This window comes from Curcuma longa, chromosome 1, assembly GCF_044706935.1.
Source record: "Curcuma longa cultivar G26 ecotype Majalengka, Jawa Barat chromosome 1, ITB_CL_G26_1.1, whole genome shotgun sequence".
Taxonomy (NCBI): domain Eukaryota; kingdom Viridiplantae; phylum Streptophyta; class Magnoliopsida; order Zingiberales; family Zingiberaceae; genus Curcuma; species Curcuma longa.
The window spans coordinates 23,342,338-23,486,516 of record NC_133861.1 but is presented as its reverse complement, the minus strand read 5'-3'; the positions used below and the strand labels follow the sequence as shown (position 1 = coordinate 23,486,516).

General features: G+C 36.7%; 6 protein-coding genes and 3 pseudogenes across 7 annotated transcripts; 3 read left to right on the top strand and 6 right to left on the bottom strand.

Moving 5' to 3' along the window:
• Positions 1–17,619: 17,619 nt before the first annotated feature.
• On the bottom strand, positions 17,620–19,197 carry LOC141840160 (uncharacterized; annotated as a pseudogene).
• Positions 19,198–29,500: 10,303 nt separating this feature from the next.
• Positions 29,501–34,337, top strand: LOC141832085 (leucine-rich repeat receptor protein kinase HPCA1-like). The gene is made up of 19 exons (XM_074719567.1): positions 29,501–29,609; positions 29,711–29,831; positions 29,908–29,979; positions 30,083–30,157; positions 30,244–30,315; positions 30,389–30,550; positions 30,641–30,715; positions 31,093–31,164; positions 31,240–31,311; positions 31,393–31,461; positions 31,539–31,613; positions 31,707–31,778; positions 31,872–32,009; positions 32,133–32,617; positions 32,701–32,850; positions 32,936–33,072; positions 33,150–33,369; positions 33,448–33,683; positions 33,760–34,337. The coding sequence occupies exons 1-19, from the start codon at positions 29,501–29,503 to the stop codon at positions 34,228–34,230; spliced, it is 2,883 nt and encodes a 960-aa protein (XP_074575668.1). The 3' UTR covers positions 34,231–34,337.
• Positions 34,338–34,790: 453 nt separating this feature from the next.
• Positions 34,791–37,746, bottom strand: LOC141847114 (uncharacterized). The gene is made up of 13 exons (XM_074735095.1): positions 37,567–37,746; positions 37,344–37,481; positions 36,874–36,955; positions 36,654–36,730; positions 36,440–36,555; positions 36,173–36,290; positions 35,971–36,087; positions 35,808–35,899; positions 35,652–35,718; positions 35,483–35,564; positions 35,239–35,330; positions 35,020–35,163; positions 34,791–34,937 (listed from the first exon to the last, which is right to left on the bottom strand). The coding sequence occupies exons 1-13, from the start codon at positions 37,744–37,746 to the stop codon at positions 34,791–34,793; spliced, it is 1,452 nt and encodes a 483-aa protein (XP_074591196.1).
• Positions 37,747–42,190: 4,444 nt separating this feature from the next.
• LOC141848432 (vacuolar sorting protein 3) lies at positions 42,191–73,927 on the bottom strand. Of its 2 annotated transcripts, XM_074700089.1 has the most exons (15): positions 72,667–73,927; positions 69,639–69,914; positions 65,468–65,664; positions 65,232–65,373; positions 64,777–65,055; positions 64,610–64,682; positions 62,015–62,063; positions 58,923–59,208; positions 58,110–58,165; positions 57,910–57,978; positions 57,704–57,815; positions 43,558–43,647; positions 43,149–43,319; positions 42,659–42,739; positions 42,191–42,564 (listed from the first exon to the last, which is right to left on the bottom strand). In XM_074700089.1, the coding sequence occupies exons 1-15, from the start codon at positions 73,804–73,806 to the stop codon at positions 42,331–42,333; spliced, it is 3,255 nt and encodes a 1,084-aa protein (XP_074556190.1). In that variant the 5' UTR covers positions 73,807–73,927; the 3' UTR covers positions 42,191–42,330. The 2 variants fall into 2 exon arrangements, with proteins under 2 accessions (XP_074556190.1, XP_074555531.1); XM_074699430.1 differs by having other exon boundaries at positions 42,414–42,739.
• A 10,840-nt stretch (positions 73,928–84,767) lies between these two features.
• Positions 84,768–103,124, top strand: LOC141829152 (cysteine synthase-like). The gene is made up of 10 exons (XM_074716570.1): positions 84,768–85,125; positions 85,617–85,726; positions 85,802–85,859; positions 87,071–87,334; positions 87,419–87,556; positions 87,653–87,704; positions 87,791–87,870; positions 97,321–97,380; positions 101,687–101,767; positions 102,820–103,124. The coding sequence occupies exons 1-10, from the start codon at positions 84,871–84,873 to the stop codon at positions 102,910–102,912; spliced, it is 1,191 nt and encodes a 396-aa protein (XP_074572671.1). The 5' UTR covers positions 84,768–84,870; the 3' UTR covers positions 102,913–103,124.
• Positions 91,853–92,731, bottom strand: LOC141848279 (uncharacterized; annotated as a pseudogene).
• Positions 103,125–103,647: 523 nt separating the features above from the next.
• Positions 103,648–104,620, bottom strand: LOC141837709 (endochitinase EP3-like; annotated as a pseudogene).
• A 24,065-nt stretch (positions 104,621–128,685) lies between these two features.
• On the top strand, positions 128,686–129,564 carry LOC141826469 (uncharacterized). The gene is made up of 2 exons (XM_074713722.1): positions 128,686–129,210; positions 129,403–129,564. The coding sequence occupies exons 1-2, from the start codon at positions 128,686–128,688 to the stop codon at positions 129,562–129,564; spliced, it is 687 nt and encodes a 228-aa protein (XP_074569823.1).
• Positions 129,565–139,381: 9,817 nt separating this feature from the next.
• On the bottom strand, positions 139,382–140,465 carry LOC141837701 (endochitinase EP3-like). The gene is made up of 2 exons (XM_074725076.1): positions 140,047–140,465; positions 139,382–139,935 (listed from the first exon to the last, which is right to left on the bottom strand). Exons 1-2 carry the CDS (start codon positions 140,450–140,452, stop codon positions 139,523–139,525), a joined length of 819 nt encoding a protein of 272 aa, XP_074581177.1. The 5' UTR covers positions 140,453–140,465; the 3' UTR covers positions 139,382–139,522.
• Positions 140,466–144,179: the final 3,714 nt, after the last annotated feature.

Here is a 144,179-nt window from a genome sequence, read left to right as displayed (position 1 = left end):
TTGCTTTATGGATATTGTGTCTTGTGCTTATTTGATGATATAATTGTGAATAGTGTGAATCTAAAAGGATGAGGATAAGTTGTGGTTTAAGAAAATTTTAGGATCATATGACTGGGGTGCCTTGTGACAGAAGGTGAATCTTTAATCAGATTTTTCAAGGAAATTCTTAGATTACAATGAATCTTTGTGAGAGATAGCTAATGGTTATTGATTGTTAGAGAGAGGTCCTTAATTGGATACCCGGTGACAGGGGGTAGGACACTAGTAGTATGCTGGAGTGTCCGATGACAGTGGGAGAACTATAACCAGGCTATCTGGGGTCATCTCAAACTAACAATCGTAACGTTAGAGAATTCTTGATTTATTTCGAGAAAACCTGACGAGGTCTAATTGGATATTTTGGTTAGAATCTCTGCAAATGTATGAATATTGAGGAATGGTAAGGAGTCCATAGTCAATCAAACATAATCTCGAGGAATCCGAAATCCTAAGATCGTTTTTCAAATCCTGTCACTAGTTGATTTACTTCGATTGAAGTTTAGGTGCTCAACTATTCTCTCATTTTCTCCAATCTCAACCAAATTTATGTGATCTCTCCACTCTTCTTGTGATTGTTTAGTGATAGATTCTTCGTTCCTTGTGGTTTGATATCTTTTATTACTTAATGACATTCTGTATACTTGTGGAGTTGCATCAGTTACCGTGCATCACTGAGGAAAATTGAGTTAGGATTGTCAATTTTGATAAATAGAGAAAAGTAAACAAAGGAGTCATCAGAATAAAGCAAATCAAACTTATAATTCTGGAGATTCATTTGCAACATATGTGGGAGGCTCAATCAATATTGATGGGCATACACGTAGATTAATAATTTTCTTATAAACACTAAATTATTAATTGATTTTAAACTATTATATTATTTCTGACAATGTATTTTTAGGTTAAGAAAATGAGAAAGGAGCCACTATTTATAGACACTTTTACCTACACATTTCAAAAAAAAGATAAGACTTGGAATGAGGATAGAGCTAGAGCTATTAAGGTTTGGATTAAACTTGGATCTCAATTTCTAACTTAATTAGATACTAATAGTTATGTACCTACTCTATGTAACTTATTAAATATATTTTTATTACAATACAAGAGAAATATAATAAGCAAGAGCTAGCGTAGAGAAGTCTGCTAGTGATAATAATAATGGATCAGAGCCCTTTATTGGGAATGATCTGAATATCTGCTTGGAGGCGAGTGGGAGATCCAAAGGGAGGAAGGATATTGGGAATGGACTCTTTGAGCAGAACCCATCGAGTTGCTAGTACATCTTCTTCCACCCTGTAAGATACCATAACTTTTTGAGATTATTTGTAAATAATTTAATTTTAGGATTTATTGGTAATTTTAATGGAGTTTATAAAGAGTTTAGTGGGAAGATTACTTGATCTTATTAGTTTAAATTGATGGGATAAGGGATTTAATAAATAGATGTTACCCTAATGATTATTAAGGCCTAAGTTGGTTATGGGATATGATTTAAACCCGTTAACCTGTACGCCCGTTAAGGAATAAACAGGGCCGCCTTTTTCTCCGTGCGACCGCGCGACCGTCGCCACCTCTCCGCGCGACCCCGTCACCGCTGCCCGCGCGACTGCGTCGCCCGCCTGCGGAGAACTCGGAACTGAGGAGGGCTTTAAAAGGGGGATGTTAAACCTCCGCTAACTCAGCCCTGTTGCCCTAGCCGCCGCGTCTCCTCTGCTCAGCGCCCCTGCCCTCGAGCACCGCAGCACGGATAAGGGACCCTACCGCCGCCGCTTTGTGGAGTCGTCGCCTCCCTCTGCCCTTCGCCGCCCCACAACCAGCGCCGACTGTGAAGACACCGACGCCGCCCTCTGCCGCCATTGCTGCCTCCACCTCCGGCGGCCAAGCCCTGAACCAGCGCTTCACTTCCAGCGCCCCCTCCCAGATCGTAAGCCCTTCCCTTTTTCCTTTCCTGATCTAATCGCTTCCTAAGCTAGGTCATTGGTTTTGTAGTTGTCTTTTGTTGGGATCGATTGAGGAAAATCGGGTCTTAAATATCCCACACCGTGGTTGTCAGGCTTCAAGAGGAAAACTTTGAAGCATTCTTCTTGAGGATAGCATGCCGCCGGTTGTTCGATATTGTAAAAGGTACAAAGTGGAGGAAAATTTTATTAGTATTGGTGTTAGATGAAATCAATAAAGCTAGCCATTTAGTTTACCTAAACTCGTGGATTTGTGTAGAAGAGAAACAAGGTGGTTAGATTAGTTTAATTCCAATTAGGATTGTACTGGAAAGTTGTAGAATTTTTGAAGGATTGAGCCGATCAAAGATTAATTCCTGTTAGGTTGTGGACCTGTTGAGTCCTAATTGATTCTTGGATCTATTCATGATTGTCTGATCAGTTAAGGTTTGTCGATAGTTAACTAACATTAATAAGATTAATTTGTGTTTAATTGTGTAAATTAGATTAATGTTTGTCTATAGTTAAACAATTAAATTAATTAGATAATTAATGAGTCAGTTAAAGTATTAATAATTTGTTAATAATTGATTTGATCAGTTTAATTAGATTAGTTAGAAATAAAGAGTTGATTTGGATTGGGGTTAATTGTTGAAGCCGGTTAAGGTTAGCTCGAGTGAATTGGACTTGGTTAGGTTAAATTCGGTTGAGATAAGAGATTGAGTTGGGACTTACTTTGATGTAAAATCTAATATAATATTATACTAAGAGGGTGTTGCATTTTGTATAAATTACAGGACCTTGATCCATAGATCCTGTTATACGGAGAGGTTTTAATTCCGACGTGCGTCAACCAGGTGGGTAATCTCTGTATCTGGTCAATACAGATCTATTCTCTCTTATGATTTCCTTGTTGATATCTCTACTATAATCGTTGTTTGATTCATGACTTGATACTTACCTTTATTCTTAATATGATCCTACTACCATCAAAACAGTTTTTCTTAAGTGTTGTTTATCTATGTTGAATTTATTATGATTGATATTGCACTTACCTTGATGTTGTGGTAGTTAGCGGTTGAACTATGCAAATAACATGTTGTTGTTGTTAACTCTCACTGCACAGGTTGAGTGAGAGCATTATAGCACTGCACAGGTTGGGTGCTACCTCACTGTACAGGTTGAGTGAGAGCATTATAGCACTGCACAGGTTGGGTGCTAACTCACTGCACAGGTTGAGTGAGAGCATTACAGCACTGCACAGGTTGAGTGCTACCAGGACTAGCTAGATAGCTCTGACTATGCATGCATTTAGTGTTGGTTACTGCATTGATAACTGGTACATTTGTTATTATATGATTATGCACTTGTTATATAACTGCTGCATTTGTATGACATACATGATGGTTATATTAGCCTTGCTCCTGTAGTATCATGTTGGACTATATACCTTTGGATATCTATGTTTATATTCCTTTGATATCTTATTTCGTTCTGCACTTTTATCTAGTACCCACTGAGTATATCTGATGCTCACTACCTAGACCCTGGGATTTTTCTGTCTCCCCAGGTAGCAGATAGGTACTTAGAGCTTGGAGATTGGCCGGCTGCTTCCATCTCACACCCGAAGGTTACTAGGTTTTGGGTTATTCGTTTGTCTTGGCTTTACGATGTTTTCATTACATGGATTTTCGATTCTATTTTGATATTGTGCATGTGATAGTAGTGTTGTGGCCATGTAGGCCTTGTATCTTAACTGTTGGGCATTGGTGTGATGTGTAGTCTTTATTACAGCCGTATGTGGCTAAGCCTTTCTATTTGTATTCAGGAAATTGTCATGGTTACTGGGGAGATGCTACCGAAATTTTTCGGACAACCTCCCGGGACGTGACACACCCTACCAGCGGTAAGGGAACAAATAGAAAGCCTAATTGAACAGGTTAACAATTTGAAGGGCATAATACAAAAGTATAAAGAAATGAGAGAAATACCCCGACAACAAGATTTCATAATACGACATCTTCAGTTAGGATTTGCTTTGAGTCAAATTCCTCCTGGTTCTAGTGATGATAATGATTCTTCATAAGCCTAGTTGTGTATAATTTTAATTTTTCTCAGAATTAGTGTTGCTCCATATTTTTAGTTTTATTTGTAAATCTTTTATTTTTTATTATTAATTAGTACTATTATTTTGGATTTGAATAGGGTTGGTGAGATCAAGGATGACAGTGAAGTAAGTATTTATATATTATAATTAATTTATACAAAATGATACTTTTTATATTTTATTTTCTGATGTTGGAAAAGAAGAAGAGGTATGAACGGATCAAAAAGCAGAGTAGAAAGTATCTTCTGAGGACGATATCGGTGATGATGATATTTTTTATATTTGGTCGTCATTTTGAGACTTTGATATGAGATGTTTTGATTTGGATATGTTGATGTATTCTTGAATATGTTTAATTTGTTTGTTTTAACTTGTACTATGATGACTTGTTTGTTTAGAATGATGTTGGAATGACTTGTTTGTTTAAATTGATGTTGGAATCACTTGTTTGTTTAGAATGATATTGGATATGTTGAATGATATTGGATTGTTTGTTCTTTTTGAATGATGTTAGATTGTTAAATGTGGATTGATTGAGGATTATTTTAAAATGTTGTTATTAAGTATTGCTTATATGTAAAGTTGGAGAATGAAATAGGATTGGGTTAGTTTATGTAAACATGGTTGGAGAATGAAATAGGCAGTTGCTGGGAAAAACTTTTGCTTTTTACGATGAATTTTACGATGAACATGGTTCCATTGCAAAATTATCACAATAATACTGTATATCGAAACTTTAGTGATGAAAACTTATTTCATCGCCAAATCGATGACCAAATTATTTTATCACCGATTTCTAACAAATATTATTCGTCGGCAATTTGCAACGAATAATTTTTTGTCCCTAATAGGCGACGAAAATCTATTTTCATCGAAGAGCTTGCAATGGAAAAAATTTTTCGTCGTAGATTAACAATTACTGAATTTTGAAACGAAAATAATTTTCGTTGCAAAGTTGTAATGAATTTTGCAACGAAACTGAATTCATCGCAAAATTGACGACAAATAAATATTTTTTGGTTGCAGAATTTGACAACGAGCTATTACCCACAAAAATTTTTTTATCGTCAATTTCGTTGCAAAATAGTTTTACAATGATTTTTTTTTAATTCGTCATAAATTTCGTTGCAAACCACTTAAATTTTTGTAGTGACTCCGAATGACAGCTCAACTCTAACTTAGAATGACTCGGCTCAATTCTGACTTGGAATGACTTAGCTTTGCTTTTGACTCAAAATGACTCAGCTCTACTTTTATTCAGAATGACTCAGCTCAACTCTAACTCGAAATGACTAAGCTCAGCTCTGACTCGGAATGACTCAGCTCCAACTCGACTTAAATTGGTACGAGCTTAAGCCTTTGGGTCTAGAACATGTGGTACTAACATAGAAAACCTACATAGATAGATATAGATAGATGTAGCTTGATGACCTCTAAAACCCAGGGTGTTAGGATTATAAATGGGTGTCTAAATGCTGATTCTTCTTCTTATTATTATTATTTACAGGGATTGGGAGCATTTTTTTTATCTATGGATGACTTCATGCAGATCAAATTATTCAAAACCCGCTAATGTTGACTATTTGATGCATCATCAACCCACCCTGCATTGATATATTTAAGACTAAACCATCAATATCATTGAATAATGAATTGCTTCCTTTGAGATGGTCTAAGAGCCTCATTGTTTATCCTTCATATTTTTACAACTTAAAATATAAAACCATATGCAATATTTTACTCACCTTAATCTTTCATTTTCCTTTTTCAATTAGCATCAAAGTTCCCACGACAAAGTCCAATACAGAGGGTAGACTTGGTCTGCATGGATATGGATATGAAAAAGTCTCTCTCTATATAGATATACAAATCCTCAAAGTCAAGTCCTATAAGCAACTTGATCATCCAACCAATCAGGCTCCCTGCCATATGTGTATATGAACCTAGCTTCTAAAGTACATGGTATTGATTCTCCAAAGCTTTATGCCATAACATGGGATTCCTGCATCAAGAACTGAACCTGAAATGCCTGCTGCTTCAGCTCATCTTAAACTTTGGCACTCTAAATGTCTAAGCAGAGACACAGACACCCACCAGTGAAGGTAAAATTCACGTTATTTCTCTGGGGCTCTGCATGATTTTGTTGCATATATTTCACTTGAACCGGCCTGTGATGTCATTTGTTTCTTCTCTGCTTGAGTAGCTCTTGCTCTGTATAGCATATCAAGTTATTGGCAGAATAAACCAACAAGCTGGGTAGGTTTAGATCCTTGTGGTAATAACTGGGTTGGACTCAACTGTTCTAATCTTCACATCTAAAAAATGTAAGTCCTGAAAAGTATAATGGAGAAGACAAACTCTAGGAAATTTGTTTTGGTATGAATGATTCTTCTTTTTCAGAATTCTTCCTGGCTTAAACATCAACGGGACTCTCTCTGAAGACGTCCAGAATTTGACTGAGTTGGTAATCTTGTATGTTACCTGATAAATCCAATGTTACACTTCTTTTCCCTCCCTTTTTCATCCCTTTACAAGTCCTTGAGAAACTATGAACTTTATGAATTATGGCACTGGGGATCGATCTGTCTTCCAATAAAGGTTTGGGTGGGAAAAATTCCAAGGACCATTGGGAACCTGGTGAAGCTTCAAAGATTGTGAGTTGTGATTAAGTTAAGTTGGATTTATTAAAAGTTGTAGAGTAGGTGATAGATTTAGCAACTAACCCGCGTAAAGTTAAACACTCAAACTGAAACTTTGTTCTGTTGTTTGTCCAGGATCCTTCCTGGTTGCAGCTTCAGTGGTTCCATTCCACCAGAGTTAGGCATGTTGGAAAGCCTCGCTTCCTGTAAGATCAAAATCTCCTTGCTCAAAGTAGAATATTTTAGCTTGATATTCTAAATCTATCTATGACCAGTGGACTCTAACCGGGTTGAACTGTTAGAACACATATTTATTAAAACAGAATTTTATTTTTTATTATACCTCTCCTTTATCATTAGTCAATTGTTGTTACATCATCAGTCCATTCTTGAACTTATTGAACTCGATACACCAGTTGATTGCGCCACTCAACTGCCCCACTCAACTGTTAAATTTCTTGTCCAGTTATCACATACCTAGAACAAGTCCATAAATTTTAATACTTCAATTTTAATATCCTAATCCATATTTGATGATATGGTTACACTTAAGATGAGGTAAGAAGTGTAATGAGTTTGATTTGAAGTATCTTTGAGGTGCTTAAGATTATCTGTGAATTTTGATCAAAATTTACTGATAACCCTAAAGTGTCCAGAATTTTAAAATCTTGATATGGTTTGAACAAAAAGAGTCTTAAAACTTTTTTGATAGTATTTGTGAGTGAATATAACAAGCGCAGGTCCTCTAATGTGCTCGTAATAAAATATTTTAAAGTTGTATTAATTTTAGACACTCACAATTCTCTATATAAGTTGTGAAATCCATATTGGGGATATTGTTACACTCAGGAGAATGTAATGAGTGCAACGAACTTGGCTTGAAATCCATATTGAGAGCATTGTTACACTTGGGAGAATGAAAGGAGTGCAATAAACTTAGTTTGAAATAATTGTTGATGGCTTTACGAACCTTAGAATCATTTCAAACCATGACCATTACGTTCTTGGGAGCCTCATGAGTGTAACCTTCCTAAAAATCTAGATTCCACAACCTAAATTGAGAGATGTAGGTTTTAAATTTTTACAACTTAGACAATTTGACAAAAGTTCATTAGAGGATTTAGATTTGTCATACTCACTCACCAACACCATCAAAGAGTTAGTAAGACTCATCTAGTTCAAACCATATCAAACTTTTGAAATTTTAAACACTATAGGTCCATCAACAAGTTTTTAATCAAAATTTATTAACAGCCTTAGACACCTCATGAACACTTCAAACCAAGTTTGTTATATTCCTTGCATCCTCCTGAATGTAACCATACTCTCAAACATGGATTTCACAACTTAAATAAAGAGTTGTGAGTTTAATATTGACACGATTTTGAGATGTGTTGTTACGAGTTCAATAGAGGATTTAAGTTTATCATACTTACTCACTAACATTATCAAAGGGTTTTTAGGACTCCTCTAATTTAGACTATATCAAAATTTTAAATTCTAAATACTATAGAGCTATCAGCAAATTTTGACTAAAACTCCAACTAAATTCATTACACTTCTTGTCCCATCCTGAGTGTCACCATATTAGAGTATTAAATTGGAGTATTAAATTTATAACAATCGACTAATACATTATGATCAGTCGATTGTTGATCTAAATTTCTAACAGCTCAAAACAATGTATAGTTGAGTGACACAATTGGCTAACGTCTACAAATTAAGAATAGTAAATTAAAAAAGTTAACTCGTGCAGTCAACTATCCACATAACAATCTATTAATGATGCAATAATAATTGAACGCCAATAAAGAAGTGGTATAATGGAAAATAAATATGTATTTTTGATTAATATAAAAGTTGAATTTGGTATTTTGAATATTCGGAAAACTTGACTTTTGGAATTTTATCTGTCGGCAAATAACATAATTTATCAAGTCCTTTTCACATAATACAAGACGTCAGTTCATTGACGTACAAGTTCTGCTAGAAATTAAGCTCGTACGTGCTTTGATAGGATACAACTTTTGTCAAGTACTGCAATTGACTTGGTATGTTAGAATATAGGATACAAGTCAAGCCTTGACTTAGTCTCCTTTTTGGTTGTAAGAATATTATTACATGAGGAATTATTCAGCACAAACAATTGAATGATTGCATTTGGCAATTTAAAAGGAGAGTAATTATATATGCAGGTGACAGTAAAAGATCAAAAATATAGACATCTTTTCTAAGTTACTGAAGTTGACTTTACTAGAAGCTAGGATATATCCAAGTTATCCTTTGACCTTATCTACTCCTTTAGCTAAAAGTTAATGTTTTTACATCAGAAATCATTCAGCACAAACAATCTGTTGCAATGCTAAGATGGACAACGATGAGATAAAGATTAGATATTATGGTGGCAATCGGGGTAGAGAATTAGATTTATGGTTTAAACTTAACTTGAAACCTTAAGTTGCCATAATCAAAAAGGGGGAGATTGTTGGTGCAGGAAGCACTAGCAGATCGAACCAGGATTTTGATTATGGAACTAGGATCAAGTTAAGTATATGATTGTGCTAATCATGTTGAACTGAGTATACAGGAGACACAGGTTAAGTCCTAGTGGAAGCTAGGCATGAAGTCTTGGCAGAGTCAAGTGCACCAGGTGAAGTCTGGGCTGGTCAGGAGGACCACGCCGCAGCAGAAGTCTGGGCTTGGTCAGGAGGACCAAGTTGCAGCAGAAGACTGGGCTGATCAGGAGGATCAGTTGCAGCAGAAGATCTGATCAGGAGGATCAGTCGCAGCACAAATCCTGGGGGCGAGGACAGAGCCGAGCACAAGTCCAACGAGTCAGGAGGACTCGGTTGGCAATCAGGTAAATTCTCCCGAGAGGAGTGGGTGAGGACGCGTTCCCAAGGGGAACATTAGGCGTCGGTCTAACCCAGGGTCTCACTGGAGATCCGAAGTTAAGACCCTTAGTTGGTTCTGAGAACTGACTTAAAATGGTTATACTTTGCATGTTATTTCACTAACATTCTTTGCAGGAAGGAAAAATCGAACGAAAGCTAACTCCGGGTCGAAAAGCTAATTTTTTAGGTCTGGAGTCGACTCAGATGATGGCTGGAGTCGACTCCAGCTGAGTCAGCCAAAATCCGGAAGTCAGCGCGTCGATTTTCTGCCAACTCGGCCTGGAGTCGACTCAGGTGAGGTTTTGAGTCGACTCAGGCTGATTCAGAGTCAAAACTTATCGCAGTTGACGCCACAGCGACTGGAGTCGACTCAGGAGGCAACTGGAGTCGACTCAGAGAGGATAACGGGTGGAAGCGATAAAACTTCATCTGCCACGTCAGCTGGAGTCGACTCAGATAGGCATTTGAGTCGACTCAGGTGCAGTATAAAAGAAACCCACGAGCAGCAGCCGGACATCACTTCTTTCCACCCCGAAACTCCGTTCTCGCGACTCCCAAGCTCTTATTCTTCGACGTCGGTGTTGTACGCAATCCAAGTCACTTCGAATCACACCGCAACGCCGAGATCAACTTCCGGGGAGCTACTGCACGATCAAAAGTCGATAAAAGTTTATTTTCATTATTTCTATTGTACCGAGCTTTTGTAAACGATTCATATTTGTATTTTCGATACACTTGCTGCCGAAAGGGGGCAAGTGCCTTAGTGGAATTGCCCAAAGAAAACGGTCAAGGACCGTGGGCCTTGGAGTAGCAGTCTAGGGCTATGAACCAAGTAAACAAAATTGTCCATTATTTTACTTAGTTTTGTTTTCACTTCCGTACGCACTCGAGATTTATGAAAATCGAAAAGCGTGCAATACGCTATTCACCCCCCTCTAGCATGTTTTCGATCCTACACTTATTTCTCTCCCACACGCAAACACATGACCGACAAATGCGAGTACGATTCTCCTTCCAGTTCTCTCCAACACGTGAAAGCATGCACCCGTATAAGGTACATCTCCTCACCTCACCTCTCCTTTCCCCTCCCCTCTCTGGCCAGATCTTGATGTGGCTAGGTACGATTGTCATCACCGCCGCAGGCTGACCACAAGGTCGGCTACTACAGGATGGTCACGAGGCTGGCCGCTACAGGATTGTCGTGAGGCTGGCCACCATAGGATGGTCGTGAGGTTGGCTGTGAGTCTGTCCACTGTAGGTCGCCTACGAGGTTGGCAATGAGTCCGATCGCCACAAGCTGACTACGAGCTCGCTTGGTCACGAGCTCGTCCAACCATCCCAACCACGAGATCAAGCCGGGCGTCGCCATCGCTTGGCAGTGAGATTAGGTGGTCTGAAAATCATGAAGTGAAATCGATTATCTTTTGTTGCAACTTGTGTTACAAAACTAGTGAAATAGTAATACTTGATTGTGGATCTATTGAATTTGAAATATGTTGGTGTGAAATTAGCTGAACTTTGACACCAACTAATTATTTTTTACTAGAAAGGTTCGCTTAGTTGATAAATTTGATACCATATTATAAAGGCTCTCTATAGATTCTTACTAGAATCAAGCAGTCAAGTTGGAGTTCAAGTCGTTAGAAATTCTTAATGAATTTAGAAGAAATTATTTGAAACTATGTTGGTGTAAAGGCGTGTGACTTCAAAAAAAGTTGTTTAGCATGATGATTTGATTTGTCGACTTGATGATTGAGATATATAAGTTATAAACCAAGATTTAAATTATTACTTTATAGCATGATGATTTGATTGAGAAAAATCTAAATAATGTAGTATTTTGTTTGGAATTTAAAGATTAGAATAGTTGTTTATGCATGTCTCTATTTGACGGGAACTTAAAGTAGTTGGAGATACTCATCTTTGTTCACTTGCTTTAGATATATTTACAACAATGGTTACTTTAATATTAGTTATTATTATATTAATTTAGTAGTAATTAATTATGTTACTGTTGTTGATAAGGTCTATATTAGCTTTTAATTATAGTAGATCAGAGTTAAAATTTTAATAATTATAAATTTAGAAACAAAAAAAATACAGAATGAAAGGAGTTGGATGTATAAAAAAAGTTACTTGAACGTCGAAGTTTAACTAATGAGTTTATTATTAGGTTGGAATAATTTTTAAATTTTACTTGTATAATGTTGAGTTTATGGATGAGAATAAGTTAAGGTATCTATGTAGGAAGTGTCATAATAGAAAAAAATTTTAATATTATGATAAAGTTTGAGAACATCTTTGTCGATTTAGTTTTATTTTGAATTACTATAATTAGACATGTCATGGTGAATTATTCATATCTGATGAGGAGTATGGAGGAAACATACAAGTCTCAATTAGTGGAGATCAGAGTTATTATGATTAATTAAATCCATATCAAAGGATGGTAATTGATACAGTGGGTAAGAATTTTATTCTCAAATTGAGCGCTGTAAGTTTTAATTTTCCTCCAATATTTGAATAAATGTTTACTAGTTATGCATCACCGTTGGAGGTAGAAGTTAGTAGGTGTTGATTAAAATGTGAATAATAAATCATATCTCTAATTTCAGGAAATGTTAAGTGTTGCAGATGAACCTGTGTGGGTTAGTTGTCACAGTCATACTAAATTATCTTTAACTGCAAGACTGTTGAATGTCAAGACAAACATAATATGTTTGAAGATTATTTTAATAATTTTATTCAAGTTTTTGGAGAGGTATTGTCGTGTGATCACATAATGCCCAATGATTTATACAGTATGAAAAAAATTATGAAAAAATTAGATCTTCTGATGGAAAGAATTGATATTTGTAGAGATGATTGTTGGGGAGATGATGCAGATGCAGATGCTTATAAATTTTGTAATCAACTATTACAGAGCTGAAACAACTATGGGATAAAGGTTTTTCTACCTATGATGTTCATACTAATCATATATTTGTAATGAATGCTCTTCTTTAGACCGTAAATGACTTTTCGACTTATAGTATGTTATCGAGATGGAGTACTATTGGAATCTTAGGCTATCTAATATGTATGGAGAGATTAAAGTCAATCAGATTGAAACATTGGAAAAAGCTAAGTTATTTTAATTATTATAGATAATTTTTACCATCAAATCATAAATTTAGAAGGAATAAAGAAGAATTCACTAAGAATAGAATTAAAAGAACACCTCCGCCATTGAGATTAATAAGTGAACACATTTGGTATAGAGTGCTTAACTTTTCATTTGTTATTGAAGAGCCACATGATATAACATATGAATATGGAAGTATACATAAATGGACTAAACAGAGTATAATTTAAAATTTACCGTATTGGAAGAGTCATTTGATCCATCATAATCTTGATGTAATGCATATTGAGATGAATATTTTTGATAATTTGATAAATACAATTATGGATATCACTGAAAAAATGTAAGACGATCTAAATGGAAGAAAAGATATGTGACTCCTTTATAAACGATCCACTCTTGATGTCGATGAAAGTAATAGGGGACCAAAGTCAAAGACACTTTATACATTGAATAAGGATAAAAAATGGATTATTTGTGAATGGTTGAAATCATTAAGATTTCATGATGGTTATGTCTCAAATTTTGGGAGATGTGTCAATATGAAGGAATGCAAATTGATTAGTTTAAAAAGTCATGACTGTTATATATTCATGGAAAGATTAATTTCTATTGTTTTTAAGAAATTCTTATCAAATTTAGTATATGGTGTTATTACGGAGTTAAACATTTTTCTTTATGGTATTTGCTTGACAGTGTTAAAACATTTACACATAGAGATGTTAGAGAAAGACATTCTAATAATTTTGTGTAATTTAGAAAGGATATTTCTATCATTATTTTTTAATTTCATAAAATATTTTTTAGTTCACTTGTCATATAAGGTCAAAGTTGAAGGTTCTGTCCAATTTTGATGGATGTATCCATTTAAAAAGTAAAATTTTCATCTTCTATACTTCGTTATCAATGCAAATAAAATGACTAATTTGATTATATATTATTTTCTAATATATTTTATTTTATTACAATTAGATTCGTATATCATTTGAAGAAAAAAGTGAAAAATAAGACATGTGTTGAAGCCTCTATTGTTAATGTATACGTTATCGAGGAAGTAATAACTTTTACATCATATTATTTTGAGCCTCACGTTCAGTGCAAAAGGCAGAGAGTGGAAAGAAATGATGAGGGTCCTATTGATTTCAATTTGAAGTCATTCTTAATTTTTAACTACCTTGGTCGACCAAGTAGATAATGTAGATACAGTTAAAAATTTCCACATATATATTTTACTAAATTATTTAGAAGTAATACCACATTTGAGTTAGTATAAATTTGTTATTTTATATATTTCTTATATCATAAATTATTTATGTTGTAATTTTTTTATGGTAGGATTTTTCAAAACTTATATTCTGATCTTTTAACACATGAATTTGATTGCTTTTATGATAAAGAATTTACACCATGGTTAAAAAAAATATGTAAGTAGACTATAAATTATTTTTACACATATGTTGACATTTTACATATATTTATTTGATTTTAAGTTCATAATAATCAAGTTTATATTGAGCAAGAATTGTTAATCCATCTATCATGTGATCCAAAATCAATGGTATAAACTTGACTAGTATATGTCATAAATGGATATAATTTTCATACTCAAGAATATGGAATGGGAAAAACTACAATGAATAGTGGAGTTTGTGTTCAATCATTCAATGATGCAGGTGTAAGAAATGATTTTTATTATTTGTTGGATGAAATTATAAAAGTAGAGTACCCTGGACTAGAATTACGAGTTGTTTTATTTATGTGTCATTGGTTTGACCCTGCTAGAGGTATAAATATGCATCCATAATTTAATTTGGTTAAAATAAATCATAAGAAATTATATAAGAGATATGAACCATTTGTGTTGACACAATAAGCGATTCAAGTATTTTATATTTCATATCCTAGTATAAAATGTGACAAAATTGATTGATGGATTGTTTGTAAAACAAAAGTACAGAAAAAAATTGAGGAACATTTGAAAGACATAGCATATCAATAAGAGGAAGTTGAGAATATATTTCATACTGAGGAATATATATTCCAACATTATGAGATTTCAACGGCGTAGTGATAGACGTGGATGCAAGTGAAATTCATGAGGATGGCGATGAAAAATTAAATTTTAAAACAAATGACGACGACGATGATAAAGACGATGAGGATGAGGAGGATATTGAGGATTTTGATTTTTGATGATGAGTAAATTTTATTATCTCAATATAACAAAAATATGATATTTTATCTTCATATACAGTAATGGTTCCATCATTTCGTCGAGTCACTAGATCTTTCCTCTTTGCAAGGTGCTATCGTGTTCAAGATTATCTTTACCTTAATTGTGTTCGCTTCTATGGTGAGTCATACAACCTTGAAATTTCCTTAAGCTTACCTCGAATGCACACTTCCTCAGGTTCAAAATAAATCTAGTAGGTCTTTAGCATGCTCTTCATGGGTTCTGGTCTTTACAACCATACCATTAATATAAGCCGCTAAGTCTTTCCCAAGCAATTCTTTGAACAACTTAGCTTATTGATCATCCTCCCTCTGGTATCTCGCTATAGCTAGATTGCCGCCAAGCTTCAACTTTCGATCAAGCCCTTGGAAGAACTCCCTATCTTAAGACAAGTCCACTAGTTTTGGTTGTGGGTTGAACAACTCCAAGGATTCTTCTCATTTGGCTCACCTTTCTTCCTTGCTCACCCTCATATGCTAGACTCTCCGATATGGAAGCCAACTCCTTATTAATGCTTTGTCATTTTTATAATAAGTCTTTAACTTACCTAGTCAACCTTGATCACTTTGATTCTAATCGAGCTTGAGAACTTCATCATCGGGTAGTTGATAGAGATGCCTCCCTTTAACTTGCTAAGGGACGATCGATTCAAAATCTTATTGAAACCCGAGGGCAAATCAACTACAAGGACTTATAGTTGAGTGCTTTGAAATTGGTTTATTCCTCTGCGATCATTGGAAGAGTGAAGATCCTTAGGGTTTGTATGGTATTCCCAATTAAGTTTTAGAGGTGACACTTTCCCTTTCTAATCCATTTTTGTATGCTCCATCTTTATGAATGCATTATAATATATAATATGCCAACAGCCCTTGGTGTCAACTAGCACCCGCGTCACCAAACACTTGTCAATCTAGAGTCTTAATCAATCACTATATATGTCATTTTGATGGTCACCCACCTACCTACTTCCGTGGTGTCTTCTTTTGACAATGTAAGGTCCCAAACAACTAGATTGCTTCTTCACATAAACCTTGGTCTCGAAGCCACTCAATCCTCTTTTGGAAGGGTTCTCACATAGCTTCACGCTTCTTCAATTCATCCTTCCCTTCCTTGAGGAAGCAAAGCAAATATCATTGCTTACTAGTGGACTAAAGCAACCTAGTGAACTAAATGGCATACCCGTGCTTATCCTTCACGTTAATGTTTCATCCTTTTGGCTATTTACTCATACTTATCCTTCACGTTAGTTTTTCATCCTTTTGACTAAAGAAGAAATTGGTGCCACATATCCATAAAACACCTCATGGACCATGACTCAACCAGAAACTTAACCTTGCATAGATTTATCTTGGTCTACATACCAAAAGGTATAGACATCCATATCAAAATATTGGCACAGTCATCTCCACATTATGATCTCTGCATATAGATTTACATATCATTTGGTGGACTTAAAAACAAATGCATCAAGATACTTATCACCGGCATAGCCGCAGATGGATGCCAAACAGTACTTTATCTTCAATATAACAGAGCAAAGGAACTAGTAAACCTATAGACAAGTTCACTTTCTTTCTACCTAATGCAGAAGTCCAGAAGGAAGCACACCCTCTTAGCACAGAACAACACTTGCTTTTGCCAAAAACTGATGCAAATTGAATATCTTTTCAACGATCAATTAAATGAACAAAACTCGAAACAACAACCTCGCTAAGCTAAGACGAATAAATTCAAGCAATATAACAACTGCAACTAGACTTGAGAAAGCACAAAAGAGAAATCTGAAATGGTTTATCCTACAACTATTATATTTCTCTGTCTGAGGAACTATATGTCAACTTAGCATTAACAACAGTATAATTGTTAAATGTTTTCTCACCATCTTACAATGCCTTTAGCTCCATCAGTCCCTGTATGTTCTTTTACTAGCAATTGGTCATTGATGTTGTATTTACTTGGAGAGGATGCTGGATGGAAATGAAATAATAATTTCAAGGAAATAAATAATATCTACTGTTGGTGTTAATATATGCTTAAACTTCATCTCCCTCTATTTCTGCGAGGTTTGGGCTGAAATAAATTCCTTCCTCCTTATTTCCTTGCAAGTAAACAAGAGAAATTAATGATTTTAGTTTTCCCCCCTTTCTTTCCTACTTTGTCTAGAGTAACATAACAGAAAATTCTAAAATGCGCCATGCCATCCATGCATGATTGAGGATTACAATGAACTTTGCAGTGTAATAAAGGCAAAAAGTAAATTTATAAACATGGAATATGAACCATTAATGGTGAATAAAGCTCAGAGAGGTGAAATACCCTGAAAGCAGCAATTCTTGGTTTCAGAAGCACGAATCAGATAATACAATGACTAATCCAGCTAACAGACTTGAGAGGTTCCTAATCAATGGGCTGAGACAAAAAGAACAGTGATTGATTGAGCATTGAAAAAATGTTTGGTCTGTCTCCCTATGAAAATATTCTGGACTTTTCAACAAAACCATCCCTCATATTGAATAAATAAGTCACAGATCATCTACAATTTGACCCTTTAAGGGGTTTTGCAATCAAATATTTCCAATATCTAAGTGAAATGTGGGAGATTCAATCAGGAAAATTAACTAACTATCAATTGTCTACAAAAACTAATTCCCTTGAACAATTCTCCTGTGCGACCTGATCATTATAAATAAGATTCTGTTTCAACCAGCACAAAAAGAGCATTTGACATAAAAAAACACTGAAGCTACACAACTAGGTGGATTGATGATATACAGACTTCAAAAGCAACACAGAAATAAGTAGTTCTGGTATTCAAGGCACACACAGGTTGAAATCTGTCAGATACTGTTCCGTCAAGATTGCAACTTTTAGTGCATTCATTTCAATTATTGATGGAATTCTCAAGAACCAACCTCAAGCGACGGGCCAAAACGTTCATCTCTGCAGCTCGCAGTTCTCTCCATTTCTTCTCCAGGTTGCTCTCCTTTGTGGTGCTGGACGAAATTGAGCTGGCCATCGACAACTTGAGCTCTTCAAGACATGCATCAAACACGTCCAAGACAGTTTTTGCGATCGAAGGACTAGGCATGTCTTTGACGGCGGAAGCCTCATTGCTGCCTGAGACAGGTGGTGGCTCCACGTTGTTCTCCTCCTTTATCGGCTCGTTTTCCTTTGGCTCTTTTTCTTCCTTAACAAAAGGAAATGCTGTGCTTGCGGAGATGCCATCAGTGGGAAAGGCTACCTTTTCATTGGTCGGAGGAGGATGCTGGACTACCGGCGGCGGCAAAGCAGAAATTGGCACCGGAGAAGGAGTAGTAGTGGTAGGCAAGGCGAAAACTGGCCCCAGAAGAGGAGGAGGAGGAGCGGTAACCGGCGAGAGCTCGGCGCGCGCCTGGCCAGAGGGGGCGCGGGGGTTTGGGCGGCGGCGCTTGTTGCCACGGCTTCCAGGGGCGAGGGTATCGGGAGACGAGAAAGGGGAGGAGGCGGCGTAGGAGGGGTGCCAGAGGCGTGTGCAGAGATGGAGCACATCGCGGTCGTGAGGAGAGAGGCGGGAAGGATCCTGGCCGCGGGCGATGCGGGCGGACATGACGCGGAACTTCTTGCGCAGGCGGCGCAGCTTCTCGGAGAGCTGCGACCGGGTGTAGGGCTGCGGCATAGACTCGGAGAAGCGGTCGAAGAAGAGATTGAGGTCGCGGGGGAACACGAGTCCCTGCGACCAGCAGCCGAGGAGACCCTGCAGGAACCGGATCTCGTCCGACTCTGACCAGACGCGCTGGAACCGAAAGGGCGGGAGGACGGCAGAGCCGGCGGCGGGGGGCTGGGCGGCGTTGACCTCCTCGGCTTCGTCGTCGTCGTCGTCATCGTCGTCGAATGAAGGGTCAGGGAGGTCGTCGTCGTCGGAGGGCTTGGCGAGGGGGTGGTCGGAGGGCGGGTTTAGGGGATCCTTGCGCTTGATTGGGAGTTTGCGAGGCGTAGCAGCAGCCGCAACCGCAGCAGCGGCGGATGGATCGATGTGGGTCGCGGGTGGGGTTGGAGCGGCCATGGTCGAGGGATCCGAGGCTCGATCGATGGATCGATCGATCTCTGTCGCGGTCGGTGCAGTGGATTGGGGGCGATGGTGTTGGGTGGGTTTGAGGTTGGATTCCCCCAATTCCTTGCCAGGCGACGGGCGAGCAACCAGATCGGATCGGCACGGCACGAGATTAGGGGAGACAACTCCACCATCTCCTGCCAACTGCCAGACGCCGTTCTCCATTGCTGTCCAATGACCATGCAGGGGCCCACACATACGCGTCGTCAGGAAACAGCGAGCTGACGTGGACAAGAGATTAAAGTGAGGAAAATATCAAGATAATTTCAGAAATTAATTAAGAGGAAGTTTTTCCCCCTTTTGGACAATGACTAATGTTGCATCAATTTAATTGTAGGTACTTATTTTCTAAATTCATATTCGAGTTTTAATATATATATATATATATATATATATTGATAATTTAAATATTGGATTCAATTAATCTTTGAGGTGATTAATTTGACCTTATAAAAATTTTTCATCAATCACCAAGATAAAATCAAAAATGAGCGTGATTTTGTGCCCAACAATCAACGTCTTAAATTTTTCATTTCACTAGAGAAAAATATTCTATAGTGCATCGTAGTTGAGATTTGAATCATGAATACCTTATTAAATCATTAAACACCTTACTTCTGTTTCATTGCTTAAGGGGTCAAAAGGTGAAATCTATCATTGTAGCGGCCCAATAGATCTCACACAATCGATTCCATGATAAAAAAAAAAAAAAAAATTAACTAACAGGATCAATTGGGAAGGAAATAAATAATTAAACTATCACATCCTCTTCTTCTTCTTCTGACCTTAGTCAATATATTCAACCTTAAATTATTGGCATTCATGGATGGCTTTCATGTACCCCCACCCTTTCCTTACTCTCACTCTTGTCGCGATCTTAGTGCGTCTTTACTTGAGTGAAGGAATAGGAGGAAAGCTAACATGAACAATAAGCGTCCAATCTACGCACACTAGCAAAAGCGTCGGAGGACGCCAAAATATATATATAGAGAGAGAGTGTGTGGGATCCCTTTTCAACTGGCATTATTAGATTTTATCTCGTTTGATGGACTTACATATTATTTGTGATATATAGATATGTGTCATTAAAAATATCAAACTCATTAAGTGATCTAATTAATATGGATGATTTGAATTATTGGTTGTAGAGATTTGCATGTGTAGAACTCATTAATCCAAACTGTTATCATTAATGGGCTGATAATGATTTAATTCATATATATATGATATGGTTTCCATTGGATTAGCTATTCTGAAAGATCTCTCTGTTCCTCATCGACGAAGAGACTACAACGCCATCAACCGAATTCCTCCGGAAGATCAGCCCCTTGCTCTCTCTCTTTTCTGTAGGATCTTTGAGGTTTTAGATGACGCTTATAGACAATGACTTTTCCGCTACAATTAGGTTCATTGTCTTATCCTATTATTATTTTCTACTATAACTATCGACGTAACTTGATTCTTATTATTTTATTTTCCTTTATACGAGTTCATGCATGTTCTAGAATTCATGCAGTTTAGGAAAACTCAATCCCAACAAGTGGTATGAGAGTCATGATTGTTTCATCATTTTCTATAGCAATAAAATTACGTCAATTTCATTATTTCTATGCTAAATTCGGGTTTTCTAGCGTAAAATAATTTTTGTTCATCAAAAATATTAAAAATAAAATCTAGGGTTTAGCGTAGTTTTCAAATTTTTTGCGATTTTCGCAAAGAACACGAAGAAAGGCGATAACCGTTGCCATTTTTTCAAAGAAAATTGACATTGTGATCGAATTAGGGTTTAGGGTTTTGGGCGCGCCATAATTATGTTGAAAAACACAGCCAAGTCGTATGGTGTTCTGTTGCATGACACGGCTATATGGCCAGACACAACACGCCAATTAAGTCGTGTGGATCTCCACGGCCGTGTCATGTGACATGGTCAAGCTGTGTTGTGACTTGGAAACCTTATTATCAATCCATTGCTTGGTCTGAAAATCATTGGCGCGCAGCAGTGGATTATCTCTGTTTTCCCAGGTCTCCTAGGGTTTTTCTAAGTATATTTATACATGTGATACTAAATTGAACTATTACGTCGGCCTAAAGGAATGCATCTTAAGTATGTTTAGTTCATTTTACATCGATAGACATATATTTATGCTAAAAGTAATTGACCTAAAGGAAAATTACTTTTAGACTAGATATATATTTAAAGGTAGCCTGCAACTAAGGAACAAAATTACTTGTTCGGATCATGCTCTTAATATGTCAGCCCAAAAGAATATATTACATGGCTTATTAAAGTTGTCGTGAACTATGGGCTTATAAATATCTTATATACAATGTCAATTATACACTTAGTGTTGGCCCAGTGAAAGGCACATTGTGTGGTCAATTAAGATTTGAGTTATACTAGAGAGTACCATTAATAAATTATATTTTAATCTAAAGAGTAAAATATAATGTTGTATTTGATATCTCATTAAGAGATCATCCATATGCATTTTTTATTGCATAATTTCTTACGAATATATCTCAATGTTCTTGCCTTTAATCGTGAGCTTACAGTAGATTTCTCTTTTTATTTCTAGTGCAATATATAACTGCTAACATGAGTAACATCCCCACTCATACTAGATCAAACTTTTTCCATTGGAAAAAATATATTATTATATTCTTAGACTACATGGACTTGGATTATGCATTGAAATATGATTGCTCCCTACCTTTGACTACTGCTACCACTGTAGAGCAGAGGGATGACTTTGATAAGTTGGAGCGATCGAATCACATGAGTCTAAGCATCATGAAGTTCTCAATTTTGGAACCATTAAAGGGTTCAATAACTGAAGAGAAAGAAACGAGATCTTTCCTAAAATAATTAGCAGATTGATTTGTGTCAAACAAAATGTCGAGACAACCACACTTCTATCAAAGTTAGTATAATGAAAGGGTAACATATGTGAGTATACTATAGAGATGTCTAATCTTGCTACAAGACTAAAGATACTGCAACTCGAAATGAAAGAAAATATATTAGTACACTTTGTCTTGATGTCTCTCCTGCACAGTTCACTCCTTTTAAGATATTTTATAACACTCAAAAGGGCAATGGATATTAAATAAGCATATAGTTCAATGTGTGCAAGAGAAGAAAAGACTGAGGTGAGATACATCTGAAAGTGTTCATTTTACATCCACTTATCAAGGTTCAAGCAACAAAATTTAAAGGACCAATAACAAAATCAAAGGTAAAGAAACTGTAGATTTTGGGGTTTATGGGCATAAAGAGTAAAAGAAGCAAGATAAGGATTCATCTTGTTTCTTCTGCAAGGATCACATGATGAAGGATTGACCTAAATACGTCAACTAGCATGCTAAGAAAGGTAAAGTTCTTAACTTTTTCAGTTCAAAAGTCAACTTTGATTGTGTCTAATGACACTTGATGGATAAATACCGGTGCTACTACTCACATAAGTGTTACTATGAGAGTTGTCTCAGGAGCTGACTATCACTTGATGGTGAAAGATGCATCTATACAGAGAATGGAAAGAAGAATAAAGTAGAGCCCATAGGTGTTTTTAGATTTTAATTAGGAACTAATGTTTTCTAGATTTAGATAATATGTTCTTTACCATCTTTTAGACAGAACTTGATTTCTATTTCTTGTTTGGATAAATCTGATTATTCTTGTTCATTTAAAAATGAAGTTTTCAGTATTTTTATTAATTCAGTATTGATTGACAACAGTTCCTTGATTAATAAGCTATTTAAATTAAACACCTTAACTCCTACTAATAACAACATAATTATGCATAGCATATGTATGAAACTTAATTTGACCGACGAGAATTCCTCCATATTATGGCATAGGGATTTAGGATATGTTTTCAAATAACACCAAAAAAGTTAATGTCACATGGAATTCTCGATTCCCTCAAATGTCAAACTATGATGTCTGCATAGAGTGTGTTAAGGGGAAGACGACTGACAAGAGGAATAAGGGTGCAAGCCGATATAGTGACGTCTTGGAACTAATATATACAAATATTTATAAACCATTCCCTAAGGCATTTTGGAACGGACATACATATTTTATTAGTTGCAAAGACGACTACTCATGGTACGACTATTTATACCTTATTCATAAGAAGTTGCAATCCTTAGACATATTCAAGATTTTCAAAGCCGAAGTTGAAAATCAACTAGGCAAGAAAATCAAAGTCATTAGATCCAATTGTGGTGGTAAATATTATAGTCGATATGACGTATCAAGTGAACAACATCCTAGACTATTTACAATCTACCTTAAAGAGTGTGGGATCGCCCCGCAATATACCATCTCTGGTGCTCCTAGTTAGAATGGTGTAGCTAAGTGATGAAATCATACCCTAAAAGACATGGTGAGAAATATGATGACTTTCACTTCTCTGTCGGAATCTTTTATGGGGCGTGACACTCAAGATTATAATTTACCTACATAATTGAGTATCTAGTATGGCAGTAACTAAAACTCCATACAAGATGTGGACGGATAGGAAACTTAGCATTAGACATTTATACGTCTGGAGTTGTCTAGCTGATGCTAGACCTTATAAGCCTAATGAAAAGAAATTGGACTCAAGAACTGTGAATTGGCATTTTGTGAGATGCCTTGATAAGTCTATTATGGATATTGCACATCCTGTGGGAGTAGTAGACCAAGATATTCTCATATTATCTCTAATGCAATTGAAGGAACATTCCACACAGGTTGAGATATTGCCTCATATTATGAGCAAATATTCAACCACCTCAATCGCAAGTGTCTTTAAGATGATTCATAAGGGAATGGAGACACACGATTTCACATGATTATATTTATCTCCAAAAGTGATCCTACATCTTTCTAAGAAGTCAAATAATACTCTAATCCTGAGAGGTAGACCGAAGTCATGAACGATGAGTTGAAGTCTATGACAGACAATAACGTTTGAGAACTTGTCAAATTGTCTAAGGGTATGAAATTCATTGGTTGTAAATGAATATTTTAAACCAAATGGGTCCGAAGGGCAATGTCGAGAAATATACGACTCGCCTTGTTACTGAGGGATTCACTCAAAAGGAGGATATTGATTACAAGGAGACTTTTTCACCTGTATCGGCAAAAGACTCCCTTAGGTTAATCATGACACTTGTAGCTCATTTTGATTTACAGCTACACCAGATAACATAAAGATTGTATTACTCAATGGTGAAGTTGAGGGGTAGATATATATGGTGCAACCGGGTAACTTTGAGTTTGAGGATTCGAAAACACCTAGTATGTAGACTAAAGAAGTTCATTTATGATTTGAAACAGATGACCTGTCAATTGTATTGGAAATTTGATCAGGTCGTTACTTCATTCAATTTTAAGGATAACCCTATTGATCAATGCATATATGTCAAATTCAGTGGGAGCAAGTTCATAATACTTGTTTTATATGTGGATAATATATTGCTAGCAAACAATAATAAAGATTTGCTATAAGAAATCAAGTCATTTCTAACAGATAATTTTGAAATGAAAGATCTTGGTGAAGCATCTCTTGTCTTAGGTATGTAGATACATCGTGATCGTTCAAAAGGTATTATTGGACTTTCATAAAAGGCTTATATTAAAAAAGTGCTCATACAATATGACATGTAAAATTATGCACTTGGTGATACACCAATATCTAGATGTGACAAATTCAGGTTGCAGCAGTGTCCATGACTTAAACTTGAGATGCAATAATTTCCTTATGCGTCAGCTATGGAAGTCTTATATATGCACAAGTTTGTATGCGTCTAGACATTGTGTACATAATTAAGATGTTAGGTAGATACTTAAGTAGCTCAGGATCGACACATTAGAAAGAAATAAAAACAATGATGCAGTATTTGTAGAAAATAAAAGAACACATAATTTTGTATCGAAGGTCTGATCACTTAGAGGTGATTGTATATTCAAACTTCATTTTGTTGGATGCTTGGATAGTAGAGGGTCCACTTTTGGTTATATTTTTTATGCTTGTTGAAGGGGTTATATCATGGAAAAGCACCAAATAGATGCTACCAGTCATTTCCACTATAGAGGCAAAGTTGATAGTTTGCTATGAAATATACGATCATGGAATTTGACTGCAAAACTTCATCACAGCATTGGAGATCATTGATGGCATCGATAGCCTATTAAAGATCAACTGTGATAATAAAGTTGTATAACTTTATGCCAAGAACAATCGCAGTTTGCTGAAATCAAATACATCGACATCACATTTCTAGTGATTAAAGAAAAAGTTCAAAGTCATCAAATGATGATAGAGCACATCAGCACATATTTCATACTGGTATATCCACTCATCAAAGGCTTAATGTTTAAGGTATTTCATGCACATGTTGTGGATATAGGAATTCTTCCATGGGATGAAATACCAATTTAGCTGGAATTTATATTTATTTTGGTGCTCTATAATTGTTAATAAACACAAATAATTTATTTTGATATAGTGTACGTACTTAAATTTAAAACATTCATCAGTATTTTATTTTTTTTTTTACTCTCTGGATAAATTTATCACGATTTACTACTATTGTTAAGCATGTGATGCTTATAAATATGATATGTGATTCCTCTTGGAATCATGAAACTTAGATCATGATTTGCTATTATAGTTTAACATAAAGTGTTTGCAAATATAATCATGACTTTTTTGAATCATTACGAGGATCAATTGGAAATTGACATGTACATATCATATTTCATGTAATTTCCATACTATACATCCACATCTATATCTATATCATTAATGATAATGGTATTATGATTACTTAGGGCTTGTTACAGTCATATTCTAGTAACTATAACCTTTTAATTATATACCAATGTAATTATTGAACTAGATTATTTTACAAGGATTTTCTTTACCCATAATGTTTGGCATTATTGTTGACATCAACTAAGATTTAATCGTATGACATTTACAAATTATATATAGTCCAAGTGAGTGATTATTGGATTTTATCTCATTAAGTGAGCTTACATGTTATTTGTGACATAAGAATATATGTCGTTAAGAAAACTAAACTGGTTAAGTGATCTATCTAATATGGAGGACTTAAGTTATTGGATGTGGAGGTTTATATGTATAGAACTCATAATCTAAACGGTTATCATTAATGGGTTGATAACGGATTGATTCGTATATATAAGATATGGTCCCCGTTAGATTGAGTATTCTAATAGATATGTCAGCTTCCCATCGACAAAGTGACTACGACGCCGTCAACCTAATTCCTCCAAAAGATCTGCTCTTGCTCTCTCTTTTCTACTAGATCTTCGAGGTTTTGGACCACACTTATAGACGATAGTTTTTCCACTGTAATCACGTTCATCGTCTTATCCTGTTATTATTTTCTGCTATATATATCGACGTAACTAGATCCTTGTTATTTTCCCCCCTTTATACAAGTTCATACATGTTCTCGAATTCATGTGGTTTAGGAAAACTCCCAACAAACATATCTTTTTCTGCAAAAGGTGGAATCCGCCAAAAAATGATAATCCCAGTTAGTCGCATTGACTCAATCCCTGGGGGTGACCGGCCCGATCCCACGGAAGTTTCCCACCGACCACCAGGGTAAATCGAGAAGCGCACGCAGCGGCCAACTCAGATGCCCAGCATCCTTTGATTGTGATCCCCATTTGGAGAAAAAATTCTGCAAATACGTCGTAGCTGGGGATCGAACCGCGGGTGCCTGGGTGACAACCTGGATGACCTACCACGGTACCATGGCCTCGGGGACCCCAACAAACATATCTGACTATTTATAAGTGGAGGTAGGTAGGAAACCATACCTAATTAAGACTTGTACTAGTAAATGCTCAAGTATAGTTTGGGACAACATCGTAGGTGGAAGGTCATATTCTACTATGACTTGTAATTGCAAAGGACCATGCCCAAGTATGACTTGGGATGACATTAAAATCATATCCAAGTACAACCAAGAGCAAATGGATGGGAGATCACACCTAGGAAAGATCACGCGGGCAACTGTCAAGGTTTGGGAACTCAAGCAACTTAGCTAGAGAGCTTGGAGTGACTCAACTTAGAATGACTCAATTTGGAGTGATTTAGCTCGGATTGACTCAACTTATAATGATTGAGCTTAGAGTGACTCAGCTCAAACTTAGAATGACAACTCAGCTCTAACTCAAAATGACTCAGTTTAACTCTGATTTAAAATGATTTAGCTTTGCTCTTTGACTCAGCTTAGACTAGCTCAGAAGATTAGGCCTTTGGATCTAGAACATGTGGTACTAACATGGAAAAGCTTCGTAGGTATAGTTATATCACCTCAAAAAGTATTAGGATTATAAATGGGTGTCTAAATGCTGATTCTTCTTCTTCTTAGTATTATTATTTATAGGAATTGGGAGTTTGTTTTATTTATGGATGACTTCATGATAATGCTATGCATCATCAACCCACCCTGCATTTAATTTATATATTTAAGACTAGTCCCCGAGGCAATGGTGCAACGGTAGGACATCAATATCATTAAATTTGCAAATTTTCCTCCAAATGGGGAACGCAATAAAGGATGCTGGGCATCTGGATTGGCCGCCGTAGATTTACCCTGGTGGTCGGTGGGAAACTTCCGTGGGACCGGGCTGAACCCCTAGAGATTAATATATATTTAAGACTAAGCCATCAATATCATTGAAAAATGATACTAAAGACTTCATAAATAGATTTTTGAGATGAAATTAAAATCTATTTCAAATTTAGATAAATTAGAGATGGATTCGCTAAATAATTACTAATCCATTTCATTTTAATTAAAATATAATATTAAAAAAATTAATTTGAATTTGAAATGAATTTGAGATAACATTGTAAATAAATTTTTATAAATAAAAATAAATACATATTACAAATAAAATTTGAAATTATATAATTTTTGTCATAAAATTTATTTAAACATATTTGCTACAAAATTATTAATCTGTTTCATTTTAATATAATATAATATTTGAAAAAAATTAAGATAGAATTTAAAATAAATTTAAGATAAAATTATAAATAAATTTTTATAAATAAAAATAAATATATGTTATAAAAAGAATTGAACCTATATAATTTCTGTTACAAAATTTATTTAAAATTTAATGAAAAATTAAGACTGAAAATAATCCATTTCAAATTTATATAAATTAGTGATAAATTTTTTAAATGGAAATAAAATATGTTTTAGATTTATATAAATCAGAAATATATTTACTACAGAATTACTAATCCGTTTTACTTTAATAAAATATATTATTTAAAAAATAAATTGAGACAGAATTTGAAATGAATATGAGATAAAATTATAAATAAATTTTTATAAATAAAAATAAATATAAATTACAAAAAGAATTTGAAACTGTATAATTTCTATCATAAAATTTAATAAAAAATTGAGACAAAAAATAATCTTTTTAAATTTATATAAATTAATGATAAATTTTTTAAATAGAAATAAAATATATTTCAAATTTATATAAATTAGAGATTTTTTTATAAACAAAAATAAATACAAATTTTGAGATAGTATAATACTTCTTTAAAAAATCTATTTAAAATTTAATAAAAATTTGAGATAAAAAATATTTTAAATTTATATAAATAATAGATTTTTGAGATGAAAATAAAATTTATTTTAGATTTATATTTGATATGAAATTACTAATCTTTTTTATTTTAATAAAATATAATATTTCAAAAGAGATTTAAGACAAAATATGAAATGTAATTACGTATAAATTTTTATAAATAAAATCAATTTTAAGATGAAATTAAAATCCGTTCTAAATTTTAGTAATTGCTATGGAATTACTAATTCATTTTATTTAAATAAAATATAATATACAGAAAAAAAATTTTGAATCTGAATTTAAAATAAATTAGGAACAAATTTATAAATAAATTTTTATGAACAAAAATAAATACATATTAGAAATGAAATCTAAAACAAAATTATATTTATCAAAAAATCTATTTAAAAATTAAAAGAAAAAATTCCATTTTAAATTTATAAAAATTAAAAAGAAATTTATTAGGTAATTATTATTTTATTTTATTTTAATAAAATAAAACATCTAAAAAAATAAATTTTATAATCTAAGAAAGGAGAGATTTTATTAATCCATATGCAATATTTACTCGCCTTAATCTTTCATTTGTTTTTTCCAGCTAGCATTAGCGTTCCCACGACAAAGTCCAACATGAAGGGCGGACTAGTCTGCATGGTTAGGAACACGTCTTTATATAGATATATACAAATAATCAAAGTCAAATCCTAAGCAATTTGATCAACCAACCCATCAAGCTCCCTGCTATTTGTTTATATGAATCTAGCTTCTGAAGTGCATAGTATTGATTCTCCAAAGCTTTGTGCCATAACATGGGATTCCTGCATCAAGAACTGAACCTGAAATGCCTGCTGCTGCTGCTCATCCTAAACTTTTGCACTCTAAACGTCTCAGCAGAGACACAGACACTCACCAGTGAAGGTAAAATTCACGTTATTTCTCTGGCACTCTGCATGATTTTGCTGCATCTATTTCACTTAAACCGGCCTGTGATGTCGTTTGTTTCTTCTCTGTTCGAATAGCTCTTGCTCTGTATAGCATATCTAGTCATTGGCAGAACAAACCGACAAGCTGGGTAGGTTCAGATCCTTGTGGTAATAACTGGGTTGGACTCAACTGTTCGAATCTTCACATTAAAGAAATGTAAGTTCTGAAAAATATAATGGAAAAGACAAACTGTAGGAAATTTGTCTTGGTATGAGTGATTCTTCTTTTTCAGAATTCTTCCTGGCTTAAACATCAAAGGGACTCTCTCTGAAGACATCCAGAATTTGACTGAGTTGGTAATCTTGTATGTTACCTGATTAATCAAATGTTACAGTTCCTTTTTTCCCCGTTTTTTCATCCCTTTACAAATCCTTTGGAAACTATGAACTCATTAACTATGGCACTAGGGATCTGTCTTCCAATAAAGGTTTGGGTGGGCAAATTCCAAGAACCATTGGGAACCTGGTGAAGCTTCAAAGATTGTGAGTTGTGATTATATATATATATTTTCAGTCTGTAAAGTTAAGTTGAACACCCAAACTGAAACTTTGTTCTGTTGTTTATCCAGGATCCTTTTTGGTTGCAGCTTCAGTGGTTCCATTCCTCCAGAGTTAGGCATGTTGAAAAGCCTCATATTCCTGTAAGTTCAAAAAATTTTTGCTCAAAGAAGGAAATTTCAGCTTGATATTCTAAATCTATCTGTGTTTCTTCAGATCAGTGGGCTCTAACCTATTGAACGGATCGATTCCTAGCGAGATAGGCAATCTGACATCGCTGTTCTTTTTTGACATCACATGGAATAATATTTCTGGTTCAATTCCTATTTCTAATGGCACAAAGTTGGGCCTGAATTTGCTGACTAAGTGCGAACACTTGTGAGTGATTATTTGTTGTTCAATTAATGGTATACAGTTTACTTTGTGAGATTTCAGCAAGTTTGAGTGAGAATTTTCTATTGAACTCAGGCATTTTGGAAACAACAATTTATCCGGGTCCATTCCAGCCCAACTGTTCCACTCTGAGATGATTCTGAATCATGTGTAAGAAACTGAGAAACACTTCCTTTCTCCTCCTGTTTAGTTTATATTTATGTTCCTAGAGCATAAAGTGTCCACCCACTTCCTTCCAAGTCAAATAACTCCTTCCTAAAATGAATCAAACTATGAAAATGATTATTCATATTACATGTTTGTTTAATAATTTTGAAAGCTTCTATTGATGAAATATAGTTCATAAATTTTATTTGTGTACATTGTTAAGGATTCACAATCTTTGTTCATTAACATTAATGAATGACTTTAAGTATATTAAATGAATATAAATAAGTTATTATTAAGCCAAATATAAATTTACTTACAAACGTTGGATTCATTTAATTGTTTTACAAAAAACATTACCTTTTGTGCCTTTTGCTTAGGCTCTTCGACCACAATCAATTAACAGGCAGCATTCCTCCAACGCTAGGACTTGTCACTACCATAACTGCTCTGTAAGTAAATTGCAGAACTAAACATGGAAAAAAAATCTTCATACTTTTAACTTGTTGGATTCTTATTTTATACAGGCGATTTGACAGAAATCGACTTACTGAAGCAGTTCCTTCCAACCTCAATAACCTTACGATCCTTAGCGAGCTGTTAGTGTGTTTTTTTGAAAGAAAACTTGTTTGTGCTTTGGTGAAACTCTGGGAACTCTCATGATTGGGTTTGTTCTACAGGCAAATAAATGACAACCAGCTGCGTGGCCCCTTGCCAAACCTAACTGGAATGAATGCCCTCGCCTATGTGTGAGTAGTAGCACATTCTATGAGGAGCAAAAGGCACTTGATGCCCACTGACCAAAACCAAATTCGTTGATTTGCAGGGACATGAGCAACAACTTATTTGATCAATCTGATATTCCACATTGGTTCTCAACCTTGATGAACTTGACTACTTTGTATTACTCTACATTCTTTGAAGTCTGAACAATTATTGTCTTAGCTGAATATAGGAGTCTATCATTGATTCCATACCCTTTTTCTGGTTGCAGGAAATTGAATAACTTACTGATATCAGGAGTTCTACCAACATCTTTGTTCAGCATTCCCTCATTGCAGGCAGTGTAAACATCGATTTGCCCGAAAGCTTAACGCATTCCTTATGAGCTTTCCCTGAGAAAGTACTGGACATCCTCATGTTCTCTTTATCGAAACAGGCATCTGCGGTTCAACTTGATCAATGGCACGCTTGACTTGGGTAGTGAGCTGAGCACAAACCTTACTCTTGTCGATGTGCGGGAAAACAGAATTCAAACTATGGCTAATGTGCCAAACCGGGACAACCTACACATTCAGTAAGTATAGCCACCAGTGCATCGATAACTCCTTGAATTTATTGCAATCCAAATAGTGAAGTAGTGATTAGCACAGAGATTATCTGCCTTCTGAGTCCTCTCGTCCATATTTGATGTCCACAGGCTCGACGGAAACATTTACTGTAATCAGCCAGGAGCTTCAGCACAGTACTGCAATCTGCCACCGGAATCAAATCCCAGTAGTTACGTTACTCCGTCGCCAAATTGTGGAAACCTCGTCTGCCCTTCGGATCAGCAAGAGAGCCCACAATGCTCTTGCTCATATCCCTTGGAAGGAAAATTCGTTTTTAGATTTATAGCCTTCTCCAACATGTACACTAACTTCACATACTACACTGCATTAGAGGTAGCTCTTTACAAGACCTTTCAGCAGTTCCAGCTTCCTGCTATTCCAATCCTCCGAAACCCAAACATGAATATGTACAATTACTTCGAATTTGATTTGTCGATGTTTCCGTCGGATACGGATCGCTTTAGCCAAGCCGAGGTTGCTCAACTTACCAACCTATTCACCAACACGACTATCTCGCAACCTGATGCTTATGGACCTTATTATCTTGATGCAAGACCTTATCCAACTTTCCAAGGCAAGTATCTTCTTTTCCCTCTCTTGTTGTTCATTTAGTCATTCACTTCTGCCTTTCTCACATATTGGTTATGATATGAGCAGAATCAGTTTCGAAATCGAACAGAGTTCCTGCAATTGTAGGAGGGGTAATTGGAGGGTTTGCTGCTGCTGCTTTGATCGTCGGTCTGTTAACTTTCGCCCTTTGCCAGAGAAGAAAGGCTCGAAAGGCCAAAGAAATATCTCGACAATTTGGTAAGAAATGTGGAGAATCTCGATTGCTTTTCTAGCTTTATCATGTTATATTCACTATCTTGACGTCGTTCCTTTCTTTCGGCAGGTGTATGGACCACAAGTGAAAGTGGCAGTGATATTCCTCAGCTGAAAGGTGCAAGATTGTTCAGTTTTCAAGAACTAAAGAAGTGCACCAACAACTTCGCAGAAGCCAGCATTCTTGGGAGTGGCGGTTATGGAAAAGTAACTACCATATCCATGTTTCCTCATGTGTTCGACCTCTGCAGATTCATTCTTCCTGTATTTCTCGACTTTGGCAGGTTTACAGAGGATTGCTGGATAATGGTAAACTAGTTGCTGTGAAAAGAGCTCAGGAGGGATCTTTGCAGGGTGGTCAGGAATTCAAAACTGAGATCGAGATGCTGAGCAGGGTTCACCACAGGAACCTTGTCAGTCTCGTCGGCTTCTGCCTGGATCAAAATGAACAAATCTTAGTGTACGAGTACATTCCTAATGGCACATTAAGAGATAGTCTCTCAGGTGCGTTTGTCTTTGATTTTGTTAATCTGATTCTGAAACCATTTCAAGCTGAGAACTCTTTGCCATTTTCAAACGCAGGGAAATCTGGAGTCTACCTGGATTGGAAGAAAAGGCTGAGGGTAGCACTTGGTGCAGCCAGAGGACTGACATACCTGCATGAGCTTGCAAACCCTAGAATCATCCATAGAGATGTCAAGTCCAACAACATCCTCCTCGACCACCATCTCAATGCAAAGGTTTCAGACTTTGGCCTTTGCAAGCCACTGAGCGATGACAAGAAAGGCTGCATTACCACACAAGTCAAGGGCACAATGGTGAGTTAGCCTACAACTTTGCCATCCTAAAGCAGTCGAAAACAATCAATAACAAGTGTTGTTCCTAATATTGCAGGGATATCTTGATCCTGAATACTACACGACTCAGCACTTGACGGAGAAGAGCGACGTCTACAGCTTCGGCGTTGTGCTTTTGGAAATTGTCACTGGCCGGAAACCGCTTGAGCGAGCGCGATACGTCGTGGAGGAGGTAAGGAATGCCATCGACAGGTCTAGAGACCTTCAGGGCTTGAATGAGCTTCTTGATCATGGCATTTGCCACAACGGCTCATGGCCAGGGATCAAGAGGTTCATTGACTTGGCCTTAAAATGTGTGGAGGAATTAAGCTCAGAAAGGCCTCGGATGAGTGAGGTGGCCAAGGAGATTGAGAACATAATGGTCTTGGCTGGCATGGACACTAACATTGCATCAGAAACTACTTCTGCAAGCTTTGGAACAGCAAACAAGAGCTTCAACTGTGATGATGATGCTTCCTTTGAGTACAGTGGTGAACCATATTCTCTAAGAATCGTGATGGCCAAGTGAAATGTGCAACTCAAATCAGCTTGTTTAAGAAGTTGAGTTGTGTAATGTATTTTTATATGAACTTCACTATTTGTAAACTGAAGTTAGTTAATTAATCCATAGATTAATTGGGGGTGTTTGGTTTTAAGTTGTATTTTTTCAACGGAAAGTTGGGGTTGATATGTAAATGTATAGTTGGGGTTGAGAAAATGTTGAGAAAATGTAAATGTAAATGGAGTGTTTGGTGAATATGAGGTTGAGTTGTATTTTGGATACTCAAAAAAATCTTATATATTTTTTACAAGGGTAGATGTGTAATTTGAACTTTCGAGGCAAAAAGGACCTAGGTCCTTTTTGCCAACCTGATTACCCCAACCCCATATGTACATTTACCATCTAAATCCAAATACTCATTATTTGTCCATTGCACAAATTTCAAGAACTTGGAACATTTACATATGCCTAAAACCAAATACCTAAATCTCAAATGGTTTCCGAGCTAGGCATGTACATTTTCAGCTACAACAAATTCTGCAACTTTCAAAGATCAATTCATTACTGCACATCACATGAATCTTAATTCAGAGCTTCCAGTAAATGCCAAGCTTATGGAGGATGCCTGCAACGACTGCCCAGAACAAAATCTCAGCAAAAATCACATAAAGCAGCGTTCCCAATCTCTGTGAGTGCCAAACTCGCACAAAAACATGCTTTTGAATCCAGTGCACCTGCGTGTTCATCAGATATTCAGTTAATTCTAGCATTGCTTTTACTAAAAGCACAAAACGTTCATGAATGATTATTGTTTACCAGGGAATTGTTTGGAGTTTCATAGTACCATCCGTTCACAAAGGCAGCGAAGATTCCTTGTGCTGCCATCACAAAAACAAGCATTGCGTTCATGCCTATCCACTCCAGCCACAAGAATGGTGCTCTCAAACCCCACACATCAATCTGAACAATGAATTATGTGTTTTAGATGATCATTTTAAGGTTAGTGTTGAAGTAATTGAGGTAGTTTTTCCTTACCATTGCATAAAATGCTGAGAGAACAAGACCTGCTGCCCCAGTTGTGACACACACATAGCTGAAGCTGTAGAGTTGCTTGTTGAGGGGAATTGCTGCCATGGCAGAGCACCAAATTAGTTGTTAGCAAATAAATCGAGTCGCTTGTTACGGTCGGTAGGATCGTCGACTACTAGTTCTTTGAACTCCCAACCTTTACACTTAACCTCGGCTCAAAATATTTAGCACAAGGAAAAGAGAGCAGTACCATTTGAGAAGTGAAGAGTGAAGCCACAGGTTAGAAGAGCCATTCCCATCAGCAACCAGTGCTTCAGTCTCTCTGAATGATCCTGATTATTCAGAACAAGAGGATGGATAATTATTGGCATTGAAGTTATTTCCATGAAATTTTTGTTAAAAATTGAATGAAGGAGTACCTTGACATGGATTAAGACATGGCCATAATGGACGCCAATGGTTCCAGAAAGGATGGCAGATACTGAACTGTCGACGACAAGAAAATTAAGGTGGCATTAGATTCTTAATTAATTCTAAAACAAAAGTGTTAATTTAAGTCAATAATGTTTACGAACCTCAACAAGCCTTCTGGTTCGAAAGGAGCCAGACACCATGCAGCTGCATCTTCTCTGAGTGGGCCCATGTTGGGTGAACTATGAGTACATGCCTGCTCATTTTCGCGAATAAATGCTATTATTAATATTTTTTAAAAATTATTAAAAAAACAATTAATTTCACCTTGGATCTTATCCAAACTGGCTGTGAATAAAGATGGTTTATTCCCCACACTGATCTATCCACGTACCCCACTGCATTGCAAGCAGGACCCAAGTGTCCTCTCACTCCACATTTCACCTGAAAAATAATTATAAAATGGAGAAAATTATTTTTTAAAAAATAATAATAATAATATAAAATAAAAATAAAATTGATAGCCTACGAAGAATCTCTTCCCGTCATTGATGTGTCCTTCTGCATGGTAAACGAAGCTCCAATCTGGAACATACACTGTGAAGGTTGTGACCATGTAGATCACAAAGGAAACAAATCCAAAAATCCTGGAAAAAATTGAATATTAATTAAGATTAAATCAAAATTATTTTACATAGCTTTAAAGTGATGATATTTTAGAAATTAAATTATTAATGAAATATAAAAAATTGAATATTAAGAGAGAAAAAAAATGGAGTGAGATGGAGTTTTTTACCATTGCCAGCGATAAGCAACGAAGAGAGCCCAAGGAGCGTCCGTTATTTTTGATGGACGAATCTTGGTCGTCAAAACCTCCACGAGCGCCACAAGCAAGTAGACCAACGCAATTCTCTAATTTCCAAATTGCAAAAAAGAAAAAGAAAAGATGATCAGAAATAAATAGGAAAAACTATTTATTTATTTAATTGAATTAATTAATTATTATGCACCTGGAGAATTCCACACCATCTAATTGTCTTCATGTCGACGCCATAGGAGAGGTCATCAGGAGCATGCGAGTATCCACCTTCATTTTTTTTTATATATACAATTAATTAAAACCTTAATTATTTATATTTTTTCAATAAAAGACTCCAATTTTCGATTTGTGAACTGGACTTGATTTGTTAAATTTCAGGGTGATTATGGGAAAAAAGCATGATGATTCACCTTGTAGGATTATTCCCCAGAAGAGAAGTTTCAATGTCCTGATAATTATCTTCCTTATTGCGGCAGGGATTTGGGAGACCCTCTGCAATAATTAAAAGTTCAAGGTTAGTTTACTAAAAATTTATGAAACAAAGAAAAAAGGCCAGGATTTTCTTTTATTTTAAATTCTCACCTACCAAACTAGTATTTGAAAGGATTATACCTAATAAAATAATAGAATCATAAATTAAATGAGTTATAAATGTAATGTGCGTTTAATAAACTCATATTTTATTAATTATATATAAATTTTAAACAATATATATTTATCAAGTAGATATATATAATTTGTGTATTACAAATGGATCAATTTATTTATGATCATAAAAGCATCAAATGTAAATTCGAACTTGCAAAAATTTATGAGTGTAAAATAATTAATAATTTGAAATTACATAGTGAAAATTAATTATTTAATTATTTCATTATACCTTAAGCGCGAGAGCAATTGCGACGCCAACAATAAAGAGGAAGAAAGGCATGACGAAGTCTGCAAGCGTGCAGCCATTCCATGGCGAGTGATCAATCCGCTCGTAGGCTCCCCCCGCGTCATCCACCAATATCATTAACTACAACGTCGATCGATCACAATGATCGTCGATAACATCCCAAAAAAAAAAAAAAAAAAAAAGAAAGAAAATCATGCGTGCATACAACTATCGTCAAGCCTCGGAAGGCATCCAAAGATGCAACTCTTTTCCTTGTTCTACTGCTGCTGCTCTTATCCTTGTCTGCTGCCTCTTCCTCGCTGTTAATGTTCTTCTTTGGAGCACCTCCACCCTCTTCGTCACTCACTCTTAACGCAACCTCCCCGATCTCCTTCTTCTCCTCCATTAATAATATAATCCTCTTCTTCTTCTTCTTCTTCTTCTTTGTGCTCAAGCAAGAGCAATGGTGTTACTGCAGAATGCAGCAGAGTCAGATCAGCTGCAATAAATATACAGGAAGGCCGTCAGTTGGAGTCTGCAGCTGTAGATGCTGAGATCGGCGTTCAAACGTCTCGGCCGTCCGGGGGAATTATTTAATAGCTAGATTCATGGCGGCGTAGAAGGGACGAAGGGTCGGCCGGCGGAGGTCGTCCTGTTTGGAGAGTTGGAGTTAGAAGATTACGTACGTTCGTGGGAAGCTTTTGGCACTTTTGTCTTTGCTTGGAATCGTTTTGCCATTTGTCAAGTCGCTCTACGTCGAAGATGAAGGGTTACTGCTTAATTATATTAATTTGATTAATATATTGGGTTATAATTTGATTGATACTAGCTTTCATAATTTAATTAAATGTTAACCACTAAAATTGTCTTTGGCTTAAACTATTGAATTTTAGTCGATGCATGTTTAGATGATTAGTTGATAAAAAGTAGTTAATTTAAATCGTTCAAGTTTTGTATACAACTTAATCAGTAAGTTTTATAAGTATTAGTGTTTCTAAATTAAGATTGAAAGCATATTTTAAAATACTGATATTCGAATTGAAATACAGTATTGATTGATATTTAAGACATATATTTAAAAGTTTTGATGTTTTAAAATTGAAAGAGATTTTTTTATAACAATTTAATAAACCTAGCTCGATCACAACTTTCAAACATAAAGTTTTGATATTCTAATACAGTATTGATTTGCCTCTGCCAAATTACCTCACAATTAACTTTCAAACTCATAATCATGCGACAAAATTAAAACAAGTTTTGTTTCCTTTTTTCTGCAGCTAGCCTACTAAGAACATGCTCTGAGATACATCACTTCCATGAGAACTTACTTTCTAAACAATGTTGGGAGAAGTATCGATCGATGCAACACTTGAAAGAATAAATGAAGAAATGTATACTTGGAATCGACACAATCTATATATCGATCTATTTACAGGCAAGAGGCCTGTGTGATCTTTGCCGTGTCTGAATGCATCAAAGCCAGGACGAGAAGCAAGATGAGAAGGCCTATAGGAAGCAGCAGCAGCAAGGAAGGCGGCGGCGGCAAGGGAGGCAGCACGAGAGGCAGTATCAACATTGACACAGCGAGGAAGAGGAGAAGAGTCAAAGCTTCAATGCTGAAATAATAGCTCGATGGATAATTAGAAGATATCTGGAGGTATTGCTCTTGCTGTCGTCGATCTCCTGAATTCCCCATGCCGTGAGCTTCTTCCTCAAACCGATCGATCGGCACTTTTGACTGAGAGCTCAGAGACTCAAAGCGCATTTACAATTACGATCGCAGGTGGAGTTCAGTATCCTCGTACGTCCTAGCTGAATTGCACAGTGCGGCCTGTGAAGGATCAAATTCTTTCGATCTGAAACTCTGCCAAGAACACGGAAATTAAAGGAGAAGTGAGAGAGTTCGTGCGAGCTCCTTCTCCTTTCATATAGATGTGGGATGGGAAATAAATGAGGGGAATTTGAGGTTTGATAAAGAAGGTGGGAAGAAATGAATGAAATGAAGAAAAGAAGGAGATGCTTCAAGGAAAAGAGATGGAGGGCCGGGGTTGGCTTTGACCGAAGGTTGCTGTCTGTCTGTCTTTATTGTCTGGGTTGGGTGGGCAGAGGAAGATAATGGAAAATGTGATCTAAATCTTTGGGTGCAGATTCAGTGCATCGATCCATTCCATATATTGTTTTTCAGCATGCATTCCCCGTGCGACTATTCAACTACGGTGACTCAGTGTGGGTCATGGAACTTGTGGCCTTTTCGTGTTTATCCTCGCTTTGTCTTCTGGAATATGTGACGTCATTCCCGTTCCGACGCTGAATACCATCACCAATGTCAGTAGATTCGTTTTTTTTTTAATTTAGTTATTCAATTCCGATATAATTCCATAAAAATTTTTCATCATTTTTATTTTTATTTTTTGAAAGAAAGCAATACAGAAAATTTTCAAAAAAAATTTATTTTTCTATAAAAGAAATAAAAAAATACAGTTGAATTTGTTTAACAAAAGTCAAAAGTACTGAATCACCTAAGAGCTATATAGCGTTCTATATTAAAATGATATAAATATTCTTTAGTATTGTTCATCTCATGTCTAAAATTTTAAATTAATTGGGTACATCGTAATAACTACGAAATCATAATTACTACACCATAAAAAAATTTTAAAAAATTAAAATTATTCAAAGCCTCTCAAAAAGTTTTAAATGATATTTTTTTAAATATGAAATTTAGTTGTTATGGGTTCCACTTTATAATCAATTGTAAATTTTTGAACGAGCTTTGATTTGATATATTGTACGTTCTGTGATTCAATTCAAATCAAAAGTTATGATCTTTCAAAATTTAGAATTTAACATTTACGTTGTAGCAACTACAGTTTCATAATTATTACAGTCTGAATGTTAAATTCTAAACTTTGAGAGGTCATAATTTGACTCGGTTTGAATCACTAAACATAATATGTCAAATCAAAGTTCGTTTAGAGATTTACAAGTGGTTATGAGATAAACCCCGTAACAATCAAATTTCAAGCTCAAAAAATATTTTTTAAATTTTTTTCGGAAGGTTGGAATAATTTAATTAAAAGAGACTCTTTTTTGATTTTTATCAAAAAAAATTTTCATGTTATAACAGTTACGAAATCGTATTACAACTGTATGATAACTCAACATAGTTACAGAACTATAGCTACTACAATTGTGTGGTGATAATTGTAATAGTTATAAAATTATAATTATTATTATTATGTAATAATTATGATTTTGTAATTTTATAATATGCTCGATCAATTTAGAATGTAAGTGGATGATAGAAGTAAAAAAATTATATTATTTTATAAAGAGACGGGACGCCTGTTTTGATAAAAAAACTATGTAAGTATCGTCGAAGATTCGGTAAAAAAATCGTCAACTTTTGCCGAACTTTTTTTCTTATCTTATATTCTTTTTGTCTTTGAGAAAAATATTGACGTATTCATTCTTGTGAGTCCCAAAACCTTATGATATTGGCTTCTCCAGAAACGTGTTTCACGGTGAAAATGTCCGTCTCTTGTGTTTTTTAATTTAAGAATTTCTTACTGTTAAAACAAACTGTAATTAAATAGTGTTCTTAAAATTGCAGGATATAACTCTTCTTCTTTTATTATTTTTATTTTTCCTTAGTGATCTCAGCTTTATTCTGTATTTCATTTTTAAGATCTAATTAATTTTAAAGATGATTAATCTGATCTTAAATAATTTAAAGATGATCAATTTAATCTTATAGAAATTTTTTTATCAACTATCAAAATAATTTCGAAAGTATATACGACTCCACTGTACCGTCTTACGGTAGTTGGAATTTGAATCATAAATACTTAAATAAACCATTAAGCATTTTACCAGTGCATCTTGGTTGCTTGGGGCAGCTTTTTTCTCATCCATAAAAAGTGAATCCATTGTCCATTACAAATTGTTCATCCTTTCATTGTTCAGCTACTAGCCATACCAAATTGAAAAGTCTTAACTTGGCACAACTTGTCTTAGTGGCCAGCAAAGAAAAGAAAATGAAGAAGGATTCAATTGGCTAAACAAACTGTTTACAAGTCTTAGGTGGAATGCAAAGGCAAAAGAAAATTTGTGTTTCTTTTCCTCTCTGCAAATTTCACATAGCTATTTGATAAGATTTATTTGTAAATTCATTTCTCAATATAAAGTTAGCCGACCTCGATGCCCTACTACTTTCATGTGAATTTTGTCAGGCACTTGCACATTGACTATTCAACAGAATATTTGATGATATTTTTATCAATTACGTGTAAACATAATAGAAATAATCATATTAAATATTAGTCTAATAACAAAAATGCTAAAAGATCAAAACAGCAAAATTAACAAAATTTAAGATGGTTTATTTGTTTCATATAAATTATTGCCTCTGTAGAATATTTTCTTAGTCGTAACTTAAAAGCATGTGATTAATACTGCTAAAAAGGTTTCCAATTTCCAGATGCATTGCATTCTATTTCTACATTCAATGATCATTAAAGATGTTTCCAATTCCCAGTGCATTGCATCACAGTTTGCACATTCCAAGAACTTTTATTATTTTCCTTTCGACTTACGCATTCAAACCCACCGCCACAGCATTCTTTGACCACGCTGTTGATAGCAAACTCAATTGAGTCAAAAATTTCCAATAAATTAAATATCAATAATATGTTAAATCTGCCAAATTCCCTCTATCCAATCCAGTCCCAAAGGAAACACAACCTTCTTTGAATTGGAGAAACAAAAAACAAAAGAAAATTTGAACTTCGCAACAGTAGAAGAAGAAAAAATTGTAGAGAAGCCTCATGTAGAGGAGATGAAATCTGAGCTAATTCTGCTAAAAAATAGTTCAATAAATACATTTAAAATTAAATCCAGTTTACAGGTCTAGAACGGACAATTATTCTCTACATAGCTTTTGCCATAGTAAATCAGCTGCTACGTATAGACAAAACTCGATCAACTTCCCTTACCTGGTTTCGTATGCAACTCGTTCAACTATCAGATGCATCATTTTTCTGAGCAAGACCAAAACCCGTGTCTCTGTGGCAATCCAGGAAAAGAAACTCCACGTCGTGTAAATCACTCTGATTTCTCCAGCAAAAAATATGATTAGCTTTTCAGCGAGATATCCAGAGTTGCAGTGAGAACTAGGTGGAGACGATGCCAACGAAGACTCATTCGAGATTCCTTCCTCAAAAAGCTACTTCACATAAGATGTAATTCTATACATTGTAAATAACAAGATTCTCAAGCAAAATCCATCGCTTAGACATAAACATTAGTCATCTGCTTACAAGCCACCCTGGTTTGAAAACAGCATCTTGCTTGAAATTCCGACCACGAGTTGATGTAGACTCCCCCTGGCGGCGATAGCACTGGATCAAAAAATAAAAATATTGTCAATGCTAGTATCAAGCACCAGAATTTACTTTTATCAAAATTTAGGCAAAGATAAACAGTATCAAATGTAGCAATTCTGTAACTCCAACAAGAAGTGTGTGTTGACACATAGATTGTTGTATGGTTCTTAGATCAATAAGAAATATATCTCCATTTATAACCTACGACGGTCGATCAACTATGAATCGGTTACTAAGGTACCTATTACAACATCTCACAAACTTATTTATCATTGAAATTGCTAGAGTAAATGGCTTCCATAGAGAATCTCAGTAACTGTTCAATGCAGAAATGTTGATTGAGTAGCATATAAATTGACCCTATCAGCCACTGGCATTATCTAGCTTTGACTGTTCGTTTCCTTAGGATTGGTTGTGGACATACCTTGTAGCAGACAACTGAATCATCTGGGTACATTGCAAACAGCTTCGTGCCCAACCGCGAACGGCAAGAATCACAGATACTCTCGTCATTTATCTGAACATGCCTTGATCTCTCTTCAAATTTTGCAAGTTGTGCATCTAGATTTACCGCGCGGGAGATACTATGAATAATCTAATCAGACAACAAGATTAGAAGTATCAATCAGTTAACTAGCATGTACAAGGCAGTTAAGAAACACAATGCAACTAACTTGAGCAAAGTGATTAATATTTTCATGGGAAAGCAGTGGTTTATGATCCACAACACAGCATTGCATGAGGCAAATACTAGGATCCACAAGATTGTTTATGATACAAAGAGCACTAATTCTTTGTCCATACAAATTAATTGGTTTCATCTAGCCACCTACCTGACCTTGGCAACGATGGTGCACCCGAGCTCTTAACATTCGCAATATTGTATCTGATGCAAGATGTAAAGGCATCTGAGGTGACAATTTCTGCAACAAAATTTAAGGTATCATCATAGTTCATCACTGTTAATGGAAAACCCATTAGTAGCAAAAAAGAAAAGCCTTGGGAAGCTTGTAGGGGATGAAAAAAAAATGTTAAATTCCTGTTGGTACCAAAAACCGTACCCCCAAAAAGAAATTATGGAGAAAAGAACATCATTTCCTAATTTAAAACCATATAAGTTTCACCGTGACAAACACTTTACAAGTGCCACAAGGACTTTGCACTTTTAAGCAAAAGAACCAAATTCTGCCAACAAGCATTATCTGTGTCACCAGGTAGGAAATAAGAGAGAATTACACAATATTTTCATCCGAGTACAACCATCCACAACTGGTAGACAGCAGCTGATAACTAAACCATTAAATGCATGCCCTTCATTGCCTGATGAGTTGTGTTGAATGATTCAAAGTATCAATTGCTACCAACTGCTGTTTACCACTGTGTAAAGGACCTGAATTGAATCAGCATATGTTATTTGTTATTTTCCTAAATTAATACTCAAGTAAATGCCAAAGCACAGTGCTAGGTTTTAGGTTCCAAGGTTTAGAAATTTCAATATCTGTGTCAGTTTTACAAAACAACACTATTTTGGTACCAAAGGTCACAGACAAGCACAGTTTGAACCTTGGACTGGCTCCATCCTTTTGATCCTCTCCGATTTTGTTTGCACTTCCAAAAATAATAATATAACAGTTTCAAAGTCAACTGAATTAAAATTTCACAAAAACAACAGAAAAGAAGTATAACAAAAATTTCAACTTATAACATAACTTACTAGTAAATGTATCTTTACTAATGTCTTATTAGTTGGAGTCTGATAGTACTAGAATGAATGTCTTGGATTAGATGGGAACACTGGTTCTTGTAGCATCAAATTAAGATTAGCACCAAAATTTTCAGCATCCAAATTAAATATTGCTCTCACGGATTGACCATTAGAAATTAGACATAACTGAGTTTGAAATAGTCACAAGAACAAGACAGGGTTGACAACTAGAAATTGGACTAGCATAACTGAGTTTGGAATAGGCACACAAAAACAAACAGGAAACCGATACCATAGGCCTTGAAGCTCTGACTTTGATCACCATATGGTTTGCTAATATAGGACAGTTATGAGTGTGATGAAATTTAATCATGAATTCAAAATGAACTCACAAGGTTTATTGATTACTAAATTTATTACTTATATTTGTAGTTAAACATATTATGTCACGATCCGGAAACTTCCATCCATATATGGAAGTTAGTCTCCTTGCTCGGACAATATTCATTCCTGCATCAAAATCCATAAATAATACCCAACAAGGGCACACAGGTTGTACGAACATAAATATACAATATTTTATTCAATGATGCAGACAATGTTCGATCCCAAAACCTGACTCTACGATACCATGACATGATTGACAACTGACCTCGTGCAGAAAATGAAATGATCAATGCCGAAATAACAAAATAGATAAGTAGCTACTATGCAAATGAAATAAACTTAATGGACTCTGTAGAACCCGTCTTTATAACTATTGCTGAGTATCTCTGAAACACTCTCCAACTTTATTGATCAAACCTCAAAAATCATCTCAAATCTGTGAATCTGGAGGTCAAAGAAAAAAGAAAATGAGCACAAAGTGCTAAATGGAGATACAAAAGACGTGCATGAAAATATTATTAAAGAGACCAACAACATCATTTATCTTTTATTATTTCCATGTCATTCGTCTTCTCTTTCCTTCTTAATTAATATCATCAGTTTTCCTTAATTTCTCATTTGCTAATCTTTCACCCATTTTGTCTTATTGATGAACGACATACCATATACTCATTCAGAAGGTGTTGTTTAAGTAAAGGTGAACGACCTGCATTCCACCTAATACAAACACATCATGTTTAAATGAAAAATATCAAAGTGAGTGACCTGCAACCCACTTAAAAATGATGCATCGAATAGCCGAAGGTGAATGAACGCACGAAAAATTACCGGCAAGCACAGCGCCGGCACATGTCCTGAGGCGTTGCGTAACGAAATTGCATCGTAAGTATGTATCTATACATACATAGATAGGGATAATTTAAATAGAAAAACCTATAAAATTATCAAAAAAAATTTATTTTTTATTTTTAAATATTTAGATTAAATTTTTTATTTTAATTAATATATTTTATATTTTAAAAATATCGAAACTATACCGGCACGGTACGATACCGCAATCCATCCGAAAAATACCTAACGAAATTGCAAAAAAAATAATAGGATGAACGGCTGCACATAAAAAAAATAATAGGATGAACCGTGAGATGCCTCACATAAAAATAGGGTGAACGACCTGCAATCCACCTCGTGAGGAAAAATGTATCTCCATTTGGTCGAAGTTTATGCCCGCGCCGAAAGACTCAGAAGTTCTTTTCAAATTGCGGAGCCAAGAGCTCTATATTTATAGAAAGATATATCCTTAATACTATGATATAATTAATCTCATATCTTTTATAACTAATAGAACTGAAGTTTCATAACACGAGAGTTACATTCACTTCGTTATTAACTTGGTTGAGAAGTTATATAACTTCTTACTAGCACCGAGCCAAAACTTTCTCTCGTATTATTCGATTTTTGATAATAATATCCTTTATATTATTTATTCACTTCAAATTCTCATGAGGTTTGAATTCTCCTTTAGAAAATTATCTTAAATTCTCCGTATCTCTCAATTGCCTAATCTAACTAGCATTGATCAATTTTGATAGGGTGCACAAAAAAAATTTGACGAACAACACGTATAAAAGAACAAGCAAGTATAAAGATATGATCAAGCAAATAGAAGTATATACGAGTATGTAATTTATTTTTCTTCTACCAGATAGAATATAAACATTAAATAATTCATCATCAATATTTTCTATTCCATATCTAATTTAACATTGATGAGATCATTCTTGTTTTCTAACCGATCGATGTAGACCTATGGTAGTAATTACCAACTAAAATCAAATCTCAATAAAAACAATAACAAACCGTACACTACATATAATGAATTTATGGCATACAAAATAAATGAAGGAAATTCCAAACTATGGAATTCTTGCTTGCTGTGAAGTGTCGAACAAAAAAAAAAGATCAAGCAGAAAGAAAAGGGATTCAGATTATTATCTTTTAAAGCGTAGGTTTAATCATGCACGAAGGAACTCAAAAAGAGTCAAACAAGAAAACTCCACCTCAAATGGAAAGGTTTTTCGCCGTGGGGCGTCGACGACGTGACGACGATAGCGTGACAACGACGACGCTAGCTACAAGAGCGTTCAACGATTACGATGTGCAACGGCGGGTTTGAGGGTGGCAAAAGTTAGAGTTAGGGCAAAGCTTAAAAAGGGGAGGAAGGAGAAAAGGTCAATCACGGGAAAGAAGGATTCGACTACTTTTAATTGAAAATTTTGCAAAAAGGTCCAATTAGTTTTAAAATTTACAACTAGGTCCTTTTTCCCAATGATATAACATAGTGAGTGCACCTATCCTTGTCATTCCCGCAGGGGAAGATAGATTTATGCTCTACATAGACGCGTCAAATCAAGGATTGGGGGTAGTTCTAATGCAGCACAATCGAGTAGTGGCTTACACCTCCCGACACTTGAAAAACCATGAGCAAAACTATCCAGTATACGACTTAGAGTTAGCAGCCATCATATTTGCTTTCAAAATGTGGAAACATTATCTATATGGTATTACGTTTGAAATTTACACAGATCATAAGAGTCTAAAATACTTATTCACACAGAAGGAACTAAATCTGCGTCAGACGAGGTGGATGGAAATTTTAAAAGATTACGAATGCAAAATAAATTACCATCCAGGCAAGGCAAATGTTGTAGCCGATGCATTGAGTCGAAAGTCTAGAGGACTATTAGCCCATTGCAGAGCAGCAGTTACAAACTTGATCTATCAATTCTAGAAGAGGTGGGTCAAACACAGACAGGTATTTTAGTCACTCTTATAGCACAATCCCCACTTGTTAAGCAGATTAAGGAGTGTCAGCTAGAGGATAAATATTTACAATCAATTGTTACGGAATTGAGACATGGTCCAAAACTAGATTTTTCTCTCGATGATGGAGTCCTACGATTTCGTGATAGATTATGTGTTCCAGAAGTACACGAAGTTAAGGAAAAGCTCTTACATGAAGTCCATCGTTCTCGATTTGCAGTGCATCCGGGTACGACTAAAATGTATAGAGGCCTTAAGAAAAATTATTGGTAGCGAAATATGAAATGAATATAGTTGAGTTCGTGGCGCATTGTTTAGTTTGTCAATAGATTAAAGCAGAACATCAGAGACCTACAAGACTCCAACAAAGGATTCATATCCCCGAATGGAAATGGGAACATATTACCATGGATTTTGTGGTTGGACTACCGAGATCCAAAAAGGGTCATGATGCAATTTGAGTAGTGGTGGACCGATTGACTAAATCAACACACTTTTTACCCATTCACCACACCAATTCATTGAGTCACCTAACCGAGCTGTATTACCGAGAGATTGTGAGATTACATGGAATTCCTTTGAGCATCATATCCGATTGAGATCCTCGTTTCACGTCTAAATTTTGGCAAAGTTTTCAGAAAGCTTTGGGTACTGAGTTACGTTTTAGTTATACTTTCCACCCCCAGACGGATGGTCAATCAGAGCGCACTATATAGACCCTAGAGGATCTTTTGCGAGCGTGCATACTTGATTTTGGAGGTAGTTGGGAGGACCACTTGCATTTGATAGAATTTGCCTACAATAACAGTTTTCATTTAGTTATCCAGATGGCTCCTTTTGAAGCATTATACGGTCGAGCGTGTAGATCACCGGTGCTATGGGATGAAGTAGGTGAACGTCAATTACTAGGTCCACAGTGCATTCAGAGGGATGCAGAGATAGTGAATATGATTAGACAAAGGTTATTGACAGCTCAGAGTCGTCAGAAAAGTTATGCAAATAAGAGACGTAGAGAGCTAGAGTTCTCGGAGGGGGATCATGTATTCCTTCGTGTATCTCCTATTAAAGGCATAAAAAGATTTAGTATTAAAGGCAAACTAGCACCTAGATTTATTGGGTCATTCCAGATTCTTGAATGGGTGGGCCCAGTGGCTTATAGGCTTGCTTTACCACCTTCACTAGCAGGAGTTCATAATGTGTTTCATGTTTCAATGTTGCGGAAATATATTTCCGATCCATCTAGAGAGTTTGATAACACCTCTTTATCCAAATGCTACTTATGAGGAGCATCCAGTCCATATCTTGGAGTATAAAGAACACCAACTTCGAAAGAAGAGGGTGCGTCTAGTGAGAGTGGCATGGCAACATTACTCTGAGAAAGAGGTTACGTGGGAGCGTGAGGAAAACATGCAGGAACGATTTTCTCATCTTTTTCCTACAGGTAAACTACTAAATTTGCTAGTAAATTTGGAGGACCAAATTTATTTTTAGGGGGTTGGATGTTATATCATTGGGAAAAAGGGCCTAGTTGTAAATTTTGAAATTGGTTGAACCTTTTTGCAAATTTTCAATTAAAAGAAGTGGCTGAACCCTTCTTTCTCATGATTGACCCTTCCCCTTCTCACCTTTTCCCTTAGCTTTCCAATTAAAAGAAGTAGCCAAAATTTAGACGTGAAACAAGGATCTCGATCGGATATGATGCTCAAAGGAATTCCATGTAATCTCACAATCTCTCGGTAATACAGTTCGGCTAGGCGACTCAATGAATCGGTGCGATGAATGGGTAAAAAGCGTGTTGATTTAGGCAATCGGTCTACCACTACCCAAATTGTGTCATGACCCTTTTTGGATCTCGATAGTCCAACCACAAAATCCTTGGTGATATGTTCCCATTTCCATTCAGGGATACGAATCCTTTGTAGGAGTCCTGTAGGTCTCTGATGTTTTGCTTTAATTTATTGACAGACTAAACAATGCGCCACAAACTCAGCTATATTTTGTTTCATATTTCGCCACCAATAATTTTTCTTAAGGTCTCTATACATTTTAGTCGTACCCGGATGCACTACAAATCGAGAACGACGGACTTCATATAAGAGTTTTTCCTTAACTTCGTGTGCTTCTGAAACACATAATCTATCACGAAATCGTAGGACTCCATCATCAAGAGAAACATCTAGTTTCGGACCATATCCCAATTCCGTAACAATTAATTGTAAATATTTATCCTCTAGCTAACACTCCTTAATCTGCTCAACAAGTGGAGATTGTGCTATAAGAGTGACTAAAATACATGTCTGTGTTTGACTCACCTCTTCTAAGTCTAACTACGAGAATTGATAGATCAAGTTTGTAACTGCTGCTCTACAATGGGCTAATAGTCCTCTAGACTTTCGACTCAATGCATCAGCTACAACATTTGCCTTGCCTGGATGGTAATTTATTTTGCATTCGTAATCTTTTAAAATTTCCATCCACCTCGTCTGATGCAGATTTAGTTCCTTCTGTGTGAATAAGTATTTTAGACTCTTATGATCTGTGTAAATTTCAAACGTAATACCATATAGATAATGTTTCCACATTTTGAAAGCAAATATGATAGCTGCTAACTCTAAGTCGTATACTGGATAGTTTTGCTCATGGTTTTTCAAGTGTCGGGAGGTGTAAGCCACTACTCGATTGTGCTGCATTAGAACTACCCCCAATCCTTGATTTGACGCGTCTATGTAGAGCATAAATCTATCTTCCCCTGCAGGAATGACAAGGATAGGTGCACTCACTATGTTATATCATTGGGAAAAGGACCTAGTTGTAAATTTTAAAACTAATTGGACCTTTTTGCAAAATTTTCAATTAAAAGAAGTAGTCGAACCCTTCTTTCCCGTGATTGACCTTTTCTCCTTCCTCCCCTTTTTAAGCTTTGCCCTAACTCTAGCTTTCGCCCAACCCACTTTCGCCACCCTCAAACCCGCCGTTGCACATCGTAGTCGTTGAACGCTCTTGTAGCTAGCGTTGTCATTGTCACGCTATCGTCGTCAACGCCCCATGGCAAAAAACCTTTCCATTTGAGGTGGAGTTTTCTTGCAACTCTTTTTGAGTTCCTTTATGCATGATTAAACCTACACTTTAAAAGATAATAATCTGGATCCTTTTCTTTTTGCTTGATCTTTTTTTTTTGTTCGACACTTCACAGCAAGCAAGAATTCCATAGCTTAGAATTTCCTTCATTTTTTTTGTATGTCATAAATTCATTATATGTAGTGTACGGTTTGTTATTGTTTTTATTGAGATTTGATTTCAGTTGGTAATTACTACCATAGATCTACATCGATCGGTTAGAAAACAAGAATAACCTCATCAATATTAAATTAGATATGGAATAGAAAATATTGATGATGAATTATTTAATGTTTATATTCTATCTGGTAGAAGAAAAATAAATTACATGCTCGTATATACTTCTATTTGCTTGATCATATCTTTATACTTGTTTGTTCTTTTATACGTGTTGTTCGTCAAATTTTTTTTTGTGCACCCTATCAAAATTGATCAATGCCATTTAGATTAGGCAATTAAGAGATATGGGGACGGATTTTACAGAGTCCATTAAGTTATGGAGACAGATTTTATAGAGTCTATTAAGTTTATTTCATTTGCATAGTGGCTATTTATCTATTTTGTTATTTCGGCATTGATCATTTCATTTTCTGCATGAGGTCAGTTGTCAGTCATGTCATGGTATCGTAGAGTCAGGTTTTGGGATTGAACATTGTCTGCATCATTGAATAAAATATTACATATTTATGTTCATACAACCTGTGTACCTTTGTTGGGTATTATTTATGGATTTTGATGCAAGAATGAATATTGTCCAAGCAAGAAGGCTAACTTCCATATATGGATGGAAGTTTCTGGGTCGTGACAATACAACATGGTATCAAAGCTTAGGTTTAGGGGTGTGTCAGAACATGTAAAGTTGAGTCACTTTATGCATATGCATGTTTCGGTTAAATCCTCAAGTTAACCTTGTGGTCTCTTGGTGAGACATCTTGGATTTATTTTATAATTACTAATTGGGGTCTCTATAATGGTTGAACAAGTAGAGTTGATCCATCTCATTGCTATGAATGTGTTGCAATTGTGAATCGGTTCAATCAGACATGTTTGGTTTCTTATTTTGAGGGTCAAAATTTGATTTATGATTGATTTTATAGATGCGTCATGCATTCCTCTAATCTAGTAAAATGTATTATACTACTGTTACTATTCTAGATTGTCTTGTGTATTTTTAGATTGAACATTTTGGGTTTATAGGCCTCAATAATTTAAATTTTGATCACTCTGTTTGTTTTCACCTTGTTTTCATCCCCTTCTTAAAGTCTTAAGAGTTTTAATGATTAGAGGTTGAAACAAGCAATCTTCTTCCTTCCATTTACTTTGAGTTATGGAGTCGGTCTATAAACCAATGTGTAAATTTTAATAATTATCAATAACTATTTTGATAGTATTTATGTGACCATTAGCTCAATATTAAGATAAGTACTTAGTGCACATGGGAAAAAAAGTCATCCCAACAACTTGTGTCTCATTTTCATACATGAGTTACATTATACCCTCTTTGACAGTCCAATGTCTAGCAGGGTACGCATGTAGTCCTACTAACTTAGAAGTCATATATTAATTCTTTTATTTGAATTATTAATTTTGTGGCCTCTAGGACAACCACTGATTATGTTTCTACTCGTTGAGGAAGAAGAAAAAAACCCATAACTTCTTTTTGACATGCCTTGACTGGAGTAGGAAGACACCAACCTCTGAAATCTTGTCATTTACAAAGGTTGCTTTGCCAACCGTTTTCAAATCATATTCTTCAATCTTCATGAACATAACATTCAGAAATATAAAGGATACACAAAATGGAAGCATTGTCATTTGCCATTTGATTACTAGTAACTGAGGTGCAAGTAAATGCGAATATGTTTGCTTAGAAGTGCTATAAAAGAAAATTCAGATTTAAAATATTGTGCTAAATAACTAAAGATATATTTAAAAATTATTGACATATGAGTGGGCAAATAATAAATAATAAATATTATTTATGGGAATGCTCTTAATATAATCATATTTATTATTTAAGTAGTGAATTAAGTGGATTGAACTTTAAGCTATAATTAGTCTAGAAGAGGACTTAGAATTTGAATAAGATTGAGATATTAGACCGCTTAGCGAAACTTTACTTGTTGGTGTATTCAGCTACGAACTAATTGACCTAGTTAGATTTTAATGTTTGAACAAGATATTAGAGATAGGGTGTAATGGTAGAAACCTAATAGAAGTCATTAGAGATCCACTGGAGTTTGCAGTGGTCAAATGATCCAGATGCTCATAGTGATGGTAGTTGTGGGACTCTGAAAAAAAAAAAAGTTGTCTCGTAAAGAGCCTTATAAACAAAGTGAGGAGAAAAGAGTTTCTACAAGTTGCTAAGGTTGTGAGAAGAATCTGACCAAGGTTCTTGTGCTTATTTCAATGGTAATTCTTTCATGGCCTACATTACATTATTGATAATTGTGGTTATTACTATGACTTGATAGATTTGTAGAGATTTCTTAGATATTCGAAGAAGAGAAAGAGAGAATTTAGAAATGACTCACCTAAGGATCATAGGTCCTAGAGTAGAAACAATTATGCTTGCGTTTATATTCATGCTTGTGTTTGTGTTTGTGCTTGTGCTTGCATTTATGTCCATGTTTGTACTTCTGTTCATGCGTTCATGCTTGTGCTTGCGTTTATGTTCATGCTTGTGTTTGTGTTTGTGCTTGTGTTTGCGTTTGTGTCTATGTTTGTACTTGTGTTCATGCGTTCATGCTTGTGCTTGCGTTTATGCTCATGCTTGTGTTTGTACTTGTGCTTGTGCTTGCATTTATGTCCATGTTTGTACTTCTGTTCATGCGTTCATGCTTGTGCTTGCGTTTATGTTCATGCTTGTGTTTGTGTTTGTGCTTGCGTTTAGGTCCATGCTTATGCTTGTGTTTATGTTGTGTGTGTATGTTCTATTATTTAAATATTTTATTAGGTACCGATGTGGTTATAGTCAAACACAAATAAGATAGGCACATTGAGCTAGTTCTCTCTAGGTTTATTCAATGATCTTACACTATAGTTGAGAAATAGTGAGACAACATAGAATCCCATTGTTATATTTGACTGCGACTCTTGTCTCATGTCTAGATTCTTGGTAAAATTTTAAATGACTTTAGAAATTGAATTACAAGTCGGTTGGACTTTCCAACCTTAAACAGATGGCCAATTGACATCTAGAGGACCTCTTGTGAGCTTGTATTTTAGGTTTTAGAGATAGTTGAAAAGACCATCTATATTTAGTAGTGTTCGATTATAACAATAACAGTCAAGTAACTCTCTATAGTCAATATATAGTTGAAAATCTCTGATATTGTAAAATGAAGTAGGTGAATGTAAATTACTTGGTGCATAATGCTTTCAGAAAGGGATGCAGAGATGGGGAAGTTAATTAGACAAAGGTTGTTGACTATTTAGGGTCGTCAGAAAAATTATGCAGATAAGAGACATAGAGAGCTAGAGTTCTCAAAGGGGGATCCTTCATGTATCTCCTATTACAGGAGTAAAGAGATTTGATATTAAGGGTAAGTTAGCACCTAGATTTATTGGGCCCTTTCAGATTCTTGAACGGGTGGGCCCAGTGGCTTATAGGCTTGCTCTACCACCTTCACTAGCAGGAGTTTATAAAGTGTTCAATGTTTCAATGTTGCAGAAATATGTTTCCGATCCGTCTCATGTGTTAGAGAGGTTGGCGGCACCTCTTTATCTAGATGCTACTTATGAAGAGTATCCAGTCCATATCTTAGAGCACAAAGAGCATCAACTTCGAAAAAAGAGGGTGAGTCTAATGAGAGTAGCGTGGCAAAATTACTCCGATAAAGAGGCTACGTGGGAGCATGAGGAAGACATGTGAGAACAATTTCCTCATTTTTTTCAGGTAAACTACAAATTTGGAGGATCAAATTTATTTTAAGGGGGGTAGAATGTTATATCTTGAAATAATTTTAAAAAGGGTTTAGTTATAAATTTTAAAACTTATTGAACCTTTATGTAAAAATGTAAATAAAGGGTGAATGTTTCTTTCTTCGTGACTTTTTCTCCCTTTTTTTTTTCTTTCCTTTAAAACCTCTCTAACCCTAAACCCTAATCTCCCCAAAAACGATCTCACCCTCAAACTCCTCACGCCACCGCCGCCGCCGTCGTTGCTCGCTATCGTTGTCGCCACCGCCGCCGCCCTTGCTCCCTATCGTCGTCGCCACCACCGCTGCCATCCTTGCTCCCTGCCGTCGTCGTCGTCGTCACCACCGCACGTCGTCGTTGTCGCCATCGCACGTCGTCACAGCACTGTCAACATTTCACAGCATCAAGCGCGAGTGGATATTTAATTGAGGTGGAGGTATTTGCTTGATCTCTTTCGATTTCCTTTCATACATGATTAAACCGTTGGATCCCTTTTTGCTTGATCTTTTATTGATTCAAAACTCAACCACATCCAAGAATTTCTTAGCTCTGTTTGATTGCTAGTTTCGCTCAGATTATATGATATAAATCAAATATATGTAGTGTATAAAGTACTATCAATTTTATTTGAATTTATACATACTGGAAGTAAAATTCATTTATTTTTGTTTGTTCTTATAAAAAAGTTATTTCATATACAAGTTATTGTATAAGTCACCGTAAGGATCCTTATGATAATAATTAAACAAAAAAAATTCATTCTATTAGCAAATATTAACAGATGACATGTTTCTTTTGTTATCCGTATGGTTGATTTTTATCATGGATGTTGCTTGCCTTTCTTATAGTATCTATGATTGTTTTTTTTCTAAGAAATAATAATGGAAAAAAAGAGATAATTTGAGTTATGATGAAAAAATAAGAGGGGATGAATATAATTAATAAATTATGTTCCTACAGTTCGTATAACTAAAACAAAACAAGTAATATAACTATATGAGAGAATTTCGGCTCAACGCTCATAGGAAGTATATGACTTCTCAACCAAGTTAATTAAGAAGTGAATATATCTCTCGTGTCATGGAACTCAGTCCTAATTGTTATAAAAGATATGAGATTAATTATATCAGAGTATTGAGGGAAATAACTCTATAAATATAGAACTCTTTACTCTGCAATTCGAAAGAGCTTTCGAATCTTTCTGCGTGTGCCTAGACTTCGAACAAATTGAGATAAAATTTTCCTCACAAGGTGGATTGTAGGTCGTTCACCCTATTCTTATGTGAGGCATCTCACGGAATGGATTGCAAGTCGTCCATCCTATTTTCATGTGAGATACTTTTCGGGTGGATTACGGGTCATTCACATGAGCTATGTATATATAGATGCATACTTACGATGCAATTTCGTTACGGGTGGATTGTAGGTCGTTCACTTTATTATACGATGCATCTCTTTCAAGTGGATTGCAGGTCGCTCACTTTGATATTTTTTTCATTTATACATGATGTGTTTGTATTAAAGGGAAGACAGGTTGTTCACCTTTATTTAAACAACACATTCTGGACTAGTATATTGTATGTTGTTCACCCACTCAATAAATCATATTGAGTTATTGAATAACATAAGAAAATAATGAGAATTTTGGATATTAATTAAGAAGGGAATAAACGACAAATGACATGAAAAAATAAATGATAAATGATGTTATTGCCTCTTTAATATTATTTTTTCATGCACGTCTATCGTATTTTCACTTTGCACTTTGTGCTCATTCTCCCTTTTCTTTAACCACAGATTAATTGTTGAGATATATACATAACACTAATGGAGTTATTCCAGAGGTATGCATGTAGTCAGGTTATTTAGTTTTATTCTGTATTTTGCTCTGACATTGTTACAGTTCACGTGCGACGAGTAAAGCTAGCTTCACGGCAAGCCTAGTTCATGCGGGGCGTGACATATTATATAGTTATTATATGGTTTTTATAGTATATAGTTATTACTATATGTAAACCTTTAACTAATCTGAAATTTAGAATTGGAATTAATTACTTTACTTCGTAAATGGCAAAGTAGTTTCCATAAGGTTTAAGTTTGTCTCCCTGAACATGAGCTGAAAAAAAGGTTTGTATCTCCTGATATGAGTGATAAATAGGGGCAGCTAAGGTGGTAAGGAAGTAATTTTCACTTTGCTAACTAGTTTCAATTTTAGCACATGGGAGGAACCATGTGTCACCCTAAGCTCAAACCTGATAAGAGATTGGTTCAAGAGCATCACTTAAATCTTGATGCCTTACAGATTCAACCGTATATAAAGGACATTCAATTAAAAATTATTCACGGGGCGCAAAGTCTGATGGCATGCTTGGGAGAATCTCAGATTCCAAAAAAAATTGTTTAAAAAAAAATGATAAATCCTAGTTAGTCCCATTGACTATCTCTAGGGGTGACCGGCCCGGCCCCACAGAAGTTTCCCACCGGCCATCAGGGTAAATCGGGAAGTGCACGCAGCGGCCAGCCCAGACGCCCAGCATCCTTTGATTGCGCTCCCCATTTGGAGGAAAATTCCTGCAAATACATCGTAGCTGGGGATCGAACCGCAGGTGCCTGGGTGACAACCTGGATGTTCTACCGCGGCACCATTGCCCCGGGGACCATTGTTTAAAACAATCAATAATAGAAAGTGTTCAAATGAAGCATAATACAAAAAAATCAATGCCAACAAACATCATCAAAATTCCCCAAGGAAGACCAAGATCAAGTGGACATGGCCTCACAATAAATTCTGAATCTATAAATTTGACAGGAAAATTATGAAGTGCAGATAAATAGTGGAGGCAACCAGGCTCAATTTTATCCCCATCTAGAGTCACTAACAACAAAGCTTTGTTAGTTGCTACAATTGCTTCCCATGTTTTAAGTGAATTCATGAAGCCAGTACCATAGGAGCAGAACGCTTGTTTAACTGAGAATGAGAATGAATGCTATCGCTTTCAGACATAAAAAAGAAGTGCTAGTGGTACCTCTAACACTTGCAAGGGGTCAAGTGATACACCACGATTATGAAGGAGACGAACTGCAGCTTTGAACATAGGCTCTTTTCCATCTTCGGGATTCAAATACAAATCCAACAACCTGATATAAAAAAAAAACAAATAAATAATAATAATAGTTGTGGAACAATTTTTCTTGAATCGGATAAGAGCATTTAATAGGAAGAGAAACTTACTGCATATAGGCATCATTTCTACCAATCTCTAGACAATATTGCTCAGCAGCTTCACTGTCTTCCAGCTTTCTTAAGCAAGGCAGAATAGAACATGTCTCAGGTGATGACAGAGAAATTAAAATTCAAAAAATAAAGAGGTGGGGGTCGTGGGTCTAATCTTAATGAATATGTAGCAAATGAGGTAATCAGATGAGTCTTACAAGGCCAGAATCTGTAAAACCATAGTCTCTTCTCCCATCTTCCTGTACAGGATTGCCTGCCATGCAATAATTAAATCAAAGTACGTAGAAGACAGATAATCAACAACTATCTTAGACAATGCTCCCTAAAAACTGAGACTTGTGGAAGTCCACATGATACATTTTCGAAAACAATTTCTATACTGGTCCTTTATCACAGAAAGCAGAATGTAGTGCAGAGAAATTAATTCACACGACAAGAAGGATGAAGATGAGAATCAAGAAGCAAATGTTAACAGTTGTAAACAAAGAATCTTAGGTGCAGTTAGAAGGACAGAATTCGCAGTGGTACTTGGAAGATCTTTAGTGAAATTGATCAGAGAACAAGATGGCAGGAATGAGTAAAGTAGATATAGGAAGAGGATGCCAATATGAAGAACTTCAACAGTCTGAAGTAACAATATCAGTTGGTTCTTAATTAATTAAAAAAAATGTTCAAATTTTGAACCAGTAATTTATTCAAGTTTGCTACTACAACTATATATAGGATAGTAGATCAATATCATGAGGCCATGATTGTCCCAACTATTTGGGCTAGCTACCAGAACCTTATTCCTCCATAAGTTTTATACAAGATTATATAACTAGAATGATATATAGGATAGTGATATAGCCTTGCATAGAACCCAATATGATTCATATAATGAGCCACATATACTTGGGGACAAACATCGTTTGTTGATGACAATGACATATTTCAGAAAAAAACATTAAACACTAGATTCATTGATTTGAAAATAGAGATGAAAACTAGGAATGAAAAAGGAAAAAAACCTTTTCTAGCCATAATTCCGATCCTTCTATCACAGCAAGTATTTCTTCTGGGTCGTACAAGTCCGAAGCCTGTAAAAACAACTGCAACCTATCCCGCACAGAATATTTGTAGTACTCTACAAGTTGAGAGCTTGAGATATTCTCCTCTCGGTTTCTAGAATCATTTCCTTTTTTCTCGAGGCCAATTTCAATTGTTTCAATTGCAGTTCTGGCTAAAGAAAGAGCATACAAAGTATGATATCGAGTGTCGTCACAGTCTTGGTCTTCAATCAACCATTGCAGATATCTAACCAAATGATTGATAAACTAATGCATTAAGAAAACAATTAATCCAGTATACATAATTAAGAGCAATAGTAATCAATTAAAGATAATACTTGCATGATGTCGCGCCGGAAAAAATTGGATACAATCAATCAGACTAGATCAAAGATATAAAATAGAAGCTCTGTCATTCTTGGTAACAAAGAATAAAAAAATTCTGAGGTTTTGAGGAAAGTAAATTATTCAGTTCCAGATTGTCTTAAAGCTCTCCAGTGGTTCATGTTTCAAATAATTGTAGGCCCTAGATCAATCAAATGTTAGTAGTTAAATTTGCCTGAATGACTGCTTACCTCAAAAATTCTAGGAAAAGACCCAGTCCAAATATCTACATTTGTTAATACTCCACTCACATGTCCATAGGCAGACTAGCATGCCATAGCCTTCATGTCGACTGACTTAGGCTTGGAAAGACTCTTAAGTACTGACACTGACAAGATTTGAATGCAAGACCATTTAAAACTCCATTTAAATTTGATTGAATGGTCATTTTCCAAAAGATTAGAAGAGCCAAATTGAAATACTTATGACCCTTAACCCATGATCATATCAACTTTAAACCAAGCTCAGATCATTGCCCAATAGGAGAGATACAGCATTTAATTCCACTAGTTACGACAATGCAAATAAGTTCTATACTCCCAGATGAATCTTCTCAGTACATGTGCATCTTAGCAAGATGATGGGCAGACATATTAAGCTCAAACAACATGTAGATAATTTACTCAAGTGGGGCCACCATTCTTAAACCAACCTAGTCATCATCTTCAGTTTGTCTGTCTTTTTTTGCACTACATTAAGATATTTTCTGTTAGCGAGAAGGGTAGCAGAAACCAGGCAATATTCAAAAATAGATCAGAATACAATAGAAAGTAAAAAACTAAAAAGTATCCAAGAAAGGAAACAGCTATAGAAGAATGAAAGAATGATCAAATTGAAACCATGATGTTCAAGAAATTAACTGCAAAAGAATAAGTAAAACAACTCATCCATAATCCTAAATCCTAGAAAAATGCATCATGAATAGATTAAACAAAACTCTAGAATTTGGGTAAAATTGGTCAGGCCAAAGAACATTTTGACTACAGAATTTTGCCTGTTTCTAACGTGGTTGTTCAATTCATGAGATTCAGCTTTGCACCAAAATCCATCAGTAGTCTGACTGGGAAACCAGATTGTTGGATTAGATTTGTAATAGAAAATATTATCTGTATTTGATCTGACCAAGTTCAAAGAATTCCAACACCAAGAGATTGGAGATAGGTAGAGAGAGAAAGGGGAAAAAATATAACTGTAGTTGAGGGTCATCATTGTATGACAGCAAGATCAGCAAAAGGTCATTCTGGCTATAGCCGTATAATAGGATGTTCTTTATGGTCTGAGAAATAAGCATACAAAAGGATAAGTTAAGAGAGTTAGAGAACTGAACGACTCAGCCTCTTATTTAAAGAGCATTGGAAAGACATCAGAGGTCAGATGAATGATTTCTGGCACATGACCAACCATATGAGTTTTTCTTAAACCAAAAACATATAGTTCAAAGTTAACACTAAAATAGGAAGCTCACACATATTGTACCATTTTTGTATTTGGCCATTGGATCAAATTCCACTCTGCCTGGATTTGATTTCATGTGAACCAGTGAAGGCAATCCAATTCTGCTTGAATTTGATTTGATGTGAACCGCTGATGACACTCATTGTTATATATGCAGACCATATAGTCTAGGGCATAGTCGTTCACAAATGGAGAAATCACGAGCAATTTATAGTTCCTTTACAGATGTTTTTTGTAGTATGGAGTGGGTGGTTGATCATAACAAAAAATTTATCATGAAGGTGCATCTACATAGATATGATTAATAATTCATCATTCACATTTAACCATCATGTATTAAATCATTTTTTTTCTTCTAGTATTTATGTAATCACTTGCATAAACAGAACTGACCAATTATCTAACAACTCGGACAAAAATGCTTAAATTCAAATTAATAGCAAATCTAAACTTATAAACTCCCCTCATTGGCCCACAACTTTCCATGTAAGACACTAGGATGTGATGATCTACCCTACACAAGGTTTGACATGTTTGTCTAAAACACAAAATCCACCGCTCAGAATCATCCTGATGGGCAGCAGGTAAAATCCAATGGGAGCTTCACCATCATAAAAACAATCCATGCCATACACCTGGTCATGCGGATTTGATCTACTTGGTATCATTATATAATGACTTGCCCAAAATTAATTAACTTATTAGGTCCAGTCAATCTAGCCTAAATGTCTAAGTTTATGTTAATAATAGTTTACTTATCCAAGCTTTAAAACTCTTCATTAATCTACAACTCTTCATATGAGACTAAACTAGGGCATGGAAATTTCTATATTTAACATAAATCAAATGATACATAAACTAATCATTCACATTCCTGATTCCACAGTCATCGGTTTTTGATCATGTGTGCATCCACTACAATAGTCATTTAAACCATTCCTGACCCTAATCCTCTGACTCACCTCAAATTGAATCCTAAACCTATGTCTTTAATTATTTCTAAATTAGAAAGAGTTTCTGCAGTTACTCATGTGCATGATGTTGGCAGCATAAATCACAATAGATGTACAATTAAGATGAACAAATTACATTGGGACTTTATATCAAGTTGAAAAGGGAACAAAGTAATAGTAGTGTAATTGTTGCTAAGAGCTTCAAACTGAAAATCATTTACAAATAAGTAAAAGAGCTCAAGAATAATGGCAAAATTTTACCTCTGATGGATCTCAACCTTTCTTGGATCAACAGAAGCAAGAACTTTTTCTGCAATCATCATAATGAGAAAATAAATGATCCCTACTAATCATAATGTGCTAATTATCTTGGATAAAAAATTTAAAGAACAAATATATAAAAAATTACAATGATCAATACATTTAAGAGACTTAAAACACTTTATTTGATATATTGTTCATACAATAGAAACTATACAAAAATTAGTGTAAGAAGCATCTGTGCAAATCTGTGTAGTGTAGAAACATACATACACAAATCTGCTATATAAACTTATTAGATTGAATTTAAGAAACATTGGAAACTGATCTTTTGATGCCAATGGACATGTCTGCATATGTGGACGAGACCTAGATCCTTATATGGTGACAAAATGACAATACGCTTAGGTTCTGCACGCAAGCATGTCATGCAAGAGGTTTTCTGAATAAAAGGATATTTGTGAAGGAATAGTCAAAGTTCATTAGCAAAAAAATACAGTAATAATGAGTAACAAAATAGCAAAAAAAAAAACCATATATTTTACCATAATTTATATCTCTTCTAGAACAAGAAAATCACAAATGAGTCAGAATTTTTTGACAACGAAATTGACTCTCAAATACACAAATCCAAGGACATTTGACCTTTTAAATATAAATTGAAATTATAGATACATATAAGAACCAAATGTTCAACAAATTTCAGTTAAACCTGCACCTAGTAACTCTTTACTGTGACCACATACATCTTGTGTTGAAGCACCTACAGTTTATAAAACAAAGTAGAAGCGGACAATCCTATGTTAATTAGAAAAATATTGAGAATCACATTTTTTATTAGGAAAAAACAATGAGACGAATTTGTTATAACATAAAAGAAACACATGTTAATCCGCATCCGTTAAAGGTCATTCCAAACATTTCTTGGTGCTCATTCCAACATGGTCACACTTTTGCATGATTAAATCCAAACATTTCATCACCACAAAAGATCTGCACTTTATTTGCTATAGTTAATTAGCCGAAAATTTCACAAGAGAAATGAAATGGTGATCCCATTTGCTTGAAATGGCTGGGATCATGTTTTATTCAAATATGGTCAGACAATATTGAGTTGATCACTGACTTGAGGTGTATAATCTCTCCATCCCAATCCTCAACGTCCATGTTTATGCAATTAATATCAAACATAAATTAGACATCAAGATTTTATGAACGTGACATGAGATCCATTGCAATCACCCAATGTGTTCATAGAGTGGATTAGATATTTACTAAATGACCTGAATATTACTGTTGTACCGCATCACTAGCCGGTCCAAGGCAATGTGAACTATGTTCAGGAGTAATCTTTCATGATTTTGTTGGTGCCCCGGTTAGTTTTGATGTGATCAACCAGGTTAAGTTAGGACCTATGTTGTTCTAATCTCTTTGCTAAGTGTGCAGGGACTTAGGTACAGAGGAAGTCGAGCGTAAGACGTAACGGACGAGAAGGGTTGCGCGGGGAAGTGAGCCGACGGGCTCGGTGCAATTCGAGGGACGTGGAAGCTACGGAAGAGTACGCCGGTGGAGCGAGAAGGACGTGCGTGACGTCCGAGGGACGAGAAGCCGGGAGGAAGCACACTCAAGGGGCGAAAGGCCGGAATCGGGTTCGGGTGAGCCTAACTCCGATTGGCTAGAAATCATCTAAAAAATCTACCTACAAAAAGTCAACCAAGTTGACTTTGACCAAGTCAACATTTAACTTGGACCAAGCTTGACCAAGTTAGAAGTTACACATGCATGTGCACATGCATTGGAGAATTAATGTTGCACGTGCATTGGAGAATTAATGTTGCAGGGCTAAATTGGAGATTAACTAACCACGTTGCATGGCTAATTGGAGAGTGCAACGTTGGAGACTAATTAACCACGTTGCATGGCTAATTGGAGAGTGCAACGTGCATCTCTTAACGTTAAAGACATTTTAAACGTTGAAGGCTAATTAATTGGAGATTAACTTTGGAGATTAACGTTGGAGGCTTATCAAATTGGAAGTTTGAAAGTCTTTTATCAAATCAACGTTTGAGATTTAAAGTTATCTCCGATTAATGATTAGGATCGCATCAATGGATCAACGACCAAGAGGAAGTTCATCTACGATCAACGATCCAAATCTATTTTCTTAAGTTATAAATAAGACTTAGAGTTTTAGAAGTAAAATCATCAATTACTTTATATTTTACTATCTAAGTCTCTGTGCTACAATTGTAAAGGCTTCTCCGCCTAAAGGAGTTCTTATTGAGTGTTAACTACCTTGGAAGCAACGATCCAGTTGCAACCAAGTTTTGTTTTAAAAGACTTGTGTGATTCTGTTAAACCGTCTATTCACCCCCCTCTAGCCGGTCCAACCCAATCCTACAGATTTTGGGTTGTCAAATAAACTGTTCACACTTCGAAGACTATATCCGAGGTAATATGAAAAAAAATCTGACTTTGGCTTTACAGATAGATTCCCTATTTACTTTCCTAGTGTGTGGTTAATAAAGGAGAAGCTATCTAATTGCAACTACAAAATAAACAATAGGAAACCAGTTTGTTTAAGCATGGAAGTACCAGGCAAAAGCTGATTGACCCTTTTCTCTGATGTTAAGACTTCAATTGCAAGTTCCTGATCAATATCTGCAATCTAAGATAGCAACAACCAACAATGTGTTAAGAAACAACTCAAAAAGTCTAGCATTATAGACTCTAATTTTTAGCACAATATCAAATATAACAACCCATTCAAGATGTTCCAAAATGAGATCTTCGTCAGATGATTCTTGAAGTAGCTTTGAAGCTTCAGTTGCAGCAATCATTGGACCGGAACTTGAATCCATAGAAGAATCTAGGGATTCATTCTCTACCAAACTAGCATGATCTTTCCACAATCCAGTAGAATAATTTTTGGCCAAGATCCGCCAAACAGTGAGAGCTTGTGAGCACAGTCCTTTACTAGCATACAAGAATGCAAGTGTCCTTAAATGCCTTGAGTCATCTAACAACATTTCCAACTCCTCCTGAAAATATTTGTTAGAGATTTAGACCAACTCATCATTACAATTGTTCCAATAAGAAAAAATACTATTAGACAATGATATGCTAAATACAAAATAGAGAAACTAGCATAACCTATTAGATTATTAGTGACATATCCACAAGTGAATTAAATCATGTATTATGGGATAAAACATACCACAATACAATAGTTTTCGGATGAAGCAAGCTTCTCCATATCATCAACAAGATTGAGTGCCCTATAGAGATACATCAGAAGTGTATCAACTCCTTCCCTCACTTGAGGAATTAAATCCTTCTCCCGAGAAATACGTAGATACCTAAATTATGAGGAAAAATATCTGTCTGAGAGTTATATCAGAAGTCCATGGTACAAGATAAAGCAGTTCATTGGAAATAGCATCATCAAGATACCTGATAATATTTTTAATTGCTGACTCCAGGAGATCATGTTTGCTGGGTGGATTTAAAAGAAAATCCTCATCAGCAGCTGTGTCTAGACCAGCTTTCTTTAGGAATATAGCTCGCTGGATAGACATTAGTCCATCATCAATTACTTCCTCAATAGGTACAGGTGGAGGATGTAACCCCCAATACCGGTTCCTTGGTACCTGAAAATTACAAGCCGTATTATTATAACTACCATGTAGAAGATGTAGTATATTAAATGAAGAGTGATCAGTTCATGGAGTGTAATTCAATTCTTTGATGTTGTGATGATGACATATAATAGACAATGGTGTGCTTATTCAGAAAAAAACAAAAAAAAAAAACAAAAACAGAAGCACCCATATACCATACAAGACAGAACTACCTGTTTCTGTTGGTTACAAGTCATTAATCAAATACACATGCATATAATATTACTTAGTCCCAAGTTCAGTCATGATGGAAGACATGCATAAATTAATTTTTATATTAGTTCATTAATTGACTCATGTAATAACGTAAACTATCATATTGTCACACAATTGGGAACATTATCAGATAAATATATCACTAAATTCTTTCATAAATTTATATTGATATTTGAAATTATTAAAATCTTCACTCAGATAGCAAATTTTCAGATTCACACCTACAAAGGGAAAATGACTTGAAAAGATAAATCTTTAGGTTAATGAATAAACATGTATTTATAAAAGCACCTTTCTCATTCTAAAAGTGCTTTGTATGCTAGAAGACCTTGGGGGGCCAGGTTTAACATCTTGGACTGTGCTGAAATTACAGAAGTTGATTAGACCGATACACTTTACATACCAAGACACAAATGTCAAGTGTCAGCGTGTATCAGTGTCAAAAAGTTGAGAAAGAAGAAAATGAAGGGGAAAAAAAAGAAGAGAGAGAAGCTAGGGGCAAGCTTTAAAGTACCATTCCATGCTAGAATTCCAATCCTCACTTTACTTATTGTGCTGACACTTGGTAAGCATTAACATATCCATTTAAGCATTCTAAAAAGAATTTAAGCGTGTTTTAGTCCTTTAATATCTTTTTCACTTAGTTTAAAGTAAAAAAAACTACAACAATCAAATGGTCAAATAAACTAAAATTTAAAATTTCTCATATTATATTGTACCAGTATGCAACATGCTACAGAATGCATTAAAATATGCCAGCATGTTTAAAAGTGACTACCAATTAGTAATTGAATTGAAAATGAATTTACACTTTTTTTACCACATGTTGCAATAAATTCATGATTTCATATAAGTTTCACTCCTATAATTATCTTGAAGTAAACTTATTTATAAAAATAAAATTATATAATTTAAATAATTAATTGAATTAAAACTTTAGAGAAATAAAAGGTAAAAAACAATAACCATTACTTGAATTCATATTGATGCCAGTAGCGCGCCAACACATGTCAAGTGTTGGCCAACATGACGTTCATTGGCATATAGGAAAGATTACTCGTGCAGGCCAATCAATATCATGTTCTGATAATTTATCAAAACAATACATTTTGACTAGGCCACCAGATCTCAAACCATTCTTTAGAGAAGCATGTCCAAACCACCCATAGAATAAATAAACGAACCCTTAGAATAACCAAATACACACTTTATGGTTATTCATGTTTTGGGTATGCAATGATAAGAGCTAAGAATTTATTATTATGACTCATGTCTGCCGTTGTAGGTTTCAAGATTATTTGTTCAAGGTCTACAAAGGTGTGATCTTCCAATAGAACATTTTGTATTTGTGCATGCAGGATGTGATCGCTATATTCATATTAGACATCTCACTTGATGAGAGGATGAATGAGGGTTCAATGGAAATAATAATCCCATGGCAGGGCATATGAGCCTATGTCAAGGATTAACTTACATGAGTGTCTTCCGTGTAGGGGAGAATGTCAAGAAGACAAGCCCTATTGAACTATGGTCGATCATTCTGATAGCGGTAGGTTGGTTTCAAGCTTTTATTTGTTCAAAGGCCATAGAGGTTTGATCTTCCTAGCGAAAAGTAGTTAAGATACTACTTTGACAGAGAATGCCTTGAAATCTTTTGTGTGTATGCATGGGTGCTTGCACAAGCTCTATGATTAAGAGCCATTCAATGGAGCAAATACTCCTTGGGTAATGCTACATAGGTTGGCAAATGCAGCTCCTTATTCCCAAATCATCACCGTGTCTGTATTGAACATTCCACTTAATGAGAGGGTGACTTTGCTCGTTATGGTGTGGGGTCCAATAGAAATAATAACCCTGCAGCACTATCAGAGAAAATAATTCACAATCTCTCTCTCATTGCCTCAAACAAGACACGTGAAAAAAAAAGAGTTGAAGGCATAATATATGACAAGTTTAAGCATTTGACAGATGCCAAGGATGAAGTTCTCTCAGCAGTCTAAGCCTCTTTTGTGTAACCACGTCATGAAGGTCGAGTAATGGTATGAGCAACAAAGTAAAGATACCAGGGAGTCCCATTAATTTTTATGTCTTGAGAAAAGGGTTTTATTCAAATTGTTAATTGGGAGCTCTTTAAGCCAAAGATGAAAACAATGATGCTCTTAATCTTGCTTGCACCATGTCAAGCACTGAATCAATGTGCTATGAATCAATAGGGATGAGAAAGGAAGCCATAGGCATTAATACCATGTAATTGATTGCGATGTCAAATTGTGTTGTACATAATACAATGAGATACACTACCGCTTGTGAACTGATAGTCGGGATGATTTTAAGTGTGAGCTAAATGCACAATTCTAATGTGCAAAACCAGTTGAGGTAGTTATTCAATCCATGTATATGCCAATGAGTTTTCGGCAATCACATCCTAGAAATGGTGAGACCAATCAATTTTTTTTTGTAAAGAAGGTTGTAGATATGGGCTCAAGGAAGTTGTATCGTAATAATGTTCAGATAGTGTACAAAGTGAAAATTATTTTTTTTTAAAAAAGTTCAGACATCAATCACAGGGATGATAGTGTCAAAGGCATTTCAATCCACCGTCACCATGCAGATTTACGTGTAGCACTTAAAGGTGGAAAAGAAGGATGGGAAGAATAAAAAGAAGAAGATAGTTTTATCTAAAGGCTTAGTAGTGACTCTGAAGTGCTTATGCAAAGGACAACAGACAGTCAAGAATTATCACAAGGTCCTGCAACAAGGCTTGATATATTGAGATTGAAAAGCTTAAGATATTGGGAAGATAGTTGTCCTTGGCAAATAAAGCTGCACAAGGAGCTGAACAGATTATTGAAAATAACCCAGCAACAAAGAATTGTCAAGGGCCTAATTAGTCATACTGTAAACTAATTAAATGCGGGAAATAATGATTTTTGTCATAGTATTTCAGAATTTTTTTACTCCCCCAACAAATACATGTTACTCGAATCATATTACAATAGTTGGATCTTTAATCAAATATTAAATAATAAAATAAATAGGCCAGCCAATTTTCTAGACTCTTGTGCACTAAACTTCTAAAATCTCATGTTAACAGCAGTAAAAGGGGCTAAGGCTCCTCGCCTCCTACAAGAAAAGAGAAGATTGCATCCATGCTAGACAGGACAACATTTAGACACCCAATAATAATAATAATAAATATGGATATAAAACATTTTTTTAGTTTAAATAAATATTATCCACTGCACTCTCCATATGGCTTTGGTCATTATAATGCACATTATAATGCATCTTGGAATCAAATAACAAGACCACGCAAACAAGGAGATTGCCCACTAGAGTTTGTGATAATTTTCCAATAGACATCCATTCAAATGCTCTGGGATTGCACAACAGACCAGGGATCAGTATCAGTCAAAAAAATATTTCAAAGTTTCAATGATGAAAAAAAGAAGATTTCATGAAGAAAAAAATTATGAGATTCAGAGTTGCAGCTATAAAAAAAAGAATCAATACAGAATAACTAAACAATATGTGTGTGTTTGTCCAATCAATGTAATATCAGGTTAAAAACTAAGAGAATTTGAGGAAGGGTGGAGAGAAATGACTGTTTCTCACCGACTCAACTGCTTAGCAGCTTAACAGAGAAAACCTAATCATCAAGGCTTACTTCAAGAAATATTTCAAAGAAGTTCAACTAGGAAATTTTTGCAAAAATAAGCAGAATGTACCAGATGTGACCAGAGATTTGGGTCCCGCATAATGAATGGGAATATTTCAGGTGGCTGCATGGTTTCTGAAAGCAAGAAATGGTTGACTGCTTCCTCAAAATGCAAGTCAAAAAGCAACAAGAAGCCTAATTGAGCATGCACAAATGAGAGCAATTCCTTAGTAAATTCTCCTTCAGATTCAAGTTCCTCCACCAAACAAATAGCTTCATTAATTTTTTTCTTTCTCAATAAATTCTTAATCTGTTCTTCAGCTGGTAATTTACGATAGCAAATGACCTGAGAAGACAAATGAATTTCAATCAGAAAAAAATACATTAAACACAACAGAAATGATGAAAAACTCCACTTCACTTAATTCAAGCAATTTGATGTCTATTAAACTATGGATGTTCATTAAAAACTTTTGGTTTAATAAGGACAGCCCGATTAAAAAGAGATATGCTAATTGGTAAATATTCAAACTAACTATGGAGGACGCCATTGAATCTAATAAAAATAGAATTCCCTTGAAAAAAAGATGGCAGAAATAGAAGCTTACACTCAGGAAGAAAGTTTTATGGCAGAGCACAAATGACAACTAAATCATCTTGACTTGCCTTGTAATGAGACAGAAGCATTGTTCTAAAGGGGGCCAAGGCAGCTGGCTGCCTAGGCATTTTGATAGTGGACCACAACGCATACTTAATATGTAATCCACTTCAGGTGGGTGTTTTTGGAAAAAAAATAGTCCAGACAGACCACTTAATCAGCTCAAGCGACTCAAGTGAAAATATTCTGCAGGCCCAGGCAGCTCGCACAAATTTCTCCTCTTCTATTGCTGCAGAATGTAAAATGTTTCTGCATCATGACAAGGTATCTATCATCTTTTTCATTATCCTTATTCACTTGTTACTGCTGTAAACCCTTTGATTTTACATATTTACAAATTGTTTGATTGGATATATGGTATTCTCTTATGCATTCTATTGTGCCATATGTTTTCTAGCAATGTGAAATAATGAATTGTAGGTCTTCAATTTACTTATCACTTGCTTACTTGAGATTGTGAACTTGTTTCAAATCATTAATATGCTTTACTCTTAGTCTTCGATATATATATTAGTCATTTACAATATTCACATCAATTTAACAATTATTTTAATATCTTTTGTTGTTGACTGCAAGTGCCCCTGCATACCACATATATACTACGCAGTGGGCCAAGCATCAGCTAACCTAAAACTCATGTATACAACACAAACATGAGTCCTGATTATTCAGGGAGTGGTTACACTAATCTAATTCAGATGTCTGATTATTACAAATGTCAACCAAAAACTATTTCCATGCATTTGATAATAAAAACTATGTTTTATAAGACTCTAAGTAATGTAGAGGGTAGTTCAAAGAAATTGACATGGAAATTTAGGGCTTTACGGTTCCACCCAAGATAACCATTTTTCTCAACATGGTTTTGCACACTATCATCTTGTTTTTTTGGAACCAAAATTTCTACACTGTTAGTTTTTTTATAAGCTCACAAACTTGGCACACAATCCAGGTCCTCCAGCAAAGGAATCTATCATGACCAACTTATATGATAAATATGACCCATTGACTTGTCAGGCTCAACCAATAGCCCCAAATAAAGTCCCAGTTAACGTTAGTTCCCTCATCTAAACTTATAAAGCATACTTACTCAATTCTGACCAATCCAGCAGTAGAACAGGAAATAAAACGGACCTAAATTGCTCTCCTAGTTGATTTCACTTACAGATCACATAAGAAAAAATTGAAAAAAAGAATGGTTCAACCGCCTATCTTGTGAAAATCAGAAAACTCATGTTGTTTTTCAAAAAACACCCGAGTCTTTTCATGGAGGCCAAAATGTCAAATTATGAAAACAATTGCATGAAGGGTACATTGTACCTTGATAAAATTAATTTCTTAGCTTTTTTCTTTGGATTTTAATGGGATGCAGCCCTACAAATCTCATCTCGTGTCTACCTCTTAATAGTTCGAGTTGTCTGTATTCCATGCTTTAATCTTTTACATGCTGCAAGATGTTGTCGCCCTCCAAAGATTGACCTCAACAACTCAAATTAAGTTGTTGCATTACTTGAATGTATAATTGTGGTTTACCAAGTTGTTGTCTGTCTCTTAATAGTTTTGCAGTTTAACCAGTCAACTTAGGTTACTCGAACCATTAGGCTTGGCCGAATCAACGCCCAGGCCAGCATACAGTTTGATCAACTGATCCAGTGGTCCAACCACTAAACTAGTGACTCAGAACTCGTCCTGTTCGATTTTCAGTTCAGTTTTTGAAACTATGTTATACAGCTTCTTTATTGGCATGCAACTCAAGATGTATGACTAAAGTGAAAGTGTCACAATTTCCCATTCTTAAAATTTAACATCCTAGGACTCAAAGTTCAACTCATAATTCAGGATCATCACTAATCAACACCATGTGAGGCCAAATGGTGGTTACCCATCACACAAACAACCCTTTCCAGCACCTCATCATGTCTACAATTAGAACTATCAATTGTAATAATCTATTTAGACAAGGGAGCTGACTGAATAAATTGTCAAATCTAACCTCCAGCTCAAAATGTTTAAGCTCAAATTAAAAGTAGCCCAATCAACTAATCTTATTTTCTTCATTAGCCCATAACTCACCAATGTACTTGGTTAGGTTTTCTAACATTTGCTTTCCTAACTTATTTATGTTGTCACTCAGCATCTATTTGACCTGAAGAAAACATAATTCAAGAAAATTCTCATATCTCATTTCCTTACAAATTAAGAAATAGGTCCATGTCGTTTTCAGTCATATTTAGCAAGATTTGCAGTAACAGGTAAAGATAACCAATATTCAACATAAACACAAAGGGAACGAGGAAATGTAGAAAAAGAATAAAATATTTCTTCCAAACATGGATTAGAAGATACAATTATGACAAAGTAGAAAATATGTCCCTTCTTACTAACATTTATCAAGGAGACAAAAACTTTTAGTCATTTTATACTTTTGAAACTTACCTACCTTATAAGGTGTTGCAAACACAATCATTTCTCCTCTGCCCTGATCATCATTTGCCACAATACAGTATCCAGAACCTGGTTTGGCATATGATACCGACTGCACACATGCACCAGTCTTTCGCCTGAACAAATCCATCCTACCATCGTTTGCAATGACAATATAGGAAGGTATCTCCCCTATTGAGTCAGGTATATATTGGAAAATCAAACTTCCACCAACTGGTTGCCCAGAATTGTTAACGATCACGCCAACATTGTCAACCAACATAAGAGCCTCCTTGTTTCCAAATAAAGATTTTAGCTGAGGCGGTCCTGAAGATTCTGGAAGTGAAAACAGAGGGGTGATATTGCCATCAGTAGTAGAGAACAGTGTGTAGCCCTCTAGATTACCAAGAATGATTGAGTTCCCCAACCATGCCATTGTCTTAACCCCATCAATGCCTGGAACCTCCTTGAGACGTACTGAAACAATGCCACTGTCGGAATTGACATCAGTGCTTCCAGGTACAAGGAGCTCCATAAGAACAATTTTTTTTGCTGCAGCAGCCGCAATAAAGCAGCTATCACCTCCTCTCTGAGGCTCCAAAATCCTGGAAGCTATGCCATTTGCCCTGATACTGCTTCCTAATTTCTGAAAAAGCTTCTGCCCTGGGCTCAAAATTTCAGCTTTGGACAGCCAATCTCTCAAGGGCCCCGATTTTGACTCCTCCGAAGACCGACTACTCCTCACAACAGCCGCCACATCTTTCAAGAAGCCCAATTTCCGTACAGGCTGCAACAAGAGCAAATCCACCAAGTATACCGACCCCTCCGAGAGCAAAAGGACCGTCCCGATCTCAGAGAGAACTCGAATTGATTCGACGATACCAGACCCGACTGACACCGATCGAAGAAATTCCACCGCACCTTTACCCGAATCAACGCCGGAGCCGGACGATGTCGAAGGGGGAACCGAGGAGGCCAAGATGATCTTACCGCCACCGGTGCCGATGTAGACAAGGGTTTGCGACTCGGAAGCGTCGAACACGGATAGCGAACGGATCTTGAGAGGGGCAGAGGGCGGCAGCCCGAGGGACTTGGCGGGATCGAACTCGGCAAAGGCTTCGACAACCAACCGATCCTTGGACCGGAGGGTCTCCATGGGGAGCGGAAGAACCTATGGATCGAGGAAGAGAGACATGCAAATGCTGAATTGGGCGTTTATAGAACCGATCTTCTACGAGTGTGGTGAAGAGATGGATCTTTTTAGGGTTCTTCGCCTGCCTTGGTTCCTCCCGTACGAGTAGAAAAGGACTGGCAGGTTTCCAACGACTAGTAGTTCAACATCGACTAAGGCATCAATAATAATAATAATAATAATAATAATAATAATAATAATAATAATAATAATAAATGTATAAAACAATGAACTATTTTACTACGTGTGTTTTTCTTCGCAATTAAGCCATAGAACAAATTAACTAAATAACTAAATTAATGCCACAGGTAAATTAGAAAAAGAACAATCGTCTAATCCAAATTTAAACATATTAATTTTATTAAAAAAATACAAATTTGATCGCATCTTGGCCGTATCAACTGCGGGCTCCAACTTGGCCCTGAATGATTCAGCTACCAATCATTCAGGGCCAAGTTGCATCCAAAGAGTTATGAACTTATGATTAATGAGTTGCGGCGGGGTTTTTTTTTTTTTAAAACAAAAAGCAAAAGTCATCCTAAATCATACGACGTTTCATTGAATATTTTAAAAATATCCTTTATTTTAATTTTATTATAGCAGTTATTGTAAACTTTGATTATTTTATTTTATTCAAAATTAAAATATAGAAATATTATTATATCAAAATATTCTTTATTAATTTTATTAAATTATTAAATTTTATTAAAATTAATAAAAAAATTTATTTTAAAAGATACAGAATAATTATTACATAATCATAGAAATTATTTGAATAATTGTTACTTAATTATAAAAAATTTTAAATTTTAAATTTTTAAATCTTAAATTCTAAATACTATTATATTAAAATATTCTTTACCTATTTGATGAGAATTATTTAAATTTTATCAAAAATATTTTAAATTGATCAAAATTATTCAAAATAATTATAAAAGCTACTGATAGTTAGTATAATATAAGTTGTAGTTGTTACACGAAACTATTACAATAATATTAAAAATAAAAATATTTATCAAAATAAAATATTTGATAGAGTTTTCTTTTGATTTTTTAAAAATATCTTTTGACTATTTACATAATTTAAGTTGTCTTTTTTTCCCATCTTTTCCTCACCTCTCTTTCTCCATCTTTATTTTTTTTAATATTGATATTTTTACTATAGTTTTTTAGTGCAAAGAAAATGCTTGAGGATATTAATTAATTAATTTATAATTTAAATGTCTAAACTTTACTGAAATAATTTTGAAGATAAATATTTTTTTTCTTTTTCTTTATCTTTTTATTGTGTTCGCCTACTAGCTTGAGGAGACTAATTTAGAGAATAGAAGTCCTATATAGTTGTTAAGAAAAGAAATATGAGATCGAGGATAAAATTAAAATTTTCAGACACACTTCATTGATAAAGAAGTAGCTTATTTATAAACTAATACATAATACTAATAACCCACTAACTCTACTAATACCTCAACGTTAACCACTAACTTCACATTACAATCATTTCTTATTATTTCTGATCCATTAACTCAATTACAACCAAATACATTAAATATGGACACTTTCTATAATTACTTTCATCCCTAATTAAAACTTGTCAACTCATTAACTCACTAACATCATTAATTTTATTAATAATCCCTCCCTTTGATATATTCTAAATGTAATAATCAGTTTAAAAAAAGTCAAACTTTGAAACTTAATGTAGAAACACCAAGTAGCTTTCTAAGCTTTTGAAATGTCAAAACTTTAAGAGGCTTGGTTAGTATATCAGCAATTTGATCCTCACTTCTGCAGTAAACAAGATCAATGACTTCATTATTTGTGAGATTTCTCAAGAAATGATATCTCACATCTATGTGTTTACTTCGACCATGTAACATTGGATTTTTAGAAAGTTTTATTGTTGAATTGCTGTCACAATAAATCTAAATAGGTCCATCCTCTTTGAAATATAATTCTGTAAGAATCTTCTTTAGCCAAATAGCTTGATAAGCACAAGATGTTGCAGCAACAAACTCAGCTTCAGTGGATGATAATGTAACAATTGATTGTTTCTTCGAAGACCATGAAATAGCTCCTATTCCCAACATAAAAATGTACCCAGATGTACTTTTTTGATCATCAAAATCTCCTGCATAATTACTATCTATAAAGCCAAACAAACCTGACTTTTCTCCTTTTTTGTAAAATAACTCATACTCTTTAGTACCTTGCAAGTATCAAAAAATTTTCTTTGCAGCTAAGAGATGTATTTCTATAGCACAATCCATGTATCTACTAATTATACTTACAACATACACAATATCAGGTCTTGTCACCGTCAAATACATTAAACTTCCCACTATCTATTTGTAAAGTCTGAAATCAATCTTCTTTCCTCAGGTATCTTTGTGTAGCTTCACTCTAAACTCAAATGGAGTGTTTACAGGATTGCAATCTTTCATTTGAAACCTGTCCAAGATTTCTTGCACATATCTTCTTTGAGAAATAAAAATTCCAATAGAAGTTTGCACCATTTCAATACCAAGGAAATAATGCATCATACCAAGATCAGACATTTCAAATTCTGTTATCATAAATTTTTTAAAATTTCTAAACATGGATGTACTATTTGTAGTGTAAATTAAATTATCTATATATAAGCAAATAATCAATATTTTTCCTCCATCTTCAATCTTAGTAAAAAGAGCATGTTCATAAGGGCATTTTTGAAAACCTTCCTTCAGAAAAAATAAATTTCTATACGAGTATACCAAGCTCGTGGGGTTTGTTTTAATCCATATAGAGCCTTTTTTAATCTATAAACTTTATGCTCATTATCAAATTTCACATAATCAAGATATTGATTGATAAATTCCTCTTCTTTCAAATCTTCATGGAGGAATGCTAATTTTACATCTAACTGAAATATAGGTCATGAATTTTGTGCTGCCATCGCTGTTACCACTCTGATGGTATCATGTCTTGCTATAATCAATAACAAATTCTTACTTATAGCCCTTCACCACCAAGCAAAAACTTCTCATATTCACTTTACACCAATACCTCATAATTAGACATCCATGCCGATCTTCTAAAAATAGTAGGGTCACAATCTGAGAAAAAAACACGTTGTGCCCTTTGCGATTCTGCTTTCATTGGACTTTGATCTGTTATAGGAATATTTTGAGAAACTTCCTCATGTTGCTCATCCTCCATAGGTTATTGTACTTTCTCATCATCATCAAAATCTACTGGGATAATTTTTTTAACGTCATTTTGATTCCATAGTCAAGTGTCTTTTTTATCAAAAATAACATTACGACTTATAATGATTTTCTTAGTGCAAGGATTATATAATCTATAAGCTTTTGATGTATTACTTATACCATGAAAAATATATTTTTCACCTTTGTTGTCTAGCTTCTTTCTCCTTTCATCTGGAATATAGCATAAGCGATACATCCAAAAATCTAAAAATGATCAACCATTGGTTTTCTTCTACTCCAAGCTTCTTCTGGTGTCATATTTTAAACAGATAATGTGGGACTTCTATTCAATATATGGATGCTCCAATTAACTGCTTCTGGCCAAAAATTTTAGGAATACCACTTGTCGTTAGAATGCTTCACACCGTATTCATAATAGTGCGGTTCTTCCTCTCGCATATACATTCTGTTGGGGTGTATAAGCAGTTGTAAGTTGCCTTTTGATTCCATGATTCTCATAAAAATTTACAATTGTTGGGATACAATCAAAGTCCCACATTAAAAATACATGAAAAATATTATGGGGTTATAAGATGGAAAATATCTCATTGGCACGAGGCCTTTTGGATAAAGTCTAAAAATAAAATCATGAGGGCATGGGCCTAAAGTGGATAATATCGTACCATTATGGAAATATATATGAATTTTATTGGATCTAACTAGTCGTATCAAAGCAGAAGTTCGAAAAGAGTCATGTCTTCCGAAAATTTTGTACAACCGACCATTCCTCGATTCGATGGTCACTATGACCATTGGAGTATGCTCAAGGAGAATTTCTTAAGGTTCAAAAAATATTGGACAGTCATGATTTCTAGAGTAGCAGAATCCCTTATTCAAAGGTTGGACAAGGAGTCAGGGTTGGAACGTTAGGTGCAGAGCGTACAGACGGAAGAGAAGTATTAAAGGGTCCTGTTGGTGCCTAAGGTCCCGTGGGTGCCTACTCTTCAACCTACAGAAGAGATTTTTTCTATATAGTCTGTCCTATTTGTAGGGTCTAAAGAATGTTCACATCTCCACAATGATATGATATTGTCCACTTTGGGCCTAAGCCCTCATGGTTTTGTTCTTGGGCTCTCCCCAAAAGGCCTCATGCCAATGGAGATACTTTTCCATCATTTAAACTCATGATCTTTCCCATGTGTTTTAGATATGGGACTATGTTTGTACCCTTGCAATCCAACACTATTCCTATGGTTCCATAAATCCTCAAATGCCCAGCCCAAGCCGATCTGCCTACTCTCTTAGTTTTGATACCAATGAGAGAACTATACTCATTCCAAAAACTAGAACTGCTTCTCATACTTAACTGATTCAGGGCAGATGCCACCTCTCTTTACTCTAAGCTTAGTCCACCTAATTCAACTCCACCCTGTACCAGGCTTTCATTTAGCACATATAGATAGGCCAATCACAACTACTACTGCTCGCCCCTCTCAAATCACATGTTCGGATCAGGATCTGAAATCAATGCCAAATCTCTATCTTTCTTCGCACACGTATTTGACTCTTTTTCCGTTCCTTGCACTCCTTACCCTTCGCTCTGAACTACTGTAGCTGTCCTATCCTTTGACAAGAATGAATGGTGACTGACAAGAAAAGAATCAATGGAGAAGTGACGAAAACAGCCAAGTAAAGAGGACTCCCCCCCCCCCCCCCCCCGGTCGTGTAAGACTGATTCGTCAACTAACTTCCACTGCTATTCCGAAAGAAGGTGTTGCGCTAACAGATGTGCAATTGAAAGATCTTAAAGCAAAGAATTATCTCTTCCAAGCTATTGATTGCTCAATCTTGGAAATCATTCTCTACAAGAATACCGCAAAAGATATCTGGGATTCTATGAAAAAAAGTACCAAGGTACGACAAGAGCTAAGAGACAGCAACTTCAAGCACTTTGTTTAGAGTTCGAAATGCTTCAAATGAAATCAGGAGAATCAGTTTTAGAATATTTTTCAAGAACGATGACAATCGTCAACAAAATACGGATCCTTGGCGACAAGACAAAGGATGTTCTCATCATCGAAAAAATTCTTCGATCTATGACACCAAAATTTAATTTTATTGTCTAAGCCATTGAAGAAGCAAAATGATGTAAGTCTACTTTCAATTGATGAATTACAAAGTTCATTATTGGTTCATGAGCAAAAAATCAATTAATATGAAAAAGAGGAACAAACATTGAAGGCTTTATTAGAAAATCACTCTACAAATTGTAGAAGTGATAGAGGACGAGGACGAGGCAGAGGTCGAGGAAGAGGAGGTAGAAACAACAACGATTGTGGAAACCAACAATAAAATCAGCATCAAGAGAATTATTTTCAAAGAAGAGAACGTGGAGGTCATTATTCAACAACTAATAGAACAAAGTCAGCAGACGGTCCAATGTTGAATGTTACCGATGTCATAGGTATGTCTATTATAGATCAGAATGTTATACTAATTTGAAGAAACAAAATGGAGATCAGACTAACTTTGCAGAAGAAGAAGAAGTGTCTCTTTTGATGGCATGTCATGAGAAAGAGAAAACTCAACGACATGTATGATATTTCGATACAGGCTACAATAACCACATGTCTGGAGAGAAGGATACATTTTCTGACTTAGATGAAACCTTTCACAGTTCTGCCAAATTTGATGACAACTCTACAATTTCTGTTATGGGAAAGGGAAAGATAACCATACAAGCAAAAGGAGATACTACCTATACTATCTCTAATGTTCTTTTTGTGTCAGATTTAAAGACTAATTTGCTTAGTGTGGGTCAACTACAAGGAAATGGATATAAAATTGCTATTAAAGAAGGAGTTTATCGCATTCAAGATGCAAAGTTGGGTTTAATTGCGCAAGTTAACATAATAGCCAAGTGTATGTTTCCACTTTATCTTCATACTACATCTCATTCATGTTTTTTAGCAAAATTTGATGATGAGGCATGGTTATGACACTTTTGTTATGGACATCTAAATTTTAGTGGATAAAAATACTAAAATAGAAGAATATATTGATCGGTCTTTCTCAAATTACAACTCCTTCTCAAGTTTGTGAAGAATGTATTGTTAGCAAACAACACTGTAATCAATTCCCACAAGAGAAATCTTGGAGAGCAAAGGCGGCACTGGAGCTTGTCTATTCAGATATTTGTGGGTCAATAACATCGCATTCTAATGGAGGTAAAAGATACATAATTACTTTTATTGATGATTATAGTCGCAAAATATGAATTTATTTATTGCAAGAAAAATCCAAAGCTTTTACTGCTTTCAAAAATTATAAAGTACTTGCCGTGAAAGAAATTGGCAACTCGATTAAAGTTCTGCGTACAGATCGTAGTGGAGAATATAACTCACATAAATTTACTGTTAGATCCGATGAAATCCATATATATCTCCATAATGGTACGATATTGTCCACTTTGGGCCTACGCTCATGGTTTTATTTTTGGACATAGTTTTATTTTTGAATTTTATCCAAAAGGCCTCGTACCAAAGAGATATTTTTCATCTTATAACCCCAGGATCTTTTTCATGTATTTTCAATGTGGGACTTTGATTATATTCCAACAATATACCGCTCAAACAAAAGACCACTGGGAGCCCCTCCTTAACGGTCCTAACGGACCCTTTATTGGTACGGATTCCAACGGACACATCTCTCTTAACGGTCCCAACAGACCCCTCACTAGGAGCCCCTACCATATGGACCTGCTCTGATACCACTATTAAGAAAAGAAATACGAGAGTCGAGGACGCCCAAGGAGGATAAAACTAAATTTTTCAGACACATTTCATTAATAAAGCAGTAGCCTATTTATAGGCTAATACATAATACTAATGACCCACTAACTCTACTAACACCTCAACGTTAACCATTAACTCCGCATTACAACCATTTCCTATTATTTCTCATCCACTAACTCAATTACAACCAAATACATTGAATATGGACACTTTCTATAATCACTTTTATCCCTAATTAAAACTTATCAACTCATCAACCCACTAACATTATTAATTTTATTAACAATAGTTTCGCCCATAAGTGCCCTTTCTATTTCCACTTTGAGTGCGATCGAATAAAAAAGGAGGGAAAATCAACACTAAAAAAATCCTCGATACAAAAAGGGGGGGGGGGGGGGGAATTATGAATCAGCAACATTGAGAAGGAAAAAAAATAAAGGGGAAACATGTGGACAATATTTCACAATCTTATCCAAGGTATTTTATTAAAATTATAGTAAATAGTCTAAATTTAAATTACAAATGAAATCGAACTTATCTATCGAGATGGCTTGAGCTGATAATATAATAAAGTACGAGGTACTTGAGATAATTGAATTTTCTTATATGGTCGACTTGTAAGATCGAACTGTCTTGTTTAACCAAGTTACCTAGTTGTTGAGTCTATTGAGCTACTAAGTCAGTTAAGCAGGAGAGAGATGTCAAGGCCTATGTTTGACTCCTCTTTGATTGTGTTTCGAAGTTACTTTGGACGTCTATTTTCCATAATACAACAGGAATAGCATGTCAACAACAAAGCACTGATTGTTTGTGGCGAATTGAGTATGTACCTGAGTGCTATCACATGAAGGTATGTCGAGCAAAAATTGCACGATAGAGAGAAGGAACTTTGGGAGGACAAAGTGGATGAATTCTGTATCTACTTCTCTGTTCAAGAGCAAGATCTTTTTACATAGGAGCACCAACCCTTGTATACATTAAATGACTAAGTAATGACCATTCATTGCCTCCAATCGCCTAGGGTAGTAAATGCTAGCAATCAATCATCAATGGTCAACTGTTTCACCCGAGCAGTTATGGATTTCACCATTCATATTAATACATCCGTAATACAATTGAGCATATAATAAAATGAATTCGAATGACAAAACATTAATTGATTTGTTTAGATAAATTTTATCTTGATCAGTTCAGCATTCGACACATGTAAGACATGCTCGCACATGAGTTAACTTAATTTAATACAATCCAGATCCTATATCAGAACGATTATAAATCCACACCTGACCACAAGCTCACGGCGATGCCAATTTTAAAGCTCATAGATAAAAAAAAAATTAGTCTAAATCATCAATGAGCAAACTGATTTAGAATCTATCCGTATATTATTATTTTTTTTCTACGAGTGAATAGAGGAAAATATCTTAATTTTTGTGATTTTTCATCCACGTGTATTAAATTATTAAATTATTACAATCGATTGTTGTGTTGTAAATATTATTTAAAATTTATAATGAATATGTTATTTATTATATAAATTATAGTATTATTTATTTTTATTAAATTATCACTTGTGATAGTTTTAGATTGTCAATGAAAATGTAAACAGTAAACATAAATAAATAAAAAAATAAAATATTAGAATATTAGCGACGGAAATCGTTATATTTAACAATGAAATTATAAATTTTTATCACTAATTAGCGACGAAAAATTAAATTTCGTTGCTAGTTCTATGACTGAATAGTATTTTTGTTTGCCTTTTTAGCGACTCAATTAATTAAATTCCATCACAAAAATTAAAATTTCGTCTCTAAATATAACGACGGACTTTATAATTTCGTCGTAAAACTTAGCGACAGGATTTTAATGCCGTCGTTAATTTTGACGATGGAATTTATAATTCCGTCACTAACTTACGATGGAATTATAAATCCATCGTTAAAGTAACGTCAGTGATAAAAAAATGATGAAAATTTTTTGTCACTATTCGACCATTAACTCCAATTAGCGATAGAATATTTTGTCACTAATTCCGATTATTTTTTATGTGCACATCGCATCACAGAGTAAGTGACGCCCTACGCTAGTAGTATTGTGATAAGATTTTCGTGGCTATTTTTTCTTATCTTGTGTAGATTTAATGCTATCATTTTCACTGTTTATTAGGGTCTTTCTAGAAGGGATTAGTTGGGCAAACGTCGGCATCATTTGTTCGCCCATTTGTATAACATGGAAATCACCATGAGCATAGTGGGGCCAGGGAAGAGCGATTAGCTTAAGCTAATGACAAGATTTATTAGACTAGAAAATAACATAAATATATAATTATATGAATATTTAGACAAAAGAATTGATTTAGCTAAGTATGAATTTAATATATAACTTCTCTTTTTATAAGTCAATTTCTGTTGTACTTTGAATCACTTGATAGATAAATTAAAAGGAAAAATCATCTATCTTTAAGAGTAATCAGACAAAACTTAAACATCTAAATTATTAATAATATTATATTATATTATATATATTCTGGTCAATACATGATAGATCATTCAAACGCTGATTCAAAATTTCACTGACATTCACGCTCCTATGATACTATGAAAATAGAAGAAGAGGCCTGCAAGACAATCAAAAAAGGGTTAGAATGATATCAGGATGGGTCCCCGACAAACTACTCCGACGCTCAAGTTAAGGTTCGACATGAGGAAAGAGTTTAATGACTCGGGGAAATTAGGGTAGATGTGTACGTACTTGTGCCAATGGACATGTGCTACCTTTTTATAGCAGCTGCTTTCCGTTTCGAAGTATTAACAACCATTTGAAAAATATTTTAATGTACTTGTTCCGTTTTGGAAAGATTCTGTCCGTTTATATATATTCAAGGAGACGTTCCTATCTTCTCGGAGGAGTTGATTCTGTGTCCTCCGATTTGGTAGAACGACCATGTTTTTAAGTGTCACGTGTCGAAAGTCGATCCTGAATGTAAGAGATATGTCGAGATCGAGTCATGAGATCGGAACGTGGAGCAGGAGGTGTGTTGAGACCAAATTATGAGGTTGACATGCGAAGCGGGAGGTCGGCATGCGAAGTGGGAGGCGTGCCGAGGCCAAGTCATGAGGTCGGTACGTGAAGTGGGAGGTGTGCCGAGATCAAGCCATGAGGTCGACACATGAAGTGGGAGCTGTGCTGAGACCAAGTCATGAGGTCGGCAAGTGAAACGGGAGGTGGGCCGAGACCAAGTCATGAGGTCGGCACGTGAAGCGGGATGCACGCTGGGACCAAGTCATAAGGTCGGCACATGAAGTGGGAGGTGTCCCGAGACCAAATCATAAGGTTGGCACGTGAAGCAAGAGGTGTGCCGAGACCAAGCTAAGTCATGAGGTCGGCACATAAAACACGAGGCATGTCGGGATCAAAGTAGGAAGTTAGGGGTTTATTTGAGCTCATAAACTAATCTTTGACGATTAACCAGTACTTATATTTTCCTTACCTTCCTTATTCCCTTTTCTTTTTGTCCCACGTAATCAATAAATAATCCTACCGAATCAATATATATTCATATAAAAGAGAGAATCAAGATTTGAATATCAATAAGGATGTATAACTTGTGTTTTAGATTTATTAATTAGAGAGAAGAATATTTATCAAATGATATCCTCCAAAAATCATTACAAAATATATATATTATATATATATATATATATATACATATTTAGACAAAAATTAAAACAGGGTGGAATCTGATTTTATTTTATTATAAAATATTCAATGACGACCATAACTTGTATCATATGGCTTAGCTATTAGAATAATAATAGTTTAAAGATAAAAAATAGCATATAATACAATGAAATATCGTTTTGATTTTTGAACAATACAGCACAACAGAGTTGCCGTGGCATGGGCACGAGCTGCTTTCCCTACTCGATAGTTGACTCCGATAGTTTTTTCTCTCAAGTAAATGCGGGCGTAGGTCGTCTAGGCCTCTCCCTCTTTCTCCTCCCTCGCTCCCTCTTTCTACTCCCCCCTCGCTCCGAGCTCTCATGGCGTCGCTCTCGAGTCCTACAGCGTCGTTAGCCTCTCATTCCGGATCTGCGAAAGAATTCCGCCCTCTACCCGTCCGATCCCGGCCGGCCTTCTTCATGCGCCGACCATTCGCCAGCAATCATGCGTCAAGGGGCAGGATAACGATCGCGGTTGCTCCCTCCGCCTCTCTCCGTCGTCCCCTTGTCTGCGAAGCCGCTGTGACTCCTCATGCGGGGATCGAAGGCCTCAACATTGCCGAAGATGTCACGCAGGTATTATCGACGAGACGTACCTTCCTTTCGTTTCTAATTTGATGTTTGTAAATTTCATTGCTTTGTGGCCAGAAGTATGATGTAGATGAAGAAATATGAAATCTTGATTGGATGTAGAGGCTACTCTTGGCATACTGTTATTATAGTTTCCCTCAATAAAGTGGTTTGGTACTTAGATCAGCAATTATCTAGGTTTGTTTTGTGCGCCTAAGATCATTGAGGATTTGTAGGCGTCATTTCTATTAGTAACAAAAAGGAATTATATCACTTCAGGCAAAGCGACCTGATTAAATTAAGCAAAATGAATGTCTCACTGTGTGGTCACATATATATATATATATCAGTTTGATATCTCAAGTTTTTACTGTATTAAAAAATATTGTTATGCTTTGGTACTATGATGTTTTATTGCCTTCTCTTTCAAACAATTAGATTAGGGTTTACATATCCAGCAGTTATCCTATCTTTAATTGTCTGCTTTTTTTCTGCAGCTGATAGGTAAGACACCAATGGTGTATCTAAACGATATCATGAAGGGTTGTGTTGCAAGCATTGCTGCCAAACTTGAGATAATGGAACCTTGTTGCAGTGTTAAAGATAGGTATAATGTTCTTTACTTGTTACTGCACTTTCCAGGAAAAAAAACCTTGATAAAGATATGATGCACCTGCTTCAGGATTGGGTACAGTATGATAGCTGATGCTGAACAAAAAGGGCTTATAACACCAGGAAAGGTAACCAAGATATTTTTGCACCTGAGTCATTTTTCGTACTTACAAACATAAATATGCAACATAGAGGGATGATTTTACTTTCACCACATTCTTTTGTTATTTTTACAAAATGCCCTAAGATTTTCATGGTTTTCTTTGGTTTACCACTCAAGATTGATTCATTTAGCTAACTAATGGTTAAAACCATGTGACATCCTTGTGCCCATGACCTGGAAGCTATATGGAAAGTTGACATGGGAAAAAAATATATTTCGATTTTTTTTTCTAGTTTTATCTCATTTTATAATTTCCTTTCATTTGTCTTTGTTTCTGCCACGAGGTGCCACATGGTATTGGTTGTTAATTGACTTAATGGAATTTGACTTAGGGGACATACCTAAGGGAATCTTGAAACTTTAGGTCCAAACTGATGGGAGATATTCTGCAGAAGTGGACAGTGAAAATTTTCCCATATATGTAAAAAAATTTCCTTAGGTCAACTATGGACAGGATAGTCAAATAAGTGTTCACAAACTTGTCCAAAGAAGTATATGGGCTTAATTGATATTCTTTATATTGGAAGGACACTTCATATGTTAAGATAATTTGAGAGCAATTCATTAGCACCTGCAGTTCTTAATAGTTCATGAAGGGTGAACAAAGGCTAGCAAATCCAATTTAAATTTCAAAATAGGTTGGATATGTTTCGGTTGTTCTGTTGTTAATTTTGTAAACCATCCTTTTATAATAAAATAATTAGTCAAATACATAACTAGAGTAGGAATTAGATAAAACCTGCAGTCCATCTTAATAGAGTTGAAGTTGAAACTGGACTCAACTCCAATTCAGATAAATATAGGTTGGAAGATCTTTGATTGTATTCTTATTAAAAGTTAATAAACATACTTTGCCAATGGAGAAACTAATTAAATACATTTGTATACTAGGAACTATTTTGGAAGTGCAAACATTGAACTGGATTGTTGAAACTTTTGGCCTGACAAGCAAGTTGCATACTGGCTTTAGGTATTCTGAATCCTTGATGAATGTTTCAATGACTTTAATTCTCTAAGTCCTCAAGTTCTCATTCAAACTTATTTATTTAGTTTTTGAATCCCTTACCTTTGTGTTTTGTTCTTGGATCTTATTGTAGTTGACTATACACATATCCTTTCGTTGTCATTGTAATTTGTATTTAGCTAAGTCTCGACCCTATTTTTATGAATCTGAAGAGTATATTGGTGGAACCAACAAGTGGTAACACGGGGATCGGTCTTGCATTTATTGCTGCTGCGAAAGGCTACAAACTGATTTTGACCATGCCAGCATCTATGAGCATTGAAAGACGAGTTCTTCTAAAAGCTTTTGGTGCAGAACTTATCCTTACAGATTCTGCCAAAGGCATGCCAGGGGCAATTCAAAAGGCGGAAGAGATTCTGAAGAAAACACCTGGTGCTTACATGCTTCAACAATTCGACAATCCTGCAAATCCAGAGGTGACATTATCATGATAATTTCCCTACTTTTCTTCTTCCATTTCAAATTCTATCCTATATTATTCCTGGATATTCTCATTGCAGATACATTATCAGACTACCGGCCCTGAAATCTGGGAAGATACAAGAGGGAAGGTGGATATTTTTGTCGCTGGAATTGGGACAGGTGGAACTATCACTGGTGTTGGCCGTTATTTGAAAGGAAAAAATCCTAACATTAAGGTGCTTAACTTATTCTGTTCTAAATGTTCTTATTTTCGCTATTCAATATTTTAGTTCCCGATTTTTGGTCTTGCTATTCTTCCTCAACTTCTTCAGGTCATTGGAATTGAGCCCACTGAAAGCAACATTCTCTCAGGGGGGAAACCTGGTATGAGCTACCAGCCTACCACTATATGCAAAACTTATTATTCTTCAACTTTTGATTGTCCCTTCAACAAAAGTCTTTTCATATAGGTCCACACAAAATTCAAGGAATTGGAGCAGGTTTTGTACCCGGGAATTTGAACCTTAAAGTAGTAGATGAGATTTTAGAGGTATGAGCTTGTGAGATTGTTTGCTAATGGGTTTGATTTTATCATTTGTAAGTCTATAATTCTCTATCTAGTTGTCCGACTCAATGGATATCAAGTTCTTGTTCACATGTTAGTAGCGCATCTAGTCGATACTTTGAAGTCTATAGTCTCTAATTAAAACTCTCAGTTCTAGACAACTCGTCATCTTCTATTTTAACAAGTGTTTCATTACGTCTAATATTGCTAAACATAAATTTCATATATTCTGTCTTTACTCTACTAAGTCTAAACTTTTTCACTTCTAGTGCTTCTCGCTAAGATTCTAGTTTAACATTTACTCTTTCACGTGTCTCTTCTATCAAAACAATATCATCTGCAAAAAACATATGCATTACGGTACTGTGTCTTGAATGTGTCTAGTGAGTTCGTCCATGATTAATGTAAAAGATAAGACTTAGAGCTGATCATTGATATAACCCTATCTTTATTGAAAATGCTTCAGTTAATCCACTTGAAGTCTTCAATTTAGTCGTTACATTCTCATGCATAATTAAGTTCAATATATGTTACACTAACACTTCTCTTTTCTAGAATTTGCCATATAATTTCTCTTGATCATAAGCTTTTTTTAAGTCAGTGAATACTGTGTTTTGATCTTGCTTTTGCTCCCGATACTTTTCAATTAATTGCTCGAGAAGATGTATAACTTCTATTGTTGACCTTCCAGGCATGAATCCAAATTGATTTTCAGTTACCGTGGTTTCCTTCGTTAATCTTTTTTTGTTACTCTTGCAATCTAGGTGGGTTCTTAAAAAAAATGGTTTTAGTTATCTAATTGGTCCTCACTGTGTTAATAGCGGTTTAGGCTATCACCTAAATTGAAATGGAAGGAGACCACTTTTCTTATTATTTAAGCCAAGGATCGAAATCTCGAGCCGTTTCGCTCTGTTGAAATTATCTTAATAAAAAAGAACACATGTACAAGGTTTATATAACCAGCATAACCCTAATAATACAAGAGGAAAAAACCTATCTACCCCTGTTTCTTACAACACTCCCCCTCAAGTTGAATATATATATCAAACATGTTCAATTTGCTAAGAACAGAATTAAACATAGTTTGGGGTATAGCCTTTGTAAACATATCAGCAAGTTGATCCTCAGATTTGACATAAGGCAAACATAGCTCTCCGGAATCAAGTCTCTCCCGAATAAAGTGGCGATCAATCTCAATATGTTTAGTCCGGTCATGTTGTACTGGATTATTTGCAATATTGATTGCAGCCTTGTTGTCACAATATAGCCTGAGGGGTAATTCTGCCTTTAATCCCATGTCTTCCAACAAAAAACACAACCATAACATTTCTGCAAGACCATGTGCCATGGCTCGATATTCTGCTTCAGCACTGGACCGTGCACAAACATTTTGTTTCTTACTTCTCCAAGTTACCAGGTTTCCTCTCAAAAAAGTACAATAGCCAGAAGTGGACCTTCTATCATCTCGAGAACCAACCCAATCTGCATCAGAATAACATTCCACTTTCAGATTACCACCTCCTTTGAACAACAAGCCTTTTCCGGGACATGACTTCAAGTACCTTAAAATCCTGTCAACAGTCTTCATATGGATAGTTTTAGGAGCATGCATGTACTGGCTTACCACACTAACAGGGTGATGTCAGGCCTAGTCATAGACAAATATAGTAATTTTCCAACCAACCTTTGATACGTTTCCTTTTCTAGACTTACAAGATCTTCCCCATTAGAACTAGTAAGATCATGATTTACTTCTATAGGAGTAGATGTTGGTCGACAACCCAACTTCCCTGTCTCCTTGAGTAAATCCAACACATACTTTCTCTGACATATATAAATTCCTTCTTGAGACTGAACAACTTCAATACCAAGGAAGTACCTCAATAGTCCAAGATCTTTAATTTCAAATTTTGATGTTAACTTGGACTTAAGGGTCTGGATTTCAGCTTCGTCATCACCTGTAACTATCATATCATCAATATAAACCAAGAGAATGATAGTTCTGCTCTCTTTCTTTTTAACAAAAAGTGTATGATCAACATTTCCTTGTTTAAAGCCAAACAATATCATGGCTTTGCAAAACCTATCAAACCATGCTCTGGGAGATTGTCCTGCAAACATTTCCTTTTGTTTCGATTCCAGGAGGTCGTAACATGTAGACTTCTTCATGAAGGTCATCATTCAAAAAGACATTTTTAACATCTAGCTGAAATAAAGGCCAATCATATTGAGCAGCAAGAGAAAGAATTACTTTGATCGAATTCAGTTTTGCAACTGGAGCAAAAGTCTCCAAGTAATCCACCCCATATGTTTGAGTGAATCCCTTGGCAACAAGTCTGGCTTTATATCTGACCACTTGACCCTCTGAATTATACTTGATAGCATAGACCCATTTAGAACCAACCAAGTTCTTCCCCTTTGGAGAATCAACTAATTCCCAAGTACCATTCCTGTTAAGAGCCTCTATCTCTTCATTCATTGCTTCCAGCCACCTAGCATCCTTTATAGCTTCATAATAAGAAGAAGGTATAGCATGATTTGATAACTGTGAAACAAAGACATGATATGAAGAAGATAAACGAGAGTAAGAAACGTGATTGGAGATAGGATGTTGAGTACATGACCTGACCCCCTTCCTAACAGCAACCGGAAGGTTCAGCTCATTCATATTTAATAACTGCTCAAGGAATCAGGAGCCAGAGCATCTGATTCGGCTAGCCGACCAGTAGTAGGTCCTTGCTTCTGTCTTCGTCGCTTGTAAGTGATAATTTCTTGTGAAGACTGCGAGCCCAGTGATGTATTTTCCATGACATCTAGTGGAATAGGAGATGAGACCACTTGAGGTACATATGGAGACACAGAAGAGGTAATATTCTCCCCCTGAGGATGAGGCTGAAGAGAATAATAAGACTCGAACTCAAAAAAGGTAATATCCTTCAAGATATATCTCGTCCTAGTAATAGGATTAAAGCACTTGTAGCCTTTCTGGCAAGTGGAATATCCTAGGAAAACTCCCCGTATAGAACGAGGATCAAGTTTGGAGGACTTGGGACTAAGAACATGAATAAAGCAGAGAGAGCCAAAACCCCGAGGTGTAAGGGAGAACAACGTGGTGCCAGGACAAAGAATAGTGAGAGGGCACCGATACCCGAGACCTTTAGATGACAATCTATTGATGATATAGGCAGCGACAAGGACAACATCAGCCCAGAAATATTTGGGTAAGTGGCGTTGAAATAATAGTGCACGGGTTGTTTCAAGGATATGACGATTCTTTCTTTCAGCCACTCCATTCTGTTGTGGTGTGTAGGGACAGGATGACTCATGAAGAATTCCTGAATCCTCAAGGAAAGTATTTAGAGACTGAGCAAAGTACTCACGGGCATTATCAGAACGTAAAGTCTTTACTCTTGTATGAAATTGAGTATCTACCATTCGACAAAAAATTTGAATGAGTCGAGGAACTTCTTCCCTGCTTTTCATCAAATAAAGCCATGTACAGTGGGTGTAATCATCAATAAAAGAGAGAAAATATCGATAGTCATCCAAAGAAGTCACAGGAGAGGGCCCCCACACATCAGAATGAATAAGATCAAATGGAGAAGAACTTTTCTTTATGGACTCAGAAAATTGAGTTCTACAATGTTTTGATAACTGACAGACTTCACACGGAAGTGACTCAAAAGAAACTGAAGAGAAAAGACTAGGAAATAAGACTTTCAAAGACCGAAAAGATAAATGTCCCAACCGGGAATGCCATAAGAGGATTTCTTGATATTTATTCTCCAAACACTGTGCTGTAGACTTCAGAGCAGATGTCGTTCCAAGCTGATAGTAATAAAGACCTCCTACTTCACGGCCAGTCCCAATCGTTTGCTTGGTCTCGAGATCCTGGAAGACACAATGATCAGGAAAAAAAGTTACTGAGCAATGAAGTTGTTTTATAATGCTGCTAACAGAAAGTAAATTAAGAGAAATAGAAGGGACATGAAGGGTAGAGGATAGGATAAAATGATCTGCCAGTTGTATGGAACCTTTGCCAGCAATAGTGGCTTTGGTTCCATTTGCAATGGTCACTTTATCTTGCCCAAAGGACAAAGAGTAGGAAATAAAGGAGTTAGCAACGTTTGTCATATGGTCCGTAGCTCCTGAGTCAATGACCCAGGGGCTATAAGAGCTCGAACCAACAATACTCAATCCCAAGCCACGGATACCTATGTGCGCTTGAGATGGAGTGGTAGAGGCAGAAGATGAAGCCTGTAGCCGCAAGAGAAGGTGCTGAAGGTTGGCAATGCCAGTAGAGGACAACCCAACAGAGGAACCAACAGTCTCCTCCTCCACTAATTTTTTGACAGCAACATTCCCACGACTAGGGGCCTTCTTGTCATCGTATTTGAATTTGTCAGGTTTCTTCTCTGGATATTTCTCCCAACAAAAATCTGAATCATGATTAGTCCTCTTGCAGTGCCGACAAAATTTATCACCTTTTCCTCTAGTTCCCCCAGGCTTGAACCTGTTTACAGAATTGACAAGAGCAGAAGTCTCCCCAATCGGAGTGCTGGTAGCAGAAATACCCTTGTTTCTCATGGTCCTTTTCCTGCCCTCCTCACTGAGAACTTTGTAGTAAACTTGTTCTAGAGAGGGAGTAGGATCAAGACTAAGAATTTGTCCTTTTAAACTCTCAAACTCTGCATTAAGCCCATCTAGAAACTTAATAATTCTGTCCTTCTCTAGAAGCTTTAGATATCTCTGGTGATCATCAGTGGAAATCCAATCCTTCCATCCTGTAATAGTCAAACTCATCCCACAATCCCTTCAGAGCAGCAAAATAATTGGTGACAGACATAGAACCTTGGACAAGTTTAAAGATTTGACTATTTAGCTGATAAGTACGTAGCATGTCATGCTTGCGTCCGTACATTTGCTCCAGTGTCTTCCACATGTCAAAAGCTGTTTTGTTATGAAGAATGACCTGTTTGATGCCAGAACTGACGGAATTGAGTATCCAAATCATCAACTGAATATTGTCACGCCTCCAAATACGAAAGTTTGGGTCCTTTTCATCGGGTTTCACTTTAGTACCATGAAGAATATCAAGTTTATCATGGCCTTCAGTATAAAGTTCAACAGCAACTGCCCAAGATGCATAATTTGTCTCTGTCAATTTCTCCGAGGTTATCTGAAGACTGGATCCTCCAGTTCCTGGCATTGTGAAAAACGGTTGTACCTGTCCAGAAGAAGTCATAGGATCTGTAGAAATACCAGAAGTTTCTCCAGAGGTGTCCGCCATAAAACAAACAGAGGAGGTGACACTTGGAAGATGCACAACGATCAAGATAGTTTAATAACAACTCAGCTATCAAAAAACAAACAACAAAAACCCGGCAATAATTTTTCTCTCCGTCAACAAGAAGCAATGAGCTTCTCTGTTCGGCAGCCAGCAAACAGGGAGCTTCTTTGTTCGGCAATTCAGAGGAGGCGCCCGAGCATGTGAAGGAGAAGGAGCTCGGGAGGAAAAAGGATCTGTGTTCTAGGTTGTTAGGGTTTTCTCCTAAAAGCCCTAGAATCGCGATCGGCCACAAACCCGCGCTTCTCTGTTTTGTTGCGGCGGAGAAGAGCTGGACGGTTGCGGGTGCGTCACGGCTGGTTGGAGGGCAGCTTCAATCGCGATCTGCAGGCGGCAACCTCTGCACGCGGCCGGATCGCAGCTGAAGGCGGCGTCGCACGCGTGGCCGTGCAACGCTTCGGAAGAGGTGAAAGGCTTGTAGCAGACGCGATGCCGATGGCGATGGCGGCGACTTCTGCTCGCGTATGAGTAGCGAGTGCCACCGATGCACCGGTCGGAACGGTGGCGGTGAGCCGCAGATCGGGAATCGCCGCTGGCGAGCAGAGAAGATCGTAGGCGGCGCGTTGCGTGGGAGAAACGACGCCGGCAAGGTCTCTGTCGCGCTCCCTCTTTTGGCGTGAGCGGCGGCGTGCGGTGGGCAGAGGCGTCAAGCAGAGAAGAGGAGGCGCGGCAGCGGCGTCGCGCAGAGAAGAATTGGCAAGTGGCGATCGGGGGAAAAAAAGAAGAGGAAGGAAGAGGAAAAAAAATTAGGGTTTTGGAGAACCTTGCTCTGATACCATGTTGAAATTATCTTAATAAAAAAGAACACATGTACAAGGCTTATATAACCAACATAACTCTAATAACACAAGAGGAAAAGACCTATCTACCCCTGCTTCTCACAACACGCTCAATACCGGCGAAATTTTTCGTTCCGTCAGCGAATTGGCACTGGCACCACCAGCACTAGCACCAACGTTCTGGCCGGGATACCGCCCGGAGGCATCGCCCGAGTCCGGCGACGCCTTCGGAGGCGTTGCGCAGGCCGCACATGCCCCGGTCGTGCAGTCCGCGCATGCCCCGATCGCAATTGTGGAATCTATTGTTTTAAACTTAGATTTAATAATCACACGTAGGTTAATAATTTTAATCAACTTCTAGTTATAGTTGAGATAATTTAAATGGACTTAATTAAAGTCTCATAAAATTATCCTATTATTTTTTAAAAAATATTTTATTTTTTATTTTTTATTTGTAAACATTTAGATTAAATTTTTTATTTTTAGTTAATGTATTTTATATTTTAAAAATATCAAAATATATATCGACATGACACGATACAGTACCGAAATTGTATCATTCCGGTCAAGTACGGAAATCTCGACACGGCTCGATATTTTAAACCTTGGTCTCTACCTATTCAATTAAGTTCTTATCACTCTTTTTTCTAATTATATTGGTTCTCACTTGTGATATCATGAGTTTACTTAAACTATGACAATCCTGTGATATAATATTGTAATAGGAAACAATTGTTAAGGTTATTTTCCCAGATAGTCCCCTCTACCCTATACGAACTATCATTATCATCATTTTACACTCGCATCCCTCAAAGGAGCTGATTGATGAGACTCACATTCAAGAATCTAGAGGACTATGAATTTAAGGTGGAGATGAGTCAGGCTGATGAATTTTCAGCCATAGTCAAATCATATAGTCCTCGAGACTCTTATAATGTATTAAGAACTCCCAGTCCACAAATCCTGAATGAAAACAAAATCAACATAAAGGTAACTCATCATCTTACCAACTCATTGAGATAACTGATAGTAAATTCAAATAAAATTTAGGTATATAGAGAGAACTAAAGAAAGCGGTAAAGGTGTATGAGTGACTTGAACCATACAACAACAGATGAGAGTGATCCATTTGCTTGAGTGGCATGCACAGGATGAGATGTAAGTTTAGGATCAGAAAAAAAATGTTACCAGGTATATTCTTAGATGGTCCAGACTATAAAATCCAGTTTTTTGACCCACAAACATTTTTCATACATGCAATAAAAGAATCTTCAAGGATTAAGGATTGCACTTTCTGAGATTGAATAGTCTGCCATTTGATGAAGTATAGATAATCCTCAACTGGTATGTCAAGGGTAGAAGTCCAATTAAAATATGTGAACCCGTACTGATTGGATATCTCCAACAAATTCAAAGAACCTATGGATGATTAAAGATATTGCTGCATGAGCAGAAACTCAAAAGTATGCAGAAATCAGGCCTGCTCCCTATAATATCATGGAATGTTTTCTTATATGAACCCACACGGATTGGATATCTCCACCAATTTGAAGAATCTATGGATATGATCAAATTTGGGAACTGAAATAAGATGTTGCTGTATGAGCTGAAATTCAAGATTACACAGATATCTGAGAGGAAATTGAGCAGAAATAGGGCTGGAATCCAGAAATGTTAGCACTGATCTGGAACCACAAGAATAGAAGAAGAGCACCACACCAATCAAAGAAGGCTGTGGATCAAAGAGGAATCCTTCTGTTGATCAAAAGGAAATAGTAGGTGATTCATATACGATGAATGAATAGAAAAAGCTCTGATTTGGAAACCAGATCTTAGTACCATCTGATGCAGATAGGAAGGATTTCAAATATCCGAGACATCAGTAAATTGAAAATCCGCTGTTGTCTTCTTCGTCTGTTATTTTCTGGAGAAGGAGATGAAGAAAGGACTTCAGCAATGACAGAAATGGCGAGGAACTCTCACCCATAGAAGCTTGACAGGAATAGCATGTGATTGAAAGAAGCTTGGGAGAGCACAAAAATGAAGGGTGTGGAAGAAGGAAACTGATTGAGCAGTTCTGGTCAATTGTCATGGGAGTCTCAGCAAATCCAGTGGATTGTCATTGGAGTTGGAGCAATTGAGCAGATCATTGATGTGGTTCTGGCTGGTGGTGACACAAGTGCTTGGCAATTGACTTGATTGGGAACTTTTAAGTCAGGAAGCAGGTGGTTGTGAACCTACCCTAATTAATTGGTTGATTTAAGTAGATGAAGAGGAAACAGCCAAGTGTGGAAGGCTCCCTGTGATTCTCATTAGGCAGCACCTGAGGTGATTGAACAGTTGCTCAATGGTGCTCGATAGATAATCAGTCGGAAGCAAATCATGCAGTGAGGATGATTATGCACAGGAATGATGAGATCCCTATTTTAATACCATGTTGCAAGGAAAATTGTTAGGGTTATTTACATGAAGTTTGTTTGCTTTTTTGTGTTTTGATATCACAACCTTACTTTCCCATAGACGTTCATTAGAAACTTACAAATAAACCCTTGATATTGTAAAATTTACAATTGGGTCCGAAAATATTTACAATTTCGTGCCTAACAAGATTAATATCACAAATCTCTGCAACTTTGTTGGCTCATGTTTTAAGAACTCAATTAATGCAGATACTTGCATTGAAACAGAGATTACTTGATAAAGGAATAGGAAAATTATACCAGAGTTTGAATATGCTTAGAGTTATACTACCAGCTATAATATTTTAGTCCTAAAATATTGTGCTTAGTATTTTTGTGGTTATAGAGTTTAACATTAATTGGTTTGGGTTTCTTTGTACATTATTCCTAAATTGTTTCTCATGTGGTTCATATTGAATCGGTCTGAATCAATTCTTGATGCAGCCCAATTCAGACAAGGTTTGTATCAGCTGTGACACAATGTGAATTAACAATCTTACAGATTCAGGTCAGCGGGTCTGTAAACCAGTCCAGAAATGGATTGGGCTTACATTTTATATGATGGGGTTTGACCATATTCATTAACATAGATAGAGATAAGGGTTTGCACCTTGTGATCTCCATTTAGACTGCATTGTTTTGGGTAATTTGCTTCCTCTGATAAACCTTATGACCTTCAATAAAATGATAATTTAGCCCTTTTTGATGATTAGACATGTTTGGACTTGGGAATTTACCAATATTTGCAATGTATCATCGTGCTGACTGCATACACATTTTGCATCTTTGGCATATTCTAAATCTTTTCATAGTAGTATACTTTTGTATCATCTTATGTTTTTTCCAACAGATATCAAGCAATGAAGCTGTTGAAACTGCAAAACAGTTGGCTCTTCAAGAAGGATTGCTGGTATGTAATTTTTCAATGTTGGATTCCAAGTTTCATATGAGCTATTTTGTTCTTAGTCTCTCATTAACATATATTGATCAGTAAATGTATGATGCTTCTTATATTACTGGCAACTAGAATTTAAAATCTTAGTATGTAGTGTCTGGTAATTCATTATCTGCATCGTCAATATAGTCAGTATCCAATGAGGACCAGTGGCTAAACTGCCCAATTTTGGGTGGTCTAGGTGTGTACCCTGTGTACTGCCCTGGATGCTAATCTTCTATATAACAAATGTATAACCATTGGACGTCAATTATACAACCACTCCCTCTCTTTTTTTACTGTGAAATCATATATTACCCTTATAAATCATTAGTCTCTTCTGTCCTTTTCTATTATCTTTAAAATTCACTCTTGTAAATTCTTTCTTAATTTGTACTACCTCATTTATCGATCTTACATGGCAAGATGTCATGTGATTGTAGCAACAAAACACCAATAGAAGTGTATCCACTACAGAATATACATCCTGCAATGGAGATCTTACATGGTTTGAATTTCATCTCACTAGCTATAATAAAGTTCCTCAATGCTCTGAAGTGCATATAAGTTTATCAATCCTGCAAGAAAATAATTGAAGATTGATGAGCCAAAAAATGATCAAAACTCATGCAATAACAGAAGTTCAATCAACCAGCTGACAAACTTAATAAGGTTCATGACTTCAAAAGGTTTATAGTTAGCTTCCCGAGGCCTTTCTTGATATTGAAGTCATTTCAAGACGGAACCAGTAGTTTCAGTGGTGGCATAGATGCTAGTGCAGGAATCACTTCTAGTGCCAACATTTGAGTCAATGTTGATCTCACATTTAATTTTCTTTCAGAATAGCAAGCATATTGATATTAGAGAGCAATTAGGTGTAGCTCCAATTTGAAATAAAGTGAGAGAAAATTGATTGAGATAGTATAGACATGTTTAAAGATGACTAATAAATTCTGTACTTAGAAGACTAAAGAATGCTTAGTTAATGTAATAAAAAATGATTTAATTAATTTGAAAACTAGTAAAATGGCCTTGCATAGGGCTCTATAGAGGATAACATTCATGTAGCCAATGCTAAATAATTAGAACAAATGTGACATTAATGATGACCCACAAACATACAAACTGAGCGTCAATTGTTCATGCCTTGAAGGGAGCTAAACAAAGCCACATTGATGTGCAATAATAAGACAGTGCCCACAAGAGAGTATCCATGTATCATAATTTCCACAAGGTAATCACCACTTTTTTCAATTATAATAATGAAGTTACATTTTTAGAAAAATTATTTTTCCATAAATTAAATAAATTGTATACAGATAATTCATATAGGTGAGTGATCAAGAAAGTTACACCCATTTTTATAGTTTGATCGAGGAAGTTATACAAGAAATTGTCTATAGATACATTGTTCAAGCTACATAGGATCATGGTTTAAAATTTCGACTCATGTCGAAGTTTCGGTTTTGGACTAGAACGATACGATTTCAATATTGTGTTGTGCCGTGCGGATATAGTTTCGATATATTTTTTTAATTTTTAAATATAAGTGTATATTAATTTTATTAATATTTGATTATTAAATATGCTCACTATTGATGCTATATTTTGAAGTGTTGAGTTTAGATTTCAATATTTTTTCATAAGATAATATCTATTAAATTTTTGTAAAAATTATTTTAAAAATAAATAATTCTCAAAATTCAAAACTAAATCTAAAATTATAAAATCATTTAAAAAGCTCAAAGATAATTATAAAATTATTTGAATGTCTTAAATTATTTTTTGAATGTATTTGTAATTTTTTAAAAATTTATTTAAAATGTTTAAGAATTATATTTTGGAAAATTTTTAGATTATTCAATTTTTAATATATATTAAAAATTTTAAATTATTTTATTGATTATTAATTATTTTTAAAATTTTAAATTAATTGTTAATATGTTGTAACTATTATTAATAATAATTATAACTATTATATATAATTAACAATTTATTTATAATAAAAAATACATATTAAAAAAATAAAAAATTTAACCAAATAAAAATCGGGGTTCTCGCTGGTCGCGACACCCTCCGTGCTTTGCGAAGGGCCACAACACCCTCCGCTCTCCCGCGGGACTGCGACACCCTCTGCGACTCTGCAGATGATCGTTGTAGGGTCACGACACCATTCGCAACCTTGCAAGGCCGCCGCGGACCACGTAGTGGAATTGCAATCACATTGTCGGTCCTGCACCGGAATGGTAAATATCACTCATTTCGGACAAACCGACTTAGTATTTTAAACCATACATAGGATTATGGTGTTAATCTCAAAAGTTATTGAATAACTACTAGTTTTCTTGCAGATGATCTAGATGCCCCATCTAGAGCCGTCAATTTAGGTTGGGTTGGTCGGGTTGACCCAATTTGCCAAACAATTTAAGCGAGTTGGATTGAAATGTTATCAATCCATTTAAAAGCGGGTCTAAACGGGTCAATCCGTGCAGATTGTAGATCAAGGCGGGCCGGGGTTGTTCAGGTTGGCCCATGGGTTGAGAAGGGGAAAAAAATAGAAATTCAAAACATAAATAGGCCTTCAAGTTAAAGTTTATTTATGAAATGATCAAATTGAATTGTAGGGGGTTTTCTATATTTTTTATATTTTTTTGTGGGTTGGCCTACCTAACTTGCAACCCACCTTGGGTTGGGGATTTTCAACCGCCATGATGGCGGAGTGCTCGACCCCGTCCTACAACGGGTTGGCTTGTTTGACAGCTCTAGCTCCATCTAACCCACTTTATTGACTTATTGATATTTTACAACATGCAAGACGTTAAATATTGGTAATGAAGGCTTGATTGATCACCCAATTAATTCATCAACAATGTTTGATGTGGTGCATACTTGATATTGAAAATTCACTTAATGCTATATTTTGCAATAAAAGAGTTAATGATGTCACTCATTCATCATATTAGAGTCACTTCTATGAAAATGAGGTTGGATTCAAATGGTATGGTTTCAGAGTTGCTCGAGTGTTTGATGGAAAGGAAATAGAGAAGATACTAGTTTTGATGTAATTTTAAGATCACATTGCGTGGATGATATTGGTGGTCCACCATTATAAATTTTCTCAACCAAGTCCATATAAAAGAAGCCGTAGATGAATTATCTACTATAACTTTTATGAAACTCTGAAAATATTAAGGCTGAATTCCAACCATTTATTGACATCATTTATAAAAGATGGGAAAGACAAAATTTTGCTAGATATTTGAAACACACTAGCCTGGCTTTTTAACACTGTTACAATCTCACAGTAGAGGACCACTTGCTAGACAATTCAGTAATGAAACAAACATGATTCTGAAGTGGAAACCATAAGCAAAGGTCATTTGTTTCAAAAACATAAATGTCAACGTCATATGATATTAGATTTAAATCAATGTAAATCACATTAATATGGATCATAATTTAAGAGAATTGTAATAATTCTTTTTGATTCAATCCTCAATATGAATTATATTTTAGACAATGTTTCGTCAAAGTTATATCTTAACCATTAAACTAAACTAAATCCATCAGAAATCAGATCAGATTCATCATAAAAATAAAATAAAAAGGGAATCCTTTGTAATGATGTTAGTTTAGAGTTTGGTAAAAAAAAAACTGTCACGTGAGTGAACCATGAGGTTGGGACAATGAGAACATGTCTCGCCCCATCAAGACTTAGAATCAATAATGATTGAGAATTCTTACCACATCAAAATTGTCTTCCTCTTATCTTCACATAGCACCATCATTTTTATCATCAGTTGTTTGATGCCACTGGACCTGATCAATGATAATGGTGGAGTCCATGATGATTGTTATATTGTTGGAATCACATGGATGATGAAATATCTGGTTGTCCATTCCATTTTAATTCTAAATGAAACGAAAACGACAACATTTGACGTAATTTGAGAAACTGACATATGAGCCTACATTCTTCGTTCATGAATCATGACATGCTCCATCAATCAGTATTAAATGAGACATAGCATTATCTTATTTAATATAGTGTAGCTTAGTGCATCCTTAATACACTAGGTTAGTCATGTTTCATTAATTTACTATTTCCTAATTTATTTTATTTTACAGAAATATATAAAATTTGTTTGATGTATGTGCACCAGAAACATTCAATGTAGTGTTTCTAACTTTGAGCTCAAGTCTGTAATTACTGTGCTTTCACGTCGTGTGGATTTCCTGAAGCCCTTAATCAGCGCTTCTTAATTCTGTAATTCTTTTTCAGGTTGGTATTTCTTCTGGAGCAGCAGCAGCTGCTGCAATAAAGGTTGCAAGTAGGCCAGAAAATGCTGGAAAACTTATCACGGTATGTCATTAGTTAATTACCTAATATAATAAATTTGGTTACTGAAAAGTGTTCTTATTGCAATGTTATCAATTATATTATTTAATCTTTCTTTCCTTCAAACTGTTAAAATTTGAATTTTTTTTCATCATCTTTTCTTTGTCAAATGTTTCCCAAAGTACTAAATAATATTATATTGAAATGCCTTTCTAGTTGAAAAACTATTAGAAGGATTAAATTCTTAGAAAGAAGCATTACATATTTAAAGGTTAAAGAATATATTGTCATTTATGACCATTGTACTATTTACGTGGGACAAGTTTAAAATTTTAGAATGATATAATAGCTGATGGAGTAAAACTTGATCGGGCAAAAAAGTTGGGACAATTTGCCTTGTGATCTTGCCATAACTAATGTATACAATTTTGTGTTTAAGGGCTTTAACCTCTTGTTTTGTGAATGTTATGAGGAAATCACAACGGGTCAAAAAGTTGAGCTATTTGAGCGTTTGAACTTTAGTCAAGCGAAGTTGGTTGGAGTTGGGCCATGCTGAATCTAGTTCCTCCAGACTAGAAGTGTAACAAGTTCAGCTCAAGTAGCTCGACCGAGGTGATAGCTAATTGTGCCGGCTTGGAGAAAAGTGGGGAGTAAGCTTAAGTGAATTGAGATGGAGAGTGACAACTTGTCGTCCCTTGAAAACTACTCCAGACTCTAAACCCTCTCTATAGGTCGCATAACGAATGCCCATCCAAGGCCTTCAAGTTGGTTTGGCTTTTTCCACTTCTCAAACTTTGCTTATTGATCAACTTGACTAGGCAAATATAGCTCATCCATGTACTGTTGCCCAATCCTATGAATCCATTTTTGATCACATTGTTAAGTTGTTAACTAACGTCCATGAATGTGTCAGTATCTCAACAGTTATTGATGATAGTGGCTAATTTTATCTGCATCATTGAACACAATCGAATTACTCTTCCTTATAATGACAGATTTTTGCACTGCATTCTTCTCGACATTTCTCCTCTACTATAGAATTCTAAATCCTCTAAACTGTATGTTTTGCTGGCTAGGTTGTGTTTCCTAGCTTCGGCGAGAGATACCTTTCATCTGTGCTGTTCCAATCAATTCGAGATGAATGCGAGAAGATGCAACCTGAGCCCTGATGTTGACTTTCCAACAGCTTCAGCTGATTTCATTCATTTTAGTTTCCTACGGGTGCAAATGCAATCTATACATGCTCTTCTCAACAAATAAAGTTACTGCACCATATAAATTTCATGGTCAGAAAGTATTTCACATATACATTTTTACATTCACTTTACTTTCTTGTACTTGAGATAACTTGAGATGCCTTGAGATGTTGAATAAAAGGAATTTGGTTTCTATAAAATAATTTTTTTATTTATTCTTCACATGTTTAAACTTAATTAATTTATTGCATGAGGTTAGGTGATGCATCTAAGAAAAATAACATTGATATCAGAAATATTTTACAAAAGGGTAACAGGTAATATTTATAGGAGTCTAAATAAAAAAAGTAAATTATATTATGGAGGATAAAATAGTTTTTTTTTTTAAAAGAAAAAGTAAGACTGTTATTATTTTATCTGTTGAATTATTTATTTTCGTTTTTTTAATACATGGAGTGCTTAATTCGAAAAGAAATGTGAAGGGAAAAATAATAAAGTAGATAGATAAAAAATGATGACAAATTAATAAGTAAGTTTTGAGAAATAAAAACTAATTATTTATGGAAGTCTTAATTTTCATACACTTAAATTGATAAATTGTATATAAAAAATATATTCTTTTTATGTCTTTTAATTTTGTAATTATTTACGCAGACCAATCGACTGGTTTTATGAACTTTGAAAATTTAATAAATAAATCCACTTCCAAGCACATTTATTCATTTTTATTTTAATGTGTGGTAAATCTGTGCCAAATTTATCTATGATCAACAAGTGAGATTGCTGCCAGGGTCAACTCCCAGTTGACTGCAGTAATCCCTGAAATAGCCGACACGAGCGTTGACCGTCGCGGGATTGTTGCCGTCGCACTCGAGGGCGCCGTTGATCGCGCGGATGGTGGCGCCGAACCCTTGGCCGGAGATGATGAGGGAGTGGCAGTTGTTCATCCAGTACCACAGGGCGGTCCTGAAGGAGATGACGACGTCGTTGGCCACCGTCTCCGGCGCGCCGAGGCCGTCGAAGCCGATGTCCCGGCCGGCGGGGCCGTAGTTGAAGTTCCAGGACAGTTGGATGGGGCCGCGGCCGTAGTAGTTCCTCCCGGCGACGCACGGCCACTCGGTGTTGGTCTCGTCGCAGTAGTCCCTTGATGCGCCGTTGATCTCTTCGATGTAGCAGAAATCTGCATATTTCCATTAGAAGTAAGTGCGATGCATTTGTGATCTATTGCGTGTCTTCCAATTGGTGGAGAAAACGATCGAACTCACGTCCAGTCTCGTGCGTGACGTGGGCGAAGAAGGCGGCGATCTCACGGCGGGAATCGTCGGTGGAGCCAGTGCGGCCGAAGTTGGGGTAGTAGCCGGCGGCGGTCAGGAATGCGTCGCGCGAGTAGAATCCCCTGCCGACGCAACCGCCGTCAGCCTGGCCGATGATGCCGTCGAAGAAGCTCTGCGTCACCACGTTGGCCACCGAAACGTCGTTGGTCGGCGAGGTGTAACACGGCCCCTCCCGGCACCCGGCGCCGCAGTAGTCGTCGCCGGTGCCGCAGTAGCCGAAGCGGCTACAGCAGAGGTCGGCGGAGCAGCCGCAGTTTTGGGCGGCCGCCGTCGCGATCCCGGCGAGGGAGTGCCACCGCAAGTGTCATAGGGTTAGATTTGGGGAGAGCCATTAATGACTCTGTTTCGGTGAAAGGCGGAAGAAGAGATGATGGAAATGAGTAAAGAGAGTGGAATTTATCGAGCAGAGAAGGTGACTATCGAGCTGTGGCGGCGCGTTGACTATTCAATGGTCGACTCCAGTTCATGGATAAATGCAGGGAAAGGATTTCTTTGAGTGGAGAAAAGTCAAGGAATGGAGGAGTTGTTTTATAAAATTTTGTTCTGGAATTACTAGTGTCTAAAATTTCCTACGTACATTGGTCAAACCATCGAGAATACGTAATTAGTCAACAACTACTAGCAATAAGGCACGTTGGCAGTAATCCTTTTAGTCAAACTACATTGGTCAAACCATCAAGAATACTTAGATAGTCAACAACTACTAGTAAAAAGGCACGTTGGCGGCCATCCTTTTAAAAAGTCATACCATAACAAGAATATCTTCAACTACTGCCCTTATCACTCGAGTAAGATCACACCAATTTACAATTAGATCACACCAATTTACAGTTTGATGATTATCTTAAACTCAAGCACTATGAAAAAAAAATCCGGGGAACTTTAGAAGCTCGAGACATGTTACAAATTAATTTCCTAAATTAGTTTAATAATGAATATTTGTGATGACAATTAATATTGTTACAAAATAAAATCTTAAACTACGTTAATTTATACGTTTATTTGAATAGTTTCTTATTTACTTTTTTATTTCTTAGCGCTAATAATCCAATTTAAACACTTATGATCATGAAACCTCTTTGATAATATATATTTTCATCTTTATGGGGAACACTCTTATAGTCTTCTATTGTCTGCCTACAATCTTAATCCTTTGAAATCTCCCTTTTCTTCTTATTTCTTCTTCTTCTCCTCCTCATAATTTCTTTTATAATCATCTCCTTATTTTAAATGTTAATGCACCTTATAATATTTTTTTAAGTCAGAAAAAAATTTAAAAAGTACCTTTTATTTTCAATATTAAAGGAATACCTTATTTTTTTAAATATAAAATTAATACTCCATATTTAGTAACTTTTACTAAACCTACTCCAACATATTTAAAATTATTAAATAATTATATTTAAAACTATTTAGCATGGGTTAAAATTACTCAAATAGTAGTTAAATTGCTCTAATTCAATTAAAACGGATCCAACTTAATCAAAATTGCAAATATAATGTTTGATCAAAACTACTATAATGGGAAATATTTTTTTTTTATATCAAAACTACTAAAATATAGAATAGTTAACCAAAATGACTTTAAATAGTTTTAATCATGTGAGAGTAATTTTGGTCAAAATTGCTCCAATAACTCACAATTTTCTTTAAATCTACTTCAATTATTTTGTATTGGAGCTATTTTTACTAATAATATTATAATAATGTTGATCAAGTGTATTATGAAGTTTCTTTATAATATATTTTTAAAATAAAGTGTTTTTCATTGTTAATAAAAAAAAATCACTCTTTTCATTTTTTTTGCTTTACTTTCTTCTATTTTTTTTTTTATAAAAAAATAAATGTCATGACTAGGGAGTCTAGTGAATTTAAGGTTGATTATCATTTCTATCAAAGGTTGTGAACTGTACTCACATTTATTTATTTTAGAAGTGAAATACATATTTATGTCAACACAATCGATAATTTATTTTTCAGTAAAAGATGAAATCCATTACTTCAGTAACTCCACATGGTCATAGACCCGACCACGATTTAGAACCGCCGGTTTGACGGTTCATGGCAGGTCGACCTTTAACCTTAACCGTCCAAGACGGTTACGGTTCACGGTTCAGAACCGCCGGTTCACGGTTCGGTTCACGGTTCGCAACGGTTAGAGATTATTATATTAAAAATTTAAAATATATATAAAAGAAATATTGAAAAAAGAGAGAAAAGTCGATGTAGTTTAGTGGTGCGTATTCCTTTCTTTCACGCGGGAGACTCTGGTTTGATCCTCACTTACGACATGTAAATATAATTTTGAAATAAATATATAAATAAATTTATTGAATAATTTTACTAAAGATGTTGTAGTATAGTGGTCTCTGTATCCATTTCTCATGCGGAACTCTCGGTTCGATCCCCACCAATCGCGTATTATAATATATTTGAAATAAATATATAACTATATTATATATAATATCGTATTGAAATTATGTATAAAAGTCATTGGCACATACAATTCGTCCCGTCTTTGACCGGTGAGAAGCGTATTAAAATTGAATTAAATAAATATAAATATAGTATATATATAATTATATTAATTATATAAACAAAAGGTGTTGTAGAACAGTGGTGAGTATATGCGCTTGTGTCTTGAGATGTCTTGGTTCAATCCCCTGTATTGATAATATATACAAATGAAAAAAATCATAAAATTAAAAAAAACCAAATCGGCGGTTCAACCCGCCGGTGAACCACCAGTTAACCGGCGGTCTGCCGGTTCCGGTTCGGCCCGGCTAACCGGGTCAATGGGGGTTGACCCGTTGACCCGGTCCGAATCCGGGCCGGGTCCATGCTGGACCCGGCCCGTGGTCGGGTCTACATGGTCAGACCCACAACTATCTATAAGGAGGTAAATCGAGAAGCTGCAGTTGGCCACGACGAAGAAGGGTATTACCTCGATTTCGTTGAGATTTGACCCTGCTCACTTTAACAAATCTGTCCCATTATAATCAACTCAATTATATTCGAGGGCGACAATTTATTTCTTGCTACAAGATCTTTAATTTTTAATTTTTAACAAGTCTTGGTTCAATCCCCATGACATGTTAAATTATAATTTAATTAAATAAAAATAAATATATTTTATATAAAAATGTATTGATAATATATACAAATGAAAAAAAATCATAAAATTAAAAAAAACCAAACCGGCAGTTCAACCCGCCGGTTAACCAGCGGTTCAACCCGCGGGTTAACCGGCGGTCCGTCGGTTCCAAACGGCTTGAACCTTAACCGGCCCGGCATCCTACCGGGCCGGTTCCGGTTCGGCCCGGCTAACCGGGTCAATGGGGGTTGGCCCGTTGACCCGGTCCGGGTCCGTGCTGGACCCGACCCGTGGTCGGGTCTACATGGTCAGACCCACAACTATCTATAAGGAGGTAAATCGAAAAGCTGCAGTTGGCCATGACGAAGAAGGGTATTATCTCGGTTTCGTTGAGATTTGACCCTGCTCATTTTAACAAGTCTGTCCCATTATAATCAACTCAATTATATTCGAGGGCGACAATTTATTTCTTGCTACAAGATCTTTAATTTTTAAATTTTATTTTATCTTAAGTAAATACTCTTTACTAACTTTATTAATTGGTACAATTTATTTATTTATTTTTGCTGATAGCACACATTCTCTATAATTTTTAATTTTTATTTTATCCCTGGGGCAATGGTGCAACGGTAGGACATCCGAGTTTTGATCCAGGGATCCGCGGTTCGATTCTCAGCTACGGTGTATTTGCAAGAATTTTCTTTCAAATGAGGAATACAATCTGGATTGGCCTCCGTATGCGCTTCCCGATTTACTCTGGTAGTTGGTGGGAAACTTCCGTGGGACCGAATCGGCCATCCCGAGTCCATGAGACTTACTGGAATTTATCATCATTTTTTTTAATTTTTATTTTATCTTAAGTAAATACTCTTTACTAACTTTTTCAGTGCACTAACTATGCTTAATTTCCCTTTCTTTCTAATCCTTCATAAACAAAGTTATTCTTTAATTGCTCGAGTTGAAGAGATTTCCAAGGTGAATACGCACCTTTTTGAAGATCAGAATTTGGGTTTGAGAATATATTTATTATTTAAATATTTAATTTTATTTTTATCGAAGGTTGGAGTTTTAAAAGAGCTTATATATTCAATTAGAAGGGTAAATTAATAAAGATTAATTTAAATTTTGATTTATATTTGATTTTTTTGGTCCACTCAAATCAGGAGGACCATTGGAATGGTAGACGAGAATAATTAAATATAATTAAATAAACTATATATATTTAGATTATGATTATTAATTTGCAAAGAATATGACCGTGATGTTTGAGAAATTAGAGATCGTGGAGGGACCATGTAAGGATTGTGTTATAACTAATAATTGCATGAACGATAATGGTCATGTATCCATCACAATTCCTACTTGAATTAGTTACACAATATTGTCAAAAGTTTGTTTCCACCTGAATTGACCAAACCCAAATTGGAGTTCTTAGTAAATGACCACTCGAAATGGGTCAAATAATTAACCACAATTTCTCAAACCATGTAGTTGGTTATGCGATTTACCCAAAACATGTAGGTGTTTTAAGATTGTTCAAATTGCGTAGCTTCGCGTGGGTTTATTTACCATTTTACTCTTGCTTCCGTTGGCACAACAATCTTATGTGCGTCAAAAGCAAAGATCACTCTGAACCGTATTTGCGTCTTCTTGGAGAAAGTGACCTTCATCCAAACCATAGGTGATAGTTGCATTGATTCACAAAAATAAAATCGACTTAGTGATGGTACATTAAACATAAATATTAGTAATAGTAAAATGTCATCTTTCAATTTTGTTAGTATTGTGGTGAGTATCGTAGAGAATACAAATTATAAATATAATTTGAAAGAAGTTGTTAATATATATTTTTTTTCCTGCACATGCATGTGAAAATGAAACACAAAATTCCTTCATTTTTTAAAGTTCATTTTCATGAAGTACACATCGAACAACGACGAAATGGTTTCACCGTCGTTTGTCTTGCAACCGTCATGTTTAATAAAAAAACACAATGTGAGTGATATTATGTTGCCGAGTGAATACTTGGCATTGTCGATGGCACACTCGATCGGCACTCGGCGTTGTGATTAACTTGATCTTGCTGAAACAACCATCGTGCTTTTGTTATCGTTCTGCACCAAGAACTTACAAACGGGCAATCGACGACGGCGCTCGCGGTAAGCAAGCGGAGGATGCGCTTGACCATGTCTGTGACCGACGGGTTGATGCCGAGGTCAGCAAGCGGGTGACGAGCTCCTCGAAGCTTAGCGAGGCCGTTGGTCCATCTTCAATCGACATCTCAAGGAGGCCAAGCTCGATGGTCATCTTGAGAACCATGGGAATGAATTGATTGGATCCAGGCTCGCTTCACAGAAATGTGAGTGACGGGATTGAATTGGTTGGATCCAGGTTGGCTTCACATAGAAGTCATTTACCCATCCTCCTTTGGATATTGTCGCTAGTTTCGAGGTGTGGATTCTCATCATACGAACACTGTCTTGCTTGTTTCAAGCTGATAGTGAGTTGATATAATCGTTCATAGGCCCGATTTGTCCAGTTCATAATATCAGAGGGCAACGATTCAACCGACCCACTCAACGGTAGAAGAATAACTAACAGTGATGACACATCAGCATGTTGAGTGAGTATTCAGCGTGCCAAGTGGATGTTAGATATCCACTTGGACTCGGCTCAAACTTGAGTGACACATTCTGTCAAGTGGGTACACTGGCCAAGTCGTCCAAGATGAACCTACTTAAACTCGACTTCAACTTGAGGAGTCAATCACACACTCAAATCCACTTGGACCATTCGGAATCCGACTTCTGGAGTCAGCAGTTGATTGGATAGTCGACTGAATTATTATCAGTCGACTAGTACACTGTGTACCAATCGATCGGAACTTCTAAAATCGAAAAAAATTATTTTTCTTAATTGCATGTATCTGTTCTTAGTGTATTGGCTCTATGCTTATTTTGAATTGAATTAAACTGATTTTGTTATTGATTTGTCAGTTTTGAATTGACATTGTTGCTTTCAATTCCAGATGGCACGAATGCTTTCAACACTATGACTTGTCGTGACATGCTATGAAATAAGCTGAGAGAGATTATTGATAAGATAGTGTTTGATCTTGCTTATAGAGTTAGAGGACACATTAACATGTTCGATAAATTATTCTGAAGACTCGAGTAATCGGATTTTCTATCTTGGACAATTATCAAATTTGGACTTTGGTTCGATCATTGTCAATACACTTCAATAAAGTAGCACACCATATATGGGGGCACTATGAAGAGCGTATCACATATGTGGAGTTGACAAAAGAGTTGCTTCGTCGTGTAGATCATATATATGGTGATGAACTGCCCCCCTCCCAAAAGCATCTCGATGTGATTGAGGAGGAACTAAATGGAGATTCTATAAAGAGTTCCGATGTTAGTCTATCTAAGATCATTGCCCCAGCTAAGAATAGAAATATAGAATTTGTGTTGATTACTATTGTGCTAGTGTTTGCCATAGTAGGAGTAACAATGACCTATTTACTACTGCTCTAGTGTCAATCCTAATGGGAGTGGTAGTGACCTATCTAGTTTCTTAGAGTTGTTTTTAATCTAATGTTATATGTTAACCGACTTGAAAAAAGGTTATGTGTTAACTGCATGTTTATTATAAATGATATATTCATTTGTTATAAATTTGATGAGTTGTATGTAATATGATTAATTAATATTAGTTATATTGGATCATATAAATGATGATTTAAAACATAGTTACTCCTTGATTTTGTAAATTAAATTATATTAACATTGAATTAATCATGAATTACATACATATGAATTACACTGAATTACTAAATGATGTGTTCATTTATGTTAGATTATTAACGCCGGACAGAATAGTGATTATTCTGGAGGCGAAAGATTGGAGGCGAATTAAGGAGAGAATAAATACAAGAAATTGGAAAAACGGGTAGAAGGCCGCGACGATGCTATTTCTAGGGGTTTTGCCAAAAAAGAGAAATTTTATTAATCAACCAAACTACTTTCTAAATATCAACTTATAAGATGTTTATATAGACTCGTACCCTAAAATAGATTTCTAATAAAAAGGAAAATTTCTTAACAAACTCAAAAAAAATATTTCTAATAAAAAAGAAAATTTCTTAACAAACTTGAAAAGAAAGATTCCTAATAAAAAGAAAAATTTCTTAACAAACTCGAAATCCTAGACCTAAAAATAAAAAAAAGAACTTTTTAAAACTACTTTAAATACCAAAAACTCTGAAAATTACTAAAAATAAAAATTATCAAAATTAATAATAAAAATCTTCAAATCCTCCTGCATCAGTCGCCCCAAGTTGAAAAGAACTCGTCCTCAAGTTCATAGAAGTATCATCAGCATCCCCCGAATACGGACTCAAATACTTCACATTAAAAACATCGGAAGTCTTTAAGCGACTCGGAAGGTACAACTTATATGTATTGTCATTGATTTTCTGTAGTATCTCACACAATCCAATCTTTAGATCTTCTTGCATCAATCGCCCCAAGTTGAAAGAACTCATCCTCGAGTTTAGAGTAGTGTCAGGTGGTCGCCTAAGAAGAAGATCATCTGACATCAATTCGGCAAAATCTTTTAATAGTTGTTGAACTTTAGGAATCTTCATCGATCCGCTAACAAGCATGACATTGTGGAGGCTGCTCTTGTCCATCTTCGCATTCTCCAAGCACTTCTTTTTCTTACAAGTTGCATCTAACAGTGATGACACCAACTTGTTCTTTTTAATTTTAATGAAATCCGCAATGTCCCCAAACATGATTGTCCAAGAAGGCTCCAGTGGATCTTTCTTTTCGAGTTTGTTAAGAAACTTTACTTTTTATTAGGAATCTTTCTTAGGGTATGAGTCTATATAAATATCTTATGAGTTGATATTTAGAAAGTAGTTTGGTTGATTAATAAAATTTCTCTTTTTTGGCAAAAACCCTAGAAACAGCGCCATCGCGACCTTCTACTCATTTTTCCAATTTCTCGAACTTGTTCTCTCCTCCAATCTTCCACCTCTAGAATAATCACTATTTTATCCGGTGTCAGTTGGTATCAAAGCGTATCAGATCCAATGGAAGGTCGTTATAAGTAATCGTGGCAGTTACGGTCACAATAATCAAATTTCGATGGAGGAAGCCCAATACCGTGATTGTACCGTTCAAGATGTGAAGATTGAGGATTTACAGAGGCAAGTCGTAGAACTAATCCAGCGTTTGACGACGTGGGATTTTGAAGATCGATGGAGCTATGACCATGATTCCGCTTCCACCTTCGACAACCTTTACCACCACCCCGATAGGGTCTCAGAGTGTCAAAATAGAGAGGAACGGTATGTAGACTTCGGTTTTCGAATTGATCTACCTGAGTTTTCAAGAACCTTTCAAGTAAAAGAATTCATTGATTGGCTCAACAAAATAGGAAGTATTTTTTATTACAAAGAGGTGCCCGATCGGATGAAAGTAAAGTTGGTTGCCATCCAACTCAAGGGCCGAGCATCTGCCTGGTGGAAACAACTATGACGCTTATGAGAGAAACAAGACAAGACCAAGATCACCGACTGAGAGAGGATGAAGAAGAAGATGAAGAGTTACTTTCTTCCTTTCGACTATACTCAGACTGTGTTTTAACGATATCAGACGTTGAGGCAGGATGCAAGATCAATCAATAATCACACGAAGAAGTTTTACCAATTGATTAAGGGATTTGGAATCAACCACCCCACCACCTACAACTTCAAGAGAATGTAGGCTCCGCAGCACTTCTACACCCCCCTTCCTCCTACGATGGCGAGGACAACCATGAAGATGCGAACCTCAACAACATCGAGTACGACCAGTCCTACTCTCTCGATTATCCGATCACAGGAGGCGACGACGATGATGACAAGATCGACATATTTGGTGATCCAGTTTATGATGATGTTGATGAAGAGAATATAGATCTAGATGAAGCGTTGATCGAAGACCAGAAGCCCACTTTGTCTGATGGCAATCAACAGCATGGTTTATCTATCGATGAAGTCCAAATCTCCATCGTCTCACCTTGCATTGATTCAATGTCTCATTCATTCAGCATGAAGAAAACAAGATCGAGTTAATTGGCGATCCAATATATGACGAGGTACTTTATGATGATGAATTTGTCAATGAAGATGATGACTATGTGTTGCAGGTTTTGAACATTGAGAATTCCCTCGATGGAGGCACCGTTGGCAGAAAAGTGCTTCCATGTTCAAGTTCCGCTCAAAACAATGATAAGCAGTATCTTTGGGAGTCGTAGGCAAGGGAACCTTTTACGGTTACCCAAGATATAGTGACACAAAACTTGCTTATTAATTATGTCAATGAGGTCCTAATTATGGTGAACAAAGATAAGACAGAGGAAAAACATGCGGAGATTGTAGCGATGAAAGATGAGCATCACATCTTGAAGTATGGAGAGAAAGATCTTGACTTGAAGAAGCAAGCAGTCATCAAGCAAACCTTCGATCATCAACTTGAAAAGGATAAGGAACAACTACAAACTTCATAGGATACGGATCTTAACATAGATCTTTACAAGACAATTAATTGGGTCGAAACTATCTTCATAGCTCTGGAAAATAATACAAATTTCGTAGACTTCTCTAACAATTTTTATTATAGTCAATTTGGAGCTTCTCTTGCAACAGATTTAAGTTCACAAGAACGTCATTTCAGCATATGTGAAGTTTCTCCAGAATGGTCATTTTCTTATGACAACACTAAGATTATCATCATGAGGGAGTTTCTTTGTGATCCACTGGAGCCTTCTTGGACAATCATGTTTGGGGACATTGCGGATCCCATTAAAATTAAAAAGAATAAGTTGGTGTTATCATTGTTAGATGCAACTTGTAAGAAAAAGAAGTGCTTGGAGAATGCGAAGATGAACAAGAGCAGCCTCCACGTGTCATGCTTGTTAGCGGATCGACGAAGATTTCTAAAGTTCAACAACTATTAAAAGATTTTACCAAATTGATGGCAGATGAGACGATGGAGATTTGGACTTCGTCGATAGATAAACCATGCTGTTGATTGCCATCAGACAAAGTGGGCTTCTGGTCTTCGATCAACGCTTCATTTAGATCTATCTCCTCTTCATCAACATCGTCATAAACTGGATCACCAAATATGTCGATCTTGTCATCATCTTTGTCGCCTCCTGTGATTGGACGATCGAGAGAGTAGGATTGGTCGTACTCGATGTTGTTGAGGTCCGCATCTTCATGGTTGTCCTCGTCGTCGTAGGAGGAAGGGGGAGACGTAGAAGTGCTGGGGATCCTGCGTTCTCTTGAAGTTGTAGGTGGTGGGGTGGTTGATCCCAAATCCCTCAATCAACTGGTAAAACTCCTTCGTGTGATTATTGATTGATCTTGCATCCTGCCTCAACATTTGATATCGTTGAAACACAGTTTGAGTATAGTCGAAAGGAAGAAAGTAACTCTTCATCTTCTTCTTCATCCTCTCCCAGTCGGTGATCTTGGTCTTGCCTTGTTTCTCTCATGAGCGTCGTAATTGTTTCCACTAGGCGGATGCTCGGCCCTTGAGTTAGATGACAACCAACTTTACTTTCATCCGGTCGGGCACCTCCTTGTAATAAAAATTACTTTCTATTTCGTTGAGCCAATCAACAAATTCTTCTACTTGAAAGGTTCCTGAAAACTTAGATAGATCAATTCGAAAACCAAAGTCTACATACCGTTCCTCTCGATTTTGACGCTCCGAGACCCTATTGGGGTGGTGTTAAGGGTTGTTGAAGGTGGATGCGGAATCACGATCATAGCTTCTTTGATCTTCAAAATCCCACGTCGTCAAACGCTGGGTTAGTTCTGCGACTTACCTCCGTAAATCCTCAATCTTCACATCTTGAACAGTACGATCACGGTATTGGACTTCCTCCATCGGAATTTGATTATTACGACCGCAACCTCCACGATTACGACCATGACAGTCTTCTATCGGATCTGATGCGCTTTGATACCAACTGATGCCAGACAGAATAGTGATTATTTTGGTGGCGGAAGATTGGAGGAGAATTGAGAAGATAACAAGTTTGAGAAATTGGACAAAGAGGTAGAAGGCCGCGACGACACTGTTTCTAGGATTTTTGCCAAAAAAGAAAAATTTTATTAATCAATCAAACTACTTTCTAAATATCAACTTATAAGATGTTTATTTAGACTCATACCCTAAGAAAAATTCCTAATAAAAAGGAAAATTTCTTAACAAACTCGAAAAGAAAGATTTCTAATAAAAAAGAAAATTTCTTGACAAACTTGAAAAGAAAGATTGCTAATAAAAAAAAATTCTTAACAAACTTGAAAAGAAAGATTCCTAATAAAAAGGAAAATTTCTTAACAAACTCAAAATCCTAAACCTAAAAATAAAAAAAATAAAACTTTTCAAAACTACTCTAAATACCAAAAACTCTAAAAATTACTAAAAATAAAAATTATCAAAATTAATAATAAAAATCTTAAAATCCTCCTATATCAATTATGACTACTAAGAATGTCATAGTTGAACTGAATAAAAGTGAAAAATTAAATGGGGATAACTATAAAATATGACACCTTAAGATGCAATATGTTCTTGAAGAACAAGAAGTTTTAGAGGTTGTCAATTAGGTTATGAATGAATATGTTGATGGTCCAATAGCATAGCATAGACATGATCTTGATGCTTATAAAGGAGGGAAGAAGAAAGGTTCTACTCCAAAGGTACTAATTAGTTCTATGGTTGATGACTTGGTGTATGAGTATAAGCAATTTCCATCAACTCATGTTGTGTGGGTTGCCCCTAGAGAGAAATATAATGGAGCAAGTATAAGCAAGCTTTGATAGTTGCACGAAGCACCCGAATGCCATCATGGCCCAACATATGAGAGAAATAACAAATATGATTCGAGAGATAAAGGTATTAGTCATGAGTTGACTAATGAATAACAAGTTTAAGCAGTCATCTGTCCTCTTCCTAATTCTTGGGAGATGATAAAACAATATCTAACTCATAGTGAAAGTATTAAGACTTTGGTTGATATCTCATGCCGTGTTGAACTAAAGGTGGAGAGAATTGAATCTGTAAGGATTTCTAAACAAGCTTTTATGGCTGAAGGTTTTGTTAGTGCATCTGGATCCAAGAATAAAGTAAATGGTAGAAGAAGGGAAACGGAAGAGAGCTAGTCCTGTTGTTGCTGCTGGGCTGGGCCCAAACAAGAAGAAGTTCAAAGGAAAGAAACATGGAAAGAAACCTAAAAATAAACTGACTTGCTTTAACTGTGGCAAGAAGGGTGACTTTGCTCAAGAATGTACTAAACCAAAAAAGGTAGATCCATATTTATCTTTCATTCATGAGCATTATATTGCTAGTACAATATTGTTAATTAATTTTTATCCTTTGTGGATTAGAGATTCAGGAGCAACAAACTATGTAGCTTGTGAGCGAGGCACATTTGTTGAGTACCGTTGGATACCAACTGCAACAAATGGATATATGTAGGAAACAATGTAAGGATTGAAGTCAAAAGAGTTGACACTTGCAAACTCAACTTACGTGGTGGACGTACCTTATTTCTACATGATGTCTTTTATGCTCCTAAGATTAGATAGAATTTGGTTTCTATTAATTTTCTTCTTGAATTGGAATACTATATAAACTTTTACAGTAAGTGCGTAGAACTTCGTATTAACTTTGTGTTAATTGGATATGATTTTGTAATGGATGATTTCATGATTCTTGATGTAGAATTGAATATTAATTATGGAATTGATGATTGTTTTCAAACATTGCTCTTACTAGTGATGTTTATATTATAGATGAAGTTTGATATACTAGATTAGGATATATCAAAAACAAGAACGCATAAATAGATTAGCTAACGAGGGCTTGCTAAGAACTTATGCTAAGATAAATTTATCTGTGTGTCAGCATTGTCTTGCTAAAAAATTAACTAGGAAATCATTTTGGTAAGACAATTAGAGTTGAATCACCATTGTAATTAATTTATTTATATATTTGTGGTCTAATGAATGTGAAGGCTAGACATGGAGCTTTCTATTTCATTACATTTATCGATGATTTTACGCTCTTTGGTATGTGTACTTGATTTCTTATAAATTTGAAGTATTAGATTGCTTTAAATGTTATATGAACGAAGTTGCGAATCAATTAGATCATAAGGTTCAAACCTTAAGCACTGACCATGGGGGGTGAATATTTATCTGATTAATTTAAGATAATATATAATGATAAAGGAATTATTAGATAACTAACAATCCTAGGAACTTTATAGCAAAATACGATTGCTGAAAGAAGAAATCGAACTATTCTAAATATTATTAAGTCTATGATGGCTCAAGTTAATTTGTCAATTTTCTATTGGAGAAATGCATTATTAACAGCAACCTATATACACTTAACTAAATACCTACTAAATCTGTTCCATCTACTCCATATGAATGCTGGACAGGCAGAAAACTAGATTTGAGTAATCTGAGACCTTGAGGGTCAATTGCCTACGTTCATGATAGTATTCACAAATATGATAAATTAGGACCCATGGGTAAAAAATATATTTTTATAAGGTATTTTAAGACCTCCAAGGGTTATATTTTCATTGGTGAGCAATAAGACGGAACCATCTCCAAAATATAGTCGAGGGATGCAACTTTTCTCGAAATTGAGTTCCTAGCGAGAGGTGAAGTTGATAAAATTATTCGGCTATTTGAGGAGAATGATACTTTATCAATGATATATCACAAGGGATGTCTGAATCTAGTCAACCTAGTGGAAGTGATTTGTCAATTAATGAGTTGAGTTCTCAACAGTCTAACCTACGAAGAAGTAATCAGAAGATTATTTCTCAAAAAATATTTGACATTAAAAATGAAGCATTAGTGATTCTCTTAGTTAAGGATGAAGAATCTCGAACTATTGAGGAAGCATTAAGATGTCCAGTTAAAGAAAAGTGGAAAGCTACAATGGATGAAGAAATGACGATTATAAAAAAGAATCAAGTTTGGAAATTAGTCGATCTTCCTTAAGTCGAAAGGCTATTGGGAATAAGTGAATTCTCAAAATTATGCAAAAAGTGGATGAATTAATTAATCGATACAATGCTTGTCTAGTTGCAAGAGGATATACCCAACTAGAGAGTATTGATTTTGAAGAGACATTTTCTCCTATGTAAAATTTATGTCAATTCGTGTCATCTTAGCTATAGTAGCATATTTTGACTTAGATTACATCAGACGGATGTAAAAATAACTTTTCTTAATGGTGAACTAGATGAGGAAATCTATATTGCACAGCCAGAAAGTTACCTTGCTGAAGACCAAGAGAATAAAATATGTAGACTTAAAAAATCTATATATGGTTTAAAGCAGACATTAAGACAATGGAACATAAAATTTAATGACATCATTCTATCTCATGGTTTCGAAATGATTAATGAGGATCATTGTGTTTACATAAAAAAGGAAAAAGGGAAAGTTTGTCATCTTATCATTATATGTTGATGATATGCTAATAGTTGGAAGTGATATAAAGTTTGTGAGAGAAATTAAATCATGACTTTTATTACAATTTAATATAACAGATATGAGAGAAACTAAATACATCTTAGAAGTAAAAAATCATAAGAGATCGGTCAAAAAGACTTTTGAGTCTGTCTCAAGATGTTTATATTACTAAGATGCTACAACACTTCAATATGTCAGATTACAACATTGAACAAACATCTATAGTGAAAGGTATTGTTCTAAATAAAAGTATATGTCTTAAGACTATTGAGGAAATAACCAAGATGAAAAAAATATATATGCCAGTGTTATTGGTAGTTTAATCTACACTATATTGTGTATACGTCATGATATCAGCCATGATGTTGACTTAGTTAGTTGTTTCTAATCAAATCCAGGATTGAGACATTAGAAATCGATGAAGAAGATATTCAGATATCTAAAGAGACAATAGATTATTGTCTTTATTTCCACGAATCTAATATAAGCTTGAAGGGCTACATAGATGTAGATTGGATAGGGGACCTTAATAATAAAAAATCTACATCTAGCTATATACCTTCTTGTTGAATGTAGCGCCATCTTATGGAACAACAAGAAATAGGCTTGTGTAGCACTGTCGACAATGGAAGTTGAGTATGTGGCTTGTTCAGTGACGATACAAGAAGCTATCTGGTTAAGAAAATTTCTAAATCATTTGAAGATTGCTAAAGATAGTGGAAGTCCTGTTATAGTGTATTGTGGCAATCAAGCTACTATAGCTTTTTCTAAGAATCTCAAATATCATAGCAAGGGTAAACATATAGTTATTAAGTATAATTTTATAAGATATATTGTTGACAAAATAGATAATTTTATAGTATATTTTTACACGTGCTATGTTTGCTGATCATTTTACTAAGTCATTGACTAAAGAGTCATTTCAAGAACATGTAAAATCTTTGGGACTTCATAGATTGTAACATATTGTAAAGACAATTAGATATGTGAAATGTCATGATCTATTGAGTGTATATGTCTTTGTTATATTTGGATAAAATCTTAGTGAGCATGTTGGCTGATTGAAATTGGTCCTCTCATATGAATAATCATCTCTATTTGTTAAGTATAAATAGAAGTAAGATCATTGCTTATGGGACAACTAATGAAACTCTGAATAAAGACATACTTGTAAGAGGGTTCGCCTTGATAATAGTATCAAGATGAGATCATTTGGAAATTGATGATCGGAGTAAATGCACTCACCATTTATTAAACCTACTAGAAGTCAGATTAAAATTTATGAGTTGAATTCAGGATTAGACATTGAGAATGTCTAGATCAAAATCTATATGATGTTGTATTTGAGAAAACCATGCTATTTAGTATTAAAGAGAATAATATCGTAACATATAATTCATGCCACATGTGTTATAGTGACAATAAGGGTAGCAGAAAAATTGATCTATGTTTTTTTTACTATGTGAGATCCTTGAGATTATAAGATAATCTCGAATTTATTCTGAGTGACTATTTAGTTGTTACTTGAAGTTTTAATTAGGGGTCTGTGATGAGTTAGAGTTTTATGCATTTTTAATCGATTCAATTTTGGATTTTTGCATGAAAATAAATTATTAAATGAATCGATTTGATTATATTTGTGTCATGTGGCATAATTTGAAGCTTGATTATAATTTTCATGATTTAATGACAATTTTTGCATTAATTGAGTTTTAATTGATTTTAGGGCTCAAATCGGATCAAACTCGAGCTCAATCGCGATCAAATCAAGCCAAATCAAGCCAATTTGCTCAAATTGATCAAGCCAACATGGAGGACATGACCTAGATCAAGTCCGATCAAGATCCCTCAAATTTTTGGAAGCCCTAAGCTGCCCTAGAGCCTAGATCAAGTTTTGACTGCTGGATTCAGAAATCAACGGCTGAGATTGCTTGATTAATTAAAGGTATATAAGCCGCAACCTTCGGGATGAACAGTGGCCGCCCGACATTGTGCATCGTCCCCGCGGAAGCATTACTCTGCCCATCGACGTACGTGTAGGCGAGCCCCCGTCCACCCAAACGACTTCCGTTGCAATCCTTGTTCTCTGAGGAGTCGAACGTCGGCCGATTGGGCAAAATCCGACGGCTGGAAGTCTCGCGGTGGAGAGGGTTTCTCCGGCGCAGAACACCCCTATTTCTAGCAGTTCCGGCCACCTGCTGTTCAATCCGAGCCAGAGGTTCTTGGAGGGGTTCTCCTAGGATCTTGGAGGTTCCTTGTATCATCAAAAGCATCATCGGAGCAAGAAGAAGCGGAGGATTTCAGTTTTGTCATCTAAACAGCCGTTGCACAGCTTCTATCAAGGTCGGAGAGGGTTTTTCTGGTTTTTTTTTCAAATGATGGGCAACTAGAAAACCACCCGACGACCATGGGAAGACTCCAATTGGATCAGTGAAGCCACATTGTGGATTCACCAGCTGGTTTGACGCCCAGCTGAGTAGGAACAATCGGAATTGGGAAGCAGTGGATGAGTTTCTGATAGTTTCTGATTTCGACAGTTTCTGAATTTTGATTGTGAATGTTTTCGTTATATCATTTGTTAGCAACCTTGTTGATTTGGTCATTAGATTAATGCTTAGCTTGTGTTTGGATTTTGAATTGTTTTAAAGTTTAATTAGCTTAGTTTTAACCCTTTAAATGCAATCTGAAACCCTTCGTCTGAAACTCTGAGATTCTTTTTACTGTTTCGTATCAGTAGGATTCAATTACAACCTTGTTAAAAATAAAAACCCTTGAATACCATTTGCCTAGTCAATGCATGATATTTGTATAGTTAGTTTAGTGTTGTGCCAATTTGGTTCTTTACCAAATCACTGTTCCGTGCCACATTAGAGTGGTGTGCCAATCTGTTGATTTAGGATAGCCTAGTTTAAGCCTTTTTCATTGCATTTTAGGAATTGCCTTAGAGTATAACTAGAGTAGGTTTCATTCTCTTACTGTGCATCGAATTGCATTTTAGGTTTACCTTGATACCTTGGTTTTATAGTTTCATTTTTAGGATAGAGAATTGCATTTTTCATTTATTTACTGATTTTAATTTGCATTTCATTTCAAAACCCCAAAACCCCCCATTTTTATAGAAAATCCCAAAAAGAACGACTCGAAAGCTCAACTTAAACGATTTTCTACTAGTCTTTGGAAAAATATGACTCGAGGCCTTTATACTTGATTTGCTTGTATTTATCGTGGGTTTTCGATAAATTTATAAATTCTAATTTGCAACCCTACTCGTGACACATTACAAATCTAGGGTTGTCAGTCTGCTACTTTAATATATATCTTATTGACTATGAATGATTTGAACTATGGAACATGATTAGAAAAGCAACTGATTAAAATGAATGAATTTTAACTAAAAGGAAATATTAAAATGGATTTACATCTTTGACATTTATTCATAGATCGACTAATTATATTTTTTTATTATGTACATAAAATATAATTATGAATGATTGTATCGAATGGAAATATTAAATATATTCTTAACATAATAGTCATTATAAGATATTAGAGATGTTCATATTAAAGTAAATGATTTAATTTAAGGTAAATATAAGATATTGATGTCTCCAATTTGTCTTGAAAAATAACTATGTAAGATGTAATAACTTTATCAGCTCTAATCGCTTATTTTGCTTGTTGTGGCATGAATAATTTTTTTCTTGAGTATAAATTGGGAGTTGTTATATTCACTTAATTTAGATGAGTGAGAGATGTTGGTAGTGGGAGATGCAGACAGTTATCAAAATTACCCACTTACCCACGTTTGCTCCATTATATATGTCCAAAGAAAAAAAAGGGAGAGTTTTTTTCTGCTACTTTCTTTCTTGTAAGAGAAGAATACCCAAACTTGAGAGGATTTGATTCGTGAATCGGAATGACTGTTTGAATTTGTAATCGTCCTTTAGGCGATAAGCACGAAGAACAACATCAATAAAGAATCACTATAAGGCTACGTTTGGTACGACGTAATGTAATCACGCTTGTAATGTAATCAAGTTTGTAATGTAATGTAATGTAATCAAGTTTGTAATGTAATGTAATAAAGAATTACTATGTTTGGTTGAAGTAATGCATGTAATCTTTGATTACAATAATGATTACATTACAGTGTTTGGTGTACATTATTTTCAGAAAGGAATCTAATTTTTATTATTATAAAATACCAATAATACCCTCCTAATTTTTAAAATAAAATAAAAATAAATGTAATAATAAAGATTATTTTTATTATCTTTAAAATAAATTAGTTTATTAATAATTAATAATTATTAATTTTTATTATTAATAAAATTAATAATTTTTAATAATTTTATTAATTATAAAATATAAAAATTATTAAAATATTTATTAATTACTAATTAAAATAAAAAATTTTAAAATAATTAATTAGTTTAAATAATAATTAATTAAAATTATTAAAATAATTAATAAATATTTTATTAATTAATAATGATAATAAATAATTTTTATTTAAATTATTAATAATTATTATTAATAATTTTATAATTTTAATTATTTTATTAATTATAATTATTAATACTTATTTTAATAATTAATAATTATCATTTTATTATTAATTATTATTATTATTAATTTTATTATTTTATTAATTATAATTATTAATACTTATTTTAATAATTAATAATTATTATTTTATTATTACTTTTATTAATTATTTTAATTAATTTTATTAATAATTAATTATTAATTAAAATTATAAAATAACAATTATTAAAATAATTAATAAATATTTTATTAATTAATAATAATAATAAATAATTTTTATTTAAATTATTAATAATAATTATTATTAATTTTATTAATTAATAATTATTATTTTATTAATACTTTTATTAATTATTTTAATTAAGTTTATTAATAATTAATTATTAATTATAATTAATAAATTATTGATTTTATAAAATTATTAATTTTATTAATAAAGTGGAAGGGTATATTTGGTACGATAAAAATAGAATCTGTAATGTAATCGGATTACATACTATTTCCTTTGTAATCCAGATTACATATCTTGGCTCCTCTTTTGTAATCCAATTACATTACATTACATCTCTAAAATGTTATCAAACAAAGTAAATCATCTTGTAATGTAATCCTGATTACATTACAAGCCTGATTACCCCTTACCAAACGTAGCCTAAGTGTTTATATATATATATATATTAATTTTTCATGCATTTGAATCAACGACTTGATTAGGCAAAAAAGTTGAGACAATTTGCCTTATGATCTTGTCATAACTAATGTATACAATTTTGTGTTTAAGGCAGGGCCGACTTTAGGCATAAGCCATTAAGGCCTATGCCTAGGGCCCCAATTTTATTGGAGCCCAATTTTTTAATATATCAATTATTATATATATATATATATATATTGAGAGAATAAAAAATTTTTAAAATATTTTTATTGAATTTTGTAGAGATTTGGTATGGTCATTGGATTTCGTAAAGATTTTGGCATGATTCCAATATATTTAATATTTCTTAATTCTCAAAACTCTAATTTATTAGTTTCTTTATATTCCTCTTCTTCCTTCCTTATTAATCTAATAACCTATTTTGCCCAACTTCAAATAGTTTACTCGTTTAATAGCTTATTTTCTCTCCTCAAGACATTTTCGAGGTCATCACAAGAGGTGGAAGGAGAGGAACGATCAGAATTAAGATCCTTTGTTACAGATTTTTCGGTGATCTTAAGACCTAAAGGTATCACTTTCCTTATTTCCCTATCAAATCTTCCTTTTTATGCTTCTATTAATTTTTTATTTTCTTATCAATGATTCCTGTTGTAAACTTGTAATCTTAATAGCTCACATTAGAAAAAATTAAAAATTTCAAACTTGTTATGTCACTTATGATTTATCTTCATATTTCATCTTTATTCTCAAAATTTTAGATTTTTTTTATTCTGAATATTTCAACTTTATTTACTAAATTACTCTCATATTTTAGTTATAGTGAAATTTTATCAATATAATAATTTTAGTTTCAAATTTCGTAGGTCATTTGTCGAACTTTGAAATATCATCAGATTAAAATTATAAGACATAAATTAGGTTTTATTATTATTTAATTTTAAAATATTTTTATTTCCATGAAATAGTGGATTTTTATTATTATTATTTGAATATAAATATGTCTGCTAAAAATGTTTGATTTCTATTTTAATTTTTTATATGAGGTAGAGAAGTAAAATTTCTTGATAATGATTTTTTAAAAGAAAAATATTTGAATCTTGAAAATTTTTTAACATATGATATGTCACAAGATATTGATGATTTAAATTTATTTTTAGAATTGAAAGTTTTAAAAGAAGTAATAAATCCATAATTAAAAACAACACTTGAAATATTAAATTTTATAAAAAAAAATAAATTCTTTTCCTTATACATGGATAGCTTATAGAATATTACTGACCATACTTGTTAGTGTAGCTTCAGCGGAATTTTTTTTTTTAAAATTAAAATTAATAAAGTCTTATTTACATTCAATTATGTCTCAAGAAAGATTAAATAATTTATCAATGTTATCAATTGAAAAAAAACTTATTATTAAAGCTTGAATATGAAATTTTAATTAATAATTTTACATCTGTAAAAAAATTTAATTTTATATAAAAAATTTATTTTTAAAATTAATATTTTAATTTATTTAAAAAAATTTTAAATCCACCATTGTCGATCTAAGCTCGAATAAAATTATATAAAAAATTTTGCGTAAGCATCTAAGAGACTTGAGCCGCCCTTGGTTTAAGGGCTTTAACATGTTGTTTTGTGAATGTTATGAGGAAATCGACCTTGTGATCTTGTCATAAATACAGGGGAAGGATTTCTTTGAGTGGAGAAAAGTCAAGGAATGGACGAGTTGTTTTTTAAAATTTTGTTATGGAATTACCAGTGTTTAAAATTAATTCCTACGTACATTGGTCAAACCTTCCAGAACTTAATTAGTCAACAACTACTAGCAATAAGGCACGTTGGCGGCCATCTTTTAAAAAGTCAAACCATAACAAGAATATCTTCAACGACTGCCCTTATATCACTCGAGTAACATGGCACCAATTTACAATTTGATGATTATCTTGAACTCGAGCACTATGAAATGTTTTGGGGATTAACCAAGGGGCTAGCCACGACCGGGCTCGAGTCAGAGGAGGTCCCGTTGTAAAGGCCCTCACCCGCTAAGTCAATTCCATCGAATAAATTCGAGCCTATGGCGGCGAAGTATGTCCATTCGGCTACGCACCCGCCGAATCAGTCCATTCGGCAGGACCTTCGCCGCATCATCCATTTGGCTATACACCGGACGAATCTGTCCATTCGGCCACGTATTAGTCGAATCCTTCCATTCGGCCACGCAACAGCCGAATCCTTCCATTCGGCAGGACCCTCGCCGAATCCATTCATTCAGCAGACGCCTCGCCAATTCCATCCATTCGGCTAACTACACGCCGAATCCTTCCGCTTAGCTAAACATACGCCGAATCCTTTCCATTCGGTGGAATCCTTGCCGAATCCTTCCGTTCGGCAGACAACTTGGCCGAATCGGACAGGAGAGACATTTAGACATTGGCACGTGGGATCTATCAGACCACCTACATTGCCCTGGCCCACCTCATCATGATTTTCTGACAAGCCCACGCCCCCTATATTCAATGCTATCTCTCTGCGGCATGCCCCGCTGCATTTTCAGACAGTGACAACATAACACTTTACTGGCGATGGGACAAGGAACTCGATTATTCCTGCCACTTCATTAATCCTGACAAGACATTCCTTAAATGATGACGTGACAGGTACGCACGCTCATCCCTCCTTAAACAGACCACTCCGCTCCACAGGTATCTCTCTCGAATTCTGACTATCTCTACTTCTTTACGCTCAAGCTCTATTGTTCCTCTTCTTCCTCCCCTTGCCCTAACTTGAGCGTCAGAGTGGTCGCGCCAGGGCACCCCCCTGGCCTTCCTGCTGACGTTCCTTGTGTTCACAGGCCATCCCAGAAGCTGTCATCTGTTCCTACGAAGCTGCAGGCGACGTTGAAGCTGTTCTCATCATCACCAGCATCCACTATTCACAGCCAGCAACGAGGAGGTCCGGTGACGTGTCCTGAAGCAGTTCTCAACCGGAACATAATTTGGCGCCGTCTGTGGGAACATCTTCGCCCGGATTTGAGATGCCAATGGACGAACCTCCCCAACCTCCTCAACCTTACTTCGTCGCCATGACGCAAGAGGACTTTGATAGGGCGGTGGCCGCCGCCGTCCTGGCGATTTCCCAGCAACAACAACTACCACATCAACAACAGCAACAGGTACCAGCTGGCCCTTCAAGACCTCGTTCGTTTTCTGCTGAAGCACCACTAGCACCGGCACCGGCGCCGGCCCCAGTACGTCGGTTGTTTGAGCCCATGGAGGCCTACCAGACTCCTGCCTATCAATCCCCGGCCCATCAAGCTCCAGCCCATTTTGCATCAGGCCCCAGCTTATCAAGCATCAGGCCCACAGGCCCAGGGCCCACCTCAACCATATCTGTTCGAAGATTACGGAGGGATGTCCGTAGAATCTGCAGTTGCCAGGACTCCACCTCGACGCCCTCCACGTGGCAAAGGCCCGCTACCTGAGGAAGGCAGCAGCTCCCACAAATCCCCCTTCGCTGCCTGGATTTTAGAAGAGGAACTCCCACGTCACTTCCGCGCCCCTCAGCTCATGGACTACACTGGAGCAACAGATCCAGAAGACCATCTGGGTAAGTTTGAGAATGCTGCCACCCTACACCAGTACATTGATGCCATCAAGTGACGGGTTTTCCTGACAACCTTGGCTGGTGCTGCGGTTCGATGGTTCAACCACCTTCCACCGGCCTCCATCTGCTCCTTCAATGATTTCCGAAGTTCCTTTCTAAGGCACTTCGCCACCAGCCGTGCCTACCGGAAGACCGTGATGGACCTCTTTGCCATCAAACAAAAATCCAAAGAATCACTCAAGGACTACCTACGCCGATTCAATCAAGGAGCACAAGAAGTCCCCGCGGCTCCTTCAGAAGTCCTTGTCAGTGCCTTCTCTCAAGGACTGATAGAGGGAGACTTCTTCCGGTCTCTCATCAAGAAGCCTCCTGAGAACTTCGACATGCTAATGACCCGAGCCGACAAATATATACATGTGGAAGAAGTCCAATCGGCTCGGCGAATCAATGCCGACTCCTCTCACGACGCTCTGAATCGACAGCCCGCTCCAGCTGTCCGAGTCGAGCATCGTCAACCGCCCCAACCCCTCAGAAGACCAGAGCTGGAACCACCGGCCAGACAAATAGGTGGCCACCGTGCCATACAAGCAGTAGATTCTCGGCCCACTCAATCCTCCGGGCCTTCACGGTGGCTGCCGCGCTTCTGCGCATTTCATAAGTCAAGAACCCACGACACACGGGATTGCTACCAGTATGCCCGGGTTCTCCGCGAGACAGAGGACCAACGTTCACGAGGAATGAGGCCTGCCCCTCAGCATTTGCCGGAGGCTCACCATCAAGCCACCGCTCCACTACTACCACTCTCTCCCCGAGCGGCCCCCAAGCGCCACTGTTCTCCTAGAGAGCTTACTCCCCCGGCACAGAACGAAGGGAGCCGCGGTCAAGGATCCGGCTCCCGTGACCCCCGAGCCGGCAACCAAGATAACGCCCCCTCGGGAATATTCTTATGATTGCAGGGGGAGCCACTGACGGAGATTCCCATCGGGCCAGGAAGGCTCATAGCAGACAGCTGGAAGTCTACGGTGTAACTGGAGGCAGCCAGAGCACGGAGCCAATCATTGGCTTTGGACCCCAAGACTTGGAAGGAGTTGAAACTCCTCATGATGATGCATTGGTTATCAAAGCCACCATTGCTAATTATGAGATATCCCGGGTGTTTGTTGACACCGATAGCTCTGTCAACATCATATTCATGTCCGCCTTCAAGCAGATGCAAATCGACATGGACGACTTGGAGCCAATGACCACTTCCCTTTATGGCTTCACGGGGAATGAAGTGCGCCCCCTTGGACAGATACGGCTCGCCATCTCCCTCGGAGAAGAACCAGCTAGGAGGACAAGGTATTGCTTCTTCACCATAGTGGATGCCTCTTCCTCTTATAACGTGATTCTAGGTCGCCCGACACTTGGCGCCTTCTCTGCTGTCGTCTCCACATACCATCAGAAGATCAAATTCCCTGTTGGGGACTTGGTTGGGGAAGCCCGAGGCAATCAACTGATGGCGCGGCGCTGTTACGTTGACTCTGTCCGAACAGAAGCAAGGAAGACTCGACGAACTTAAGGAGCAGAGGTGCATGCTGTGCAGGAAGCGCTGAATCCTCGTACCACTACCGAAAAAGAACTCCTGCATATATGTCCTGATCATCCGGAAGCAACCGTACAGGTTGCCGCCGAATTGCCATTTGATCTGAAGCAAGAATTAGCTGAATGCCTTTGCCGAAACCAGGATGTCTTCGCTTGGGATCCGGCCAATTTGAAGGGAGTTTCTCCTGACGTCGCCATGCACCGCCTCAACCTCTTGCCGGGAGCTCGCCCCATCAAATAGAAGAGACGTCACTTCGGTCCCGAGCAGAACAAAGTAATTCACGAGGAAGTGCAGAAGCTGCTGAAGGCCGGATACATCAAGGAGGTGCACTTCCCTACTTGGCTCTCCAACGTAGTGCTGGTGCCGAAGCCCGGGAACAAATGAAGGGTCTGTGTGGATTTCAGAGACTTGAACAAAGCTTGCCCGAAGGATTGCTACCCGCTGCCCCGCATAGATCAGCTAGTTGACTCGACCTCTGGTCATGAATACATCTGTATGATCGATGCTTATCAGGGATATCACCAAATCCCTCTTTTTGTAGACGACCAAGACAAGGTCAGTTTTATAACTGCAGATGACACTTTCTGTTACACTGTGATGCCCTTTGGACTAAAAAATGCCGGAGCCACTTACCAACGCTTGATGGACAAAATTTTTCAGCATCAACAAGGCCGTAACATTGAAGTGTACGTGGATAATATACTTATTAAGTCTGAAAAGGGAAGCTCCCTCATGGCTGATATAGAAGAGACCTGCGGCACCCTGCGCCAATACGGTCTGAAGTTGAATCCGGCTAAGTGTTTATTTGGTGTCCGAGTGGGAAAATTTCTCGGCTACATAGTAACGGAGGAAGGAATTGAGGCAAATCCAGATAAAGTTCAAGCCTTATCTCATATGGCTCCCCCTCGCAACCTCAGAGAAGCACAAAAACTGATGGGCCGAATCAACGCACTTTCCCGGTTCATCTCCAGAGCTACAGAACGAAGCCTCCCGTTCTTTAAGGTTTTGAAGAGGACGCAGAAATTTGAATGGAATGCGGATTGCGACAAAGCATTCTCCGAGCTCAAAGAGTACCTCTCCCAGCTCCCTCGGCTCGCCAAGCCTTCGCCAGGCGAACCCCTGTTCATGTACCTGGCGGCGTCCCACCTCGCTGCCAGCTCCATGCTTGTCAAACAAGAGGGTCAGTCAGTCATGACCAACAGCCAATCTGGAGAAGTTAGCGTGGATGCTGTTCTGTCCGTCCGGACCAAGCCAGAGATCTCCAGGCGGCTTATCAAATGGACGGTGGAGCTCGGAGAATATGATATTCAGTATCAGCCTCGGGCCGTCATCAAGGCCCAAGCCTTAGCTGATTTTCTCATTGAAATGCCTGACGGCGAGCCAGAGCAAACGTGGAAGGTATATGTGGATGGTTTCTCCAATCGGCAAGGCAGCGGAATCGGAGTTGTATTAATCTCCCCGCAAGAAGAAGAGATTCGGCTCTCCATCAGATTAAGCTTCCGTGCCTCTAACAATGAAGCCGAATATGAAGCTGCGCTTGCTGGTCTGCAGGAGGCCAAGCGAATGGGAGCCACAAAGGTCCAGTTACATTCAGATTCTCAACTGGTGGCACATCAAGTGGGAGGAACCTGCGAAGTCCGCAATGACCGGTTCCGTCGGTACTCTGAGGCCTTTACTAAACTCAAAGCTGAATTCAGAGAAGTGTCCCTCCTGAAAATCCCTCGCACTGAAAATACCAAGGCGGACGAATTAGCCCGACTGGCTAGCTCCATGACCGAATGGACGGACGAAGAGCCCATCACTCAAGTAGCCTTCGTCACTCAGATAGATCAAGCCGAAGCCGCATCACAGCCAGAAGACTGGAGAAGTCCCCTCATCACCTTCCTTCAGACGGGAGTTACTCCTTCAGATCCCAGCTTCGCCAAAGTGCTCCGAAGGCGTGCAGCCCGATTCACCTTGGTAGGAGACCAGCTATACTGGCGTGCCTTCTCTCGCCCTCTACTCAAATGCCTGGGGCCAGAGGACGCTGACTACGTCTTACGGGAAGCTCATCAAGGATGCTGCGGCAATCATCCGGGAGGAAGATCCTTGGCCCGGAAGATTCTATTAGCCGGCTACTTCTGGCCGACTCTTCAAGCAGATGCCTCTAAGCTGGTGTCATCTTGCCTACACTGCCAGAAATACCAGAACTTCTCACGGCGACCTACGGAGTTGTTGAAATCCTCCACTACTTCATGCCCTTTTGACCAATGGGGCATGGACATTGTAGGTCCCTTCCCGACAGGGCCACAACAGAAGAAGTTCTTGCTGGTCGCGGTAGACTACTTTTCTAAATGGGTAGAAGCTGAGGCTCTCGCCCGCATCACGGAGGAAGCGGTCATCAAGTTTTTATGGAAGAACATCATCTGTCGGTATGACATTCCACAGCGGCTGGTATCGGACAATGACCGTCAGTTCCAAGGAAAAAAGATTCAGTCTTGGTGCCAGGGGCTCGACATCCAACAAGCATTCACTTCTGTGGCTTACCCACAAGCCAATGGCCAAGCCGAGGTAACCAACCGGGAGATACTGCATGGCCTGAAGACCAAGCTAGATCATGAAGGGGGCAGCTGGGTGGAGGAGCTACCCTGTGTACTCTGGGCCTACCGAACCACACCAAGAGAAAGCACTGGCATGACGCCATTCCATTTGGTGTATGGAGGAGAGGCAATTGTACCAATGGAAGTGGGGATCCCATCAGACAGAAGGATGCTTTATGATGAAGACAACGGCGAGCGCCGAAGGATGGAACTGGACTTCATCACTGAAGACAGAGACCGTGCTGCCTCTCGACTCATGGCCTACCGGCAAAGGATGTGCGCCAAATACAACTACCGAGTGATCCCCCGATCCTTCCAGGTAGGAGACCTGGTGTGGAAGAAAGCCAAACCGGCAGGTGAAGTGGGCAAGCTTGAACCACCATGGGAAGGCCCCTATCGGGTAGTCAAAAAGACAAGTTCTGGCGCCTACTACCTCACCGATTCGGAGGGCAAGGATCTGATCAGACCATGAAGCGCTACACATCTCCGGCCCTATCACACTTAAATTCTTTGCTCTACATTTCCTTACTTGTCCATATTCATTTCTTAAAAATAATGACAAGTAATGTCTCTTACAGGCCTTCCCCACTCCAAGGCCTCGTGGCCATTCACAACTCTCCCGACTCGGACATAGTCGCGGATCGAATCAATTTAGGTCTCGGACCTACTCCACCGACATAATTAGGTCTCGGACCTACTCCATCAACTTGGCGTTAGGTCTCGGATCTACTCCACCGACATAATTAGGTCTCGGACCTACTCCATCGACTCGGCATTAGGTCTCGGACCTACTCCACCGACATAATTAGGTCTCGGACCTACTCCATCGACTCGGCATTAGGTCTCGGACCTACTCCATCGACATAATTAGGTCTCGGACCTACTCCATCGACTCTACATTAGGTCTCGGACCTACTCCAATGGCAAGTCAAAAGGTAAGTTAAAACTTGCCTTCCTCCTTCATCATTGCAGCACCCTCCCACTTCGGAGGTGACAGCCATCACTTGTGCCTTCCCAACATGGAAGCAGCCATCAACACCAACACCCATATAAACCCAAGATGGTCGCCGACACAAACACCTCCCCGAAGCGTCCGCAAGCCCGGACCTTCTTCATTTTTGAATCGTCCGCAAGCCCGGACAACCCACATTTCTGAATCGTCCGCAAGCCCGGACAACCCACATTTCCGAATCGTCCGCAAGCCCGGACAATCTACCTTGCCGAATCGTCCACAAGCCCGGACAATCGACATTGCCGAATCGTCCGCAAGCTCGGACCGTCTTCGTTTCCGAATCGTCTGTAAGCCCGGACCGTCCGCATTGCCGAATCGTCCGCAAGCCCGGACCGTTTGCGTTTCTGAATCGTCTGCAAGCCAGGACTGTATGCTTTCCTGAATCATCCGCCAGCTTATCCGCACGCCGAGTCTCACGGGCAGAGCTCCCAGCACCTATCAGCATACCCCACTTGACCTCGCATAGTTTATTCAAGACGACTCGGATGCAAGATCTCTCCATTACCTTCTCCTTTATACTAGACAAGGACTTAGGCGTCTCACCGTCTTCTCTCAAAAAACTACTTACTCACACTCCAACTTGCGATTTATCCGTCTTTCTCCTTCAATTCGAAATACAAGCATTACAACTAGAAAGAAGAGCTAAAGGGAAGAGAGGGCCCACAAAATTTTTCATTAACTGATAAAAATTTACAAAGGAAAGGCCGCGGCCCAGTACATTTACTTTTTCCCCTTTCCTTTCCCCTTACCCGCTGGGGGCTTCTTAACCACGGCTGCAGCCGTTCGGGCAGATGCAGGCAGTTCTTTCCAGACTTCTTGAGGATCCAACTTGTCTATTACTTCGTCTGGAATAATCATCCCCGCTGCATGAAGTTGTCGCAGTGCCCCCTCAAAGCCGGACTGAAGCATGTCGGCTGTCCTTTCCAGGAACTGATCAATGAACTCTGGGGACTCCATCCAAGCTTCTTTAGCTGCCTCGAGTCGGTCCTCCTTGCTAAGCTTGTAGGCAGCCAGTTCACCCCGCGCGTCGGCCGACACGCCCTCAACCACTTTGGCTGCCTCGGTCAATTCGGCCACTTGCTTCTTCAGGCTTTCCACTTCAGTCTCCAACTCCTTGATTCGAGCCTGCCGTTCATTGGATTCCTCGCAGACAAAATCCAGATCGGCCTGTTGATTGTCTATCCGCTCCTCCAAATAATATAACTCATCGCTTTATTTTTTGAACCGCTCTTCTAGTTTGGAGAGCTGATCTTCTTTCTGCAGCAACTCTTCCTTGAGATCCTGCACTTGAGCCGAGGCCTCTCGCAGTTCGGTTTCCAGGTTCTCGGCCCTATCTTCGGCCGTCTGCTGCTTGGCCAGGGCGAGGCTGGCCTCATGCTTCTGCCGCACCACCTCGCTCTGCGCAGCCTGAAGCTCGCTGACCCTGGTTGCCTCCAGAGCTTGTAGCTCACCGATCCGCGCTGCTGCACGAGCCCGTAACTCTGCAACTTGTTCCTCCAGGGCTTGGAATTGAAGGCAAACCTGGGGCAGTCGGTTATGCGCTTCTAGAAGTTCGCCTAAGGCCTACACTATCAATCGCTATTAGTCAATACCATTGGGTGCGTTTGACAAAGCTAAAAGCAGGACTTACCCGGATTGTCGCATAGATGCCACGGCTGGTTACGTTCGATAGCAGAAGGGGAGTATAGTGACCGTGACCCCGAATGGATCTGATGACTTCCATGATCCGGTTGATCTCTGCCGGAGCAAAAGATGCGTCTGCAGCAGCTGCAGGCGAATGGGCGTATTGTGGAGGGAAGATCCCTCCCGGAAATATCCCCGCGGCACCCGGAGGGAAGCGAGAAGGAGGAAGACGGAAGGATCTTGCCTCAAAAGAGGGGCACACACCAGGGATAGCCGCCCTATTTGCCACGCCTTGTCCTTCTGTATGGGCCTCCGGTACAGGCTGTGGAGTCGGCGTTGGAGCAAGGGGTTGCTCCGTCACCCCTGCCACTATCTCCGTCTCCCTGAGAGATTCAGCCATGGTCGCCCGGTCAACTGCTTCGACTCCCCGCGACCCCTCTGGTTGATTGGCTTCTACCATCCTGGCAGTTGCCGCCTGCTCCCTCGGTGATTCGGCCGTGGGTGGTCTCTCCACCTCCGCATTCGGTTCGATAGGTGGCACCGTTGTCACCTCCGCGGGCAAGCCGGCGGATGTCTCCATTGATGGCGGAGGGAGCTCTGCAGACGCCGGCTCTGGCGGCTGAACCGTCGGCGCCGCCGCCTCGATTACCTCGGTCTCCCCCACACCCGAAGCCGGAGTGGTAGAAGATGCCGGGACCAGAGCCTGGCCGAGGGGAGCTTGTTCGCCTCCCATGTCTACTTCCGGTCCCACATCCAAAGCCGCAGGCAATGTGGCCGCCGACTCCTCCGTAGGGTCCGCTGTCGGCAGCTCAGGTGGTGCAGCCAGCCCCACCTCCGCCGAATCGTCCGACCTCTCTGGCCGTCGCTCCGCCTGGCGACTCGATTTGGTCCCTAGGAGTACGTGGTGGAGCCTTCTCCGGACTCGGCTTCTTCTTCTTCGACTTAGGTTTAGCCGGCGGCTCGAGCTGAGCTTTCTGCTTCAGTTTCCCTGGTTCGAATATAGGGGGCGCGATCGAGACGTCGGGTCGTCACTCGGCTCGTTGATGGTTAGTGCTTTTGCTTTAGGAGGCGCCTTTTCTTGTGGTTCTTCGGCTCGGGGCTTCGAGGCTTTCAGAGCCTTTCCGCTGGGCTTCTCTGCCCGAGATTTCTTGGACTTTGGCTCTCTTTCTCTCGGCTCCTCTTGTCGCGGTCTCTTCTCCTTAGCAGACTTCCCCCGAGACTTCTCCGAAGGCTGCTGCTGACTAGCTTGGTCAGAGGGCGTGACCGAATGGGACCTCGTCTCGGATCTGGCTGCTGCCGCCTGACTACCAGCTGAGGCAGCTACTGCAGGACTCCCCTCAGAAGGAGTTGGGATCGTCAATTTTTTGAAGGACGCGCGGTCCCACTTAATGAATTTGTTAGTGGAGGCTGCCATCCAAAGGTCCTCTACAAATATATAGGAAACGCATGAAATTAGATATTAACGCACTAGAAGGAAAGCACTTACTTACCGAGTGGCTGAGACAGCTCCGCAGCAATCGGGCTTAAACCCGCCCGAAACAGCAGACCTTCTTCACCAAGTATCCGGTCGGCGTGGAATTTTAAACCGTCCAGTACCTGATGCACAGACTGGAAAGCGGCATCCGACTTATAATCGATCAACTTAGGAGGAAGCGGAAGGTCGTCCTGCCACTCGGCAACACGAAGAGGACTCGGGGGACGAACAAAGAAAAACTTTGTCTTCCAGAATTTAAGGGAGGATGGGCATTCGTCTAAGAACTTTATGCGGGGACGAGCATTCAGATAGAAGACCCCTTCTTCCTTTTTCTTGGGATAAAAGAAATAGTGGAAAACCGTAGGGTTCAAAGGAATATTATACACCTGAAACACTACACAGGCACAAGCTAGGAGGCGAAAGGAATTGGGCGCTAATTGGCTAACCGGAACACCAAAGTAGGCGGCTACTCTCAGGTAGAACCCGGGGACAGGGAACCGCAGTCCTCCCTCCAGCTGGTCTAGGAAAAACGTCTGGTAACCGGAGGGAGGCATGTGCGACCGGTGGTGACTCTTCGGGATTTTAATCTTATACTGACGGGGAATTCCGTATCGGGCCCTCACCTCCGACCTAGACTCTTGATTGAACACAGAAACTGCGGACTCATACCAGACATTACCAGACTCAGACATACTTATAAACCTAGGACTGGACGAGAAGTAAACCGAAAAGGAAATCAAGAGGGAAAAAGAAATGGGGCTTACACCGGAAAGTTCGCCCGGAAAAGGAGTAGGGAACAGGGACACTGGGCAGCAGCAAGCACACGCGAGGACGGCGATAATAAAATAGTCCCGCAGCAATCTCTTACTCGCTATATATTGAAACCCTATTTCATCAGGAACCATCCGATTAAACGTGGTCGAAAAGGCGGGACTCAGTAAGAACTATCAGATCAGCACGATTCCCTGGGCAGATCTGCTGATGTTAGGGCGACGATACGAACAGGCGGACAAAAAGCACGCCTCCTTAATTGCCCGTCTTGGAAAAGACATTGGCCACGCCCACGCACACTTGCCGCCATTCCCTCATTAATGTCACCAATTGCGCAGTGACAAGTGTCTCCCGCCGATTCGTCTTTCTCCGGCCGATGTAACGACACAATTCCCCCTCTCTCTCCCACGTGATCCACCTGAGCCCTCGGACCGGACTCAGACTCGATTACGACTCAGTCTAGTCAGTCCGACTCACGCTCCCTTCGACTAGACTAGTGGGGAGGCTTATGTTCCGTGGATTAACCAAGGGGCTAGCCACGACCGGGCTCGAGTCTGAGGGGGTCCCGTTGTAAAGGCCCTCACCCGCTAAGTCAATTCCATCGAATAAATTCGAGCCCATGGCGGCGAAGTATGTCCATTCGACTACGCACCCGCCAAATCAGTCCATTCAGCAGGACCTTCGCCGCATCATCCATTCGGCTATACACCGGACGAATCTGTCCATTCGGCCACGTATTAGCCGAATCCTTCCATTCGGCCACGCAACAGCCGAATCCTTCCAATCGGCAGGACCCTCGCCGAATCCATCCATTCAGCAGACACCTCGCCGATTCTATCCATTCGGCTAACTACACGCCGAATCCTTCCGCTTAGCTAAACATACGTCGAATCCTTTCCATTCGATGGAATCCTTGCTGAATCCTTCCGTTCGGCAGACAACTTGGCCGAATCGGACAGGAGAGACATTTAGACACTGGCACGTGGGATCTATCAAACCACCTACATTGCCCTGGCCCACCTCATCATGATTTTCTGACAAGCCCACGCCCCCTATATTCAATGCTATCTCTCTGCGGCATGCCCCGCTGCATTTTCAGACAGTGACAACATAACACTTTACTGGCGATGGGACAAGGAATTCGATTATTCTTGCCACTTCATTAATCCTGACAAGACATTCCTTAAATGATGACGTGACAGGTACGCACGCTCATCCCTCCTTAAACAGACCACTCCGCTCCACAGGTATCTCTCTCGAATTCTGACTATCTCTACTTCTTTACGCTCAAGCTCTACTGTTCCTCTTCTTCCTCCCCTTGCCCTAACTTGAGCGTCGGAGTGGTCGCGCCAGGGCACCCCCCTGACTTTCCTGCTGACGTTCCTTGTGTTCACAGGCCATCCCAGAAGCTGTCATCTGTTCCTACGAAGCTGCAGGCGACGTTGAAGCTGTTCTCATCATCACCAGCATCCACTATTCACAGCCAGCAACAAGGAGGTCCGGTAACGTGTCCCGAAGCAGTTCTCAATCGGAACATAAAAAAAAAATCCAGGGAGCTTTAGAAGCTCGAGACAAGTTACAAATTAATTTCTTAAATTAGTTTAATAATGAATATTTGTGATGACAATTAATATTGTTACAAAATAAAATCTTAAACTACGTTAATTTATATGTTTATTTGATTAAATTATTTGAATAATTTCTTATTTACTTGTTTATTTCTTAGTGCTAATAGTCCAATTAAAACACTTATGATCCTGAAACCTCTTTGATAATATATACATTTTTAAAGTCTTCCATTTTCTGCCTACAATCTGAATCCTTTGAAATATCCCTTTTCTTCTTATTTCTTCTTCTCCTCCTCATAATTTCTTTTATAATCATCTCCTTATTTTAAATGTTAATGCTCTTTATAATATTTTTTAAGTCAGAAAAGAAATTTAAAAAGTACCTTTTATTTTCATTATTAAAGAAATACCTTATTTTTTAAAAAAATTAAAATTAATACTCCATGTTTATAGTAACTTTTACTAAAACTACTCCAACATATTTAAAATTATTAAATAATTATATTTAAAACTATTTTAACATGGGTTAAAATTACTCGAATAGTAGTTAAATTGCTCTAATTCAATTAAAATAGATCCAACTAATTAATCAAAATTGATCAAATATAATTGAAACGGTTTTGATCAAAACTACTATAATGGAAAATATTTTTTTTATCAAAACTACTAAAATATAGAATAGTTAACCAAAATGACTTAAAATAGTTTTAATCATGTGAGAGTAATGTTGGTCAAAATTGCTCCAATAACTCACAATTTTCTTCAAATCTACTTCAATTATTTTGTATTGGAGCTATTTTTACTAACAATATTATAATAATGTTGAACAACTGAATTATGAAGCTTCTTTATAATATATTTTTAAAATAAAGTGTTTTTTAAATGTTAATGAAAATAAAAATCACTCTTTTCATTTTCTTGCTTTGCTTTCTTCTCTTTTTTTTATAAAAAAATAAATGTCATGACTAGGGAGTTAAGTAAATTTAAGGTTGATTATCATTTCTATCAAAGGTTGTGAACTTTACTCACATTTATTTATTTTAGAAGTGAAATACATATTCATGTCAACACAATCGGCAATTTATTTCTTGCTACAATATCTTGTAGCTCAGTCTTTGCCGAATCATTTATTCCAAATTTATGTGATATTAGTGCAGTGATCGAGCTGTGCTCAGCAAGTGAGATTATTGCCGGGGTCAACGCCGAGCTGACGGCAGTAATCCCTGTAGTAGCGAACCCGGGCGTTGACGGTGTCCGGGTTGCGGCCGTTGCACTCGAGGGCGCCGTTGATCGCGCGGATGGTGGCGCCGAACCCTTGGCCGGAGGTGATGCTGCTGTGGCAGTTGTTCATCCAGAACCAGAGAGCGGTCCTGAAGGAGATGACGACGTTGTTGGCCACTGTCTCCGGTGCACCGAGGCCGTCGAAGCCGATGGCCCTGCCGGCCGGGCCGTAGTTGTAGTTCCAGGACAGTTGGAGGGGGCCGCGGCCGTAGTAGCCCCTCCCGGCGACGCACGGCCACTCTCTGTTGTTCTCGTCGCAGTAGTCCCTTGATGCGCCGTTGATCTCTTCGATGTAGCAGAAGTCTACCGATGGCCAGGAGCAGAGGTCAACATCACGATGATCATCATCATCATCATCATCATCATCTAGAAATGGAGAGATTTAATATGAAAATTGATTAACAGCAAGCTCACGTCCGGTCTCGTGCGTGACGTGGGCGAAGAACGCGGCGATCTCGCGCCGGGAGTCGGCGGTTGAACCGGTGCGGCCAAACTGGGGGTAGGAGTCGGCGGCGGCCAGGAAACCGCTGCGGGTGTAGAACCTCCTGCCGGCGCAGCTGCTAGCTGCCTGGTTGATGATGCCGTCGAAGAAGCTCTGCGTCACGATGCCGGCGACGGAGGCGCCGTTGTTGGGCGAGGAATAACAGGGGCCCTGCTGGCATCCGTCGCCGCAGTAGTCGTTTCCGGTGCCGCAGTAGCCAAATCTGCTGCAGCAGAGGTTGGCTGAGCAGCCGCAGTTTTGGGCCGCGGCAGCCGCCATTCCGGCGAAAAGGAGGCACACGACCAACAGCGGCATTTGGTTAGATTCACGGAGAGCCATTGATTTGTTTACTAGGAAGGAAAGGGGTGGAAGAAGAGATGATGGAATTGAATGCAGAAGAGACTGGTATTTATAGAGCAGTGGTCAGTGGAGGTGGACGATCATACCGTATAAATACGTACGTCACATATAATAAATACATCAAGGAAATTAATAACACAGAAATATAAACATACTAGTAAACATAAACGTGGTCAAACTGCCAACTAGCTCTGGATAAGCATTTTGACTATAAAAGAATAATTAAAATATTTGTAAATTAAGGTAGAATATATTGTAATATATAATTAAATATGTTCCTACCTTGAAAATATTTTTAACAATTTCACTCGTTACGTTGTTATAAGAATCATCGGGTTAAACTTAATTATATGATATTTATGCATTAATTGATCTAAAACTGTTTTTATGGATAAATACTTTTTATTGATAAGATTAATCCATCTAAGTTGAATTTTAAATCTTGAAAAAGTTTATGAATGAGATCTATATTCAAATTCCTGAAGATTTTATCTTAAGTAAATATTCTTTGCAAACTTTTTAGGTGCATGCTTACTTTCCCTATCTTTCTAATCGTTCATAAACAAAGTTATTATTTAATTGCTCGAGTTGAAGAGATTTCCACGTAGAAGATGTGTAGAGATTTCCAAGGGTTGTAGATTTTTTTTTATAAAAAAATATTCATTTTCAATGTTTTTATTTAAGATGGATTGATTCATTGTTCACTTCTTTTTTTCTCGACAACAATTTTGACTTGAAGATTGGTGGATATGGACATACGATTTCAGCAGTTTTGATTGACAGATAAAAAGTCAAAGAATGGACGAGAAATATTTAAATGGATTAATACTAATTTAGTAGGTTCTTCGATTTTATTCTCAGAAAATCTTAAAGATTTGTTTTAGGGTTTAGGATGAAATGATGTACTTAATTAACTTAATTCATTATTTTTGATATGATAATAGTTTAAATACTGCAATCTGCCACAAATTCCTCAAATATAATATAATGTAATATAATATAATAAATATGAGTTGATGATGCACGCACAAAAGCAAACGTTAGAAGAAGACAATGAAGTTATTTCCAACTAAGTTATCTAAAGGTTTTAATGAAGAAAGAAATCAAGTTCCCTTGGTGCATATTTTCCACCGTAACGTAGGGTTTGGGTCATGTTGGTGGAATTAGTTACGCAATATTGTCAAAAGTTTGTTTCTACCTGAATTGACAAAACCCAAAGTGGAGTCCTTAGTGTACCACTCGGAATGGGTCAAATAATTAACATTATCGTTCGGTAACTAAGTAGATAGATAGATCACGACTTTGTTCAAGGAACAAAATCCATTCAGGACGTATATAGTGTCATGAAGTGAGCTTGGTGCACTAGATGAAATATAAACAAACATACAAAGTAATGCATACCAGTGCACTTTATATATACCAGCGAAAGAAATTTAGAAAGATAAAATAACGTATTTGTACAAAATGCAGAATCAATGATGCTAACCAACCAATACCAAGAAACCTTTTGATCATCATCATCGTCATGGTATGGCATAAGTCTGTCTACTGGTTGTCATATATTATACCAGTACTTAACAATGCTTCGATCTATGATACCGGACAGAATAGCGATTATTCTGAAGGTGGAAGATTGGAGGAGAATTGAGAAGGGATCAAGATCGAGAAATTGAGAAAAAAAATGAGTAGAAAAGCTGCCGCTGACACCATTCTAAGTTTTTGCCAAAAAAAGAAATTTTTTATTAATTAATCAAACTGGCCGTAAATGGCTAAACACACTTATAAATAGACTATAAATCAAAACCCTAGCTTGACAAAGTCAAAAATATCAAAAAAATAAAAAATAAAAAAATTGCTATAAATAGTAAAAAATAAATTTGGAGATGCGGACAGAGCATTAAACGATGTTGGATGAGGTCGAAAGTGGACTGGTAGGGGTTTTACCAAATAAAGATCTCTGAAAGAGCTTCGAAATGCATCCGATCATGCCTCATTCTGATTCTCGAGTCAAAAGTTATAACCCATTAAAATTCGACTCTTCATGCGTTGCTCCTGCATCAATCTAGAAGTACAACAACTCAATATCATGATACCTATTGATAATTAGTAAAGTAACACTTAGATTTCATATGCATCAATAGCGCAATATAACTGCATGAGCAAATTAGTTGTTTAGTATACACTAGTAACATACTTGTTTGGTCAGCAGTCGACTCAAAATTTCAGCAACATTTCATCAACAAATTGATTGGCATGCTAAGGTGGTCAGTTAAAGTTTAGGAAAGAAATTTAGGTGCCTAATTGGTAGCATACCAAGAGTTTGATTGTTGAATTCACATATAACAATTTTTTTAGTAAATGTCCAAGTTGTTTATAGCTTTTGAAGCTAGTCAGTTAAACTGTCAAACTGATTTTTTTCCTTGCATGTCTCTTTCCATTAATTTGAGTTGGCTATGAGCTTTTCTGTGCATACTATAGATACATATCGTTTTTTAGGAGGAATATTACACTAATTAATGAAAACTATAAAATACATGGTAATTCACATCGTAGATTATTGAGTAGAATATAGAAGATTGCCTTTGCACAGATAGGCCCCAAGGACATGAGAATTCTTTTTTCTAAGATTTTATGTCCACTTCACTGTCACATTTCACATTGTGAGGAAAAAATGTTAATTTGTTTAATGTTCCAACTAACTAAAACAAAAACCAATTTCTACTAAATTTGCTACCTTATCATCCACTCCTACATCCCCAAAGGATATCCCTTCATATAATTATTTTGATTTGAAACCCTATATAAAAGTTTTAATATATTATTTGATAAAATCTTTAAGTATCAAACAAACTTTTTCTGCTGCTTCCTCTTTCTCTTACAGCAAGATGGAGTATATGGCATGCGACCTAGTATGCTGTTCTTATCTTTAACAAAAAATTTTTAATTATATCTTGCTAATATTTAACGAGATTCCATAATTAATATTTTGTTAATTTAACAAAATTAATTCATAAAATTTTGTACGAGAAGAGACGAAATTTCTTAGCGGAAATTCTTATAAAAAATTTCTTTCTTATCCGAATTTTTCTCGAAAAAATTCTAAATAAAATTCCTAAAATTTTCTTTTATAAATATAATTTTCTATCCAAAATTTCTCACAGAATTCTTTTTAGAATTCTTTCAGAATTTCCGGAGGTCTTCCAAAGTCTTCTGAGGTCTTCAAGAATTCTTCCGAAGGTCTCCGAGAGGTCTTCAAGAATTCTTCCGAAGGTCTCCATGAATTCTTTCTGAGGTGGATTCTAGGATTTCCAGAGGCTACAGTAGGGACCTCGAGGAGGAATTAGTTTTGGCCTTCGATGGGCTTAAGCTTCCCATGTTCCTTCTGAACACACAACTTAAGTCCATCAATAATAACTCATTCCACTAGAGAGTTATTAAAGTCTATTCTTTCGTGTAATCCTTCAAGTTGTCTTTGAAGCATTCTCTCAAAGTGTTGAGTAAGTGCCTCCATTTGAAGCCTATTAAGATCTTGCCTAGGGGAATTAAGTGATTTTTCCCCACTCATTCCTGCAACAAAAAGAAGATGACAAGGAAAATTACAAAAGAAATGTTAGAAGGACTCACCACTCTACTCACGTGTTTGCACTCAAATTTATCCACTCAACTTCCTTTATAAACTCTTAAGAAAAGAACCTTATCAATGATT

What these genes read in the sequence shown, in the direction of transcription:
- LOC141829152 (XM_074716570.1), top strand. Translation starts at nt 84,871, where the DNA reads ATGGCGTCGCTCTCGAGTCCTACAGCGTCGTTAGCCTCTCATTCCGGA. An exon ending in TGTTGCAGTGTTAAAGATAG is followed by an intron (nt 85,727 to 85,801) that starts GTATAATGTTCT and finishes CACCTGCTTCAG; the next exon opens with GATTGGGTACAGTATGATAG. An exon ending in CTCTTCAAGAAGGATTGCTG is followed by an intron (nt 97,381 to 101,686) that starts GTATGTAATTTT and finishes ATTCTTTTTCAG; the next exon opens with GTTGGTATTTCTTCTGGAGC.
- LOC141837701 (XM_074725076.1), bottom strand. Translation starts at nt 140,452, where the DNA reads ATGGCTCTCCGTGAATCTAACCAAATGCCGCTGTTGGTCGTGTGCCTC. An exon ending in CGTCACGCACGAGACCGGAC is followed by an intron (nt 139,936 to 140,046) that starts GTGAGCTTGCTG and finishes GGCCATCGGTAG; the next exon opens with ACTTCTGCTACATCGAAGAG.
- LOC141832085 (XM_074719567.1), top strand. Translation starts at nt 29,501, where the DNA reads ATGGGATTCCTGCATCAAGAACTGAACCTGAAATGCCTGCTGCTGCTG. An exon ending in CTGGTGAAGCTTCAAAGATT is followed by an intron (nt 30,158 to 30,243) that starts GTGAGTTGTGAT and finishes TTGTTTATCCAG; the next exon opens with GATCCTTTTTGGTTGCAGCT. An exon ending in TTGAAAAGCCTCATATTCCT is followed by an intron (nt 30,316 to 30,388) that starts GTAAGTTCAAAA and finishes GTGTTTCTTCAG; the next exon opens with ATCAGTGGGCTCTAACCTAT.
- LOC141848432 (XM_074700089.1), bottom strand. Translation starts at nt 73,806, where the DNA reads ATGGAGACCCTCCGGTCCAAGGATCGGTTGGTTGTCGAAGCCTTTGCC. An exon ending in CAAATCTCTGGTCACATCTG is followed by an intron (nt 65,665 to 69,638) that starts GTACATTCTGCT and finishes TGTAATTTTCAG; the next exon opens with GTACCAAGGAACCGGTATTG. An exon ending in GCAATTAAAAATATTATCAG is followed by an intron (nt 65,374 to 65,467) that starts GTATCTTGATGA and finishes CTCATAATTTAG; the next exon opens with GTATCTACGTATTTCTCGGG.
- LOC141826469 (XM_074713722.1), top strand. Translation starts at nt 128,686, where the DNA reads ATGATTGCAGGGGGAGCCACTGACGGAGATTCCCATCGGGCCAGGAAG. An exon ending in AATTCCCTGTTGGGGACTTG is followed by an intron (nt 129,211 to 129,402) that starts GTTGGGGAAGCC and finishes GCAACCGTACAG; the next exon opens with GTTGCCGCCGAATTGCCATT.
- LOC141847114 (XM_074735095.1), bottom strand. Translation starts at nt 37,746, where the DNA reads ATGGAGGAGAAGAAGGAGATCGGGGAGGTTGCGTTAAGAGTGAGTGAC. An exon ending in CAGTTTGGATAAGATCCAAG is followed by an intron (nt 35,900 to 35,970) that starts GTGAAATTAATT and finishes GAAAATGAGCAG; the next exon opens with GCATGTACTCATAGTTCACC. An exon ending in GAACCAGAAGGCTTGTTGAG is followed by an intron (nt 35,719 to 35,807) that starts GTTCGTAAACAT and finishes TGTCGTCGACAG; the next exon opens with TTCAGTATCTGCCATCCTTT.